The sequence below is a fragment of the Ranitomeya imitator genome, chromosome 9, assembly GCF_032444005.1.
Source record: "Ranitomeya imitator isolate aRanImi1 chromosome 9, aRanImi1.pri, whole genome shotgun sequence".
NCBI lineage: Eukaryota > Metazoa > Chordata > Amphibia > Anura > Dendrobatidae > Ranitomeya > Ranitomeya imitator.
The window spans coordinates 67,576,534-67,720,712 of record NC_091290.1 but is presented as its reverse complement, the minus strand read 5'-3'; the positions used below and the strand labels follow the sequence as shown (position 1 = coordinate 67,720,712).

Genomic DNA, 144,179 nt, shown 5'->3' with positions numbered 1-144,179 from the left:
AAGTCTGATCTATCAAAAAAATTAACCAACAGGGGAAAGCCGTGAAGAGAAAACACCAGATGATGAAACACCAGAATTACAGTTTTTGGTTTCTGCAAATAAACCAACCAATATGTTATATGGACCCAAAAATGAAACCAATAAAAAATATTAGTTTGCCTTGCCATAAAAAAGAAAGCTCCTTCCCCCACATAGTCCCTTTAAATGAAAAATAAAAAAAACGGTTACTGGCATAAAAAAATGGCAACACAAACAATTTATTTTCAAATTTCTAAATTGTTTTTCAACATTTAAATAAAAAACGTTACCGTACCTAAGCAGAATCACACTGACCAGAATATTATTAATTATGCTTTGCTTATATTATTATCATTTCCAACCGCACATTTAGCGTTTCCTACTCCCATACTACCTCTTCATCTCACCCCCTCTCTGTTGGAGTCCCCCAAGGCTTTGTCCTAGGACCCTTACTCTTCTCAATCTATACACTCGGCCTGGGACAACTCATAAGGTCCTATGTAGGGTTGAGCGAAACGGGTCAGTCATTTTCTTAAGTCACCAACTTTTGGCAAAGTCGGGTTTCATGAAACCCGACCTGATCCCTATGTGGGGTCGGCCATGCGGTACGCGACTTTCGCGCCAAAGTCGTGTTTCAATTACGCGAAAAGCGCCATTTCTCAGCCAATGAAGGTGGACGCAGAGTGTGGGCAGCGTGATGACATAGGTCTCAGTCCCCACCATCTTAGAGAAGGGCATTGCAGTGATTGGCTTGCTGTCTGCGGCGTCACAGGGGCTATAAAGGGGAGTTCCTGCCGACCGCCATCTTACTGCTGCTGATCTGAGCATAGGGAGAGGTTGCTGCCGCTTTGTCAGAAGCAGGGATAGCGTTAGGCAGGGTCCATTAACCCCCAAACCGCTTGTGCTGTAGCGATTTCCACTGTCCAACACCACCTTTTGTTTGCAGGGACAGTGGAGGCTACATTTTTTTTCCCTCAGCGCTGTAGCTCATTGGGCTGCCCTAGAAGGCTCCCAGATAGCTGCATTGCTGTTTGTACACCACTGTGCAAACCAACTGCTTTTTTCAAAGCACAAATCCTGTTGCTCCTTCCTTTCTGCACAGCTATCTTGTTTGTTTGTCCACACTTTTGACTTTTTTGTGCAGCAGTCCACTCCTTGTTATTGCTGCCTGCCATACTTTGCTGAGATTACTGCAGGGAGATAGTAATTGTAGGACAGTCCCTGTTTTTTTTTTGTTTTTTTGTTTCATTATATCTCTTAGGGTCACTTTCTGCCACAGAAAATATACTCTAATACAGTGGCCCAGATTTATTCACTAGTCTCCCTGAAGAAAAAAAAACAAAGGGTGCAGATTAAAATTGGCAAATCTGCATTAGTGGCAGTCCTGTGTGTGGCATCTGTGTCTCATTTTCTGGCACAGAAAACATACAGTCTAACAGTGGGCCTGATTTCTTGCCAATTCTCCCATAAATAAAAAAAAAATAGTGGGAGATTGAGATTGGCAATTTTGCCTCAGTGCCAGTGATGTGTGTGGCATCTGTCTCTAATTTTGTGCCACATTAAACCTAGTGTGTAATACTGGGCCAGATTTCTTTTCAATTCTCCCTGAAAAAAAATAGTGGGAGATTAAGATTGGCATTTCTGCTTCAGTGCCACTCCTGTGTGTGCCACCTGTCTCAAATTGTGTGCCACATTAAACCTAGTGTGTAATACTGGGCCAGATTTCTTTTCAATTCTCCCTGAAAAAAAAATAGTGGGAGATTAAGATTGGCATTTAACCGCTTTTAAAGCCGGAGCAGCAAGAACAAGTTTTGGCTTTCCTTGCTGACTCAGCCTCTAGCTCTTTCGCCTCCTCTTCTGAAACTGCTAAATGTAAAAGCAGCGCGTCATTAGTGGATGTTCACGCTTCCTTGTCTTCTTCACCAAGAACAACAGAGAAAGTGAAACAGTTAACAGGCCATGCCCATTACAAGTTGAATCGGACATGGAGTGCACAGATGCACAGCCACAGCCAGATTACTATGCTGTTCCTTTGACTCAGACCAGAACATTGCCCTCGCAGTGTTCTGATCCAGAATCAGACCCTGATGAGACTATGGTGCCCCGTCACGAACGCTATACCACAGGCTTACACGGTGACACAGACGAAGTTGCACACGAGATAGAAGAGGAGGTCATAGATGACCCAGTTGTTGACCCCGATTGGCAGCCATTGGGGGAACAGGGTGCAGGCGGCAGTAGCTCTGAAGCGGAGGAGGAGGAGCCGCAGCAGGCATCAACATCGCAACAGGTTCCATCAGCCGGGCCCATATCTGGAAAAACGTGGCAAAACCAAAACCAGTTGTAGGACAGCGTGGCCATCCGGTTAAAGAAGCTCAGTCTGCAATGCCTGAAAAGGTATCCGATAGTAGAAAGAGTGCAGTCTGGCATTTTTTTAAACAACATCCAAATGATCAGCGCAAAGTCATCTGTCAAAAATGTTCAACTACCTTAAGCAGAGGTCAGAATCTTAAAAGTCTAAATACAAGTTGCATGCGTAGACATTTAACCACCATGCATTTGCAAGCCTGGACTAACTACCAAACGTCCCTTAAGGTTGTAGCACCCTCGGCCAATGAAGCTAGTCAGCAACGCTACATCCCTTCCCTCACTGTAAGCCCACCATTTCCCACACCACCTGCAGTAAATGTGCAGGTTTCGTCGCCAGGCCAAAGCAGTCAGGGAATCACCAGGTTCGTGGTAGGAAACACTGCATGTAGGGCACCAGCAAGAATACCATCTCCAACCCTCTCTCAGTCTGCCATGTCCACCGGCACCCCCGCTAGTTCCACGATCTGCAGCTCTCCAGTCCAGCTCACCCTACATGAGACTCTCGTTAGGAAAAGGAAGTACTCATCCTCGCATCCACGTACACAAGGTTTAAACGCCCACATTGCTAGACTAATCTCATTAGAGATGATGCCCTACCGGTTAGTTGAAAGTGAAGCTTTCAAAGCCTTGATGGACTATGCTGTACCATGCTACGAGCTACCCAGTCGACACTTCTTTTCGAGAAAAGCCATCCCAGCCCTCCACCAGCATGTAAAAGACCGCATCGTCCATGCACTCAGGCAATCTGTGAGTACAAAGGTGCACCTGACAACAGATGCATGGACCAGTAGGCATGGCCAGGGACGTTACATGTCCATCACGGCACACTGGGTTAATGTGGTGAATGCAGGGTCCACAGGGGACAGCAATATTGGGACAGTTCTGCCTAGCCCACGGTCTAGGAAACAGTTGGCTGTAGGCGTTCACCCCCCCCCTCCTCCTCCTCCTCGTCCTCCTGCAGAAGCGAGAGCTCGTCCACTGACCGCAGTCGCACAACCACTCCATCCGCAGCTGCCACTGTTGCACACGAGGTGTCCCATTATGGGACAGCTAGTGGCAAGCGTCAGCAGGCTGTATTGGCAATGAAGTGTTTGGGCGACAACAGACACACCGCGGAAGTTCTGTCCGAGTTCTTGCAGAAAGAAACTCAGTCATGGCTGGGCACTGTACATCTTGAGGCAGGTAAGGTAGTGAGTGATAACGGAAGGAATTTTATGGCTGCCATAGCCCTTTCCCAACTGAAACACATTCCTTGCCTGGCTCACACCTTAAACCTGGTGGTGCAGTGCTTCCTGAAAAGTTATCCGGGGTTACCCGACCTGCTCCTCAAAGTGTGCAGACTTTGCACGCATATCCGCCGTTCGCCCGTACACTCCAGCCGTATGCAGAACCATCAGCGGTCTTTGAACCTTCCCCAGCATCGCCTAATCATCGACGTTGCAACAAGGTGGAACTCCACACTGCACATGCTTCAGAGACTGTGCAAACAGAGGCGTGCTGTTATGTATTTGTGGGAGGATACACATACACGGGCAGGCAGTTGGATGGCAGACATGGAGTTGTCAGGTGTGCAGTGGTCGAAGGTACAAGACCTGTGTCAAGTCCTTCAGTGTTTTGAGGAATGCACACGGCTGGTTAGTGCAGACAACGCCATAATAATCATGAGCATCCCCCTAATGCGTCTGCTGATGCAAAGTTTGACGCACGTAAAGGAGCAGGCATCTGCAGCCGAGGAAGAGGATAGCCTTGATGACAGTCAGCCATTGTCTGGTCAGGGCAATCTACAGGATTAGGTAGCGGGCGAAGAGGAGGAAGACGAGGAGGATGATGGGGATCAGTATTTTTGAATGAGGAAGCTTCTCCGGGGCCAAAAGAAACTGGTGGCGTTGCAAGGCCGGGGTCAGGTTTTTTGAGGGAGACAAGTGACGTAGATTTGCCTGAAACTGCCCCTCAACCCAGCACAACCGCAGATTTGACAACTGGAACTTTGGCCCACATGGAGGATTATGCCTTACGTATCCTCAAAAGGGACCCACACATTATTAAAATGATGACCGATGATGATTACTGGTTGGCCTGCCTCCTTGATCCTCGCTATAAAGGCAAATTGCAAAATATCATGCCACATGAGAACCTCGAACAAATATTAGCAACCAAACAAGCAACTCTGGTAGACCGTTTGATTCAGGCATTCCCAGCACACAGCGCCGGTGATGGTTCTCCCACGAGCTGCAGGGGGCAACAGGGCAGAGGTGTTAGAGGTGCACAAATCAGAAGTGGCGTTGGACAGAGGGGTTTTCTGACCAAGTTGTGGAGTGATTTCGCAATGACCGCAGACAGGACAGGTACTGCAGCATCAATTCAAAGTGACAGGAGACAACATTTGTCCAGTATGGTTACTAACTATTTTCCATCCCTTATCGATGTTCTCCCTCAACCGTCATTCCCATTTGATAACTGGGCATCCAAAATAGACACCTGGCCTGAATTGGCAGAATATGCATTGCAGGAGCTTGCTTGCCCAGCAGCTAGTGTGCTATCAGAAAGAGTATTCAGTGCTGCTGGATCAATATTGATCGAAAAAAGGACTCGTCTGGCTACCCAAAATGTTGATGATCTAACCTTCATTAAAATGAACCACTCATGGATTTCGAATTATTTTGCCCCACCTTTCCCGGCTGACACCTAGCTTTCCTATAAAAAGGTCTTGCTTGTGGACTGGTCTTATTGACTGTTCCAATCTCTTAATTTGCAGCAGCTGTTGGTCCAGCATACGACATGTTTACACCTCCCTAAATGGGCTAACTCCCCCCACGGGGCCGTGGTCTCGCCACTTGGCGCAAGCACCCGTGAGAGTGACGTTTTTCTGAAGAGGTGGGAGTGCCCGCTTTTGGTCGATGGCACTGCCACTGGGTCCCTCATAGTACAATAAAGTGTCTCTGGCGGTGGTGGCGCGCAACCAACGTCAGACACACCGTTGTAACATGAGGGGCCCTGGGCCTGTACCGCCGGCCACAAGAGAGTTTCCCCCCCAGCTCAAACACTGTTCTACCACTTGCAAAATTATGTCTCACAGCTCCACCAATGTTTAGTCTATGCGCTGACATCCTTCAATGCCTGGCACTGACAATACCAATGTGTTGACATGCATGATGCTAGTTAAAATAGTCAGGGTCAGTGTCCTATATTGACACCAGTAAATACTTAGCGCCAAATTACTATGTCTGAAACTCAGCAGAGGAGCCCACCCCTGTACCTAAGTATGCCACCCTTTTGTTTTTTGGTTTTGTTATTTTGCGAGACATTAACATCTATTTATTTTTTGGGAGTACTAACTGTGTCAGACACTCCTTCCAATCGTCCTCCGCTGACCACACCAATGCTGCCTGTGTACCCCTGCAAGATAATTCAAACGGCTTTGAGCCTATTTTTTAAAATTTTAGGCCTACTAAGTCTGTCTGCGGTCCCTCCTTCCATTTGTCCTCCGCTGAGCACAACAATGCCAACCGTGTACCCATGTAACTTTTTTTCAACCTGCAGTGAGCCTACTTTGTGGTGTAAGGCCTACTAGCAGTGTCTGTCTGCGCCACTTAATACAGTTGTCCTCCTCTTAAAAAAAAAAGGCTGATTTTCAGCTTGTCAGAATTATAAAACTGCATTGGGGCCACAAGTTTCGTTGTGGTCTACAAACTGAGTCTTCCGCTCCAAGGTGTTCTCTGTTGCCTCTCCCTCGCTTCTATCTTAAAGCTCTTGTTAAGTAGTTAAACAACCACTGACATGTTGGAAACACTTTAGAGGATAATGATCCTGAGACCAGGATCTAAATGAGAGCGCGAACCGCTACTCCAAAATATGAAATAAATCTACAAGAGAAACAGGAGTCTATACTCTCGATAGTGTAAACCAAGTAAAAAAGTCGAGCTCAAGTGCCAGTAACATCATATCAAAAAAGTTTTATTTGTACAAAAGCTCACTAACAAACAATAATAGCAAATAGCCAAATATAGCCACATGACAGAGATGAAAAAGACAGGAACACAATAAAAACATATGTGATCAGCCACTCAGGGTGTCTCCATGCTTAAAAGAGCCTGGAGCAAATGTAATATAATAAGTAGAAAAACGTCCCCATAATTGCTCATACCATCTAGCACTAGGGAGCGCACACCAGCGAACTGCTGGTTCCAATAGATATAAAGAGTATATGAGCCCACCGGCTAGCTAAAACATGGCAAGTGCTTAGGCTGGGTTCACATTGCGCTAGGTGAGTCCGTCTAGCGGACACGTTTTTAAGTACTGAAAACGCAATATAACGCACATACTAACGCGCCCAAAGACTTGCATTGTCTGACGCATCGTGACGCATGCCAAAATTGGTATGCGTTTGTCACATAACGTTTTTTCTGACGGACCTTGGAACGCGGCTTGCAGCGTTTTCGGGTCCGGCCAAGCCAACGCAATACTAACGGAAGCGTTCATTCTGCCATAGAAGGCTATGGCAAACGCAGTCTGACGCAAATCATGAACAATTTCCAAATAGAACCACACGTTTTAATAGCGTTTGAGGGTGGTCCTTGTGGTCATGTGACAGGAAATGTGATTTCGGCCAAAGGAGGAATATCCCACCCACACATTTCTCCTGAGGCCTACTGCACGTGACAGAGTCTTGCAAGAGATCACAGGAAATGTAAGTACATTTCTATATATTATATATCTCTGTATACAACATGGAAGTCTGTAATGTCCGTCGGATGTGTGTATACTAAAAATGTATTGCTTTGTTGCACGCCGATGTCGGATAGTGATGGAAGCAGCAGCAGCGTGTCTGCGGTGTTTTCTTCGCAATCGGTAGACTTGCACTTTAAAAAACCACAATAATGTTGTGTGAAACTCCATTGTATTGAGCTAACCACGTTTATAAAAATCATGTTTTTATAGGAGTCATCTGAGCCCGAGGCTGCTAGACCCCCCCCAAAAAAACAGGCAAAAACCACAAAGGTACATGGCACACATTTTTAATTTTTCAGGCATAAATTTATTGATCCAATTAATGTAATTTTTTTTTTCATTTTACATATACAATAGGTTGTGGCACACGGAGGACACAAGAGAAAGAAGGTTCCTCACCGTCTGTCGTCAACTGCCAGTGGTAAATGTAAAACTAGAAATATTCTATCCAATATTTATCAACAATGTATCTATTCACTTTCTATGTACCATACCTATAAACTATCTATCCACTATCTATCGCTCTATCTATGTATCTATCTATCGCTATATCTATGTATCTATCTATTGCTCTATCTATGTATCTATCTATCGCTCTATCTATGTATCTATCTCTCTATATCTATGTATCTATCTATCGCTATATCTATGTATCTATCTATCGCTATATCTATGTATCTATCTCTCTATATCTATGTATCTATCTATCTCTATATCTATGTATCTATCTCTCTATATCTATGTATCTATCTATCTATCTATCTATCTATCTATCTATCTCTGTATCTATGAATATGGCCATCCAGTGAAATTGACCCTTTCAACATAACGTTTTGTGTTTACATAGTCCAAGTCAGCGACCAAAAAAAAAAGGATTGTCGTTGACGAAGAGCCATTGACTATTCACAACGAGACACTTATTAACCTTGTGGAAGCCAACCCCTCCATATGGGACCAGAGCGACAGCTCCCACCATGACATCGTGAAGAACCGCAAGTTGTGGGATCAAATTATCTGTCACTTCGATCCCCGATACATGGAGAAGTCGACAACCTCAAAGAAAAAAATTGGTAAATATTGGTGACGTTACATCGAAAAATGTGAAAAAATAAAAAAAAATTTTTCTATCCTATCAACCTATCCACTTGTTGTCTGCTATCTATCTCTCAATTCTCAACTATCTATACACTATTTCTAAACTATTTCTCTATTATCTATCTAATAACTACTATCTAACAACTATCTATCTACTATCTATATATCAACTATCGTAACAAACTACCAACAATTTTTCTACTACTATATCTTCAAACTATCTATCTACTATTTATATAACTCATTGTTTTTTTTTTTTTTTATTTAAAGCCGATGCTGTCCATACCCGTTGGAAATCTATACGCGATCGCTTTGTCCGTGACTACCGCAACAGTCAAAATGCACCAAGCGGATCAGGTGGCAAACGGGTGACCCCGTATGTGCATTACGACCAATTTCTCTTTCTTCAAAAAACATTGTCTCAGCGCTCGTAAGTACAAATAGGTCTGTGTGCGAGACAAAATTGTTGAAAGGAAAATAATTAATTTTTTTGGGGGGGGTTTTACAGCACGATATGCAGTACCGCTGCGCCTAGACCAGCAGAGGAACTGGAGCCATCTCCACTGAAACCAACCCAACCTGAAGATGTGTCTGGCATCAGCGAGCCACGATCTGCGGATAGAAGCACTGTTGCTGCTGGTGTGAGTGCACGGTTGCAATCACAGCGTGGACGCAAGCGAGTATCACAAAAAGATGAAGCTGATGCCATTATCGTCGATGGACTCCAACGGGTAGAGGACATGTGTCCCAGTGAGCTCAAAGACCTGAGGCGGGAAATTACCGACCTGCAATCCCGCGAGTCTGTATACTCTGCTAATGAGTGGAAGCTACTATTTTTGTCCTAGGTGCCTGTCGCTCAAAATATCCCGGCACATAGAAACCTTATGTTTAGGCAAAGACTGAACGACCTTCTTGAGGAATTTGTGGGCCCCCAGGAACCCGCTCCATCGGGAACAAGAAGAATGGACATGCCGGCCTACAACCCTCAATATAGAGGCCAGGGTGAAACGAGCGTGGAACATCATAGACAATGTAGCAGTCCATCATACAGTTGGGCAGACAATACGCCCGTGCAGTACCAAAGTCTATAGTACTGTTCACTGTCCCCAGCCAGGTGCAATTACTGTGTTGCAAGTTTTGTTGTTTTTTTTTTTTTTTTGTAACACCCAATTTCTATTTTTTTTCATCCCTATAGGATATCATATGTTAAACCTGTCTACCAACAGTTTGTTGGAAAAAATCCATAAACATTTAGTAAACTGTTTAAAATGTAAGATTCTTGTATGACTAACTTTTAACACAACATAATAACATGAAGGTAACTTTTTAGACGACATAAGGTTGTGGGAAATAAAACAAACAATAAAAGCCACACACATTTCAACAAAACATCAGGATACAACTTAAGACTTTAAAATATTTTCACACGTGTCTCTCTTGCCATGGAACATGGCCTTCATGCGTGAAGTAATGTGCAAATTGATCACGAATCCTCATTATTTGTGCTGTAGACCGAACAGCAGTCGATTCAATGATAATGAGGTTCGACTCACAATCATCGGGGTCTACCACCTGGGGTTCATGTCTCGCCACAAAATTATTCAGACAGATGCATGCCTTCACAACACGGTCCACATTTTCAGGTTGCAGTTGCATGCAGGTTAGTAAAATCTGCCATTTTAATGTCAAAATCCCAAAGGCACACTCCACATAACGTCTTGCCCGGCTCAAGCGATAATTAAAAATGCGCCTGGTGAAGTTTAGACTACGGCTTGAGTAGGGCTTGAGGAGATTTTGTCCGAGTTGGAACACCTCATCCCCAACTAAAACATAGGGCAAACTTGGGCCTTCGGTCCCCGGTAGAGGTCGTGATGAGGGTATGTTAAAATTTTGGCTGTACAAACATCGGCCCATGTTGGAGTCTCTGAAGACTCTGGAATCGTTAGTCCGGCCATAAGCACCAATATCCACAGCAACAAAACGGTACCTTGCATCCGCAATAGCCATCAAAACAATAGAAAAGTATTTTTTATAGTTGTAGTAGAGGGAACCACTATGCGCTGGCTTCTGAATCCAAATGTGCTTGCCGTCCACGGCACCAATGCAATTGGGGAAATTAGCCACATCCTCGAACTGTTGGGAAATCGCTATCCACATTTCTGATGTTGGTGTTGGTAGCACAAGTGGTTGCAAGTTGTTCCAAATGGCGTCACAAGTTTCCCGAACCAGTTGGCAAATTGTTGACTTCCCAAGTCTAAATTGATAATGCAGTGACGCAAAAGATTCTCCGGTAGCCAGATATCTGTCGGCATTCAAAAAGAAAAAAAAATTAGGATTTTAACCCCTTCACGACATGCGCCGTACATCTACTGCGCATGCCGTGAATCCCCCTTTGATGTGGGCTCCGGCAGTGAGCCCACATCAAAGTCGCGACATGTCAGCTGTTTTGTACAGCTGACATGTGCGCGCAATAGCGGCGGGTGAAATCGCTATTCACCCGCCGCTATTAACCTGTTAAATGCCGCTGTCAAACACAGACAGCGGCATTTAACTACCGCATCCGGCCGGGCGGCCGGATATGACGTCATCGCCGACCCCCGTCACATGATCGGGGGTCGGCGATGCATCAGGAAGGTAACCATAGAGGTCCTTGAGACCTCTATGGTTACTGATGCAGGTCTGCTGTGAGCGCCCTCCTGTGGTCGGCGCTCACAGCACACCTGCATTTCTGCTACATAGCAGCGATCTGATGATCGCTGCTATGTAGCAGAGCCGATCAGGCTATGCCAGCTTCTAGCCTCCCATGGAGGTTATTGAAGCATGGCACAAGTAAAAAAAAAATGTTTTTAAAAATATGAAAAAAATATAAAAAATATAAAAGTTTAAATCACCCCCCTTTCGCCCCATCCTAAATAAAACAATAAAAAAAAAACCAAACCTACACGTATTTGGTATCGCCGTGTTCAGAATCGCCCGATCTATCAATTAAAAAAAAGCATTAACCTGATCGCTAAACGGCGTAGCGAGAAAAAAATCCGAAACGCCAGAATTACGTTTTTTTGGTTGCCGCGACATTGCATTAAAATGCAATAACGGGCGATCAAAAGAACATATCTGCGCAAAAATGGTATCATTAAAAACATCAGCTCGGCACGCAAAAAATAAGCCCTCACCCGACCCCAGATCACAAAAAATGGAGACGCTACGGGTATCGGAAAATGGCCCTTTTTTTTTTTTTTTTTAGCAAAGTTTGGAATTTTTTTTCACCACTTAGATAAAAAATAACCTAGTCATGTTAGGTGTCTATGAACTCGTAATGACCTAGAGAATCATAATGGCAGGTCAGTTTTAGCATTTAGTGAACCTAGCAAAAAAGCCAAACAAAAAACAAGTGTGGGATTGCACTTTTTTTTGCAATTTCACCGCACTTGGAAATTTTTTCCCGTTTTCTAGTAAAAGACATGGTAAAACCAATGGTGTCGTTCAAAAGTACAACTTGTCCCGCAAAAAATAAGCCCTCACATGGCCATATTGACGGAAAAATAAAAAAGTTATGGCTCTGGGAACGAGGGAAGCGAAAAACGAACACGCAAAAATGAAAAAGGGCCGCGACTTGAAGGGGTTAAAGATCAACTAAAAGGCTAGTTACAATAGAATATACAATTGCTAAATGAACATTAGGCCACACGATACCAAGATCTAGTCTTTGTCAATAGAATGATAAAAAAATGTATAATTACCTCACAGTCACTACTAAACGTTGCTCCGCACAGATGCTTTCACGGAAAGTGCTGCAATGATGATGTATCTCATCCTTCACATGTGAGAGCAGAACATCAAAGGTCTCAATGGACATCCGTAGATAGCGTTGGAATTTGAAGGGATGATCCCGAAGCTGAACATACAGGGTGTGAAAGGCACCATATGTATTCCGCAAGAAATTCACTTTGTGGATCCAATATCTCCTTTGCGAACTACGTTTTCTCTGCCGAAGTCGCAACCGCATCAAGCGAAATCTAACGAGCTCAGACACAAACATCTTGCTAGCAGAAGTTCACTCAATGCTTTCAAAATGGAGAATGCGTCTGCACCCACACCCGACAATGACAAAAGGGAAAAAAAAAGACAACTTTATTGACAGTGACAAACGCAGACAAACGGATACTTCGTAACGGACATCCAAATAAAAAAACGCGATCACATGCGTTAACGCAAGCGTTACCATGACGACGATTTTAAACAAATTTTGGCTCCTTTTCTGTACATGCGTTTAACGAATCCGTTTAACGCCATGTACTTGACGCAATGTGAACCTTACCCATGTGGGAGAGAGACCGCGACTGGCTGAAGACAAGAAGGGTAAACACTTGCCATGTTTTAGCTAGCCGGTGGGCTCATATACTCTTTATATCTATTGGAACCAGCAGTTCGCTGGTGTGCGCTCCCTAGTGCTAGATGGTATGAGCAATTATGGGGACGTTTTTCTACTTATTATATTACATTTGCTCCAGGCTCTTTTAAGCATGGAGACACCCTGAGTGGCTGATCACATATGTTTTTATTGTGTTCCTGTCTTTTTCATCTCTGTCATGTTGCTATATTTGGCTATTTGCCATTATTGTTTGTTAGTGAGCTTTTGTACAAATAAAACTTTTTTTGATATGATGTTACTGGCACTTGAGCTCGACTTTTTTACTTGGTTTACACTATCGAGAGTATAGACTCCTGTTTCTCTTGTAGGTTTATTTCTTGTTAAGTAGTTGTTGAAACAACACTGCATTAGGCCTACAAGTTGGGTCTGGGTTGTAGAGACAGTGTCTGCCGCTCCAAGGTGTTCTCCTGGTTGCCTTTCCTGAGCTTCAATCTTCAGGCTCTTGTTAAATAGTTTTTTAATCAAACAACTGCAGTGGGGCTACTAGTTTGGTTGGGGCCTACTAACAGTGTATGCCGCTCCGTGCTGTTCTCCTGGTTTCCTGTCCTGAAATTCCATTTTCAGGCTCTTGTTAAGTAGTTGTTGAAACAACACTGCATTAGGCCTACAAGTTGGGTCTTGGTTGTAGAGACGGTGTCTGCCGCTCTAAGGTGTTCTCCAGGTTGCCTCTCCCTAGCTTCTATCTTGAAGCTCTCATTTAAGTAGTTGTTGAAACAACACTGCATTAGGCCTACAAGTTGGGTCTGGGATGTAGAGACGGTGTCTGCCGCTCCAAGGTGTTCTCCAGGTTGCCTCTCCCTAGCTTCTATCTTCTAGCTCTCGTTAAGTAGTTGTTGAAACAACACTGCATTAGGCCTACAAGTTGGGTCTTGGTTGTAGAGACGATGTCTGCCGCTCCAAGGTGCTCTCCAGGTTGCCTCTCCCTAGCTTCTATCTTCTAGCTCTCGTTAAGTAGTTGTTGAAACCACACTGCATTAGGCCTACAAGTTGGGTCTGGGTTCTACAAATGGTGTCTTCCGCTCCAAGGTGTTCTCCAGGTTGCCCTTCCCTAACTTCTATCTTCAGGCTCTCGTTAAATTGTTTTTAATATAACACTGCATTTGGCCTACTTGTTTTGTTGGCCCTATTAACGGTGTCTGCCGCTCCTTGATGTTCTCCTACACTGAACAAACCAGTGCCGCCTGTTTACTTCTGTTAACAATTTGGAACTGCATTTAGCCTACTTACTGATTTGGGCCTACTCACTGTGTCAGCCTCTCATTACAGTTGTACTCCACTGAACAAAGCAATGCCCCCTGGTTAGTCCTGTTACCAATTTTGAACTGCATTTAGCCCACTTTATTATTTGGGCCTATATCTGTGTTTCCTCCTCATCCTGCCCATTGCCCAGCCAGTGATAGATGAGTCTGCTGGTACATTGACCCAGAACGCTACATTCCCCGTGCACGCTACACAGCCAGAATATGACCCTGCTGAAAGTCAGGTTCCCCTTCCCGCATACCATACCACCTTACACGGGGACAAAGAGGAAGGTGCAGATGAAAGTGCAGGTTCCTTCATGAGGTGGGGGGGGATACTCGTTGGCGACGTCACTGGCACAGGGCCCCTCATAGTACGCAAAAGTGTTGCTGCCGGTGGGAAGCGCCCCCGCCGTGCAAACACACCGCCGTACTTTGAGGGGCCCTGTGCCAATGCCAACGAGTGGGCCCCCCCCTGCTTGCTCACGATCACAGCACTTGCAAAGTTTAAATACTTACCTCTCCCTGCTCCACTGCCGTGACGTGGTCCACATTTCCTGGGCCCACTAAATACTTGAACCAGCCCTACCCCCCACAACTTTAGCCAAATGACCCCCAATTTCCAATGCCTTACTATTATTATAAGGTAAATTAAGATTGACAAGCTTCCGTAACAAGAATGGATGTTTTTGCCATTAAAATGGGCACTGTAGGTGTTTTCCTGGCCTCCACTCACTGCCGACTATGCTCCCCCATTGACTTGCATTGGGTTTCGGGTTTCGGTCGATCCCCGACTTTTCGCGATAATCGGCCGATTTCACTCGACTCGACTTTTGAGATAGTCAGGTTTCGCGAAACCCGACTCGACCCTAAAAAACTAAAAGTCGCTCAACCCTAGTCCTATGGCTTCCAGTACCATCTATATGCTGATGACACTCAGATCTACCTCTCTGGCCTAGATGTCACCTCTCTGCTCTCCAGAATCCCAGAGTGTCTATCAGCCATATCCTCCTCCTTCTCCTCTCGCTTCCTCAAGCTCAATGTGGTCAAATCTGAACTCATTATCTTTCCTCCATCACGCATATCTTCCCTACCTGATCTATCTATCAAAATAAATGAAATCACACTTTCCCTGTCCCCAAAATCCGCTGCCTCGGAGTAACCCTTGACTCAGCCCAGTCCTTAAAACCGCACATGCAAGCTCTTGCCACCTCCTGTTGCCTCAAGCTCAAAAATATTTCCAGAATCCTTTCCTCAACCCACACTCTACCAAAATGCTCGTGCATGCCCTAAACATCTCCCACCTGGACTACTGCAACATCCTCCTCTGTGGCCTACCTTCTAACACTCTCGCACCCCTCCAGTCCATCCTTAACTCTGCTGCCCGACTAATTAATCTCTCCTCGCTACACTCCTGCTTCCCCTCTTTGCAAATCCCTTCACTGGCTCCCAATTTCCCAGCGTATCCAGTTCAAATTACTAACACTGACCTACAAAGCCATCCATAACCTTTCTCCTCTGTATATTTCCACATTAATCACTCAATATCTTCCCTTACTTAATCTTCGGTCCTCCCAAGACCTCCTTCTCTCCTCTACGCTTATTCGCTCCTCACCCAATCGCCTCCAAGACTTCTCCCGAATATCCCCCATCCTCTGGAATTCAGGGCCCCAACTCATCCGGTTATCCACTACTTTTGGATCCTTCAAAAGAAACCTGAAAACCCACCTCTTCAAGGAAGCTTACAGCCTGTAAAGACCACGCGGCCACCTCAACACCATTGGAGCTCATAATCCTGTAGAATGTAAGCCCGCAAGGGCAGGGTCCTCTTCCCTCTGTATCAGTCTGTCATTGTTAGTTTTGTTTACTGTAAGTGATATTTGTACTTTGATATAACCCCTTCTCATGTACAGCACCATGGAATTAATGGTGCTATATAAATAAATAATAATAATAATATATTAGAACAATCATATTGCCAGGTTATATTTATCATACAATGAACACCGTAAATTTTGATCACATTTTCCACTCCATTATATGATGAAATGAAAAGGGTCATTAAAATCTGGTACTTATCCCGCCCACAAAAAAACAAAACAAAAGAAAAACAAGCCCTTGTATTGGTATGTTGATGGAAAAATAAAAAAGTTATGACTCTTAAAGGGGGTGGAAAAAATTAAGAACTAAAAATGGAAAATATCCAATTCATGGAGGGGCTAAGGCAGTGGTATTCCCCAATGGTAGTGGCCCCAGAAGGAGAATGTGCCCTCCAGCCACACTGCACAAACTATTCGGGAATTGCTTTAAAGAACAAAAGGTTCAAGGTGCGGATTTAGCCTCCAATTTCTCCAGATCGCCATAGGACCATTTGTGGGACGCGATGGAAAAACAGGTCTGATCCACGGAGGCCGCACCTCATAACTTACAGGACTTAAAGCATCTGCTGTGAGCATCTTGATGCCAGACACCACAGGGAACCTTCACAGGTCTGCCAGAGGCCATGCCTCAACATGTCAGCAATTCTGACAACATGAGAGGGACCTACACAACACAGAGCAGGTGATGTTATTGTTATGACTGATTCGCACTGCGGTCACCATTGCAGTCTATGGCCCGTCGGTGCATACGTTCGGATACCGTTTTGCGGGGGATTTCGGACACATGCCCCAACGGGGACACACAACGCAATGTGAAAGCACCCTTATGGTATGAGCATATGGCACAATGTTTCCGGCAACAGAACTGACATCTTTTTCCTGGCGAGACCACTTCAAGACAATGCGGACTGTCTTTATCCTGAAGCAACTTTGCTGGTGGCTTTTGCTGTCGTTTTTTGTGGCCAGCATCTTTTCTCTATACTTTGTATACAGTGATGATCGGCTTTCCAAAACCCTAAAGCAGTTGAAAGAATTAACTCAAGAGATTGAGTCTGTGCACAGCAAGGTCGTTTTTACATTGCTGTGCATTATGTTCAACACGTGTAAACAATCCCTTAGGCTGCCGTCACACTATCAGTATTTGGTCAGTATTTTACATCAGTATTTGTAGCCAAAACCAGGAGTGGAACAAATAGAGGAAAAGTATAATAGAGACATATGCACCACTTCTGTATTTATCACCCACTCCTGGTTTTGGCTTACAAATACTGATGTAAAATACTGACCAAATACTGCTAGTGTGACGGCAGCCTTACTCAGAGAAATACAGGTACTTCTCACAAAATAAGAATATCATCAAAAAGTTAATTTATTTCAGTTCACTTCAATACAAAAAGTGAAACTCATATATTATATAGAGTCATTACAGAGTGATCTATTTAACGTGTTTATTTCAGTTAATGTTGATGATTATGGCTTACAGCCAATGAAAACCCAAAAGTCATTATCTCAGTAAATTAGAATACTTTATAAGGCTAAGTGCACACGTTCAGGATTTCTCGCAGAAAATTCCTGAGAAAACCGGACATTTTCTGCAAGAAATCCGCAAGAAAACCGCATGCATTTTTGCCGCGATTTTGCAACGTTTTTGCCGTGGTTTTGACGCGTTTTTGCCGCGGTTTTTACTGGACACTTCCCAATGCATTTAGTAGTGGGAAATCCGCAAAAAAACGCAAAATTAATGAACATGCTGCGGTTTTTACCGCGATGCGTTTTTTTCACGGAAAAAAACGCAACATGTGCACAAAACATGCGGAATTCATTCTAAATGATGGGATGCTTATTGTATGCAGTTTTTTTGTGGTTTTATAGCGTTTTTATCGGGAAAAACCGCGAAAAAAACGCGAAAAAACTGCAACGTGTGCACACAGCCTAACACCAACATGAAAAATGATTTTAAAACCCAAAATGTTGGCCTACTGAAATGTATGTTCAGTAAATGCACTCAATACTTGGTTGGGGCTCTTTTTGCATCAATTACTGCATCAATGCGGCGTGGCATGGAGGCGATCAGCCTGTGGCACTGCTGAGGGGTTATGGAAGCCCAGATGGCTTTGATAGCAGCCTTCAGCTCGTCTGCATTGTTGGGTCTGGTGTCTTTCATCTTCCTCTTGACAATACCCCATAGATTATCTAAGAGATTAAGGTCAGGCGAGTTTGCTGGCCAATCAAGCACAGTGATAAGGCCCCTTCACATTAAGCGACGCTGCAGTGATACCGACAACGATCCGGATCGCTGCAGCGTCGCTGTTTGGTCGCTGGAGAGCTGTCACACAGACTGCTCTCCAGCGACCAACGATCCCGAAGTCCCCGGGTAACCAGGGTAAACATCGGGTTACTAAGCGCAGGGCCGCGCTTAGTAACCCGATGTTTACCCTGGTTACCAGCGTAAAAGTAAAAAAAAAAAAAAACACTACATACTTACCTACCGCTGTCTGTCCCCGGCGCTGTGCTCTGCACTCCTCCTGTACTGGCTGTGAGCACAGCGGCCGGAAAGCAGAGCAGTGACGTCACCGCTCTGCTTTCCGGCTGACCGACGCTCACAGCCAGTACAGGAGGAGTGCAGAGCACAGCGCCGGGGACAGACAGCAGTAGGTAAGTATGTAGTGTTTTTTTTTTTTTTTACTTTTACGCTGGTAACCAGGGTAAACATCGGGTTACTAAGCGCGGCCCTGCGCTTAGTTACCCGATGTTTATCCTGGTTACCATCCTAAAAGTAAAAAAAAACAAACACTAGATACTTACCTACCGCTGTCTGTCCTCCAGCGCTGCGCTCTGCTTCTCTGCTCTCCTCCTGTACTGGCTGGGAGCCGGAAAGCAGAGCGGTGACGTCACCGCTCTGCTTTCCGGCTCACAGCCAGTACAGGAGGAGAGCAGAGCACAGCGCTGGAGGACAGACAGCGGTAGGTAAGTATCTAGTGTTTGTTTCTTTTTACTTTTAGCATGGTAACCAGGGTAAACATCGGGTTACTAAGCGCGGCCCTGCGCTTAGTTACCCGATGTTTACCCTGGTTACCAGTGAAGACATCGCTGAATCGGTGTCACACACGCCGATCCAGCGATGTCCACGGGAGATCCAGCGACGAAATAAAGTTCTGGACTTTGTTCAGCGACCAACGATCTCCCAGCAGGGGCCTGATCGCTGGTCGCTGTCACACATAACGATTTCCTTAACGATATCGTTGCTACGTCACAAAAAGCAACGATATCGTTAACGATATCGTTATGTGTGAAGGTACCTATACTGTTGTTTTCACACCAGGTATTGGTGCTTTTGGCAGTGTGGACAGGTGCCAAGTCCTGGTGGAGAATGAAATTTCCATCTCCAAAAAGCTTGTCGGCAGAGGGAAGCATGAAGTGCTCTAAAATTTCCCAGTAGATGGCTGCGCTGACTTTGATCTGATAAAACACAGTGGACCTACACCAGCAGATGACATGGCTCCCAAACCATTACTGATTGTGGAAACTTCACACTAGACCTCCAGCAGCTTGGATTGTGGCCTCTCCACTCTTCCTCCAGACTCTGAGACCTTGATTTCCAAATGAAATGCAAAATGTACTTTCCTTGTGGAGTGTGTCAATGACTGCCTTCTGGATATCTGTCAAGTCGTCAGGCTTCCCCATGATTGTGGAGCCTACTGAAACAGACTAAGGGGCTTTTTTAAATGCTTAGGAAGCCTTTGCAGGTGTTTTTTGTTAATTTTTCTAATTTACTGAGATATTGACTTTTAGGTTTTCATTGACTGTAAGCCATAATCATCAACATTAACAGAAATAAACACTTGAAATAGATCACTCTCAGGCTCGGACTGGCCCACCGGAGAACCGGAGGATTCTCCGGTGGGCCCAGGCACTGACACCTGCTGTGTGGGCCCCCACTGCTCCAGGGCCCCCCCCCACCTCCCTCCCACCCTCCTTCCTTGAAGACGATACTCACCCTGCTCCAGCGATGGTTGGTCTCGGCGTCTGCAGCTCAGCTCTTCCTGCTTGAGCGGTCACGTGGTACCGCTCATTAAGGTCATGAATATGCGCATATTCATGACCTTAATTAGCGGTATCACATGACCGCTCAAGCAGGAAGAAGGTGCTGTGCCGGACGTCGGGACAGAGCCTGGAGCCATGTCTACGCGGCCGCGCGGTGTGTGGGACAGGACAGGTGAGTCTGAGGGACGGGGGCGGGGCGTCCTCCAGTGCGGCGCTGATAGCAGGAGATCTCCTGTGCTGTGGAGAGAGGCTGAGGAGCAGCGCAATGGTGGGGGCTCTGTACATGACAGGAGTACTCCATGGGGCTGATCTGAGGGTTGTGGGGGCACAGATAAGCGGACGTTCCTACATGGGGGCTGTACAGAGAGCAGGGTGACTTTTGAATGTGGGGAAGGAGGGGGTACTGTCACATGGGGGTCTGTGGGGAAGGAGGGGGTGCTGTCACGTGGGGGTCTTTGGGGAAGGAGGGGGTGCTGTCACGTGGGGGTCTTTGGGGAAGGAGGGGGTGCTGTCATGTGGGGGTCTGTGGGGAAGGAGGGGGTGCTGTCAGGTGGGGGTCTGTGGGGAAGAAGGGGGTGCTGTCACGTGGGGGTCTGTGGGGAAGGAGGGGGTGCTGTCACGTGGGGGTCTGGGGAAGGAGGGGGTGCTGTCACGTGGGGGTCTGTGGGGAAGGAGGGGGTGTCACGTGGGGGTCTGTGGGGAGGGAGGGGGTGCTGTCAAGTGGGGGTCTGTGGGGAGGGAGGGGATGCTGTCACACACATGGGGGGGTCTGTGGGGAAGGAGTGGGTGCTGTCACACACATGGGGGGGTCTGTGGGGAAGGAGGGGGTGCTGTCACACACATGGGGGGTCTGTGGGGAAGGAGGGGGTGCTGTCACACACATGGGGGTTCTGAAGGAGGACATAAGCCGGCGCGCCATGCAAGATGGGAGCGGGGGGGTTGAGAGATAAGTCATGCATACAGGGGGGGATAAGATCCATGCATTCGGGGGGGAATACGAGCCATGCATTCAGGGGGGGAATATGAGCCAAGCATAGAGGGGGGAATATGAGCCATGCATTCGGGGGGGGGGAATATGAGTCATGCATTCGGGGGGGGGGGGGAATATAAGCCATGCATACAGGAGGGGGAATATGAGCCATGCATACAGGAGGGGGGGGGTCATTATACAGCATTTAGCATCATGTGGGATCATTATACAGTATTGAGCATCATCTGTGGCCATTATACAGTATTGAGCATCATGTGTGGCCATTATACAGTGTTGAGCATCATGTGGGGCCATTGTACAGTATTGAGCATCATGTGTGGCCGTTATACAGTATTGAGCATCATGTGTGGCCAATGGACATTATACAGTATGGAGCATCATGTGTGGCCGTTTTACAGTATGGAGCATCATGTGTGGCCGTTTTACAGTATGGAGCATCATGTGTGGCCGTTATACAGTATGGAGCATCATGTGTGGCCGTTATACAGTATGGAGCATCATGTGTGGCCGTTATACAGTATGGAGCATCATGTGTGGCCGTTATACAGTATGGAGCATCATTTGTGGCCATTATACAGTATTGAGCATCATGTGGGATCATTATACAGTATGGAGCATCATGTGTGGCCTGTTGTGAATTCTGTGGCTGAGTTCACTTCTGTGGTCACAAGTGGTATTGCAGTCTCTGGGCTTCCTCCCTCAGGTGTTTTGGTGAGCTCATTGGCTGCCTTGCTATTTAGCTCCACCTGAGTCTGTCTTCCTTGCTCCTCGTCAATGTTCCAGTGTTGGATCTGAGCTACTGCATCTTTCCTTGGGCCTGCTGCTCTGCTAGATAAGTGCTTCTAGTTTGTTTTCTGTTTTTTCTGTCCAGCTTGCTATTAACTTTTGCTGGAAGCTCTGAGAAGCAAAGGGGTGCACCGCCGTGCTGTTAGTTCGGCACGGTGGGTCTTTTTGCCCCTTTGCGTGGTTTTCGTTTTAGGGTTTTTTGTAGACTGCATAGTTCTCTTTGCTATCCTCGCTCTGTCTAGAATATCGGGCCTCACTTTGCTGAATCTATTTCATTCCTACGTTTGTCTTTTCATCTTGCTAACAGTCATTATATGTGGGGGCTGCCTATTCCTTTGGGGTATTTCTCTGAGGTAAGTCAGGCTTGTATTTCTATCTTCAGGCTAGTCAGCTCCTCAGGCAGTGCCGAGTTGCATAGGTAGTGATAGGCGCAATCCACTGCTGCTTATAGTTGTGTGAGGATAGATCAGGTACTGCAGTCTACAGAGATTCCACGTCTCAGAGCTCGTCCTATTGTTTTTGGTTATTGCCAGATCTCTGTATGTGCGCTGATTACTGCACACTGTGTTGCCTGATTGCCGGCCATAACAGTACAAGGAGCCACACCAATGATTCCCAATAGAGGGAAAAAAGAAATCCTGACATCATTTTTTTTTCTTAGCTCTGTCTTCAGTCTTTTTTTTCCCCTAGACATTAGAGTGCTTCAGGACACAGCTGTGGACATGGATATTCAGGCTCTGTGCTCCTCAATGGATAATCTCGTTGTAAATGTACAAAAGATTCAAGATACTATTGATCAGAAATCGATGCTAGAACCAAGAATTCCGATTCCTGATTTGTTTTTTGGTGACAGAACTAAGTTCCTGAGCTTCAGAAATAATTGTAAGCTATTTTTGGCCTTGAAACCTCATTCTTCTGGTAATCCTATTCAACAGGTTTTGATTATTATTTCTTTTTTGCGCGGCGACCCACAGGACTGGGCGTTTTCGCTTGCACCAGGAGATTCTGCATTGAGTAATGTTGATGCATTTTTCCAGGCGCTGGGATTGCTTTACGATGAGCCTAATTCAGTGGATCAGGCTGAGAAAAATCTGCTGGCTTTATGCCAGGGTCAGGATGATGTAGAAGTTTATTGTCAGAAATTTAGGAAGTGGTCAGTACTCACTCTGTGGAATGAATCTGCACTAGCGGCTTTTTTCAGAAAGGGTCTCTCTGAAGCTCTTAAGGATGTAATGGTGGGATTTCCTATGCCTGCTGGTTTGAATGAGTCTATGTCCTTGGCCATTCAGATCGGTCGTCGCTTGCGCGAGCGTAAATCTGTGCACCATCTGGCGGTATTGTCTGAGAGTAAACCTGAGCCTATGCAGTGCGACAGGACTATGACTAAAGTGGAACGGCAAGAACACAGACGTCTGAACAGACTGTGTTTCTATTGTGGTGATTCTACTCATGCTATTTCTAATTGTCCTAAACGCACTAGGCGGTTCGATAGCTCTGCCGTTATTGGTACTGTACAGTCCAAATTCCTTTTGTCCATTACCTTAATGTGCTCTTTGTCATCGTATTCTGTCATGGCGTTTGTGGATTCAGGCGCTGCCCTGAATCTGATGGATTTGGATTATGCTAAACGTTGTGGATTTTTCTTGGAGCCTTTGCGGTGTCCTATTCCGTTGAGAGGAATTGATGCTACACCTTTGGCCAAGAATAAGCCTCAGTACTGGGCCCAGCTGACCATGTGCATGGCTCCTGCACATCAGGAAGTTATTCGCTTTCTGGTACTGCATAATCTGCATGATGTGGTCGTGTTGGGGTTGCCATGGCTACAAACCCATAATCCAGTATTGGATTGGAACTCTATGTCGGTAACCAGCTGGGGTTGTCAGGGAGTACATGGTGATGTTCCATTTTTGTCTATTTCGTCATCCATTCCTTCTGACATCCCAGAGTTCTTGTCGGACTTTCAGGATGTATTTGAAGAGTCCAAGTCTGATGCCCTACCTCCGCATAGGAATTGTGATTGTGCTATCGATTTGATTCCTGGTAGTAAATTCCCTAAGGGTCGTTTATTTAATTTGTCCGTACCTGAACACACCGCTATGCGCAGTTATGTGAAGGAGTCCCTGGAGAAGGGACATATTCGCCCATCGTCGTCACCATTGGGGGCAGGGTTCTTTTTTGTAGCCAAGAAGGATGGTTCGCTAAGACCGTGTATTGATTACCGCCTTCTTAATAAGATCACTGTTAAGTTTCAGTATCCCTTGCCATTGATTTCTGACTTGTTTGCTCGGATTAAGGGGGCTAGTTGGTTTACTAAGATTGATCTTCGTGGTGCGTATAATCTGGTGAGAATCAGGCAGGGAGACGAATGGAAAACGGCATTTAATACGCCCGAGGGTCATTTTGAGTATCTGGTGATGCCGTTCGGACTTGCCAATGCTCCATCTGTTTTTCAGTCTTTTATGCATGACATTTTCCGTGAGTATCTGGATAAATTCTTGATTGTTTACTTGGATGACATTTTGATCTTCTCAGATGATTGGGAGTCTCATGTGAAGCAAGTCAGAATGGTTTTCCAGGTACTGCGTGCTAATTCCTTGTTCGTGAAGGGATCAAAGTGTCTCTTCGGTGTGCAGAAAGTTTCATTTTTGGGGTTCATCTTTTCCCCTTCTACTATCGAGATGGATCCGGTTAAGGTTCAGGCCATCCAGGATTGGACTCAGCAGACATCTCTAAAAAGTCTGCAGAAATTCCTGGGCTTTGCTAATTTTTATCGTCGCTTCATCTGTAATTTTTCTAGCATTGTCAGACCATTGACTGATTTGACCAAGAAGGGTGCTGATTTGGTTAATTGGTCTTCTGCTGCCGTGGAAGCTTTTCAGGAGTTGAAGCGTCGTTTTTGCTGTGCCCCTGTGTTGTGTCAACCTGATGTTTCTCTTCCGTTCCAAGTCGAGGTTGATGCTTCTGAGATTGGTGCAGGGGCGGTTTTGTCACAGAGAGGTTCTGGTTGCTCAGTGTTCAAACCATGTGCTTTCTTTTCCAGGAAATTTTCTGCTGCTGAGCGTAATTATGATGTGGGCAACCGAGAGTTGCTGGCCATGAAGTGGGCATTCGAGGAGTGGCGTCATTGGCTTGAGGGTGCTAAGCATCGCGTGGTGGTATTGACTGATCATAAGAACCTTACTTATCTTGAGTCTGCCAAGCGCTTGAATCCTAGACAGGCCCGTTGGTCGTTATTTTTTGCTCGTTTTGATTTTGTGATTTCATACCTTCCGGGCTCTAAAAATGTGAAGGCGGATGCTCTGTCTAGGAGTTTTGTGCCCGACTCTCCGGGGTTATCTGAGCCGGCGAGTATCCTCAGGGAAGGAGTCATTGTGTCTGCCATCTCCCCTGATTTGCGGAGAGTGTTGCAGAAATTTCAGGCTAATAAACCTGATCGTTGTCCGGCCGAGAAACTGTTCGTCCCTGATAGGTGGACTAGTAAAGTTATCTCTGAACTTCATTGTTCGGTGCTGGCCGGTCATCCAGGAATCTTTGGTACCAGGGAGTTGGTTGCTAGATCCTTCTGGTGGCCATCTCTGTCACGGGATGTGCGTGCTTTTGTGCAGTCCTGTGGAATTTGTGCTAGGGCTAAGCCCTGCTGTTCACGTGCCAGTGGGTTGCTTTTGCCCTTGCCGGTCCCGAAGAGGCCTTGGACACATATTTCGATGGATTTCATTTCTGACCTTCCCGTTTCTCAAAAAATGTCGGTCATTTGGGTGGTCTGTGATCGCTTTTCTAAAATGGTCCATCTGGTGCCCTTGGTTAAATTGCCTTCCTCCTCTGATTTGGTGCCTTTGTTCATCCAGCATGTGGTTCGTTTACATGGCATTCCTGAGAATATTGTTTCTGACAGAGGTTCCCAGTTTGTCTCGAGGTTCTGGCGAGCCTTTTGTGGTAGGATGGGCATTGACCTATCTTTCTCCTCGGCCTTCCATCCTCAGACTAATGGCCAGACCGAACGAACCAATCAGACCTTGGAAACATATCTGAGATGTTTTGTTTCCGCTGACCAGGATGATTGGGTGTCATTTTTGCCGTTGGCTGAGTTCGCCCTTAATAATCGGGCCAGCTCGGCTACCTTGGTCTCTCCATTTTTCTGCAATTCTGGGTTCCATCCTCGTTTCTCTTCAGGACAGGTTGAGTCTTCGGACTGTCCTGGTGTGGATTCTGTGGTGGACAGGTTGCAGCAGATCTGGACTCAGGTAGTGGACAATTTGACCTTGTCCCAGGAGAAGGCTCAGCTTTTCGCTAATCGCAGACGCCGTGTGGGACCCCGACTTCGTGTTGGGGATCTGGTTTGGTTATCTTCTCGTCATATTCCTATGAAGGTTTCCTCTCCTAAATTTAAACCTCGTTTTATTGGTCCGTATAGGATTTCTGAGATTCTCAATCCGGTGTCTTTTCGTCTGACCCTCCCAGACTCCTTTTCCATACATAATGTATTCCATAGGTCGTTGTTGAGGAGATACGTGGCACCTATGGTTCCATCTGTAGAGCCTCCTGCCCCTGTTTTGGTGGAGGGGGAATTGGAGTATATTGTGGAGAAGATTTTGGATTCTCGTGTCTCTAGACGGAAACTCCAGTATCTGGTCAAATGGAAGGGTTATGCTCAGGAAGATAATTCCTGGGTTTTTGCCTCTGATGTCCATGCCCCAGATCTTGTTCGTGCCTTTCATGTGGCTCATCCTGGTCGGCCTGGGGGTTCTGGTGAGGGTTCGGTGACCCCTCCTCAAGGGGGGGGGTACTGTTGTGAATTCTGTGGCTGAGTTCACTTCTGTGGTCACAAGTGGTATTGCAGTCTCTGGGCTTCCTCCCTCAGGTGTTTTGGTGAGCTCGTTGGCTGCCTTGCTATTTAGCTCCACCTGAGTCTGTCTTCCTTGCTCCTTGTCAATGTTCCAGTGTTGGATCTGAGCTACTGCATCTTTCCTTGGGCCTGCTGCTCTGCTAGATAAGTGCTTCTAGTTTGTTTTCTGTTTTTTCTGTCCAGCTTGCTATTAACTTTTGCTGGAAGCTCTGAGAAGCAAAGGGGTGCACCGCCGTGCTGTTAGTTCGGCACGGTGGGTCTTTTTGCCCCTTTGCGTGGTTTTCGTTTTAGGGTTTTTTGTAGACTGCATAGTTCTCTTTGCTATCCTCGCTCTGTCTAGAATATCGGGCCTCACTTTGCTGAATCTATTTCATTCCTACGTTTGTCTTTTCATCTTGCTAACAGTCATTATATGTGGGGGGCTGCCTATTCCTTTGGGGTATTTCTCTGAGGTAAGTCAGGCTTGTATTTCTATCTTCAGGCTAGTCAGCTCCTCAGGCAGTGCCGAGTTGCATAGGTAGTGATAGGCGCAATCCACTGCTGCTTATAGTTGTGTGAGGATAGATCAGGTACTGCAGTCTACAGAGATTCCACGTCTCAGAGCTCGTCCTATTGTTTTTGGTTATTGCCAGATCTCTGTATGTGCGCTGATTACTGCACACTGTGTTGCCTGATTGCCGGCCATAACAGTGGCCATTATACAGTATGGAGCATCATTTGTGGCCATTACACAGTATGGAGCATCATCTGTGGCCATTATACAGTATGGAGCATCATGTGTGGCCATTATACAGTATGGAGCATCATTTGTGGCCATTATACAGTATGGAGCATCATTTGTGGCCATTATACAGTATTGAGCATCATGTGGGATCATTATACAATATGGAGAACTGTGTGTGGCCGTTATACAGTATGGAGCGCTATGTGTGGCCATTATACAGTATGGAGCACTGTGTGGCCATTATACAGTATGGAGCATCATGTGTGTGGCCATTATACAGTATTGAGCATTATGTGTGGCCATATTTTTTTTTGTTTATAATTATTGTATATAAAACAGTGTGATCAGCAGTGCTAAATGGGTGTGGTTGGGACATGGATATGGGTGTGACTAGTTGTGAAATGGGTGTGGTAAGAGGCGTGGCCCAAAATTTGCCGCGGCGCACTAAGCGTGCCGCAAACTTTATACCTCCTTCCCTTCTTCAACAGTTGGGAGGTATGGTACCACATTTGCCACATCACGGCAAGTGCCGCAAATCCCATAGGGAATGAATGAGGCCGAACGCAGTATTGCTGTAAGTGATCCGTTACGCGGCAGATGCAGAAAAACTGCCCGATCTACTGCAAAAGGCGACTTTCACATCAGCGATTCTTGCCAAAGTCTATGCCGATACTCACCAAAGGGGGAGGCAGCACTAAAAGTGCCTAGGGCAGCAGAAACTCTAAATAATGCCCTTGGGGGCTACATTCTATTCTGTGGGGGGACTGCATTATACTCAGGGTACTACATTATATTATGGGGGGCTACATCATACTATATGAGGGGGCTACAGTATACTCTATGGGGGGGCTGCATTATATTCTGTGGTGGAACTGCATTCTCTCAGGGGACTACATTATATTCTGTGGTGGGTTGCACTATACTATATGAGGTGGGCTGCATTATACCCTATGGGGGTGCTACATTATATTCTATGGTGGGGACTGTCATACCTGAAGGGGTTGCATTATATTTTGTGGGGTGCTGCATTATATTCTATGAGAGGGGACCGCATTATATTTTATGAGGGGGCTACATTATATTCTGTGAGGGGGCTACCCCAACCCTTGCTACATTATTAAGACGTGAACTACCTTATATTATACCCTGATATTAGCGCTTTTTACCGCACAATTGGTGGTCTTGTATCTATTTCTATGTAGCTACATAGTGGGCCCCAAGAATGATTTTCTCTGGTGGGCCCAAGGTGCTCCAGTCCGACGCTGAGTTTGTAATGACTCTATCTAATATAAGTTTCACTTTTTGTATTGAACTGAAATTAATTAACTTTTTGATGATATTCTAATTTTGTGAGAAGCACCTGTAACTACTATCCTTTAACCTCCTCATTTCAAGAATGAATCCCAGTTATCTGCTTCCTGGACTCTTGTGAGTATGTTAATATGAACGGTCTGGTGGATTTATTAACCCCTTTAACACCCAAGCCTGTTTTGACCTTCATGACCAGGCCAAATTTTACAATTCTGACCAGTGTCATATGATAACTCTGGAACATTTCAACTAACTAATCCAATTGATTCTGACACAGTTTTTTTCGTGACATGTTGTACTTCATGATAGTGGTAAAATTTCTTCGATATGAAATGCATTCATTTGTAAAAAAAAACAAAATAGAAATTTAGCATTTTCAAACTTTTTCTTTTTATGCTCTTAAATCAGAGATATGTCACACAAAATAGTTAATAAATAACATTTACCACATGTGTACTTTACATCAGTTCAATTTCAGAAACATTTTTTTGTTAGGGAGTTATAAAGGTGAAAAGTTGACCAGCAATTTCTCATTTTTCAAACAAAATTTACAAAACCATTTTTTTAGGGACCACGTCACATTTGAAGTGATTTTGAGAGGTATATATGACAGAAAATACCCAAAAGTGACACCATTTTAAAAATTGCACCCCTCAAGATGAGACTCGAGGCTCAGGAGGGACGGAGCGCTATTTGCCTCCTGTAATGCAGATTTTCCTAGAATAGTTTGCGGACTCCATATAAAGAGGCCCTAAGTGCTAGAAAAGCAAACTCCCCCCTCAATTGACCCCATTTTAGAAATTATACCCCATTGGGAATTTATCTACAGGTGTGGTGGCGATTTTGACTCCATGGGTGTTTCCAGAAACCAGCAGCAGTAGATGTTGCTAAGTGAAAATTGCAAACGGCCCTTGGAATGACCAGTGCATTGTAGTGACCAGTACTTTCTTCTGGATTGAGTTGAAGCTTTTATTGGTAATATTTTACGTAACGTTTGGGATCAGTAACCTGATTCAGATGTAACCCCCAAGTGATCCATTCACTATGATGAGGCAGCAGAGTTACTCTGGACTCCATCTGGCCTCTGTTCAGTGGTCTCCTTCTTTTCAGAAGTGCACAAAACTGTGGCCGACTGCGCTTTTATGCACTCCTAAAAAAATGGACACCGTTGGATCACAGGTCCTATGGAGTCCACAGTGTTTCCATCTGTCTCATCATAGATAATCCGGGGATCCGTCATTTCAGAGATTCACATGGAAATCCCCTGTGTAAGCCCTCAGCACAGAGCACATGATATGTGAGCTGAGCCTTTATGCGCTCTTTGGGAGGCAGAATGAACAAATCAGCAGGTGAAGAATTGGTTTTATTTTGTTTTTTATGCCATTCCATGTGCGGTATCAGCGATTATATGGCTTTATTCTTCGGGTCGTTGCGATTACAGCGATATCAGATTTATGAGGTTTTTTTATGCTTGGCTGCTGTCACACACTAAAAAGCGCTTTTTTTCTGAAAACTAGTTTTTGCATCGCCATATTTTGAGAGCTAAAATTTTTCCATATTTCAGCCAACAAAGTCATATTGGGACTTGTTTTTTGCTGGATGAGTTGACGTTTTTATTGGTACCATTTTCAGACACAACATTTTTTTATCGCTTTCTATTTACATTTTTGGAAGGCAAAATGAACAAAAACCAGCAATTCAGGAACTGATTTTTTTTATGTCGCTCCGCATCTGGTAAAATTGATAAGGCAGCTTTATTGTTTGGCTCAGTACTATTACAGGGATACCGCATTTATATTTTTTTTTATGTTTTGGCGCTTTTACTCAATAAAGAAACTTTTATAGAAAAAATTATTATTTTTGAATTGCTTCAGGCTATGTGCACACGTTGCGGATTTCCTGCAGAAACGCTGCAGATCTGCAAGTGATTTACAGTACAATGTAAATCAATGAGAAAACAAAACGCTGTGCTAATGGTGCGGAAAATTACGTGCGCAAACGATGCGGATTAAAAGAAGGAGCATGTCACTTCTTTTTTGCAGATCTGCAGCGTTTTTGCACCCATTCCATTATCGAAATCCGCTGGGGTAAAAATGCTGCAAATCCGCAGTAAATCCGCAGCAAATCCACACAAAAGTCGCATAAAAAAACGCATCAAATCCACACCTGCGTTTTCTGCCAAGAGATGCAGAATCCACACAAAAAATTCCAGAGGCAAATCCGCAACGTGTGCACATAGCCTTATTCTGAGAGCTATAACTTTTTTATTTTTCCGCTGATGGAGCTTGTTTTTTTCCAGGACAAGATGTCGTTTTCAGAGATACCATATTTATTTACATTCATTTTTTATTGCGTTTTATCCCACTTTTTGTTCCGTGGTATGATAATAAAGCATTGTGGGGTTTTTTTGTTTGTTTTTTGCTGTGTTCACTAAAGCGGTTAACTAATGGGACAGTTTTAAAGGTCGTTACGGACGCGACAATATCATCTATGTATACTTTTTGCTTTTTTTTTCATAAAAATATTTAGTTTAATTTATTATTTTGTGATTTTTTTTTTTCTATTTTTACAATTTTGTTTTCACTCTTTACTTTGTCCCACTATGGGACTTTCACTTTTTGCAGTCTGATCACTTGTAAAGCATAGCAAAGCAGGAGCTTTGCTATAGTTTACAAACTCAGCGCTGCACTGACAGATAAATAAGCTATACCATGCTCTGAGCATGGTGTAGCAAGTTTGCTAGCTCTAGTTACCCAGATGTCACCATGATGACATCGGGTCACCATCGCAATGATTGGTCCCTTGCGATGACGTCGTGGGGGCACCGATCGGACTCCCTCCCTCTGCTTGAATGCTAAATGGTGCAATCGATATTGATGGTTGCATTTAGGGGGTTAAAGTGTCGGGAGCGGTGAGGACATCGCTCCTGCACTTAGTGCTGGGTGTCAGCTGATTCAGCCTCAGTGGGTGCAAAATCGCCATGACGTATCCATACGTCCAAGGTCAGTACCAGCCAACCTGGACGTATGGATACATCCAAGGTCCTAAAACGGTTAAAGGGGCTGTGCACTTGTAGAATACAACATGTGCACATTACTGACCTGTTACTCCTGCTGGTCAATACATTAAAGAGCCCACAATGCTCCAGTGAGCGCCATGAACCTGTACGAGGGTGTGACACGAAGATGAGATTCATCAGAGCTGTGTGGCATTTGTGACCGGAGAATGCCACCTACTGCCCAAACGGAACCCTGTGAAACCAATAAGAAGGGAGAGTGTTTCAAGAAGGGCAAGTCTAGATGGAACACCGGGTCAGGTGACATTCGTTACACAGGTTCCTGAGATAAAAGGCTGGACTGGCAAGCCTGGAAGTGATTTCACGCCAACGAGAGAGAGTGTCAGGAGGGACGCTGCGGCCGAGACACCGGGACACACTCGGAGGCCCAGACCAGCAGGCTGCTGATGTGCACCCACAAGTGAGATCCAAGCTGGGCCAGTCAAGATTTGAAAAGCAAACCACGCCGGGTTAAAGCTCAAGGCCCTGCCCTCATCTGTTCGAGCCTTACAGATGACTGTCACAGGTCAAGTACAAAAGATCCGGAGAGGACCCTAATCCAGAAGTGAATGTATGCCGCAGTGACCAGGAGGCGTTAGTGAGCCGGTCTGTTACTGCCGACATTGACGTACAGTACAGGGGTCAGTCAGGGGTGGTGCAGCAGACAGTGGGGACTGGTCAGTGTGCAGTAGGCCAAGAGAGCACTGATTAACTTTGTCAAAAGTACTTGCAGCCTGGTGGGAAAAACTGGAGATCTTCGCTAGGGCCTGGAACATAAAAGGGACCATTGTAGTGTCGCCTTTATTACTTTGAACATTTTTCTAATTCAAAACTATATAACAAAGAGAATTCTTGCTGCAAGGGTTATCGTGCGTTGATAACAACTTTGCTGTGATTGTATATTGAATATTGTACACTGTAAATACACTGTTCCCACACAATTTACTTTCTGTTAAAATCCACCCTTTTCCTGTACTCTTGGTCGGAAAATAAATAGATTTTAATTAAACCAGGAATTGAAGCTTTAGGGAGAGAATTTGCTTATTCTTTGTGCATTCTGGGAAGAGTGAAGAGTCGCCGCGAGTCTGAAAATCTTTGGGTGTAGCTGGATCGAGCTGCTTGAAGGAAATTATCAAACCAGAAACAGAAGCTTGAGGAAGAGAATTTGCATATTTTCACGGTGATTCCACAGAAATGTGTTTTGTTCAACAGGGGAGGAGTCCTGCGAAGATCATTTGCATATTTTTAGTGCATTCTGGAATAAGTGAAGAGTCTCCGCGATCACAAGGAACACTGGATTTCAGCCATTGCAGAGAAAAGGAGGACATAGGAAAATAGCGTGAATTTTGGCACGATTTTCACCGCTTTGCCATATAAACAGTAAGAACAAGGGAACATGGAAGAGGCCAGTAGCCATTTGGTGAGATGCATTGCATGCTACATGTTCACAGACTTACCAGTGGAAAAGCCAAACTTCACTTGCCAAAAATACAAGCTTGTGCCCCGGTTGGAGGAAAAAATGCAAAGACTATGATGATGACTATAAAGCACTGTGGAATTACAGGCGTTATATAAGTGAGTAAAATAATAATAATAACAATAAAGACTTGAAGAGAGAATAGCTACATTGAAAATTATTAAGGTAAGGTATTATTAGACAGAGCAGAAGTATCTATTCAGAATACAGAAAGAGAAGAAATATGTAGTGCACCTGATGAAAAAGAGGAATGGAAGCATGTGACCCAGAGAAGCAGGAGTATCGGGAGGCTGTCAGCATCCATACTGTTCAGGAACCAGTACCAAATACATGAATATAAGACTTTGCCCACAAAGAACAACCATGCCAGCGCTCAGAGTCCTCTTAGATGGAGAAAGAAAAATGTGCAGAAAAAAGTGGTGATCATGGGGATTCGCTGTTGAGAGGAACAGAAGCTGCTATCTGAAGACCAGATATAACCTCAAGAAAATTGTGCTGTCTACTAGGTGCAAAAATCAAAGATGTGTCTGACAGGATAGCAGGACTCTTCAGATCATCAGATGACTACCCATTCCTGCTAATACATGTGGGCACAAATGGAACAGAAAAAAAGGATCGGGAAACCATCTGCAGTGCCTTTGAATACTTAGGCTACTTTCACACTAGCGTCGTTTGGCCTCTGTCGCAATGCGTCATTTTGGAGAAAAAACGCATCCTGCAAAGTTGCCCGCAGGATGCGTTTTTTCTCCATAGACTTTCATTAGCGACGCATTGCGACGAATTGCCACACGTTGCATCCGTCGTGCGACGGATGCGTCATGTTTTTGCAGTCCGTCGGGATAAAAAAACGTTGCATGCAACCTTTTTTGTCCGTCGGTTCTGCTTTTTCTGACCGTGCATGCGCGGCCGGGACTCCGCCCCCTCCTCCCCGGACCTTACAATGGGGCAGCAGATGCGTTGTAAAACTGCATCCGCTGCCCCCATTGTTCATTTTCTTCACAGTTTGCGTCGGTACGGGACCGTCGCCTAGTGTGAAAGTAGCCTTAGACCTCTTTCACACTTCCGTCTTTCAGCTCCCCTCACAATCCATCGATTTTTGAGAAAAATTTGCAGGATCCTGCATTTCCTCATAGATTTGTATTAGCGACGGATTGTGACGGATGGCCATCCTTTTCATCCGTCGTGCACTGGATCCTGCGTAAAAAAAAGGTCCATCGGGCAGGGAAAACCTTCAGAGGAATGTTGTTTCTGCACGCCGGAAACTCGGTTAGCGTCGCTGCCTGTGAAAAGCAGGAATCCAGCGACGGGTCCCGTCTTTTCAAACTGAGCATGCGTGGAAGAATTTCCCGTCAGGGAAATTCTCTCTCGCTCTCTTTCTCTTTTTACTATAGATGCTGCCTATGCAGCATCAATAGTAACAAGATATAATGTTAAAAAAATCGCAGTATTCTCACCTACCGGCTTTCCCGCACAGCATCACCGATGCTCCCGGCAGCTAGCGTTCCTAGTAATACATTGAGACTTCTCGCGAGATTTCGCAATGTATTACTAGGAACGCTAGCTGCCGGGAGCATCGCTGCACGGGACGCCGGTAGGTGAGAATACTGTGATTTTTTTAAATTTTTTTTAACCTGGTTTGTGTAGTGTATGCGTTTTCACAATGGAAAACCGCTGCGAAGACGCATACATAACAGGTGCACATAGCCTCGATGGGTCCGTCAGAAAGACGGGCCCAGTGCACCCATTTTTTACAATCTGCACAGGATCCGTCTTTTCAACATTTTGATGGATCCTGTGCAGATTGTAAAAACGGAAGTGTGAAAGAAGCCTTAGGCAACAAAGTGAAAGAACTGGAAGTGCAGGTGGTTTTCTCATCCATCCTCCCACTGGATGGTCATGGAACAAGGAGGTGGAATAAGATTCTACAGGTCAACAACTGGCTACATGGCTGCTGCCGTCAGCAAGGATTTGAATTTCTGGATCATTGCAATTTGTTCAAGCTCTTGAATGTTTGCAGGGTACTTTTTCCCAATGGCAGATTTCAGTTCACCCAAAAGATTTTCAATGGGATTGAGGTCAGGACTAATTGCTGGCCATTTTAAAACAATCATTTTTTTTACTTTTCAACCATTCCTGTGTACTTTTGGATGTGTGCTTTGAGCCATTGTCTTGCTGGAGGATCCATGATCTTTGACTCAAATCAAGTTTTCTTACACTGGGTTGGAGATTTCGCTCTAAAATCTCTTGATAATTCTCTGATTTCATGATTCCTCCAGTATCAGATGCATCAAAGCAACCCCACAGCATTATGGATCCTCCACCATGCTTAACTGGTGGTAGAGTATTATTTTCCTTATAAGCTTCATTGCGCCATCTGTACACAAACTGTTGCTTTGCATTGCCAAAAAGCTTTATTTCCATTTCATCTGTCCACAGAACGTTTTCCCAGAAGGATTGTGATTTGTCAAGGTACTCTTTGGCAAAGATCAGTCATTCCTTTTTATGTCTTTTCTTCACCAATGGTTTCTTCCTTGGCCAATGCCCATAAAGCTCTGCTTGGTTTAGTGTGCAGCATATGGTACTTGTTGAAACCATGACTCCAGATTGTTCCAGGTTGGCCTTCAGGTCTTTGGATGTTTGAGATGGTGTTTTTTCAACCATTCGCACCAATCTTCAAAGACATCTCTTGTCAATCTTCCTCTTTCCCCCACGTCCAGGGAGGTTCTTGACAGTACCATGCTTGGTAAACTTCTTAATAACATTGTGCACTGTTGAAACTGGGATAGCAAGGTCATTGGGATGGCCTTATACCCTTTGGAAGTCTTGTGTTTGCTAATAATAGCAGTTCTGACGTCCTCCGAAAGCTCCTTTGTCTTTACCATTTTGACAAAGTCACAGGGCCTACCATGTGGCTTTTTAAATCACAGAAGTCATTCATTGGCTAATTCATGTCACGTGGGCACCACCAATTAATCACAGGTGATTGTCCTTTGTGATTTACCACAGGCTAGTCAAAATGTGTTTCCATACTAATTTAATGTAAAGGGTGCCAATACCAGTGTCACAGGAAGCTTTTGGTTTTTCTATTTTTCCCTCGCATTTTTGTTTTAAATTGTTTCTAATGTGATCTTTTGTATTTAACACGAGTGCTCTATACAAAAAAACAAACACTTCATGAGTACCAATAACGACGAGCAGGACTGTATGTTAGCATTTGGATAAGAATACGGTAATTAACCAGAGTCAGCATGGGTTTGTAGCAAACAAGTCATGCCAGACTAATCCAATTTCCTTCTATGATGGAATCACTGACTGGGTTAAAGAGGGAAATGTGGTAGGTACATTATATCTTGACTTCTGCAAAGCGTTTGATAAAGTATCTCATATCTTTATTGAAAAAATGACCAAGTATGGGATTGACAAGGCTGCGGTTAGGTGGATTCATAACTGGCTCAGCGATTATACTCAAAGAGTGGTAATAAATGGTTGCACATCCAATTGGAAGAGTCTTTCAAGTGGGGTACCACAAGGTTCTGGCCTGGCCCCAGTGTTGTTCAAGAATTTCATAGATGATCTAGATAAGGGAACTGAAGGTAAGCAGATCATATTTGCAGACGATGCAAAGCGAGGAAGGACAGCTAACACTAGAGAAGACAGAGAAAGGATTCAGAAGGATCTAGATAAGCTTGATCAATGGACAGTGACTAATTGAATGGTATTTAATAGGGAGAAATGCAAGGTTCTACATCTGGGCAAGAAAATAGAAAATTACCGTACATCTACAGAATGGGAGGAATAGAACTAAGCAACAGCACGTGTGAAAGAGACTTGGGTATACTAATAGATCACAGACTACATATGAGTTTACAGTGTGATGCAGCAGCAAAAAAGGCAACCACAGAGAAGAATAGAGTCTTGATCACGTGAAGTAATTATCCCTCTCTTTTCTTCTTTGGTCAGGCCTCATCTGGAATACTGTGTCCAGTTCTGGGCACCACATTTAAAGAAAGACATAAACAAACTGGAGCAAGTTCAGAGAAGAGCAACCAGAATGGTGACCAGTCTACAATGTCCTATGAGGAACGGTTAGAGAATTTGGGAGTGTTTAGTTTGAAAAAGTGAAGACTGAGAGGAGACTTAATAGCTGTCTACAAATAACTCAAGGGCTGTCACAGTGTAGAGGGATCAACTTTATTCTCATTTGCACAAAGAAAGACTAGAAGCAATGGGAGGAGACAGGTTAAATATTAGAAAAATACTTTTTGACAGAGTGATCAATGAGTGGAACAGGCTGCCAGGAGAAGTGGTGAGTTCTCGTTCAATGGAAGTCTTCAAAGAGATGCTGGACAGACATCTGTCTGAGACTGTTTAGTGAATCCTACATTGAGCAGGGGGTTGGACCAGATGATCCAGGAGGTCCCTTCTAACTATACCTTTCTATGATTCTATGATTCTACTTAAGTTGGTTACTTCTGCGTTGTCCTGATCTGCATGTTGCATCCAGTGGCCTGCTTACGTACACATGCACCGTCAGTGTTACCAAAGTTACCACAATAGTGATGCCCAGTTCTGCAGCCACGTCCACCATTATGCACAGTAAGACCATGTAAATGCACTGTTAGCTCCTGGGGATGTGTATGCTGCACAGAACTCAGGACAGTGACGAGTCAGTTACGGTACCTATTGTTTTTGAGTTTGCTAGAGACAGCTCTGTACCTGTGAGCACAGGACACACCACAGGAATTACACACCCACATACATACACCGGCGCCAGTGGGACTTACTCTATATTGTTTAGTATTTTAAGAAATAAAAGTTAACAATGTTTGACAGCTGAACTAATTGTCTTAAGACACTTTAGTATATGCAGTTTGTGGGAACATTTCTTAAAAGATTATCAGTTTTAATGAGAAGCATAACAGGGGCTTAAGTAACGATTCCTCCACGTTATCCCAGGAAAGCCTTTGGGTTTGTCAGTTATCGTTTTAACATGTTAATTACCGGTATGTTGTGATCTGACCTGAAATACCTTTGTTTTATTGCTTCTGAGAAAGATAAAAAAAAAATCAATCTTGTTGCACATTGTATTTTATAGAAGGAAATCTGTCATCACAGCCGTTTACAGCATATAAAGCCTTAGGTAGTGTTCGTCTTTTTTCTGGAATGCCATCTTTCAGTTTTGAGATATTCTATAAGTTTTTGGTAGTAATATTATGATGTTAGTTTTGTTCTCCTCAGTATAGATATTTATACAACACAGGCTTATTATATGCTGTCATATGGAGAACTCTCCTTGGCCTCTTTGGACAAGGGCGTTTTGTGAGCCAACAATGTTATTCTTGTCATCAAAAATTCTGAAAACCAAGGAAAAAAAACAAGGAATAAATAAGTAAAGCGTGTATAGATTTCAGAATTTTCATTCACTTTGCTGTTACTGTAAAATGCTGTGTTCTTCTGTGGCAAAAAGGAGAAAGAATAATGCAACTTGTGAACATAACCTAGCAGAAAAAAGAAAAGGTTACTCAGCAGGTCATAACCCAAAGTATCACGCCATCTTTACTGGCTTGTCTTCTTTGCTTAGTGCATCCTGGTGCCATCTCTTCCCCAGGTAAGTGGAGCACATGAACCAGGTTGTCCACATAATTTTCAGACTTGGCCACCTTCTTCCAATGCTCCATGGACCAGTTCTGATGATCACATGCCCATTGTAAGCACTTTCAGCACTGGACAGGGTCTAGCCTGGATACTTTAACTGGTCTGAGGATGCATAGCCAAATTCACAAAAAAACCTCAGTGTTGTAATACTTCCATCATAGTCAGTAGAGATCCACACTACCCTGAGAGATCGCCCACCTTGGTACGCTTTAGACCAGGGCAGTGCAAACTTCCTTTCCGACAATCAAATGTCTGCAATCTTGGCACCTCTTGTGATTACTAGGTCCCTGAAACGTCATGACATTGCGTGGGCCTAGTAATCTCAAGAGGTGGGTGAATATTTATGTACATTTTTTTACTTCGTTATCATTTATCTCAAAGTTAGATATTTGCTCCTTGGTGGGCATGTTGTGCACAGTACCAGTCACCGGTTCTCACACATCAGTTCATGCAATGGTTTTCTTTCTCCTTATTGGAATTTGTAAATTGTAGATTCAGACAAAGCATGAGAAATGAGACTGGCACCGCTGTCACTCACACCTGTAGCTGAATGATACCGCGACCCTGGGATCTCAGGTGCCCACCAAAGAAAAACAAATCATTCAATCTCCATGAAAAAAGAAAATGGTGGCACTCACTATCCCATAAAAAGTGTATTTATTATTTCACATTCAAACCTGAATGCAGGAGAGTCTGTGGAAAACATCTCGGGCGGTGGCCGTTTCGCGCCTCCTGCGCTTCCTCCTGTAGATTGAGACAATGCAGCAAAACCACTAAGAAACATGTGGAGACAAAGGATAAAAAACTGTGAAACAAACTAAAATGGCTGTTAAAACTTATTAGCAGAAAAACAAAAAGAAACCCCTTCAAAATAGCTTTTATTAGTATACGTAAAAAAATACCTAAACATTCCTCCTTAGCAATAAAAATGAGCATAAGAGGGTCTGGGACAAGTTAACCCAGGAGAAAATACAAACTGGGATAAAAAAGGAAATTTGAGCCTAGGATTTGGCACTGGTAAAAAGTAACTAGGAAAGGTCTAGGAAAGATAGGGTAATACTCATTCTATGTGACCCTTCCTGACAGCGGAGGTTGGCACCCTTGATGCACGAAATGGCGCCCCGGCTCCACGTCGACTAGCCCTCCCTGACCCTCAAAGGACTCCCTGAAAAAGCCACCACCATCACCTACATAAAGTATAGACTGTTGACTAGACACACAGCATTACACATCTATAATATGCACTTTAAGCACTTTATGTAGGTGTGGGTGGTGGCTTTTTCAGGGTGAGGGAGAGCCAATCGATGTGGAGAGGGGGGCACCATTTTATGCATCAAGGGTGCCAACCTCCGCTGTCAGGAAGGGACATATAGGGTAGTACACATTCTATCTTCCCTAGAACTTTCCTAGTTCCTATTTACCAGTGCCAAATTCTAGGCGCAAATTTCCTTTTTTCATCTCAGTTTCTATTTTCTCCTGGGTTAACCTGTACCAGACCCTCTTATGCTCCTTTTTTATTGCTTAGGATTTTTTTGGTATTTTGTACGTATACTAATAAAAGCTATTTTTTGAGGGGTTTATTGTTCGTTTTGGTTTTCTTCTACTAAGACCCTACAACATCGTTCTGGTTTTTGATAAACCTTATTAGCACCTGTATAATTTGATGACCGCTTTGTACCCCCTTGACATTCTATCAAGCAGCTTCCTCTGGTAGTCACGTTGTATGGCTTCCAATAAACAGGTCTGTCTCGTCAAGAGTTCATGTGTGGAATCACCGGCCTTCAGTGTTTGTAACCAGGTGTGTTTTGTAGAGACACTGTTGGTACACAGCTCCACACAATGCTGGGTCCTATCCCACAACTGTTCTAAGCCAGAAAATGTCAAGAACCACTCAACTAAGTAAAGATAAATGACACTCCATCAATGCATTAAGACATGAATGTCTGTCCATCTGGAAAATTACTAGAACCTTGAAAATATCCTCAAGGGCAACCATGAAAACCATCAATCATAATGATGAAACTTGCTCTTAGAATGACAACCACAGGAAAGGACCAAGAATTACCTCTGCTGATTGATAAGTTCATGAGACTTAATAGCCTCCGAAAACGCAAATTGTCAGAACCTCGTATAAAAAGCTGAAGAGAAAAATAGCACAAAAATAGTGTTTTATTTGGTGGTTATTATCAAAGATAGTTTCAATATATCCTGACCTGATCCAAGGATGTATGGCTGCTGCAGATCCATGACTGATTTCACCAAGAAACATGGAAAAAAATGAAAAATTTGTGGACTGTATCGGCGCTGCCAGTTGATGAAGTAACGTCAAATGCCAGAGATAATCTAAAATAAAGTTTTTTTTTAATTTTTCTGTGCGTTTTGAAGTGTAGCCCACTTCTTCTTCAGAAAACAAAAAAAGATATCTATGATATGTTTTTTTGTTTCCTGAAGAAGTGGCTACACTTTAAATCGCACAGAAAAATAAATTAAAAACCTTTATTTTATATTATCTCTGGCATATGACGTTACTTAACTTAAGAGACCTGAGTAGTCTCGAAAGCTTGCAATTTGTTACCATCTTTTCAGTTAGCCATTAAAAGGTATCAACCACTGAGGACTCTCAATTCTAAATATTGAACTGTGGTCTGATGAGGCCAAATTTGAGATTTTGCTACCAACCACCATGACTTTGTGACATGCAGCGATGATGAGCGGATAGTTTCTACATGTGCGTTCCCCACTGTGAAGCATGGTGGGAGGGAAGTGTGATGGTAGGGGGCGCTTTGCAGGTGTCAATGTTTATAATTTATTCCAAATTCAATGCGCACGCCGACCACAGCATTCTGCAGTGACATGCCATCTCATCTGGTTTGCACTAGTGGGTCCATCATCTGAGTTGCAAGAGGACAATGACCTAAAACACACCATCAGGCTATGGAAGGGCTAAATATCAAAGAGAGGGATGGAGTGGTGTGTCTGATGACCTGGCCTCCGCAATTACCTGAACTCGCCCCAATTGAGATGGTTTTGGTTGAGTTGCACCTCAGAGGTGAGACTAAGCAGCCAATAATTGCTCTGGGAACTCCTCCAAGATTGTTGGATTCCAGGTGACGACCTGATGAATCTACTTGACAGAATGCCAAGGGTGTGTAAAGCTGTCATCAGAGTGAAGGAGGGACGTTGAGGAATCTAAAGTTTAACGCACATTCTGGTTTGTTTCACACAAATTGTATTACTCCTCGTTTCCATATGTTCAGCTTCGAGGTTTTGCTGCCTTCCTTCTGAATCTACAATGTGCATTTTCCAATGAGAAAAAGAAAAACCACTGCACAGACAGATGTGTCCAAACTTTTAACGAGTACTGTAAAGGCCCCTTCACATTAAGCGACGCTGCAGCGATACCGACAACGATCCGGATCGCTGCAGCGTCGCTGTTTGGTCGCTGGAGAGCTGTCACACAGACCGCTCTCCAGCGACCAACGATGCCGGTAACCAGGGTAAACATCGGGTAACTAAGCGCAGGGCCGCGCTTAGTAACTCGATGTTTACCCTGGTTACCATCCTAAAAGTAAAAAAAAACAAACACTAGATACTTACCTACCGCTGTCTGTCCTCCAGCGCTGCGCTCTGCTTCTCTGCTCTCCTCCTGTACTGGCTGGGAGCCGGAAAGCAGAGCGGTGACGTCACCGCTCTGCTTTCCGGCTCACAGCCAGTACAGGAGGAGAGCAGAGCACAGCGCTGGAGGACAGACAGCGGTAGGTAAGTATCTAGTGTTTGTTTCTTTTTACTTTTAGCATGGTAACCAGGGTAAACATCGGGTTACTAAGCGCGGCCCTGCGCTTAGTTACCCGATGTTTACCCTGGTTACCAGTGAAGACATCGCTGGATCGGTGTCACACACGCCGATCCAGCGATGTCTCCAGGGAGTCCAGCGACGAAATAAAGTTCTGGACTTTAGGTACCTTCACACATAACGATATTGTTAACGATATCGTTGCTATTTGTGACGTAGCAACGATATCGTTAATGAAATCGTTATGTGTGACAGCGATCAACGATCAGGCCCCTGCTGGGAGATCGTTGGTCGCTGAACAAAGTCCAGAACTTTATTTCGTCGCTGGACTCCCTGGAGACATCGCTGGATCGGCGTGTGTGACACCGATCCAGCGATGTCTTCACTGGTAACCAGGGTAAACATCGGGTAACTAAGCGCAGGGCCGCGCTTAGTAACCCGATGTTTACCCTGGTTACCAGCGTAAAAAAACAAACAGTACATACTTACATTCAGCTGTCTGTCCCTTGCCGTCTGGTTCCTGCACTGACTGCTGGCCGTAAAGTGAAAGCAGAGCACAGCCACAGCGGTGAGTCACCGCTGTGTGACTCACCGCTGTGCTGTGCTTTCACTTTCACTTTACGGCCAGCAGTCAGTGCAGGAACCAGACGGCAAGGGACAGACAGCTGAATGTAAGTATGTACTGTTTGTTTTTTTACGCTGGTAACCAGGGTAAACAGCGGGTTACTAAGCGCGGCCCTGCGCTTAGTTACCCGATGTTTACCCTGGTTACCGGGGACCTCGGGATCGTTGGTCGCTGGAGAGCTGTCTGTGTGACAGCTCTCCAGCGACCAAACAGCGACGCTGCAGCGATCCGGATCGTTGTCGGTATCGCTGCAGCGTCGCTAAGTGTGACGGTACCTTAACTTTCCCTACAGACGACCAGTTTTACCTATGTGGGGAGTGACCTAATAAATAGGAGCAGGAGCTCCCCCTAGTGGCCTGGAGTGTGAAATATGTTGCATGTTTGTGATATCTGGATGCAGTTATCCTTCATTGCCTCCAAACGTAGCATCACTCTCCCCGAGAGGAAAGCAATACCACTGCGATGACCAGGACCCTGGGGCGCCGCAGATGACAACAAGCAAGCGTGCAGGTGACTGACTATACACATTTTTTTCAGGTGAAGGTGCCTTAAATAATAAGTGTATCCCAGCCATTGGCTGGGGACACTTTAGGACGGTGCACGTGGCCCCTTTAAGGAGGGCGTGTGAGACCCCAGGCAGTAGTTGTAGAAGGAGGAGGAAGTGTGACTCAGGTGCCACGGTGGTGAGTGAGCTGGCTTCCCTGCCGGGGAGGAGAGAAGCATGCAGGGATGACGCGCTGCACCTGGGTCTGCTGCTGACCCCTGTGTCTGTCATTATGAGCCTCCTGTGAATGTGGGCTCGTGGCCGGCGATCATAGCAGTTCTGCTATACATGGCAGTGCTAAAGTACTGCTATATGTAACACAGGTGATCAGACAATTACAGCTTCAAGTCTCCTAAAGAGAATCTTGAAGACAGTAAACAGTAAAAAAAAAAAAAGTATTTAAAAATATGAAAAAATAAAAAAACATGAAAAAATAATAAACACAAAAGTTCAAATCACACATATCTGGCATTGCTGCATTCAGATATGTCGGATCTATCAAAATATTAAATAAATTCATGTGATCAGCAAATATTGTAACAAGAAAAAAAATCTAAACGCCAGAATAGTGTTTTTTGGCTGCCGCAACATTGCAAAACAGGGAATAAGAGGTGATCAAAACCTCAATAAAAACATCAGCTCTGGGTGTAAATAAATAAGCTGCCACATAGCCCAGGTCCCGAAAAATGAAAATGTTACAGGTCTCGGAAAATGGCAACAAATACAAAATAATTTTTTTACATTTTGAAATGTTTTTTCACCACATAAATAAAAATACAAACTCTACATATCTGGTATCTGCGTCCTGTGCTGACGTGGGGAGTCATGCAGCCCGGACGGTTTTACCATACAGTGAAAAACCACAAATAACTATTGTGGAATTGCATTTTTTTTGCACTTGGGAATTTTTTTCTCTGTTTCAAAAGTACAACTCATCCCTCATATGGCCAGGAAAACAAAAACGTATGGCTCTTGGAAGAAGGGGAGGAAAAAAAACAGAAAATGGCGCCGGGTGGTGAAGGGTCCGATCTCTCGGATGGCCGAGTGGTGCATGCGGATCACAGAGACTTGGATGATATTGGCCCGAGGGTCAGATCACTCTGTGGGTCCGGAATAACATCACACAGCACTCGGCTGCCATCACACCGCACTCGGCTGCCATCACACAGCACTCGGCTGCCATCACACAGCACTCGGCTGCCATCACACCGCACTCGGCTGCCATCACACCGCACTCGGCTGCCATCACACAGCACTCGGCTGCCATCACACCGCACTCGGCTGCCGTCACACCGCACTCGGCTGCCGTCACACCGCACTCGGCTGCCGTCACACCGCACTCGGCTGCCGTCACACAGCACTCGGCTGCCATCACACAGCACTCGGCTGCCATCACACCGCACTCGGCTGCCATCACACAGCACTCGGCTGCCATCACACAGCACTCGGCTGCCATCACACCGCACTCGGCTGCCACCACACCGCACTCGGCTGCCATCACACAGCACTCGGCTGCCTTCACACCGCACTCGGCTGCCACCACACCGCACTCGGCTGCCATCACACAGCACTCGGCTGCCATCACACCGCACTCGGCTGCCACCACACCGCACTCGGCTGCCACCACACCGCACTCGGCTGCCGTCACACCGCACTCGGCTGCCGTCACACCGCACTCGGCTGCCGTCACACCGCACTCGGCTGCCGTCACACCGCACTCGGCTGCCTTCACACCGCACTCGGCTGCCATCACACCGCACTCGGCTGCCATCACACCGCACTCGGCTGCCATCACACAGCACTCGGCTGCCATCACACAGCACTCGGCTGCCATCACACAGCACTCGGCTGCCATCACACCGCACTCGGCTGCCATCACACAACACTCGGCTGCCATCACACAACACTCGGCTGCCATCACACCGCACTCGGCTGCCAATCACACCACACTCGGCTGCCATCACACCGCACTCAGCTGCCATCACACCGCACTCGGCTGCCATCACACCGCACTCGGCTGCCATCACACAACACTCGGCTGCCATCACACAACACTCGGCTGCCATCACACCGCACTCGGCTGCCATCACACAACACTCGGCTGCCATCACACAACATTCGGCTGCCATCACACCGCACTCGGCTGCCATCACACAACACTCGGCTGCCATCACACAACACTCGGCTGCCATCACACCGCACTCGGCTGCCATCACACCGCACTCGGCTGCCATCACACCGCACTCGGCTGCCATCACACAGCACTCGGCTGCCATCACACAGCACTCGGCTGCCATCACACAGCACTCGGCTGCCATCACACCGCACTCGGCTGCCATCACACAGCACTCGGCTGCCATCACACAACACTCGGCTGCCATCACACAGCACTCGGCTGCCATCACACCGCACTCGGCTGCCATCACACCGCACTCGGCTGCCATCACACCGCACTCGGCTGCCATCACACACCACTCGGCTGCCATCACACCGCACTCGGCTGCCATCACACCGCACTCGGCTGCCATCACACCGCACTCGGCTGCCATCACACAACACTCGGCTGCCATCACACCGCACTCGGCTGCCATCACACCGCACTCGGCTGCCATCACACCGCACTCGGCTGCCATCACACCGCACTCGGCTGCCATCACACCACACTCGGCTGCCATCACACACCACTCGGCTGCCATCACACCGCACTCGGCTGCCATCACACCGCACTCGGCTGCCATCACACAGCACTCGGCTGCCATCACACCGCACTCGGCTGCCATCACACCGCACTCGGCTGCCATCACACCGCACTCGGCTGCCATCACACATCACTCGGCTGCCATCACACCGCACTCGGCTGCCATCACACCGCACTCGGCTGCCATCACACCGCACTCGGCTGCCATCACACAACACTCGGCTGCCATCACACAGCACTCGGCTGCCATCACACAACACTCGGCTGCCATCACACCGCACTCGGCTGACATCACACCGCACTCGGCTGCCATCACACCGCACTCGGCTGCCATCACACCGCACTCGGCTGCCATCACACCGCACTCGGCTGCCATCACACAACACTCGGCTGCCATCACACAACACTCGGCTGCCATCACACCGCACTCGGCTGCCATCACACAACACTCGGCTGCCATCACACAACACTCGGCTGCCATCACACCGCACTCGGCTGCCATCACACAACACTCGGCTGCCATCACACAACACTCGGCTGCCATCACACCGCACTCGGCTGCCATCACACCGCACTCGGCTGCCATCACACAGCACTCGGCTGCCGTCACACCTCACTCGGCTGCCATCACACAGCACTCGGCTGCCATCACACCGCACTCGGCTGCCATCACACAACACTCGGCTGCCATCACACAACACTCGGCTGCCATCACACAGCACTCGGCTGCCATCACACAACACTCGGCTGCCATCACACAACACTCGGCTGCCATCACACCGCACTCGGCTGCCGTCACACCGCACTCGGCTGCCTTCACACCGCACTCGGCTGCCATCACACCGCACTCGGCTGCCATCACACCGCACTCGGCTGCCATCACACCGCACTCGGCTGCCATCACACCGCACTCGGCTGCCATCACACAACACTCGGCTGCCATCACACAACACTCGGCTGCCATCACACCGCACTCGGTTGCCATCACACAACACTCGGCTGCCATCACACAACACTCGGCTGCCATCACACCGCACTCGGCTGCCATCACACAACACTCGGCTGCCATCACACCGCACTCGGCTGCCATCACACCGCACTCGGCTGCCATCACACCGCACTCGGCTGCCATCACACCGCACTCGGCTGCCATCACACAACACTCGGCTGCCATCACACCGCACTCGGCTGCCATCACACCGCACTCGGCTGCCATCACACCGCACTCGGCTGCCATCACACCGCACTCGGCTGCCATCCTGAGCTGTCCGCTCTCCCTGCACTGGTCGCAGACCCCGGAGATCCTAATTCTCCCATTAGGGTCAGAGCACCAATTTCTCTGCAATGCGATTAGTCTGATCCCTTAGCTTATGTTCACACTGGCGTTTATTGAACCCTGATGATGCCCTCCATAGGGCGCGGTATGAACAGTCCCCTGGCGGTCGCTGCACTATATGTGCTCTGTGCACTGTCTGCCAGTATTATCTGGCTAGTACATGTATGGGCACAGTGCTGCCCCGCACACCTCGCCTCCTGTACACGGCAGCCATGGCCCCTGCACGTCACACACCGCATCCTGCCGTTACTAGGGATCACGCGTTACTAGGACGCCAGCTGAGAACGGTTTGTCAGTCCATGGACAACGGAGGCGGAGCTTCGTAGCGTGTTGAAGGGTGCCCTGTGATTGGACGGATCTCGCAGGGGCTGATGGGATCAGGTTTAGTTGCCGCCATTTTGAAAGCTGGCTGAAGTTTGTTGCTACCTGTACCCTGCAGGGCAGGCGATGCTTCTCCGGGGATAACGGCAGAGACATCCGGAAGGTAAGGAGTCCCGCGAACACGTCAGCAGCGCAATGGATACGTGATAGGACGGGTCCACTGATAAGCTGCTGTGAGGACATGCTGGGAGTTGTAGTCTCAGGTGTCAGCCCCTGTATTGTCCCACATGCAGTTACTTCTATAATATCTATATTTTCGTCTGAAAAGTGACATCACGAGGATCCATAGTGCAGATACAGAGGGCAACTTCCCTGAGCGCCAGAGGTCGGAAAATAGGCTGAAAGGCTTCTGGGGTCATCATTTCTGTTATGGGCTTGGAGGAACATTTCCTGTAGCCCCCTCTGCTGGTCCGGGCCGTGCTTCTCGCCCCATCCCCTCCCTTCCGCTGGTCCGGGCCGTGCTATTCCCTCCTGCAGGTCCAGGCCGTGATATTTCCCCCTCCTGCAGGTCCGGGCCGTGCTATTCCCTCCTGCAGGTCCGGGCCGTGATATTTCCCCCTCCTGCAGGTCCGGGCCGTGATATTTCCCCCTCCTGCGGGTCCAGGCCGTGATATTTCCCCCTCCTGCAGGTCCGGGCCGTGCTATTCCCTCCTGCAGGTCCGGGCCGTGATATTTCCCCCTCCTGCAGGTCCGGGCCGTGATATTTCCCCCTCCTGCGGGTCCGGGCCGTGATATTTCCCCCTCCTGCGGGTCCGGGCCGTGCTATTTCCCCCTCCTGCGGGTCCGGGCCGTGCTATTCCCTCCTGCGGGTCCGGGCCGTGCTATTCCCTTCTGAGGGTCCAGGCCGTGCTATTCCCTTCTGAGGGTCCAGGCCGTGCTATTCCCCTTTGCAGGTCCGGGCCGTGATATTCCCTCCTGCGGTTCCGGGCCGTGCTATTCCCTCCTGCGGGTCCGGGCCGTGCTATTCCGTTCTGCAGGTCCGGGCCGTGCTATTCCCTTCTGAGGGTCCAGGCCGTGCTATTCCCCTTTGCAGGTCCGGGCCGTGATATTCCCTTTTGCGGGTTTGGGCCGTGATATTTGCCCCTCCTGCGGGTCCTGGCTGTGATATTTCCCCCTCCTGCGGGTCCTGGCTGTGATATTTCCCCCTCCTGCTAGTCTGGGGCCTGCTATCCCTCCTGCCCCTTACGGTGATCCCGGCCGCTTTATCCCCCTTCCTCCTCTTCTGCTTGTACACACACTGGTCCGGGCTGTGCTTCTCCCCCCTCTTCTGCTCCTGGCCATGTTTCCGCCATGCTTCTTTCTCCCATCCCTCCCGCCGCTGGTTTGGGCTGAGTTAACCCTCCCCTCCTGGGCCGTTCTTCTTTTTCCCAACCTCCCTCATCCCCACACCTCTGGTTAGGGCTGTGCCTCTCTCACCCCCACTCCCCTTGCCTGGTCCGGGACGTTCCTCCCTTCCTTTTTCCCTTCTACTGGTCCAGGCTGTGCCCCCCCTCCCTTTTCCACTGGTCCAGGCCATACTTTTCCCCCCTCCCTGCTGCTGGTTCGGGTTGGTCTATTCCCCACTCCAATGGATTGGGCCGTGCTCTCCCCCCATCCCCTTCTACCGCTGGTCCGGGCTACGCTATTCCCGCCCATTCTTCCGCTGGTCTGGGTCGCGTTATCCCTCCCCCCTTCTCCTTGTCCGGGCCGCGCTATCCCTCCTCCCCTTCTCCTTGTCCAGCCACGCTATCCCTCCTCCCCTTCTCCTTGTCCGGGCCGCGCTATCCCTCCTCCCCTTCTCCTTGTCCGGGCCGCGCTATCCCTCCTCCCCTTCTCCTTGTCCGGGCCGCGCTATCCCTCCTCCCCTTCTCCTTGTCCGGGCCGCGCTATCCCTCCTCCCCTTCTCCTTGTCCGGGCCGCGCTATCCCTCCTCCCCTTCTCCTTGTCCGGGCCGCGCTATCCCTCCTCCCCTTCTCCTTGTCCGGGCCGCGCTATCCCTCCTCCCCTTCTCCTTGTCCGGGCCGCGCTATCCCTCCTCCCCTTCTCCTTGTCCGGGCCGCGCTATCCCTCCTCCCCTTCTCCTTGTCCGGGCCGCGCTATCCCTCCTCCCCTTCTCCTTGTCCGGGCCGCGCTATCCCTCCTCCCCTTCTCCTTGTCCGGGCCGCGCTATCCCTCCTCCCCTTCTCCTTGTCCGGGCCGCGCTATCCCTCCTCCCCTTCTCCTTGTCCGGGCCGCGCTATCCCTCCTCCCCTTCTCCTTGTCCGGGCCGCGCTATCCCTCCTCCCCTTCTCCTTGTCCGGGCCGCGCTATCCCTCCTCCCCTTCTCCTTGTCCGGGCCGCGCTATCCCTCCTCCCCTTCTCCTTGTCCGGGCCGCGCTATCCCTCCTCCCCTTCTCCTTGTCCGGGCCGCGCTATCCCTCCTCCCCTTCTCCTTGTCCGGGCCGCGCTATCCCTCCTCCCCTTCTCCTTTTCCGGGCCGCGCTATCCCTCCTCCCCTTCTCCTTGTCCGGGCCGCGCTATCCCTCCTCCCCTTCTCCTTGTCCGGGCCGCGCTATCCCTCCTCCCCTTCTCCTTGTCCGGGCCGCGCTATCCCTCCTCCCCTTCTCCTTGTCCGGGCCGCGCTATCCCTCCTCCCCTTCTCTTTGTCCGTGCCGTGCTATCCCTTCTCCCCTTCTCCTTGTCCGGGCCGCGCTGTCTCTCCCTTTTTTTTCCGCTGATCCGGGCCGCGCCATTCCACCCCCCCTTTTTTCTCCAAGTATTTGGGCTGTGCTTTTCTCCCTTCCTCCTCTGGTCTGGGCCGTGCTTCTCCCGCTGTCCTCCCTCCACTGGTCTGGGCTATTCTTCTCCCCCATCCGCTGCTCCTGGCCACGTATCCCCCTGCATTGCTGGCCGGGCCGTGTTTCTTTTTCCCAACACACCATCCCCCTGCCGCTGGTTTGGACTGAGTTATCCCTCCCCTCCTGGGCCGTGCTTCTTTTTCCCAACCCCCCATACCCCCCGCCGCTGGTTTGGGCTGAGTTATCCCTCCCCTCCTGGGCCGTGCTTCTTTTTCCCAACCCCCCATACCCCCCGCCGCTGGTTTGGGCTGAGTTATCCCTCCCCTCCTGGGCCGTGCTTCTTTTTCCCAACCCCCCATCCCCCCGCCGCTTGTTTTGGGCTGAGTTATCCCTCCCCTCCTGGGCCGTGCTTCTTTTTCCCAAACCCCCCCCCCCCATCCCCCCGCCGCTGGTTTGGGCTGAGTTATCCCTCCCCTCCTGGGCCGTGCTTCTTTTTCCCAACCCCCCATCCCCCCGCAGCTGGTTTGAGCTGAGTTATCCCTCACCTCCTGGGCCGTGCTTCTTTTTCCCAACCCCCCATCCCCCCGCAGCTGGTTTGAGCTGAGTTATCCCTCCCCTCCTGGGCCGTGCTTCTTTTTCCCAACCGCCCATCCCCCCGCCGCTGGTTTGGGCTGAGTTATCCCTCCCCTCCTGGGCCGTGCTTCTTTTTCCCAATCCCCCATCCCCCTGCAGCTGGTTTGGGCTGAGTTATCCCTCCCCTCCTGGGCCGTGCTTCTTTTTCCCACCCCCTCATCCCCACACCCCTGGTTAGGGCTGAGTTTCTCATCCCCCAGGTCCGGTCCATGCTTCTCCCTGCACTACTCTGTATATTGCCTCCCGTTACTGACTGACCCGTCACTGGAACACCCTAATGCATTTTTATTACTCTATATCCGCCATGTTCCCTTCGTCCTGCCAAAGAGTAATATTGGCCCTAAACAGCCCCTTTACTACGTATAGACCCACCCATCCCCCTAAAATGATGCAGACGGCGTCCTGAACCCTATCCCGGACGTCAGGTGCTGACCGCCCCAAACAATCAGGTTCCATCACTGCTTAGAGGTGCTTTGGAAGCTGATATCCGTGCTCTGGTTGTGTTGCTCTGCCCCACTCTTCCGTTGTCCCAGTTTCTATATATCTCCCTGTGTATTAAGGAGCTGAGTACATCATGGCCTCTCTGCTGCTTGCCGTCAGTGGTATTGATGTCTTCCTTTGTTTTCCTATCATACAGGCATGTCTTCCTCCACCAGTGACCTGCGATCTGCTGAGGTGAGACGCTCCCATTCCACCCCTCGAAATCCCAGTACAAGAGAGTCCGTAATGGGGCGCTCCAGGAGTGGTGAGGCCAGCAGCAGCGGGGGCTCCACCTGTTCTTTGCTGTCGCCGATCTATCATCTTAGCTTTGAAAGTGACATTGAAGATCAATCATTCCATGAGGAGATACTGGCTCCAGAAACCGACGCAACAAATCCCTGGTAATGTCTCTGGCGGCAGCAGAGGGCTTTGTGTTGTGTAAGTGGCATCTGGGCATTACCAGGCTACGGGCTGGATTCCCAATATGTCCCCACCACCAATGGTGGCAATCAGTGAGGAAATATTGTGCGCCTGTGTATGCTCCTGTGGGACTTACCCTCCTCTCAGCGGGTGAGTGTGGTTAGGTGGCACTAATGAGGTCCACATATAGGTGGTTTAACCCCGTAAGGTTGACTTTTGTTTTTGTGTTTTCGTTTTTACCTTCTCTTCTAACATGAGCTCTAACTTTCTTTCGTTTTTTGCGTGCTGAGCTTTAACTTTTTAATGGTACCGTGAGGTGCAAATTGCGTTTTGGCCCCTTTTTTAATTCCATTGTTGATGGGAGGTGCAGCAAGCAGGAAAGGTACATGTTGGCATTCCGATTCTGCTTTTCTGCCATTCACCGTTACCGTTAATGATTATGTCCATCTGCATAAATGGGTATTTTCAGTGCTTGTGAAAACAAGAAATTTTGCAGTTTACCGCTATATCAAATTTTCAGCCAGTGACACTTTTTTCTTTTGTTTAAATCTCTGATTATTTTTCTTATATCTCTGTTTTTCCTTTAGTCCCCATAAAGGACACGATCTGCAACGTACGGTCTCTGGTTCTATACATTGCAATACTTTAGTATAACACTTTAGTAGCACTATAAGGACAAATCGGGGGCCCCTGTCTGTGATGGCAATCCATCGGCACCCAACTATCGCATTGTGGGGACACCAATGGGTGCACTCTATTGCTGCTGTTAGAGAGAGGTGCCAGCTACATAACATAGCCGACACCTGTCCTTTGAGGCGTGCTCAGCTCATGAGCCTGCTCCTTACTCCACTAATTAATTAATGTATATGTGATGCTGTGTTAATGGGTTAAAGAATCCATTTTTATGGACCCTTTCAAGGAACCCGACTTGACCATCTTTTCTGTTAGCGGCCTGCTGACTGTTTCCTGGGCCTACGTCGGGTAGCCAATGCCTGTAGCCGTTTGCCGCAGGTCTAGTGGATCTTCTTTTCTGACTACTGTGACATCTGAGGAGGGTGAAGGCCGGTATTGTGGGGTCTCTCCATCACCCGATACGAATCCCTGCACCGTGGCTTCTAATAGTGTCGGCTGGGCATGGCGTAACACTTCTTAGCGTTTTATATGACAGGTAGTCCTTTATTACGTTCCACCATCCTTACTACGCCCTGTTTATACTCGCACACGTGTATTATGACTGACAGTGAGAGGCGTTGTCGTACATCTGTGCTGGAGGAATGCCAGGAGGGATACTGATCATTAAATGCAACTCATTAGACTATCATTAACGTAATCCTCATCCGTAGTCACCCGGATCCTAACGAGGCCGCTCATCCAGGGATTGTCCTGTGCGGAGGGCGCTGCTTGGCCACCTCCATGCTCTTCTGATGCTTACATCTAGTATTGATCTTGCACGTTACGGAATAAAATTAATTGAACATTTCCTCTTAGTAATCGGAGCCAAAGCGGGACCACCACAATAGAGCAATCTCTCGCTGATATGAAGCTGTCTCCCTGGGAAACATGGCTGCTTGGCAAGGAACGGCAAGGGAGAATTGACCTGCAAAACAAACTTTCCCAGGTTTGTGTCTCTTTACACATGTGACTTGATAACCATAAGCGCCCGCTTTGGCCTGCTGATCTGTGCCGGAGTGACACCGCTGGAGATTGCATTATGGTTGTGTCCTTGTCACTTTAGGAGTGGATGATCTAAATTACACCATTTTTAGGACCATAGAGAAAAAAGGGCTGTCTCACAGTTCACTTACGTAGATAAACCGAACGTGTCTAGTCGGTAAGTATTGTCACATATGGGAATTGTGTCCATGCTATATCGGGTGGTCGTGACAGCATGCACACCATGCAGCCCCGATTCACCAGTCACATAGAGTAACTGCAGACTTCTGTCCCAAGCCTAGACAACCCCATTATATACATTAGATGGCTGGCAGGTTTGACCATCATTAATCCAAAGTGTATGGGGGCCTCCCAACAGATGTTGGCTGGGGTAGAGGCATGTCAACCTCCAATCCTTTTTATCCCCAGGAGAGAGGAATGTTCGGAGGGTTTTGCACCCATTACCTTAGCTTTATTAGAGCATGTAAATGATGGCCTGATGGAAGAGGGCTGTTGGCAGATCTGTTCTTCTGCACATTATACATTAGCTACTGTGTCATGTAACTAAAGAAAAAATGAGCATAGATAACGCTATTTTGATTAAAAAAAGCATGAAAGCCGTCCCACCACGGCAAGGTGTACCTAACAGGTCCTAACGCGTCTAACACTAAAACCTTACCTTGTCATACGACGTCAATGTGAATAAGGGCCGAGCAGGATAGAGCCCCCAATAACACGGGGCATGGCGCCAATTTCTGAGCTAACTATTCCATCTGCATAGCTTCGCATCGACGGGTGTCTTATTTAGGGCTCTATCCTGCTTGACCCTTATTCACATTGACATGTCGTATGACACATGCTAAGGTTTTAATGCTAGACAGGTTAGGACCGTCCCGTTGGGTACACCATGACGTGGTGGGACGGCATTTATGCTTTTTGATCAAAATAGTGTTAACTAAGTACCCTTTATTTCCATGTACTATTACTATTTACTCATTTACTTCATTTCTATGCACATTTTTTGGGGGGGTTTGTCTGAAATGGCCACAGTGTGAACATGTCCTGCTCAGGTTTTGGCTTTTCTCTGCAACTATTATTATTATTTAGCTTTTTGAACCTTTGAATCTTAAAAATGATGATTTTTCATTCAGGAATTAAAACAGGAGGAAGAAAGAAGAATACAAGAACAGAAGAAAGAGCAGAAAAAACGTTTTGCTGAAGAGCAGCACAGAGAGTGGGTCCGAAGGAAACAAGAGCAGGTAGAGCTGTAGATGCAGCCGTTGGCGGCCACTCTGGTCTTTATGAAGTAACATGAACTTACCACGAATGACAGAAATATTTGGTAGAGGTGTAACTCATTGTTTGTGCTGTGGGCACATAGTTTTCTAATTAACCCCCTCCTGCTGTGTCTGAGATCTATGGAAGGTAAAGTAGAGTAAAAGGGGGTGTTTGGAGCTTACCATACTTGTAAGATCAGAGTCCAAGGGAGGCCAAACCGGTGGGTGCCGTGTCTCCAGCTGGTGACCACCGAAGGAAAAAAGAGGGAGAGCGGCACTTCCAGCAGCTCAATAAAAGAACGATTTTGTTTAGCAAGCGATAAAAAAAGACAATTGGGGTTTAAAAAAGCTGACGCGTTTCTGGCATCCAGGACGCCCCTAATCATAGTATAGCAAGAATAACAATAGTCTGTCTTTAAACTAGCCAGGACCACTGGCAGAAACCTGTGACTAACGAAAGATGCATAACAGGAGTGTAAGGAGAACGGACATATGGATCGATTACAGAGGTAACCATACATGCCACAAAACTTCAGTAAATATAAAAGGTCACTTTGGTAATTCATATCTCTAGGGTATGTGCTGTGTAAATGTAATATCCAGTATTCCTCCAGTAACATAAGGCGCTTATGACGACGTCCTCCTCTCGGGGGGCATAATGGAGAGTACGTCAGTACATGTGGCACCAGGAGGATAGTCTGTATTGTTTTTCAGTTTAAGGGTTTTATGCTTTATCCGCTTTTATCTCCACAACTGAAGTATATCACATGGGTTTTCTTGGATCCAGAAGCATGTATCTTCGTATCTGTTACAATTCTGAATTGCCTCTGTCTTCTGTGGCCACTCTTTCATTTATTACCCTTACAGTCCATAATGTCAGTTTATTATGCTGTGCTATGTAGGAGCGATGCATTGCTGCCTCAGGTCCGTACTTCTGTGGTGTTTGGCTACTGGCTGCACTGAAAAAAATCTGACACATTCAAAAGTAAAGCGCTCTGTCCACTGGTCCCTGCACCTGAGTGTGGTGCCTGTTTATCACCACTCTGAGGGGTGTGGGGAGCGTTCTTCTCATGTCTCTGCGCCTGTATTTGGTGCCTGTCTATCGCCACTCTTAGGGGCGTGGGGAGCATTCTTCTCCCGTCCCTGTGCCTGTGTGAGGTGCCTGTCTAGCACCACTCTGAGGGGCGTGGGGAGCGTTCTTCTCCTGAGCCTGTGTGTGCTGCCTGTCTAGCACCACTCTGAGGGGCGTGGGGAGCGTTCTTCTCCGATCCCTGCGCCTGTGTGTGTGCTGCCTGTCTAGCACCTCTCCGAGGGGCGTGAGGAGTCTTCTTCTCAAGTCCCTGCACCTGTTTGTAGTGCCTGTTTAGCACCTCTCTGAGGGGCGTGGGGAGCATTCTTCTCCAGTCCCTGCGCCTGTGTGTAGTGCCTGTCTAGCACCACTCTGAGGGGCGTGGGGAGCATTCTGCTCCGGTCCCTGCGCCTGTGTGTAGTGCCTGTCTAGCACCACTCTGAGGGGCGTGGAGAGCATTCTTCTCCGGTCCCTGCGCCTGTGTGTAGTGCCTGTCTAGCACCACTCTGAGGGGCGTGGAGAGCATTCTTCTCCGGTCCCTGCGCCTGTGTGTAGTGCCTGTCTAGCACCACTCTGAGGGGCGTGGAGAGCATTCTTCTCCGGTCCCTGCGCCTGTGTGTAGTGCCTGTCTAGCACCACTCTGAGGGGCGTGGGGAGCATTCTTCTCCAGTCCCTGCGCCTGTGTGTGGTGCCTGTCTAGCACCACTCTGAGGGGCGTGGGGAGCGTTTTTCTCCAGTCTCTGCACCTGTGTGTGTGTGGTGCCTGTCTAGCACCTCTCTGAGGGGCGTGAGGAGTGTTCTTCTCAAGTCCCTGCACCTGTTTGTAGTGCCTGTCTAGCACCACTCTGGGGGTCATGGGGAGCGTTGTTCTTGGGTCCCTGCGCCTGTTTGTGGTGCCTGTCTAGCACCACTCTGAGGGGCGTGGGGAGCGTTCTTCTCATGTCTCTGCGCCTGTATTTGGTGCCTGTCTATCGCCACTCTTAGGGGCGTGGGGAGCATTCTCCTCCTGTCCCTGCGCCTGTTTGTAGTGCCTGTCTAGCACCACTCTGAGGGGCGTGGGGAGCGTTCTTCTCCCGTGCCTGTGTGTGGTGCCTGTCTAGCACCACTCTGAGGGGCGTGGGGAGCATTCTTCTCCAGTCTCTGCGCCTGTGTGTAGTGCCTGCCTAGCACCACTCTGAGGGGCGTGGGGAGCATTCTTCTCCAGTCCCTGCGCCTGTGTGTAGTACCTGTCTAGCACCACTCTGAGGGGCGTGGGGAGCATTCTTCTCCCGTCCCTGTGCCTGTGTGTGGTGCCTGTCTAGCACCAGTCTGAGGGGCGTGGGGAGCGTTCTTCTCCGGTCCCTGCGCCTGTGTGTGTGCTGCCTGTCTAGCACCTCTCTGAGGGGCGTGAGGAGTCTTCTTCTCAAGTCCCTGCACCTGTTTGTAGTGCCTGTTTAGCACCTCTCTGAGGGGCGTGGGGAGCATTCTTCTCCAGTCCCTGCGCCTGTGTGTGGTGCCTGTCTAGCACCACTCTGAGGGGCGTGGGGAGCGTTTTTCTCCAGTCTCTGCACCTGTGTGTGTGTGGTGCCTGTCTAGCACCTCTCTGAGGGGCGTGAGGAGTGTTCTTCTCAAGTCCCTGCACCTGTTGGTAGTGCCTGTCTAGCACCACTCTGGGGGTCATGGGGAGCGTTGTTCTTGGGTCCCTGCACCTGTTTGTGGTGCCTGTCTAGCACCACTCTGGGGGTCATGGGGAGCGTTGTTCTTGGGTCCCTGCACCTGTTTGTGGTGCCTGTCTAGCACCACTCTGGGGGTCATGGGGAGCGTTGTTCTTGGGTCCCTGCACCTGTTTGTGGTGCCTGTCTAGCACCACTCTGAGGGGCATGGGGAACGTTTTTCTCAGGAATAATTCAGACTCTGAAAATATGAGTCCATTGCCTTTTTGATGTACCATTTTGGCTACTAGCTGTACAAACAAGCTCTGCGATAGGGCAGCAGCATTTAATGCTCTAATGTCTAATGTTTAATTTCACCTTTGTCTCAGTAAAATTGCTGAAACAGAATTACTGCAAGTATGTCACAGGAGCACTGCTGAAATACTAGTGAAGGTTGCTTGCAACTTTTTTTTGCTTCCATAGAGAAGAGTTAAACACATTGCCATCTTACTTTGACTAGATGGAGTTCCAGCCTTAGGCTCTGTTCACACTGTCTTTATGACACGTTCGTGTCTCTGTTGGAGCTTCCAGCTCAAGCCCTGAAAAACGGGGTTCAGGCGCATCCCTGGATGGGGCCATTGATTTGAGGCAGAGTTGCTTTGTGCTGTCTGTGCTGTGATTTAGCACTGTCCGCCTTCTTGAGACTTGTACAAAAGCCTCATCAGCTGCGTTTTTGTGCCCACCTCAGGAAGGCAGAAACCACTGAAATGCCTCACTTAAGTTGATGGCCCCATTTTTTCAGGGATTCAGTAGGAAGTCTCAACAGAGCTCTGACGTATGACAAAAATGCTATGTGAACATGGCCCAAGCCATATTTTCTAGACCTGTCATTGTCGTAGGCGACCATTCGTAGGAAGGAGGCAGAAGTGTGTCCTTTCAGCCTGCGTCTGGCCAGTCCGCTCCTGCGTAACGTGTCGCTGTATAGGACTGTGCAGTAGAGCCCACTTTCTCATACAGCGGACTATGCCATATACCTTTCTTTATAGTGGATCCGTATAGTTCCCGGATGCCTCAGTATCTATCCCAACCTCACTTATCTCCTGAGCATATGCCCAGACACTGGGTTCACTGTGTGAACTGAGCCTTATTCCCCCCCGGTATGGTTGGCTATAGTATATTGGGATGTCCTCTGATCCTGAACTCTTCATTGATACTAACTATAAATCGATGACAACATGCAGCCGTGCCATGTAATTTATACACAAATATAACTCAGCTCAATGAGATCTGTCACGTCATTCACAATACAAACTGCACACCTTAACAAATCGATCTCTTAGACCTGACCAGGCTGCTGTACTTGCTTTGGAAATCTTTCTTAATTGTATAATTGTAGTATTAAGATGAATTCAGAAAGGGTTGAGCGTTCGCGAGTCCCAATGTATTCAGCTTCCACGCACCCAGTCCGACAGCTGCAGCTTGTACTGAGCTGTGCGAGATCTCAGCAGCAGGGAGGAGGAACACTGAGAAGCAGTCAATCAGGCCTAAGTGGGCAGAGATGGAGTTAACCTCTTGCCTCCGCAGCCAATTATTATTTAGCCTTCAAAAAGTTGTAACATTTTTTTTTTTTCATTCAAGGTAGCCATATGTTTGCTTGTTTTTGTGGGACAAAATGTAGTTTTGAATGACACCATCCATTTTACCATATGATATACTGGAGACAGCAAAAGAAAATATTCCAAGATGGATGAAATGATGGAGGAAAAAAATGCAATTTCACCATTGTATTTTGAGTTGTGATTGTATTTGTATAATAATAATACTAGTCTCATCAGATCGAAGAGATTTATTTAATATTGCATATGGATTGTTTTGGGAAATTTGTCATATCTGCCATTATTATTATTATTATTATTATTATTATTATTATCCACCTTACAGTGATATCTAGAGATATGGACCTTTTTATTTAGTGCTAGTTTTTATAGTTTCTACAATGGGGCTAGGTTCACACGGTAATAATGCAGAGCAGCCTGAAGACACGCCCCAGAGGATCCGGGGAGCCATGCCCACTCTGAATTTTTTTTTTTTTTTTAAAGAAAAAACGAATACTCTGGAGCAATGGGAGAAAAATAAAACTGGTCACTTATATCTAGTGACAGCTCTGCTTCAAATGGATTTTTCAGGCATGGAGAGAAAAGCAGGAAGAGAAGCTAGTCGGCATGTGACTCCCAATTCTGCAAGTCATACTTGCATTCATGTGACAACCACTTGAACCGGGGAGCCGAATCCTAACATTTGTGCATTATACACACTGTTAGGATTCGGCATGCTACATTCCTTGCCAAAAGTTGTCCCTAACCTGGAAAACTCCTGTAAAGGCTGTTCTAAACTGCTAGAGGAGTGATGGCTGTCAGAGACCACCTCTGTCTACCCGACCGCTGTATAGACACAACGAAAAGCCATGCCGTCGCTCCAGTCTCAATGATCATGCGATTGTTGGGTTTCTGTAGGAACTGCTGGATCAAAACCAGTTACAGGGGATAACCGGAAATGAAAATAAAAATAAATGTACTGTTAAAATGTCCTGCAAATAAATATTATGAACTGAAGGAGGCGCAAATTGTAAAATAAATAACAAGAAAATAAGTCAGTACCCCTTCCTCCATCAGAGATGGCTCACATGTAGCCCGCCCCCGAGGACCCACACTATACATGGCCCATGCACACAGCTTTTCTGTGAGTGTGAGCGGTGTTTTTGCCGGATCACCACTTTGCTTAGAGCGATGTCGCTATTACAGGATGAAGAGGGCTACATTGGTAGCCATGAAGTGACTGTCCACATCGGGCCAGATTCTCCCAGCGTAATAACCACATATACACGTACCCCTGTGTTTTGCGTCTTGCACCAGTGTCGCAGGTAACAAGTAGTGCCATGACCTGGTGTAGATGGCACTGACACCCAGAGGGTTGCCCAGAGAAGGCCTCGGCAGGGGTGCGTGCGCTGTCCTCCTGTGAATACTGTAATTTGTTGGACTCCAGATTTCTTCTGATTTATTATATTGTTGTGTCTATATTCCGAGGTCACCCTAACCACAGTCCGGGACAATGGCTTTCTGTCTTGGCTCTCGCTTAGTATAATTACATGATTTTTATTTTCGGCCATCTCATGCTTTATCCCTTTGCCAGCCGTCATTTATCTTGTTGACTGCAAGCAATATAGAGCTGAACGAGTCTTGGATGGGCTTTATCTATAGTGTTAGCGGTGACATGTGAGGTATGTGGCGGATGAAGCAACGTCCAGACTGTGAAAGGACTGAAAACGTACATTTCCCATAATCGCCTGAGACTATAGGGTCTACCTCACACGATCTGTAAAATAAAGGTGCAGAAACGCTCCTCCAAGTCTAAAAATGTATGATCTGCACTCGGTCATTAGCTTGCCATTTTGGCCACGTTCACACTATCAGTATTTGGTCAGTATTTCACCTCCGTATTTGTAAGCCAAAACCAGGAGTGGTGATAAACACAGAAGTGGTGACGTGTTTAAATACTGAGGTAAAATACTGACCAAATACTGAACGTGTGAATGGGGCCTTACACTGATTGGCTGACTCAAAAGGACCACCCATTTCAATATCGTATTCATCGTGTAGATCATAAAAATAAGTGTTTGCCGTCTTCATGCAGTTTAATATGTCTTTAAATTATTTTTTAGCTATAATTACATAATACAGGGCAATTACAAAACGATGAGTCAAAATTCTAACCTTAGTATCCATAGCCAAGAGAACAACTTGAAAAGCCCCTTATTGATCCAAGTTTTACACTACAAATTTCCACGGTGATTTCCGCTTGTGGCACAGGAGATGACTGGTCGGCGGTCCAGTTCTATCCCGACATATGCCAGCAGCTCCTCGTACATGGAGCACACTATTTCCGCGGTGCGTTGTCTCAGGTCATTCATATCCATGTCCTGGAGGGGCAGATACCTTCAGTCCTTGATGTAGTCTCACAGAAAGAAGTCTGCAGGATGTTGGACCTGCCGATCAGCTAGACCAGAACATCAGGGAATTGTTGTTTCCAGCTCGGCTGATCCAACATATTGGTGGAGCTTCATTCGGGTCTTGGCAAACACCCAAATAGAAATGAGGAGTTGCGCCATCTTGCTGATAGCCAGCGTTTGGCACATCATCCTCTCTGTGGCAGAAGTCATTCCTTTAAGATGTCCAGGTAGAAGCAGACGGTGACAATATCCTCACCAAGAAAAGAAGGGTCCACAAGCTGCTTATTGCCTAGAACATGTTTATTTTGGGGAGTCATGAGCTTGAGAAGGGCACATGATTTCATGGAGCCCCAAATTAAATTTTTGTGGTGATTTCTGTTACCACTGAGGTGAAGCGTAGCCTCGTTGGTGAACACCGGCCAGTCAATGAATTCCTTGTCTTGCAACGCAATGCAAAAGCCATGGCATTTCGGTTTGTTGTCTGGCTTCAGCTCCTGAAGATGTAATCTGTATGGCTTACAGCGTAGACATTTTGTAAGATACCATACTGGGATTTGTGCCACTTGTAGTTCTATATTAGTCATCCTAGCCGACCTTCTAGGACGATGCTCATACAGGGCTCCAGTACTGTTCACGGTCTCTTCTGAAGTCTTTGGCCGTCCCTGACTTGTCCCATGACATAAAGCCCCAGTGGTTTTGACTGGCTTCACCATCCTGTAATACCGGGGTCTCTGTGGAGCACATTTACCGTATTTATTCTGAAAGTTTTGCCGTAATGTCACAACAGACCCCATTATTGCAAATTGCTGCACACAAAAGGCTTTTTCTTGCTTCCATATTGTCACCTTATGTCCCACCATGTAAGCACATTGTAAATTTGTGTCTTGGAAAATGAAATCTGTGCTGTGATTGGCTGCTCTGGCGCCTATGACGGTTATTCTTTGATTTTCTATCACTGCCAGGTTATTATTGATGTTATTGTAAGGAGAACCTGTCAGGCTCCATACAGCATCCACTGTTCTGGGGAGAAAATGAACTTTATTTCTCCCAGGAGCCGACTGCTATTAGTTATGCAGTTGTACCCGGGGCAATTAGTCAGCACTGAGCACAACCCGATACTGACAGCCCGCTCAGTGCATCAGTGAGGAGCCAGCGCCCGGGCGTGGTTATGGCCAGCGCTCGGTGTTGTGAGTGGTGGCTGTAATTGTGCAGGCACGACTGCATGACTTAAAGCCGGCGGCTCCCCTGAGAAATAAAGTTCTTTTTCTTCTGAGAACACGGCGTTCAGTACAGCGGCCAGGCATTATCAGAAAGCCATTAAACAACCCTATATATGCAGGTTAATGTTATCGGCCATGACGGGTTCCATTTAACTGCAGGCCTTTGGGTTTGGAACCATTTTTTTTTTAATTGCCCTGTATGGCGCCACCTGGTGTTCAAAATATATACCATTGTGCACTCCTCCCTAATGAGCAGAGTGCGGATGGACAGATAAGCGCAGTCACTCTCCCGACAGCCACGTCTCTGCTGAGGGATGTTCTGTCTCCACTGCTAGGACTGTGAAAATCTATATCCTGATAACTAATGGGCATTACACGCAGACCCACTTAGCCAAAGTTTTATTTTATTCTACTTTCCTATGGAAGTGTATACTGTGGATTTGACATGGCTTGTATCCTCATTACTCTGGACCCTATCTGCAGGGAAAGCAAGATGGGAATATATTATCAGCTGCCAGAGGGGGAAGGAGACTGATTCAGAGATATCTAGTACACAGAATTGTTAAAGGCATTTTATATGCTGTCATTACTGTACAAAAGCGACAGTATATACTCCATTTATAAGCTAATGGTCTGAAAATAATTTCTGGAGTATTAATTAGGCATACAACACTTGCTGTGTTGATAATTGTTGGAATAAATCCTTCTTTTGTTGTTTTGTAAAATTACATTACACAATGTGTGTGTCACAAATTTGTGAAACTAAATGAAAGAGAATATAATGTGAGCACTCGTTGTTAGCACATCTGTGCAAGTGGTGCTTGTTGGGCCCGGCACATAGGGCATGGATTGGTGAGTGCCCCCTGGTCATAGACCCTGTCGTCTTACCCATGGTTATTTTCTGATATATTAGTGTAGTATATGTATTTTGTAGTAGGAGGCATGGCCTGTGTGTGTCGCAGCATGTGCTCAGGCCGTGCCGATGTCTGTGTCCGTCCACTGAGGGCATCACCGGTCCTGTACACCAAGACCTGTCACACCGTGGCATATACACAAGTGTAGGACAAGGTTCCTCTGCTCTGGAGAGCCGTGCAGTGCGTGTTCAGACAGGGCATTGGTATGTAAAGGTGTGACTGCCCAACCTATCATGTGCTTGTGGAGACAATAGTATGGATGTGTGTGCCAGATGGAGGCTCAAAATAGTCATCCACTCATACAATGCTGAGTACATGATGCGGGACAGTACTACAGTGACCTAAAACCGCTCCGGGATCTTGCCAGGAGATCTTCTGATCTGAAGTGAAAAGCCGTGAACTTAGCTGAAGCCTCCTAAAGTATTAACCCTCTTAGCCATTATGTCGGGACGCTGGGTTTAGACTTTGACAGTTCGTGGCTTTTTGTTGATGGCAGTGATGATGGCATTTTCTGTATTTTAAGGATATAATGTGTCCTGGCAGTGTTGCTCTCTTAAAATGAATGAGAAGTGTCACCTATAGGAGGAGGCTAACCTAGAAGTCAAGCCGTGACCAAACAACTCAACCTGATCTGAATTATTAACCTAGCCAGGGCGGACATTGGCTTACCGGAAGCCTCCCCATCGGGATCCTTTCCTATGTGACATCAGGCAGTTGATAAAGTCTTGTAGAGGTGGTACTGGAGGTTGTTGTGAGCAGCCGCTTATATGTAGCCAACAAGTGATCTGCTTCTTCTGGGTCCAGACTTTTGACCCCCGTGCCCCTACAGTGGATAAGTAATATTACTGTCTCCCCATTCAGTAAGCACTAAGCTGCTGAGTCTGCCAAATCCATTTTATATCTAGTTTACTGACGCCAATCCATTTATGCCACAATCTCTGAGTGTTGCATTAACCAGTGACAATTGCCTGGATTTGACTGATCTGCCATTTTTGTTAATGCGCTGTAGCTTGGGTGTATATAATTCTGCTGTATTCGTGGTATATGTGCCCCATCCCATACCCCGTGCGTCGACCAATTATTGACAGATTTCTCTGGATGCGCAGTAACAGAGAAGCCTATCATGGCTGGCAGCGCTCGCACCTCACTGCAAGGAAAAAGATGGAAGTACCGCTCGCCCATAAACATGACTGGGTACACATGATGCCAACATCTATTGTTGGTGGGTGCCCTGACTCTCCCAGAAGGCAGGCTGTGAAAGAGGGATTGGACATGGTGGATATCCACATGCTTGATTGTCCTCCCCAGGCTTTTTAAGACTAAAGTCCTTTAATGGGTTATGCTGCTGCTTTTTACCAAGTGCATGACCCCTATCAGCACTCATGGATAGAGCAAATCTTTTCTATACCTGTTACACAAGGTCTGTAGATGGGTTGATGGCCATACTTCTTGTGGAGGCTTATTCTTCCATACTGAAGATGTTCTCCTGTGGCCAGTCATCTTTTAAAGAGCCGGCCACTTTGTCATTGATCCACACCATGTAACCTGAAAAGCCTACTGTGGAGCACAACAGAGAGCAGCGGACCCAGGAGAGGGGAGTGGAGCCTCAGATACACGGGGCAGATGTGTAACAATGTTTGAGCCTCTAGCTTTGGGGGAGTCCAGGCTTTCCAGTCCGTATATGGCCTTCTGAACCTGGCCTCAGAAGGACGGTAACTCTGAAGGACAGGAATAAATTGCAGGACAGTCCGTAAACCTGAATGCCAGCCTTCCCGTAAGGTAGATCCAGAAGCTATCGGGCCATAACGAACATGGTCGTTAATTGGAATAATATAAATCCCTGAAAGTTGAGCCGCCAGCAGTAATTCATGTCGTCACATTGACTTCCCGGCTCCTGATGTTTCTCCAGCTTTACACTATTTCTCTTTGATCACATGTTTTCCTATTTATTCTCGTAATTATTATTATAATGGTTGACTAGCTTCCATAACAAAAGGAACTGCATGCAGAAGTGAGAACGTAAATCCTTAAAGCATACAAGTCCTTGTTCTTTGATGTTATCTGGCTTTGTAGGAGGAAATAAACCAGATCTTTGAACAGGACCGACCCTGCTATAGCCGTCCATGGATATGTGATTGCTCTCCATCTTCTGGGCGGCATGCAACAACTTGCTGCTGGTTTGAGCATTGTGAGAGAAATGAAAAGTCCATGTTCACCCCATATAATGTACACAGTGTGGCTCCTACAAGTATACATAGATATATCAAAGGAAAACAATGAGCCATTGCCTAGAAGAAACAGGCCGGGCAAACACGACACGTCTCCGCTCTACTAATGACCTGTCTGAAAGGAATTTCTGCCTGTTTTTTTGACGATGCAGCCATGCGGCTATTGAACTAGGCTGGTAAATCTCTGCCCATCGCTTGCCTAGCTTTATGTGCTGTCATAATCTCCTGTAAGTGCCGTGATTGTCGTGGACGGTTACCCCGGTGGATATGCTCTAAATGACCGGAGTCTGTATTCTGCACGTACCGCCAATTTCTATAATAATGTTACCTTTCAAAGGCGGATCTGGAAATTGTATAAATGTAGTGATTTTCTTATAACGCCATGGTGTTTGCTGACGACTTGTCAGTAAATGTTGTAAAAAGGTGAATCTGGAGAAAAAACACTAATTCTACATCAGATCAAGGATACCGATTCTAAAATCCATCCCTGCCATCAACGTTAAAGGGAATCTGTCAGCCCATTTTAGGCCTATAAGCTAAGGCCACGGCCATCAGGGGCTTATCTACAGCATTCTGTAATGCTGTAGATAAGCCCCCGATGTATCCTGGAAGATGAGAAAAAGACGTTAGATTATACTCACCCAGGGGCGGTCCCCCTCCGGTTCTGGTCCGATGGGTGTTACGGTCCGGGTCCTCCCATCTTCATACGATGAGGTCCTCTTCTTTGCTTCCTGTCGCGGCTCCGGCGCAGGCGTACTTTATCTGTCCTGTTGAGGGCAGAGCAAAGTACTGCAGTGCGCAGGCGCTGGGCCTCTCTGACCTTTCCTGGCGCCTGCGCACTGCAGTACTTTGCTCACAGGGCAGATAAAGTACGCCTGCGGCGGAGCCGCGACAGGAAACAAAGAAGAGGATGTCATCGTATGAAGATGGGAGGAGCTGGACCCGGACCGCAACACCCATCGGACCTGACCGCAGCGGGACCGCCCCTGGGTGAGTATAATCTAACCTCTTTTTCTCATCTTTCAGGATACATCCGGGGCTTACCTACAGCATTACAGAACACTATAGATAAACCCCTGATGGCGGTGGCCTTAGCTTATAGGCCTAAAATGGGGTGACAGATTCCCTTTAAGAAGGGAGTATGTCAGCACAAAATGACTGTTCAAACCAAGCACAGACACTCTTGGCACCACTGGCATGGCTTCGCAGTCCTGCGCATTTTCCCAACTACTTGTTTTCCACCGATCTCTGCCTCCGCTTTCTTGAATGACACCTTCTGCTTTACAAGAGCCAGAGGAGGGCAGGGGTAGACGGCAGGCAAGCAGGTGGGGACTGTGCACCCAGCGCCTCCTGTCCTGGTTTTGATCAGTTGTTTTGTGCTGACAGAATCCCTTTTTGAAATGCATTCACACTGTGCTCACAGTGTATGTAAGAGTCAGAGGTTAACACTGATGATGAGTTATGTGGGTTTTTTTTTTTACCCAGCTGTCTGTCAGCAGAATAAAGGTATAGGATGTATGCCAGCTGGATGGAGGCTATAAGGATACTTTAGGCTTCTGTCGGGGAATGGGAGCCTACGGATGTGATAAATTTATACATTGGTAGCTCGCTAGGCTTCACTGTTGCTGCTTTACTTCGGTTTATTGCTCCATAATTTTTGTTTGGTTATTATACTTACACTGTACCCTTGAACATGTCCAATCCCAATGTCTCCTGACATCGGGGAGGAGAGGCAGAAGGTCCCCATATAAAAGGACCTGGTGACATTCATGGGTTTGGCCAACATCCATGCTTCTGAGCAGGCTTAGGCTACGTTCACATTTGCGTTCTGCCGGGCTGCGTCGGGCGCAGCCGCGGCGACGCATGCGTCATGCGCCCCTATATTTAACATGGGGGCGCATGGACATGCGTTGCATTGCGTTTTGTGACGCATGCGTCTTTTTTGGCGCATGCGTCAGAGCGCAGAGGACGCAGCAAGTTGCATTTTTTTTGCGTCCAAATTCATGCCAAAAAAGGACGCATGCGTCACAAAACAATGCGTTTTGCATGCGTTTTTGTTTGCGTTGTGTGTTGCGTCGCCGACGCAGCACCGCACAACGCAAATGTGAACGTAGCCTTAGAGACAGTACGTCCCAAGTAATGCATGTTCTGGTAAACACACATCTAGTTCTGACGAGATCCAGAAACATTATTTTTGGTCTTTGTGAAGTAATTGATGACAAAGGTAAGCTTTTGGGGCAAACTTGAAGTATGGTACTTGTTGGCTTTCAAATTGTCCGCTCCTTGTTTATTTGGTATTGGAGATGGAGATCTATGGGCTTCTTGCAGCCAGTTACAGATAGGTCTCCTTCATTGTAGAACAGCATCTTCTGGTAGCGCTTCAATGTAAATATTCATCCACAAATCTGCTATTCCTTTCTCTTTATTATATGGTTTTCTCCAAGTGGGTCTAAACTCCTCTGTGTCCTGATCTAAATTTCAAGAGCTAGAGATCACTTTGAAGATACATCCTAGAGCTCACTCAATATTCCTTCTTTGCATGCTCTGCTGAACATAAATGAGTCCTCGATAAGAGGGGAGTAAGCGGCGGTTGTACTTGTCAGCCTGAAGTCCAGCAGGCCAACTAATTTTATTTGTTCCACTGATAGAGAAGAGTCCGGATAACTCAATGTACAAAATATAGTTAGCAGATCACACAAAATGGGGCTTTCACCAGACTTCCTTCTAAGGTCTTCTACACATTGCATTGACATTGGCATATCGCACAAACTGGGGCTTTCACCAGACTTCCTACTAAGGTCTTCTACACATTGCATTGACATTGGCAGATCACAAAAACTGGGGCTTTCACCAGACTTCCTTCTAAGGTCTTCTACACATTGCATTGACATTGGCAGATCACACAAACTGGGGCTTTCACCAGACTTCCTACTAAGGTCTTCTACACATTGCATTGACATTGGCAGATCACACAAACTGGGGCTTTCACCAGACTTCCTTCTAAGGTCTTCTACACATTGCATTGACATTGGCAGATCACACAAACTGGGGCTTTCACCAGACTTCCTACTAAGGTCTTCTACACATTGCATTGACATTGGCAGATCACACAAACTGGGGCTTTCACCAGACTTCCTACTAAGGTCTTCTACACATTGCATTGACATTGGCAGATCACACAAACTGGGGCTTTCACCAGACTTCCTACTAAGGTCTTCTACACATTGCATTGACATTGGCAGATCACACAAACTGGGGTTTTCACCAGACTTCCTACTAAGGTCTTCTACACATTGCATTGACATTGGCAGATCACACAAACTGGGGCTTTCACCAGACTTCCTTCTAAGGTCTTCTACACATTGAATTGACATTGGCTGATGCCAGCTACGTGATGGTGGAACTGGCCAGCCATCTAATGTTTATGGGAGTATCCTGGCTGAAGATGTTGTAGAATTTGTGTTGGTAATGGCTGTTGGGTGTATGAGCATGTGTGGCTATCTTTACACGTGTAGACTGATTCTTTTCTCCTTTTGAGTAGTAAATTTCCATGGTCAACTGGTCTTAACGTGATCGGTTGGCCGGATTACATTACAATACGATAAATTTAGCCTAATATCATGGTTGAATATTTTTAGAGCAACATAAATTCCTAGTTAGTTGAAGTAAAAAATTTTAAAAAAATACCACCGGTCCTCTCATTTTTTCTTTTCCTCCATGAACTGGAACCTAGAAGCCTAGAGTCTTAACGTGTGGGATCATTTACAAGAGCTGACTGCATGAGTAATTGTTGGGCATTGTTTTAAAACCCTATGATTAAAGGATTGTGATGATTTATCTAAAAAGCCATCTTGGAAACTGTGCTGCCTATAAATTTTTGTAAAGTATGTGAAAGATTGTTTTATATCTATTGAGATTGCTTATAAAGTGTACCAGGTGTTTCCACAGAGCAGAAGATGAGGTATGAGGCCGAGAGCCTCACGGAGCTGTGACAATGAAAGGAGATGCAATTATCTCCGCTGGCAAACAGCCAGTCTGCTAGTGCAACTATTAGTTAATGTGGCTCCAAGAAGCTGGTGGGGCCTTTCGCTAAGGGTATAATTAGCAAATCCGAAGCTTCAATGTCATGAAATGGCTCTGGCTCCACCGAATGTAAAGAAGCAGAACAAATAAAAAAGGAAGCGAGGGATTACACCGAGACATGCAACGGCTCTAAATGAATGGACCTGAAAGAATTTCTTAGAAATGAAAAAAAAAAAGTATTTTTGTTCACTTTTTCCGTCTGGAGGGCGAGAGGGAAGCGTAAAGTAGCACGCAGGGCATCCAAAGACCATTCTATAAATGTGCCCTTTGGAACTTGGACTGTGCAAAGGAAAACTCCATTTCCTTTTGCAGGGTTTGGGAAAAATATTCAGTTTAATTTAATATTTTTTTTCTATGTGGTACATTGCTGTGAGCAATAATGGGGTCAAGCAATGAATATCATTGTATGTGCCGCGAAATGAATTGAATCCATTATCGATAGGTGCAACATTATTATAGATTCTCCATGCCAAACACTTGGATCAAATGGCCAATGTAGGAAAAACCTATGATTATATAGCTTTAATCAAAGCAATTATTGGTGGGGGGCAGCTGTCCCCTAAATATAACCCCATCTGTGTCCATCAGGCTAATATATCTACTTCTGTAGTCCTCCTTCTGACTGGGTTGTTTAAGGGGATGGTTTGGGATTAGAAATCGGATTCAGTTGTTTCCATAGGCAGCGCCACTCTGAATCATGGGTCAGATACGGTACTACAGCTACAATTAATGTATGTAATTGAGGCTGACCTGCAATACTATGACTTTGACCGTTAGACAGCCCCTTTTAGCCTGTATGCATACTACGTAAAGTCATTTCATGGAAAAATGGAATCGTTGATGAATTTTGATAGATGGGCTATAGTTTGTGGTTTTATACCCCACCAGGTCCCTGAACGAAATGACAGTGGTCCAATAATTCTTATTTGTTTGCAACATTAAGAGCATAAAATTTCAGGAAAAACGAGCAATAAATGGGATCCCCTTCTAATACATATTCAGTATGCATGAAAAACGAAGCCCTCCAAAATGTCGCCAAAAACACAATCTACGGAACCAGTGTTCTAAGGCAAAGGTGGGGATCGGGAGGGGATCCTTCTTATTGTTTGGGTTTTCGGAAAGCCATTTTTTTTTTTTAAGATCTTCCCCTTCTCCCTTTCTGGTACTGATATGTCTGTGAGCCCCAACATTAAAAGCATATATCATATCTACTGTTCCATTACATGGGCTTGTAATAAAATACTTTTTAAATGGATTTTACATGAAGACAACACCTGTACATATGGTCATCGTGGTGGTGGTGTGTGTGTGGGGTTGGGTCACCTGCTTTGACTTTATGATCTGCCTCACAAAGGGAGCCCTGTCTAGGGAAGCATCTCCCATTCTGGTGGACTCAGGATGTCCATGTATTCATTGAAATTCCACCCTCACCACCCCAAACCATTAATGACTGTAGTTTTTTAAAAGATTTAGCAAGTTGATATTTTCATGACTCCATATTGATGCTCTAAGAGCAAGAAATAGTGTTTTTGAGTGTGTGTATATAATATTAATATACTATATGTATCTGTGAATGCATTGGGATGTGACGACGCACTTACAGCTTCTCGGCCTCATGCTGTATTCCTTATGGAGCTGTAAGTGCATCCTCACACCCCAATCCACATCCAGACACTTATATACAGTATTTCTACACAATTTCTTGCTTCTAAATGATTACTTGAGGGGTCAACTTCATTTTTTAAATGAGTACACTGTCATATTAATAACTTGGGGGTGTATAAATTCTAGTGGCGGCCGTTCATCTGAATGACTTGTGTAGTACTACCCATCCCCTGAAGTGGCTCTGCAGGGATCATCTCTGGCCATGATTTCCTTCAACAAAATCATCTGTTCGCATGGAGAATCCGGCTCCGCCGAGGTCCTGGAGTTTCATGTTCTCTGTCCGCTCACATGTCACATAATTTCCGCCTGGTTTTAGCTTTAGGATATATTTATACATTCCTGAAAATCGGAGGTGAGCTTTTCTATTTTGAGCAGAAAGCTGTCAGCTCTACAATGGAAGTAATGATGTTTTCCTTACTCATTCAGGAAAGGAAAGAGAAGGAGCAGAAACTTCAGAAAGAGAAGCAGGAGAAAGCGTTGGAAGAACGGCAGAGACAGGTAATAGAAGAGAAGAGTAAAGAGAGATACCAAGAATGGCTGAAGAAGAAAAACGAGGAGGAGCAGGAGAGGAAGAGGAGGCAAAAGGTGAGTATCATGTGATGCTTAGTGGCAGACTTCTAATAATGGGGTACCAGCTGAGTTCAATACTGATCATTGGGGGTGCCGGATGTGGGACACCCATCGATGCCATACTGATCTCCTATCATGTGGTTCTTGTGCAGAGGTTTCCACTTGGATCTGTACTTGTCTGGTTTCTGGATTTATGCGTCAGCGTAGTATGGTACCTTTATAATCGTTACCTCCCAGCTGTGCCCCTCTGACTATTAGGGGGCACTGCTCTGTTCCATACACACACGGCACAGGAACATCACACATTCATGTAACGCTATGACCAGAATATATTAGTTCACATACATACCCATCACTAGTTGCCTTCCCCCCCCAAAAAAAAGAATTTCTTGCTAAGCAGGTAGTGCGGTCTCATAGTTAAGCTCTAATTAAAATGTCATTTTCATCGTGGTGATTGCAGTAGCCCTTCCGGAAGGTCCATCTTTTTATTTTTTATGTATTTTTCCCTTTCACCATTTTGCGGGTGCAGCACATTCCTGTAGCAATGAACTACAAGGCCTCCTGGAAATGGAGAGCATATTAATAAGTTCCATGACCACATTTATGGAGCCTTTGTAACAGGGCAAATAAGAGCGTGCACGGAGGTATAAGGCCTGGAGGGGGATTGCAGAGCAGCCTACATGTTTCTAATGAACTGTGCAATGATCGGAAACAGACCCTGCAGATTGCAGAGAATCCACCTCGCTCTCGCTAGCTGGGAAGCGTCCATCACAGGCCTTACCTGGTGCTACTAGCTGGACCCTCCGCTCTGGATGAGGTCTTCTGGAGAGAGGACAGGGGAAAGCAGGAATTAGTATCTGATCTGTTTCTGTCTAGGATGAAGAAGACAATCGTTTTACTGAGCAAAAAGAGAAGAAGGAGAAGGCAGAGCGAATGTTCAAGGAATGGTTGGAACAGGCAAAAAACAAACCACGTCCGGCACTGAACAGCTATGGCTATGTCAATGGGAAATTAACAGGTGTGTACCCGTCAGGACATACAATATGGCACCTTAGGTCTGATGAGTGGTCGGCATTGAGCAGAGGCCACACATAGGTGCCGCTGGTGCATTCATTCTCTGTGACGAAATGGCAAGAAGAGCTCTTGGATCTTTTGCAATCCCATAGAGAATGATTGGTGTGGCTCAGCCACCACCATGTTTTGATGGAGCAATCCAGAGCCCAGTTTTTGGAATAAGTGATAGTCCCAGTGCTCGGACCTCCAATGATTTGCATGTTCTCATCTATCTTGTAAACAGGTGATAACTGTAATGTTGGCAATAATCCTGTAAAGCGTTCCATAGGAGCTCGACGAATAGAGTTGAGAACCTGTATATCAGTAGGCATCAGATGTCCAGAGCGCATACTTGCTTTAATATCACTTGGAAACACCATCCCTTCGCTATCTGTGGAAGCCAGGTTGCTAGATCCATCCCTGAACCTTGAACAGATGGGGCAGCTACTCTGGGAACTGCATCATGACCTCATTTATTTGATTTGAGATGTTCTGAAGTTCCTTACATGGCCGTCGACTATGGGCACCATCGTGCCAGAAAAATACCAAAAAGGCTGTGATGTCCTCTTTTCAGGATCAGGAAGGGACCCAATGGGTTCCTGCGTTCATTGAATTATGACATATTCTCGTCTAACCCATTCAACTGATTGATTGTCCCTTTATGTAAAGAACTAGATGGTGGCCCGATTCTAACGCATCGGGTATTCTAGAATATGTATGTAGTTTATTTATGAAGTTTTCAGAATAATGCAATTTATACACAGGATTCAGCCGGCCTGCCGCGACAAATTAGCGAAGCGTGGTTCAAATTCTGTGTCAATTCGCGGGCGGACTGCACCTGTCGCTGATTGGTCACGCCCAGCCGCGAACAATCAGTGAAGCCAGGGCCGGCTCCTGGTTTTTGAGGGCCCCGGGCGAAAGAGTCTGTGGGCTCCCCTCTTTAACACATACCACAATTCATGATGCACAGATACAGCAGGGAAATATAGCACAGCCCATGTAGCATATAACACAGCCCACGTATATATATATAGCACAGCCCACGTAGCATATAGCACAGCCCACGTAGCATATAGCACAGCCCACGTAGCATATAGCACAGCCCACGTAATATATTGCCCAGCCACGTAGTATATTGCCCAGCCGCGTAGTATATTGCCCAGCCGCGTAGTATATTGCCCAGCCGCGTAGTATATTGCCCAGCCGCGTAGTATATTGCCCAGACGCGTAGTATATGGCACAGACGCGTAGTATATGGCACAGACGCGTAGTATATTGCCCAGCCGCGTAGTATATAGCACAGCCCATATAGTATATAGCACAGAGATGTAGTATATAACACAGCACACTCAGTATATAGCAATGTGGGCACCATATCCCTGTTAAAAAAAAGAATTAAAATAAGAAATAACTATATACTCACCCTCTGTCGGCCCCCGGATCCGGCCGAGGCATTTACCGATGCTCCTCGCGATGCTCCGGTCCCAAGAGTGCATTGCAGTCTCGCGAGATGATGACGTAGCTGTCTCGCAAGACCGCTACATTATCATCTCGCGAGACCGCAATGCATTGACCGGTCACCGGAGCGTCACGAGGAGCGAGAAAGGACTCTGCTGGATCCGGGGGCCAACGGAATGTGAGAATATAATGATTTTTTATTATTTTATTATTTTTAACATTAGATCTTTTTACTATTGATGCCACATAGGCAGCATCAATAGTAAAAAGTTGGTCACAGAGGGTTAATAGCAGCGTTAATGGAGTGCGTTACACCGTGGCATAACGCGGTCCGTTAACGCTGCCATGAACCCTGTGTGAGTGCTGACTGGGGGAGTATGGAACGGGCACTGACGGCAGGAGAGTAGGGAGCGGCCATTTCGCCGCCGGACTGTGCCCGTCGCTGATTGGTCGTGGCTGTTTTGCCACGACCAATCAGCGACTTGGGATTTCCGTTATAGAAAGACAGAAGTGACCCTTAGACAATTCTATATATATATATATATATATATATATATATATATATATATATATATATATATATATATATATATATATATATATATATATATATATATATATATATATATATATATATATATATATATATAGATTAGGAGGTTTGATGAAGAGCAGGGGTGTAACTACAACAGGTGCAGGGGTTGCAATCGCACCCGGGCCCTGGGGGGCCTTAAAAGTCTCTTTGGCCTATAGAAAAAGACTATTGCTATTAAAGATTTAAAATATTTGTGGTTCCCGTTGGCGCTTTCGCATCGGGGCCCATGAGTTTCAAGTTACGCCACTGATGAAGAGCAGAGTCCAAATAGTCCTGTTTTATAGAAAGAATCAACCTAATCTTCATCTACCGGATAATCTAGTCATTCTTCTAGCTCTGTGTTTGCATCTACATGCAAATGACTGCTTAAAAAGGTTGTCCACTTTCAGAAAATCCCAGTTCTCAGATGCCATTTGTTACAAAAAACAAAACAAAGAAGCAGGTCCACTGCTGAGTGTCTGCCGTTGCTCCTGGTGAGTGATATTGATGTCAGCGCTGCAGCCAATCCATGAGCTCAGCAGCTCTTTCCGTGTGGACAGAACACCCCCTCGGATCTGCTGAGCTCTCAGAAAGGCTGCCGTGCTGCTGATGTATTGGAGTCAGTATTCGTCCCCAGGAGCAGAGGTTCAGCGGAAGACCTGGGAATGTGAATAAAGCATGCTTTGATATATATATATATATGTCATGCAGGTATTGGGACTTTCAGAAAAGGGACAACACCTTTTGAGGGATGTTTCCATGTGGCTTTTAGTATGTGACAGATCTTTAGATGAAGTGAAGGTTCCCAATACTCGTCCACATGTAGAATGTGTAGCGAGTGAACGATGGACGATATGTTTTGCTCGTTCATTGATAAATTGTAACTTTTGTATTTAGTACTTCTGATTGCATGCGTAGGGATCTGTGGTTCGTGCTGGAGACAGGAGAACAAGTGAGCGAGCTCCCGACCAGTCGTAGTTAGGAGAAGCATACCATTATCGCCCACGTTACCCACTTGCTTTTATTGCAGACTGGCGCTTATTTTACCCATTTATCTTTCCATGTAAAACGACCTATAATTAATATTCTGTCATTTTGTTGATGGTAAATATATGTGTATATAGTTTTCTTTTAATATCATGTTTCCTTTTTTCTTTTTTTTACAAGCCTAGAAACAAATGAACAATGATTTTCCATGTACAGTTTTACAAGCTGTAGTGTTTTATGCATGGTAAATACATTTACTGGCTTTCTGGAGTGGAGACAGGCCAGGCATGCTTTTCATACCTTTGTTGGAAGCTCATAAAGTGCTGACAGCTTCCATTGGCGTCTCGAACACCCCCCAGCCCTGTGCATAACATATGCCAGAGCTTACAGTCAGGTCTGCTGTGAAGTGTTTGGTGCCGCGTCCTCGTGGGTGAGACGCCCTGACGTTGTGAGCTTCACACATTCCTGCTGTCAACCACTGTCTAGGCCGTGGTCCTCCAGGATGGCCGATAGTCAGTCCGGGGCCAGCTACTCGCCCTCGGCCTCTGGGTTTGGCTCTTGCTACGACGTGTATCTTTGTCACACTCGCACTCGTGGTTGGCAGATAGATAACCTTCACGGTCCGTTGAAAGACAGAGAGAGACAATCTAAATAAATCATACAGATGAGGCTTACCAATGATTCCTTGCCAAACAATAGCTTATGTGTAAGAGGAGAGAACTGATGAGGATTACACATGGTTGTTTGCAGATTAATGCTGTGCACATTTTTCCATCTCTGACCTTCCCAGCGCACGTGTGGTTTTACCCATCCTGAGCAGAAAACGAGGTGGCAATACTTCACTAAGTCCTCAGAAACAAATTGTTGGCACTTTCTCTCAGACCTGGATGAATTAGGATCGCAGCACAGGGTGGCACCAAACCCGGGGTGCTCACCTAAACAGTCCTCAAAAGCGCCACTCCGGCGTTGTTTATTTTTTACTGCACCGCTGGAGTTGCGTGAAATTCCATGCCCCCTGTCTCATACTCGCCTGCTGCCCCCTTCATCCTTTCCCAGCTTCGCTCCAGTGTGTCATGGAGGGCGCCGGAGGTCACTTTTTCATACAAGTCTGAGAGCAGCGTTCAGGCTCTCGTAGACTTGCATTGAGCCTTTGTGACGTAACTTCTGACTTCAAGCCGGTCAGAAGTTACAGGCACAAGATGGCACTTCAGGACCGGACCGGAGCGGCATTGGTAAAAGGTGAAACTGCCTGAAGGTGAATATAAGAACGGGGGCAGGAAGCTTACGTTTTAAAGAGCCACTCCATCGCTGAAAAAAGCCAAAACATCGGAGTGGTGCTTTGAACCCCTTAACAACCTGGGAACTCTTCATTTTAGTGCTTTCACCTGTTTCCTCCTCTTGTTCCAAGAGCCGCATACATTTTTTTCTGTTGACACAGCCGTTGAGCAAGGGCTTGTTTTTTCACAGGATGAGTTTGTAGTTTTGAATGGTACCATGCATTTAAAAAAGAAAAGTGCACCCTTTGTGGAAAAAAGTTTGTTTCTCTTCGTTGTTTTAACTTTGTTTCTACATCATTCACTGTGCAGTAAGAATGACCTGCCAACAAGGCATGATTACCAAACTTGTACAGTTGTGTTGTATATATATATATATATATATATATATATATATATATATATATATATATATATATATATATATATATATATATATATATATATATATATATATATATATATATATACACTAGATGGCAGCCCAATTCTAAAGAATCGGGAGTCTAGAATCCATATGTACTTTATTTATTCAAATGTAAGAATAATACAATTAATAAATAATAGTAAGAAAGAACAAAAAATGGCTGCACTCACCAGCTCTTGACAATTCTTGTTATTTAAGGTACAGTTACACAGGATCCATGAACATGCTTATGAGGGGAGGGATGAAAGACATCAGACTTAGCACGCTGTTTGCGCTTACGTGCGGCAGCGGCGTCTTTTTGCTCTGCATTATTAGTATACTTTCTATCAGACCTAATCTTACGTGCGCCATCAGCAGCTTTGGGCTCTGTGTCATTAGTATCCTTACTATTAGAGCTCATGTTGGCTAAGCTAAACAGCTTTAAGCGTGGTGGTGGCAAACAACAGGTTAATAAGAGGCAGTGTCAGGTAGTAGGAAAATACCCAGTTAATAATAGGCAATAGTTCTTTGCAGGAATGCAGATATTAATAAATAGGCAGTTTATATTGCAGAGAAATTGCTGGGCAATAATGGACAATGTCCTTATGTGGCAAATAATAGAGCAATATACCCAATGTGGCAAAGAAGAGGTTAATAAACGGCAGTCTCTCAGGATAACAGTCAGTGAATAATAGGCAGTATATGGAGAAAACACCAAACAAAAGTTCAAAATTGGTGTGAAAATGTCACTGAACCACTTCACAACTAAATATATATAGTTTTGGTAAATGGTATTATCATTTTTTTGACGAAATTCGGCAGGAGCTTGAAGAGCAACGTCACTGGGCCCGCCTCCACGCAGTAGAAACTTGCTGTGAGGTAAAAATTCAAAAATCACACCAAAATGGCGGGCGGAGTGTGTCACAGTACGGCACGTTTCTGATTGGTCGCTCGCAGCAGGCGGCAACCAATCAGACACTGGACACTGTTGACGTCACTTATCTCCGGACATTAGCTCCGGACATTAGCTCCGGACATTAGCTCCGGACATTAGCTCCGGACAGGAAGTTGGCACTGTTAAGTCCTTCTCAGTCCCTGGCTTACTAGAGGTAGGGATCCTGAGTAAATGACACGCAAACAAGGTATTGTGTGATCATATACAAGGGAAGCCCAGGAGCACATCTCTCTCTCTGGGCTTTGCCCTCCCTTTATATAGAAAAGAATTATTCTTTTACAGACATGCGCACAAGCGCTCATATTTCACTATCTCTTACATAAACAATCTATACCAGTCTTTATCAGTAGAAAGTTACATCATCTGGAAGGTGAATAAAGGCTGCTATTGAAAGAAGGAATGCACACATGATTACTTCCATAAAAGGAAATGTCAAGTCAGCAGAAATGAATCTTGTTGTAAGCGAGATTTCTCAGGAAGAAGATAAGATGGATTCCTTTAGTTCAGTCTGATCTCCACAATTCCCCCCTTTGACATTTTCTTTTATTTATTTTATTACCACAGGGCCAAAGACAAAGCCTTTATTTGGTATTACACATGTACATGCTTGTATTCAATAAGAGAATCAAATCTAGTATTAATTCTTCCGTTTAACTCTCGCAACCTTTTCTTTGTTTTGCAATAAGTACAGATATTACAAAGGGATAGCAAAATAAGCGCAATAATCAGTATTAGCAAAGGATAACATAAGAGAAGAAGGAAAAAAACTTTATACTCTTGCATCTATTACACAAAGTTTATCTGTGCATACTGAGATACTCTTGAGCACAATCTGGAATAGTACGTATATGACTACAATAATCATAACTATATGTATTATGCTCTGCATAATCCCAGCAACCCACCCACCGATTCCTCTGAACCAGTTGGCTGGGTTAAGAAAAGAAAAGGTATCTGACCACCAGCTATCCTTATTCTGGTCATTGTCTTTGTCATACTGATCTCTGAGTCGTTGTACGTCCTTTAATTTAAATGTCATACTCATAGTACTATTCGGGTCTATATAATGACAGCAGGTGGGTCCGATGATTTGACACATACCCCCTTGTGAGGCAGTTAGGTAATCCAATACCAGGGTATGTTGGTTAGTGACTATTATAAGCTGATTCTGTACAGCTATACTAGTGTTTAGTATATCCAATATATCCCAGATCTGATCATCTAGATAATCCGTGGCTCTAACTAATTTATCCCACATCTGTGTTAACATAGGATAAATAAAAAATGGTACTAGCAATTTTGTTAGGAATTCCCATTTGTACTATATGTGGCCTCCCCGAGGGACGTGGTGAGTTATCTGCAGCTCTTTTATACAGTGTGTGCTTGGGCACGGCTTGCATATTCACTTGTTTATTTGAAATTATGAATGTAGCCGGGGTTAGGCGTCCTAATGTACAAGTACCCTTTATACCTACGGGAAGCCATTTATATGCTCCTTCTCCGCATATCCAAAATGTACCTTCAGGCAGATCCCATAGAGCTGAGTGCTGCAATACCAATCTGTGAGCCAAGTCCACAAATCTAGATACATTCTGAAGCATACACCAAGAGGGGTTTTGTCCCAAGGGGCTACAGTACCCGGCTGCGGGATTCCCACATACAGGCATTCCTTTGATATACTCATTGGATTCATTACAAACCAGGTTCCCCAGCTTACTTGTACAACTGTTTGCATCACCTTGGGGGAACAACTCAGAATGTTCCCATTTTCTATTATGTATGTATCTTTCCAATACTACAGGTTTGAAAGCATCAGAGGGGGGGGACGGTTGTACTGAAACTAAGCTGTAGATTTTCTGTGGGGACCTGTCCTAAATTAGTTAATCCAGTCTTATTTCTAGGTACCCATTTTCCTCCCCTAAATGCTAAATATTGTAGATGTGTGTTACTCCCTGAGAGATTACCCTGCCACCAAGGAAATTCTACCCATCCCACAATTGGTATGGCGATTGTAGTATTCCACAGCCTAGCATTACCAATTTGGTTGTTGGCCAGGTTGTCTGAACAATTAGGCCAAGCGAATATTTCTTCTGCTAATACGGGAACTGCTAGAAAAGGTATACTTGTGGCTGATACCGGCGAATGGGTACAGATCCAACAATCTGTCAGGGTTTGTGTATTGTTTAACAAGTCATGCACTAATTTTCTATGATGTTGTACGAATCTATTGTTCAAAGGGGCTAGAGAATTCAGTCTATCCCACGCCTCCGTTGAGGTTATCATTATTAACATCAATATCATGAGTTTATACTGCTTTTCTTGCAATGGCTTGCATGTATCCATGATGCCTTTCCTTCAAGCTTGACTGATGTAGGTGTTGTCAACAGGACTTGGAAGGGTCCGTCAAACCTTGGTTCTAGAGCCTTTCTGGTGTGTCTTTTTACATAGACTTGATCACCTGGTTCCAACTTGTGACTTCCTTCTGTGTTGTCAGGATCTGGAAGGGAAGCAAAAACTTGTGCATGCACCTTAGTTAATTGTTTCTGAAGATTTTGCACATAAGAAGTCAATGACTCAATATTTAACACAAGTTGCTGTGGAAAATAACATCCTAAATTGGCAGTCCTGCCAAACAAAATTTCATATGGAGACAGTTTAGTCTTACCCCTTGGGGTATTGCGTATTGAGTAAAGGGCCAGTGAAAGGTATTCTGTCCAAGGCTTTCCTGTTTCAGCCATGGCTTTCTGTATTTTTAATTTTAAAGTTCCATTCATGCGTTCCACCTTACCAGAACTTTGAGGATGGTACGGAGTGTGTAACTGACTTTCAACACCCAACATTTTCAGTACATTTTGAAATATTTCTCCAGTGAAATGAGTACCCCTATCTGACACGATCACTTCAGGGAGACCGTAACGGGGTATCAGTTCGGCAACTAGCTTTACAGCAGTGTTTTTAGCTGAAGCCTTCCGAACTGGATAGGCCTCTGGCCACCCCGAGAACATGTCCACACATACCAACACATACTCATACCCATTACTTTTTGGCAGCTGGATAAAGTCTATTTGTAATCGCTGAAACGGGTAGAGAGGTCGGACGTGGTGCTTCATAGGGGTCTTTGCTGTCTGTCCGGGATTATGTGTCAGGCATATAGCGCATGCAGCACAATAGTCTCTTGCATAGTTGCCAAAACCTGGAGCCAACCAGACTTGCTTTGCCAGTAGTGTCATTGCATTTGCAGACACATGAGTAGGGTGGTGCAGTCCACCAACTACAATCGGATACCAGGCTCTAGGTAGACATATTAGTCCATCTTTCTTCCAAATTCCCGCTTGTTCTTCTGCCCCTTCCTTTTTCCACCTGTCCCTCTCCTCTTCTCCTGCATCTTCCTGTGCTTGTCTCAGTCTATCTTCAGTATTTTCTGTGAGGTTTACAGTATGGACCTGTTGTAAGGGTTTGACTGCTGCTGCTTTGGCTGCTTTATCAGCCCTATCATTTCCCCTAGATTCCCTAGTGTCGAATCTCACATGTGCAGCTACCTTGATTACTGCTACTTCTTTTGTTTCTTGTGCAGCCTCTAAGATCTGTTTGATCAGAGAAGCATGTTTTACAGGTTGTCCTGACGCTGTCATGTAACCTCTAGCTCTCCAGATTACTCCAAAATCAAACACAATACCATGTGCATACCTAGAATCAGTGTATATATTAGCTGTCTGGTTCTCAGCTATTTTAACCCTCCGTCACATACAATATTCGGACTAACGAGTTCACATACAATGTGCCTGTCAGGCGCCTGCTGGAAAAATACCTATAATATCTAATGTTTGCAATTTCAGTGCTCTAAAAGTGATCAGTGACCTTCATAGGGATGTAATAAAAGAGACTACACATAATCAGTTGCAAAAAAAAACATTTACTTAACATAAAACTAATAACTATGAAATACAAACTTTTCAAAACTCCCGCCAAATAGTCCACAGTTCGACTGTCTCAAAAAAATGTACAAAGAAAATTTTTGAACACAAACTTAATTTTAAGGTACCTTAAGTACTATTAAAAACATATTCAATCAGAAGTAGATGCTGAGGTTTCCCCAGAAAAGTCACACTTGCAGAGCAAATAGCAAGAATTACACACCATTTTTGCATGTGTCAGGCAAATTGCTTTATGACATTTGAGACATTCATAATTTGAAAGCCTTCTGGTTCCGCTTTCCGTTTGGCAGGTGGTGCATCTCCTTCTTTTGTGAGGTGGTGCAGATGGTGACTTTTCACCATCATCTTCTGGGCGGAACCTTTTGAGCTGAACTTGAAGGCGAGAGGGGATACCGATTGTTTTCACGCTTCTCCTGCGTAGCTCTCCAAGTACTAGTTCATGGGCCAATTTTTTCAGATACAATCGTCTACAGAGTGGTTCAAGCTTGTTTTCAAGATAAATTACTTGTGAATTTATACCACCCAAATTCAACATAGCAAAAAATATGACCATTGGCCAGCGTTTGATGTTTCTGCTGAAGTTGAAAGTGGAGCACATCTGATCTGCTGTATCCACACCCCCTTTGGTGGTATTGTAAAATGTAATTATCTCCGGTTTTTTTTCTGCCCCAGTCCCAGGATCGATGGCAGCATCATCATGAAGTGTTGATAGAAGAAGTACGATTTTTTTGGCATGTGGTACATAGGAAACTAAAGCCTTTCCATTATGGAATGCAAACATACTGCTGTACTGTTGTCTCTCTTTCACACTTACAAACTGTGGCGGCAATTCCCTTTTGTTTTTTCTTACAGTTCCCACATATGACAGCTTCTGAATTTTCAGATAATCAATCAGATCACAACTTGTAAACCAATTGTCAGCTGTAATATTGCAACCCGATCCAAATAAGGGTTCAGCCAGTCTTTTTACAACATCAATGGGTTTGTTGCTCACACAGTAAGGACCTTCTGGTTGTTTTCCTGCATAAACTTCCAGGTTGTAAGTGTAGGTCTTACTGGCATCAACAAGGACATACATTTTTATTCCATATTTGTTTGGCTTTGATGGAATATATTGACGAAAGGCACATCTACCACGAAAACCAGGGAGCATTTCGTCAATAGTGAGATTCTCTCCAGGGTAATAACTTTGTTTACAGTTTACAACAAATCTTTGAAATATATCACGAATTGGAACAAGTCGGTCATGTGTTTTGCGTTCGGTTCGGGTAGTTCTGTCGTCAAACCGAAGGCAACGAATTAGAATCTTGAATCTGTTTATGGACATAACAAGGCTAAATTTTTCAACTCCATCCCCATCTTTACCCCAAAGTTCCTCCAAACTTTGTCTATTTGCCCTATAAGCTCCTGCAAGGTACAGTAATCCAAAAAAAGCACGCAGTTCTATTTCATCTGTGGGCTTGATGGTTCTGTTGCAGATGTACTTGTCCTTTATAATGTCTATATATTGGTTGGTATATGTGACAATAGAGTCCAGAATGTCATCTGTAAATATACTGTTCCAGCATTCAACTGCAGTTTTTGCATTACGTGCAGTTCCTATTACTGCAGGAAGGTGAGTAATAATGTTTAAAGGTTCCCTACGTTTTTTCTGGAATGGCTTCTTGTTCCATTTAGTATTTTTATCTTTTCCAATATAATATGATCCAACTTCTTCATCCTCACCACTGTCACCATCTTGCTCTGTTTCAGAATCCAGGACACATTCTTCCACCTCATCATGAGAATCAATCTCACTTTCCTCTCCTAAATCCTCATTCAGTGTGAGGTCTCTATCATCTAACAGCATGTTTGTTACTTCCTCAACATCAAGTTGTTTGGATAAATTGTACATTTTCCTCTCCATTTCAGCAGATAATCTGAAGCAAGAGAAGGAATATGTTAGGGAACTACTGTATATGCCTGAGCAGCACACTTTCTTTTATAAAATCTCCCTTATTTCTATGAAATATCCTCACATTTTGTGCTATACATTCATAAAACAAGCTAAATAAACTATTGTGATGAATAAAAACATAAAATACCAACCTTACTGAATGTGACGTATTCACATACAATGAGCCTGAGAGATCTGTGCAGCTATATCCTCTCCCCTGAAGCTCTGAAATCCAACTGTGATATCAGGTTTCACAGACCTTCAAGAGACAGGAGACTAACTGGAGGGAGGGGGTTTCCTCACAATCTGGTGAGGAAGGAGAAATGAAAGTAAAAGAGAAGCGCCTGTCAGATCAGTTGTATGTGACGGAGGGTTAAGAGCTTCAATCAATGCTGTTAGTTCTGCTTCTTGTGCAGACTGTTTCGGTGGAAGTGGTTCTGCTTTGAGAGTTTCAGATTCTGACACAACTGCATACCCTGTATGGAAGTTACCTGTGTCATCTGCAAACCTACTACCATCTATAAACAGCTCTAAATCTGGATTTTGAAGTGGTGTTTCGGATACATTGGGTAAGCCTACCGTTTCTTGTAAAATGAGCTCTGTACAATCATGTGTGTCTGTAGGGAAAAAATTTGCGTGTGGATCAGTGTCCTTATTCCCCCCTTCAGACTCGAGAGGTAGCAGTGTAGCTATATTGAGAGTCTGAAGCCTAGCAAATGTGATAGTAGAGGGGAGCAACAAAGAACACTGTAGCCGCAAATGTCTGGCCATGGAAATGTGTTTTGGTTGGACCTGGTTTAATATCCCATAAACATCATGTGTAGTTTGAACTGTGAGTGGATGCTCTAGGACAATTTCTGATGCTTTGTCCAACAATAGTGAGACAGCAACAACTACACGTACACAGGTTGGCGCTGCTCTAGCTACGGGATCTAACCTTGCTGAAAGATATGCAATTGGTCTTTGTTTCCCTGCATACTTCTGGGTAAGAACTCCTGTAGCATGGGAATCAACTTCTGCAGCCATAAGCTGAAACGGTTTGGTGTAGTCTGGTAGCCCTAACGCTGGAGCTGAAACAAGGGCATCTTTTAATTGTTGGAACGAAATCTGACCTTCTTTTGTCAACAAATAAGGTTCACTTTTTACACAGTCATACAGTGGTTGCATTAGTTGACTGGCATGTATAATCCATTGTCTACAATGAGACACTATTCCTAAAAATGCTCGTAGCTGTTTATGATTTCTAGGCTCATTCATCTGTCTTATTGCTTCAGTTCTTTGTGGTGTAAGATGCTTTTTACCTTGAGAAATGCAATGACCTAGAAAGACCACTTTGGTCTGACAAACTTGTAGCTTTTGTCTATTCACTTTACACCCTTCTTTTTCTAAAAAACATAGTAAACTCACAGTGGACCTTTCTGCAGTTTCTAGATCTGGGCAGCAAAGTAGTAGGTCATCCACATACTGCAAAATTACTACCTGTGGTTCGGGTTCAAACCTCTGAAGGACTGTTTGTAGGGCATTTGAATAAAGAGTAGGGGAGTGTATCATTCCCTGTGGAAGGCGTGTCCACGCCAACTGTTTGCCCTTAAATGTAAATGCAAACAAATGCCAACTGTCTTGGTGTAAAGGAACCGAGAAAAATGCATTTGAAAGATCTATTACAGTAAATACTTGAGAACTGGCTGGTATCTGTGATAGTAACGTATGAGGATTGGGTACAACTGGGGTGATTGGATCTAGAACTTTGTTTATTTCTCTTAAATCATGTACCATACGATAATTGGGCATAGAACTCTTATCAAGAGTTCTCTTTTTGACTGGATACAGAGGAGTGTTAGCAGGTGATTGTATTTCTACCAAAACTCCTTTCTCTCTATATCCCTCTATCTGTTTTGTAATCGCTAGTTCCTGCTGGGCACTCACAGGGTATTGTCTGAGCTGTGGGAGAACAGTTCCTGGTTGCACAGATAGTTTTACAGGAGAGATATGCAATAGTCCCACATCGGTGTCACCCTGTGCCCACAGTGTTTCTGGGACCATTGAGAGGTCTAGATCTGTGGTGTACTCTTTTTCTTCAGCATAATCCTCAAAAGCCTGAATTCTAACATATTGTTCTAATGTTTCTGCATCATCAGGGATAGTCAGTATAACTGTGCCATCTTCCCTAAAATTGATGTTAGCTTCTAATTTCTTTAGGACATCAGTTCCTAACAAACATGTTGGGGCACCTCTGGCATACAAAAATCTGGATGCAAAACATTTAGGTCCTAATGAGACCTCTAGGGGCACAGTATATGGCAGTGTTCGAATTACCCCATCATAACCCTCAGCAAAAGTTGTTTGTTCTGAAATATCTTCCGGATTCGGAAGAAAATCTTGATTCAAAATTGAGGAAGTTGCACCTGTATCTATCAAAAATGGAATCTCTCTCCCCCCCACATTCACCTGTATCATAGGTCTTCTAGCTGGTAGGGAAGTTTGTAACACATCGAGTCAATCTGAATCTGGTATGGGACCATCTATGATGGTAGATTTCTGCTGGTTGTCCGTTTGGGGAGGGTTATTTCTGGGAACAAATTTGCCTGACTTTATATCTGCCAACTTCTTCCTGCACTCTCTTTGGAAATGACCTGGCTTTTTACAGTAGTGGCAAGGAAAGTTGTGTCTCACTCTTCCTCCTGTATTAGCTTGTGCTATTCTAACAGGCTTACGATTCTCTCTCATATCCATGACTATTCCTAAACATCGTTGTTTCACAATATTTGGTTGTTCAATTGTTCTCCAATCTGGAGTAGAGGATTTAAATTTTTCTCTGATTTTCGGATCTAGCCCCTCTATTAATTGTTTTGTAAAAAGTCTCCTTACTGAAGCATCAGTCAAATCCAATCCTTCATCCCTAAAGCTATTTTCTAATTCTTGACTATATTCTTCAATACTTTGCCCAAATTTCTGCATAATCACACCCGTAGATCCCCTTTCCCTCTGTTTTTCTCTCATGAAAATTATTAATGCCTCTGTGAACTGGGTACCTGATGCTTCTGTCTGTAAGGCACCCCCTTCTGCCACTGGTCTATTGGGCTGTAGGTGTGTCAATAATTCCTGAAAAAGTCCGGGGGACATTTTCATTCTACATAATTCTTCCCCGTCCGCCCAGACCCCAGCATGAGTCTGCATGATTTGTTGTATGTATTGTGCAAATCGGATGGGATATTGAGTGGGATCAGGCGCATTATGCAGGAGGGACATACCTTCAGCAGGGGACCAAGGAAAATACTGTCGGGTCTGGTGATATCTAGTTCCCATTACCCCGTCAGCACCAGGTTCCCTAAAGGGTCTTGGTACTACCCTAACAGGGGCAAGTACAGCGCCATGTCTAGGTGTACCACAGACTAGGCAATCATTTCTCCAATCTGGATTTTGTTGTCCACAGTGTGAACATACCCATCCTCCTACCCCACCAAGATTGGGATACAAGGCTGGAAATTGTTTTCCTCCTTCTGCTCCTCCAGATGGTACAAATGATTGGGCTTTTGGATCTAGGTAAGGTGGTGGGATTATGTCACAACTTTTTCCCTTCCCCATAATCCATTTGGAAGTGTCTGGATCATACTTCCAATTCTCCTCTTTAGCTGTTTTTGAGACCTCTATCATACAGTGTATGATTTCTTCCCACCCATTGTCTTTGATAATTCCACCTCGTTCTTTACTCAGTCTTTCCCATTCAGTGCTGAACATAAGTGCTTCTGAAATTCCCAATTTTTCTCTTACCCTTCTAATCTGACTTCTGACTGTCTTCCCACATCTTTCCTGTATGATATCTGCTGCTTCCACTTGTCCTAAGACGGTTTTTGTCTGTTTATTTCCCATTTTTCTTTTTTTTTTTTTTCAATATTAGCTATTTCTACCCCAGGTGACGTTTGGACAATCACTTATCCTAGGTGATGTCTCGTTGCCTTCTCTCCTAGGGAGCTAAAATATTGAAGGGCTGATCTGCTCCATTCTTTCTAATGTGCAGAATGTACTTAAGTGCTATTATGCACGCAAACAGACCCAGCAACACCATACAGATCACAAAACTTTCTGTGTCAGTTAGCATACTTGTCCCAGGCTCATGGACCCGCGTCCTGGGCTCATTCTATCAAACCTTATCCAGAAATGAAGGAGGTTAAGCACTTAAATGAGAGTCAAGCATGGGCGGAGGTCTCCCCGAAAGGACGCAACCACATGACCCAGTTAGGCTGACTTCCGTGTATAAGGCTTATACCCCAACTATTTCGGCTTATTTTTCTACGCACTTTTGCTCTTCTTTCACAACATACCACAACCTTCACTCTGTTCACACACTGCCAGGGACAGGACTCATAAATCTATACAATATAGTAACCCGAGTTTTATAGGTATCTACTCACTACTAGACTAACCCAGCGTGACACGGCTCATAGAGATCTTTCGGATAATACAAGGCAGATAAAAGAGAACTAATAATGTCTCTTACCTGGCCAGGTTTTTCAGTTCATTTGCCGTCCATTATCCCAGATCTCCATTGTCCGTATCCGCAGGTGAATCTCGAGCAAATACTCTCATCTCGGGTCCCTGTTCGGGCGCCAAAGAAATGTTAAGTCCTTCTCAGTCCCTGGCTTACTAGAGGTAGGGATCCTAAGTAAATGACACGCAAACAAGGTATTGTGTGATCATATACAAGGGAAGCCCAGGAGCACATCTCTCTCTCTGGGCTTTGCCCTCCCTTTATATAGAAAAGAATTATTCTTTTACAGACATGCGCACAAGCGCTCATATTTCACTATCTCTTACATAAACAATCTATACCAGTCTTTATCAGTAGAAAGTTACATCATCTGGAAGGTGAATGAAAGGCTGCTATTGAAAGAAGGAATGCACACATGATTACTTCCATAAAAGGAAATGTCAAGTCAGCAGAAATGAATCTTGTTGTAAGCGAGATTTCTCAGGAAGAAGATAAGATGGATTCCTTTAGTTCAGTCTGATCTCCACAGCGCACAAATTGCAGGAAGTAGTATTCTAGGCAATTATATATATATATATATATATATATATATATATATATATATATATATATATATATATATATATATATATATATATATATATATATATATACTAGATGGCAGCCCGATTCTAAAGAATCGGGAGTCTAGAATCCATATATACTTTATTTATTCAAATGTAAGAATAATACAATTAATAAATAATAGTAAGAAAGAACAAAAAATGGCTGCACTCACCAGCTCTTGACAATTCTTGTTATTTAAGAAATTGCTGGGCAATAATGGACAATGTCCTTATGTGGCAAATAATAGAGCAATATACCCAATGTGGCAAAGAAGAGGTTAATAAACGGCAGTCTCTCAGTATAACAGTCAGTGAATAATAGGCAGTATATGGAGAAAACGCCAAACAAAAGTTCAAAATTGGTGTGAAAATGTCACTGAACCACTTCACAACTAAATATATATAGTTTTGGTAAATGGTATTATCATTTTTTTGACGAAATTCGGCAGGAGCTTGAAGAGCAACGTCACTGGGCCCGCCTCCACGCAGTAGAAACTTGCTGTGAGGTAAAAATTCAAAAATCACACCAAAATGGCGGGCGGAGTGTGTCACAGTACGGCACGTTTCTGATTGGTCGCTCGCAGCAGGCGGCAACCAATCAGACACTGGACACTGTTGACGTCACTTATCTCCGGACATTAGCTCCGGACATTAGCTCCGGACATTAGCTCCGGACATTAGCTCCGGACATTAGCTCCGGACATTAGCTCCGGACATTAGCTCCGGACATTAGCTCCGGACAGGAAGTTGGCACAAATTGCAGGAAGTAGTATTCTAGGCAATTATATATTAGATATATATATATATATATATATGTATGTATGTATGTATATATATATATATATATATATATATATATATATATATATATATATATATATATATATATATATATATTTTATTTTTTTTTTTATGGTGAAAAAATCTGAAATTTGTAGAAAAAAATAAAATATTTGAGTTATCATTTGAGACCCCCAACTTTTTTCATTTTTCTGTCCTTAGTGCTATGCAGGGGGTTGTTCTTTTGTGTGCCGAGCTGACATTTTTTCAATATACGGTAGTTTGAGTCCATATTACATTTTGATCGCTTTTTATTGAATTTTTTTTGTGAAATTCAGCAACAGAAAAGCAGCAGGTTTTTTTTGTCCTTTGCGATCGCTTATAATATATACTGCAGTACCGTAATATTACTATAGGCAAATCATGGTCTCCTATGAAACTCAGCCCAGTGACGGGGTGTCCCAAAGCTGAAGTCCCCAGAGAAAGCTGAAGTCCCCAGAGAACATCTGTCGAGTTCGGTGTTAAATTTCCAAGCAGCGCCACCACAGGGAAAATAAAGCATTGCACAATTTTTTTTTGTCAAGTCCTCCAGAGAAGTTCTGGAATAAATTATTCTTATGTCTTTGCTTTAGGTTATTATGATGGAAGTTCTTATCCTGCTCCAGGGTTTTATAACCCCGTTCCATGGAAGCCTATTCCCATGCCACCACCACCAAAGGAGACCATCAAAACCTCATCTGGAAAGAAGAAAAAGAGACCGATATCCCACCAGTTATACAGATCCAGCAATCACATGGTCTTAAAGCCTAAGGACAATCTTCATGTTGGTGGAGGGATGGTTAGAAGATGACCATGATGTCTAGAACATTACAGAAATATAAGTGAGGGACTTGATTTAAAAACAAACAAAAACCTACAGTATTCGGGCTGATTATTTTTTTGTTTTTTGAACCTTACATTTTCTAGTGTGAAACAGTTTTATCTCAATATTAAAATACTTTATTTTACTGCTATTAGAAACAAGAAGTCAAGTCCTGTGCTCTGTATCCGGCCACCTTCAGTGCCCCGTGCTCCTCCAGTGCTGTAGAGGCATTCAGGTTCAGGGGTTGTGCAGTTTGGGATAGTGAAGTGATTATGCCTCTTGTCCGGACTTCAAGCAATGTGACAGGGAGTGCTGTGCTTATGAAGACAAGATGAGAATAACCCTTTAACCATCACCACCTTTGGGGGAAAAAAAATACTCATGAGTTTTTTTTTTCTCTTCTGTAAAACTAAAAATGAACAGCCCTTAGCCACAATTGTATATGTAAAAGGAATTGCCAACAACCGGCATCTTATAAATCCCATTTTACAGGAGGGATTAGCCTGATATTTCAGGATTTCATGTGACATTTATTGTCTGTCAAGAAAAGGTAACGTTTTCTAAAGTAGCTAATGTAGTCTGACATTTCTCTAAGTGGTAGGAATGCTCGAGGAGATTATTCTAGTGGTGGTAATAAGTCTGGGTATCGTACTGTGATATAGGGGGTGACCCATGATATTATGAGGGGTTAGGATAGTTGTAGACGTTTGGGGTTTAATTATGGTTTAGTTACTTTAGGAACTTTGCAGCAACTATCTTCGGAATAGGATCTATAACGTCTGGGGAAAACTTCCACATTCACCCATGAAAGTCAGCTGATACCAGTACTCCATGGAAGCTGATAAGTTTAGCATGTGGTGTGAGTGGTAGTGCCAAGATTACACAATTTATTTTTATGTAAAGAGGTTGAGCAGGATTATTACTTTTTTTTTTAATGATTTTCTTCAAAACACAGTGCTAACCAGTCTACTGGTAGTGCATGATATTACAACTGGGCTCTATTCAATTCAATGCAGCAGAGCAGCAATACTAGATGCAACCCATGGACTGTTGTGGCACAGCCATATTTTCATACATTCATTTAACTGTTTACAGCATCTCTAGGAAGAAGCGGTTAGTGCGTATGGAAATGGTCCCTGGGAAGAAGCGGTTAGTGCGTATGGAAATGGTCCCTGGGAAGAAGCGGTTAGGCTACGTTCACATTGGCGTTCCGCCAATGTGCGTCGCTGTTGCAGCGGCGACGCGCCCCTATGTTTAACATAGGGGACGCGTGCGTCGTTTTGGTGGCGTTTTTCGCCACGTGCGTCGTTTCCGACGCTAGCGTCGGACGCAAGGAAACGCTACATGTAGCATTTTCTGTGCGTCCGATTTTCGTCGGAAAACGACGCACGCGTCTCAAAACGCGCGCGTTTTTGCGCGCGTTTGCGTGCGTTTTAGCGTGCGTCGCGCGTTGAGTCGCCGACGCATGGCGGCGCAACGCTAATGTGAACGTAGCCTTAGTGCGTATGAAAAGGGTCCCCGGGAAGAAGCTGTTAGTGCGTATGGAAATGGTCCCCGGGAAGAAGCGGTTAGTGCGTATGAAAAGGGTCCCCGGGAAGAAGCGGTTAGTGTGTATGAAAAGGGTCCCCGGGAAGAAGCGGTTAGTGTGTATGAAAAGGGTCCCTGGGAAGAAGCGGTTAGTGCGTATGAAAAGGGTCCCCGGGAAGAAGCGGTTAGTGTGTATGAAAAGGGTCCCCGGGAAGAAGCGGTTAGTGCGTATGAAAAGGGTCCCCGGGAAGAAGCGGTTAGTGCGTATGAAAAGGGTCCCTGGGAAGAAGTGGTTAGTGCGTATGAAAAGGGTCCCCGGGAAGAAGCGGTTAGTGTGTAGGGCAGGGTCACCAGGAAGAAGCGGTTAGTGCGTAGGGAGAGGATTCCCGGGAGGAAGCTTTTAGTGCGTAGGAACAGGGTCCCCCGGGAAGAAGCGGTTAGTGCGTAGGGAAAGGGTCCCCAGGAAGAAGCGGTTAGTAAGTAGGAACAGGGTCCCCCGGAAAGAAGCAGTTAGTGCGTAGGGAAAGGGTCCCCGGGAAGAAGCTAGTGCAGGGGTCCCCAACTCCAGGCCTCGAGGGCCACCAACAGTGCAGGTTTTCAGGATTTCTTTCGTATTGCATCGGTGGTAATGTGATCATCTGCACAGGTGATGATTCCAACCCCTGTGCAATACTAAGGAAATCCTGAAAACCTGCACTGTTGGCGGACCTCGAGGCCTGGAGTTGGGGACCACTGGGTTAGTAAGTAGGGAAAGGGTCCCTGGGAAGAAGCTGTTAGTGCGTAGGGAAAGTGTGCTAGTCCATTCTGACTCTAAAGCCAAAGTAGTAGCACCTACTGTAATTCCTGATTGACTTGTAGAAAGTATAATTTGTGAATTTACTGGGATTATGTAATTATAAATGTAAGAATATCTGGCCAACCTCATCTCTAAGACTGGAGCCATTTAGACGACACAGGTCACGTTTTCTCATAGAGGACTCCCATCTTTGACTCAGAACAGAGAGTGGCTCTTTATGAGCCGCTCTCATTCTAGTGAAATCCAGCTGTCCTTGTATTACATTGACATCCATTCTTCTGAATAATTGCCATTGAACACCACATTTTTTTCGGCGGCAGTAGCTACAAGAATACCTGGCCTGCCGTGGCTTCTCCTTTCAGAATTATCGGTTTGTTAGGGATGCTGAGAGTGGAACTGACCACATTATTTTAAAAAGTCCTCGTCTCTGAGACCATACATGGAAAGGGAACGTCTTTTAATAAATGGACAGTCATGTAATCTTTCAGTGTGGAACCCACTTTTGCAGCAGGTTTTTTTGTTTTTTTTATATTACAAAATGTGTTTATCAAAATTTGTGAAGATCCCTTTAAGTTTTCGCATACCTTGTATTTACATTTGTACTTTTTTTTTTTTTTTTTTTTACAAACTTTGTATAGAAAATTATTCTAAAAGATTTATTTGACTTTGTTAGAAAAAATATTTTTGTACTTTGAATTTTTATTTCATATTTTTTTGTAAGTTGTTTAACTTGAAAATAAAAAAAGCAATGTGAATTAATAATTAAGCAAATTGAGAATGATTTATTTTAACTCCAGGTGTTGGGCACTGGAAATATTAGGCACTGAAAATCATTCATTAAAAGAAAGGAAAAATCAATGGTGTATGCTGAATCGAAAAAATTAATGCTGCAAACATTTAAATAAAAAATAAGCAATAAAATCATGTCCAGATTTACAGATACATGATGCACTTTATTTAGCAGATTATTTTATTTTGTCATTTTTTTTTTGTGCGGTGACATTGCGTTGCGTCTCCAGGCTTAATGTTCCTTCTAAAGTACATTTTGTAGAGCACAGATTTATATGATTTGTGTATTTGCTGGAGCTGGGGACGGAGGAAATGATTTGTACGCCTAAGGCATCAGACTGAAATTTGTATATGCAGCAGGGACAAGTCAAATATTTAAATGCCCTGGTAATGTGAATTTAACTAGCAGCCGTTTCCTGCTCCCCGAGAACAAATAAAGCCTCTTTAATACTTTAATATTAATCTTGATAATAAAGTAGACAAATGAAGACGTCTGACTTGAGACTTTTTTCAAAAGCCGTCTGTTCATTAATGTGTGAAAGGCTGCGGGAAAAAGTGACTGTTACCGTCACTCCCTTTGTGTACAATAATCCCTTTTAATGAATACGTTATCATTTACGGAAATGTCTCTTTAAGACATACGATATCAAATAACCTGAAGTTGGCTGATCGTGCAAACTATTTTGTACATCAGCGATCTGCTACCGGTGACTGCAGCTGTGGCGAGATCATAACTCCCAGCGTGGGTATGCTGGCAGTTGTGATTGCAGGAATGTCTGCAGTTTGTCAGAGTGATAGACTGCTGATCATGTGGGATTGTGGCATCTAGTGTCAGGATAGTGTCTGCACCGGTGACTGACAGCCACTTCCCACAGGCGCTGCTTGCCCCAAATGTTCTTTTGATGAGTTTTGGTATGCATAGTACATGTCGTACTTGTAATAAGGGATTATGTCATTTCAAAGGATATTAATTTTATTTCTGGATCATTTTGGGTCGCGTTGTAAAATGTGCTTTATGACATGGTTGCATGAAATTCCAGTGGTTAACTGTTCCACTGCCAGTAAAGAATGTACAGATGGAGATTTCAACTAAAATGCCCTGAAGCTGATGACAGTACTGCGGTGGGAATGGGAAGTTTAACTACTTCTGGACTGCCCATATGTTATAAACTTCCGGGCAGTCCACGCTTAACTCTGCACTGACGTTCTAAAACCTCAATGCAGTGTTAGCAGTTTATATGAGATCAAGCAGCTGTGGGGGTGGGAAACTGGATGTCCGACACAGGCACTTTCCAGAGACAAGATAACCATGGTTTATGCTTATCCCATTGATGATAATGATTTTTCTTTAGCTCTATAGTGTCAGCATGTTCTGCGTCACTTTACATTATAGAGGGAACTTGTACAGACATTATACAGTAACAGATACCAAGAGGGTGCTAATATGGAAGAAAATAGGTAAAAAAAGGGCAAAATGAGAATAGGTACAAGCCAGTTATAAGCCAGTCTAAAGAAATGCATTTTTAGGCCATGTTTTAAACTGTTAATATTGGGAATTATTTGCATTGTCCTGGGTAGTGCATTCCAGAGAATTGGTGCAGCTTGAGTCTTGGAAGCGGGAGTGGGAGGTTGGGATTGAGTGATGTGCATACAAACATCACTAATCAATGCTTATGTAAACAGAGCAGTAAGCACTGCCAGTGCTTCCTCCTCCAGACTCGGTCATGTTATCACTGAATGTAGGAAGGGAAAAGGAACTGCTGGGTCCCAAGAGATCCAGGCAGCTCTGTTATGCCACCCAGGAGGCAAAAGTGGCATCTGTAACAGGGAATATATCAGTAATGGGCCAGCCCCATTTACAGGAAAAATCAGTAAGAAAATGAATGTATTAATATGTTAAGATAATCCTGATGACCTTATGGGGAAGGGAAAGAGGGGAAACAGTGTGTGATTTAATAAAAAAAACAACAACAACTGCTGAACTAATTGATATGTGGCAGATTTATATGTGCTTCTATTCTGTAAGTGAAAAATAAGCAACTTGTGCATGAGACTTCAGCAATCTCATTTACTTTGCTGGTACTAGGAAATCCTTCAGGTTTTGTGACAAGTGTGCAGAAAAAAAACACAATGTGTGCACGGTCCCTAAACAGATGTTTATTTTCTTATATCTAATTATGCAAATTTTCTCTTCAGAGAGGAGCGAACTCTAGTGCCACCTATTGGAAGTAGCAATCCTACAAGTCAATGTTGACCCTTTAACGAACCTTGTCACATGACTTAGGATAATAGCCAAACCAGAATCTCAATTTGCAGACACTGTGTTTCGGGGTACTGCCCCTCGTCAGTGCAAAGTGAAGATCTGGTTTGGCTGTGTGAGAGGCGTCCGACCGATATCCAAGAAGTATCGTTTCTCCTTGGAGAGATTGACATGCTAAGCATGCCGAGATGAGGAGACTTAAAGCCGCAATGCTCCACTGGGAAATATGCTAATTATGCAAGTTGTCTCTTCAGAGAGGAAGAGAACTAGAACTCTAGTGCCCCTATTGGAAGTAGCAATCCTACAAGTCAATGTTGACCCTTATCCTAAGTCATGTGACAAGGCTCGTTAAAGGGTCGACATTGACTTGTAGAATTGCTACTTCCAATAGGTGGAACTAGAGTTCTAGTTCTCTTCCTCTCTGAAGAGACAATTTGCATAATTAGCATATTTCCCAGAGGAGCATTGCGGCTTTAAGTCTCCTCATCTCGGCATGCTTAGCATGTCAATCTCCGCAAGGAGAAACGATACTTCTTGGATATCGGTCGGACGCCTCTCACACAGCCAAACCAGATCTCCACTTTAAGTCTCCTCATCCCGGCATGCTAAGCATGTCAATCTGTCTCCGCAAGGGGAAACTATGCTTCTTGGATATTTTATATCTGACCACTAAAATGTCATTATTGGACTCTTGTGTTGTAACCTTATGGGTCACTTATTTATTAAAGTCTCCGGCTTTCAACTATTTATTTATTTATAGGGATTATCTGAGACCATTTAATTTTTTCTAATGGACCTAAAAACTTGGTCACGGATCACTCCTGCCAGCGATTGCACATTTTCCACTGACCTCACGTCGACAGTAGTGTTGATCGAGCACTGAAATGCTTGAGTGCCTGGTACTCAAATCGAACACGTGAGACTCTCGGACCTTCTGTACTCGAGTAGCGAGCATAATGGAAGTGAATGAATGTGAAACTTGATAATGTTTATAGATGACAGTATCGCTCTCTCTGCCTCCCTCCATTCCTACAGGTCTACAGCTCACAGAGTCTGGCTGACTGAGAAGCCCCTGGTCTCACAGCAGGGGATTACCCCGCTTCAGTGCGGTGCGCGGCTCAGATGATTCAATTGTGCTTTTTCCGGGGACTCGCACCATGCCATACTCTGCACTACTCGATCAAGCACCACTATGCTCGATCAAACACTGAGCGGGGCCAAGCACATTCATCCATCACTAGTCAACAGAGCAGCTGCTCCGGTCTGCTGAGTGTTACTGCTGGTATCATGCTGATTGACAGTAGGCTCCCTTCTGCATAACTATAGGTAGCCGGCTGTCAATCTGCATAACAGTCATACTCTATCAATAGAGCAGCCGGGAAGAGTTGCTCTTTTAATGTTAATTAGCAGAATTGCCGGTCTGTGATCGCTCTGAGCCGGCAACAGGCAGAACAGGCAAGTATTTACCCACTCCTTGGTACATTATTGGTATGGATGCTTGACTGTAATCTACAGGGTAAATAAAAAGATAAAATATTTTTTCTGTGGTTTTTTCCCTTCAAATGTCACAGCATCCTAGCTTTTGGATTAATTTTCTGAAAACTGTCATCCCTTGATCCCCATGATTCAATCTCTTGATCTGTCCATGGATCTATTGCACAAATAGTTAAAGTCCCTTACCATGAGAAGGTGGAACTTCCATTTATTCTCCACAAAGTTTAATACCAAGTTCCCCAGTAATTGGTGCGTTTTTGACTTTACGTTCCCTAGCTGAGTACGTTTTTGAGGCTAAGAAAAAATTTCAACATTTTAAAGTTTCAGGAAAGTGTCGTAGTAAGGATTTCGAGAAGTCTTCTGCCCACTGTCAATTTTTTTTTTGTGAAGTGTTAACTGACCTGTGGTGCATTTGGGAAATATCCAAAATGTCAGTCACATATGGCTTACATGCAGTTTTATTATCAATAGAGCTGTATCTTGGCTAAGTAACAGGTAGTGTCCAAAACAAAGTAGTTGTTTTTAAGACATGACCAAAGATGAGTAGATCGATTAGGGCTACCTGGTGGCTAAACGGAAGAGCCGTCAATCTATTACCTTCCGGCATCCAGGGTGCGGCTTTTGATTGGTCATGTGTGGATCACGCTGCTCAGATGACATCACGCCAGCCATGAAGGTCGGAGATTTGCAGAGTTCCCATCCAGCTGACCGATGCTACAGAACTGGATGGGGAGTTCCACAAATCGATCCACTCATCTCTAGACATGACAAACCAGAAGGACACAAAAGCAGCAGAAAACCAGCCATAAAGACGCATGGGAAAAAAATGCAAGTAACCTAAATGTCTAATAGGTGCAAAAAATCTGCGACATCAAAAACCAAACGCTCAACGTGGGAACATGACATAAAAGTTTCCCAATCATTTCTGAAGAGACGGATGGAGGCACATAAATAACTGCAAAAGTTTCTTCCCTCCCTAAAACACGCCTCGAAGGAATATAAATCCCCTTTCTTAGTACTGGACCTAGAAGTTTTGCAGTCTGTTACCATTGAAATGCATTGGTCTGCATGGTCCTATTAGACACAACGGTATTAATCCAGGGTGTTAGTGCAGTTTCATTTTGCATTTCGGATGCATCGGGACAATGAAAATATTTTAGAAAGATGGGCATAACCTGCAGCCGTCATAGCTATTAGTAGGAGGACTCCTATTGACATCTTAATCTTGACTATGTGCCTAAGAATTGAAATACTTATCGTTTTTCTAAACCTGCAAAAATGGTGCCACATTTGGGTTCCTTGTTACTAAAATTTAAAATAGAGCACATTATTCCCTAGTCCTTAAAGGGGTTGTCCAGTTCAAAAAGATAAGTCTGAAGTTACCTTGTGACTGCAGATTTTTGAATCCCCCAGCCCCCGCATTGTGCGCTTCAGTTCATCAGTTTTGAGCCGGGAGCGGAGGGTACCTATGTGTTATGCATACTCCGTCAGAACCTGACTAATGGGCGTGACCTCACTCCACACGCCTTGTAGAACCGAGTGGCCTTAGACATCACCTTAGTATCCTTCTAGTAGCACCTAGTGGCCTTAGACATCACCTTAGTGGCCTTTAGGTAGCGGCCAGTGGCCTCAGACATCACCTTAGTATCCTTCTAGTAGCACCTAGTGGCCTTAGACATCACCTTAGTGGCCTTTAGGTAGCGGCCAGTGGCCTCAGACATCACCTTAGTATCCTTCTAGTAGCACCTAGTGGCCTTAGACATCACCTTAGTGGCCTTTAGGTAGCGGCCAGTGGCCTCAGACATCACCTTTGTGGCCTTGTAGTAGCACCTAGTGGCCTTAGATATCACACCTTTGTGGCCTTGTAGTAGCACCTAGTAACCATATACACCACCTTAGTGGCCTTTTAGTAGCAGGTAGTGGCCTTAAACATCACCTTAGTGGTGTTGTAGTAGCACCTAGTAGCCTTAGGCATCACCTTAGTGAATTCCTTCACATGACTGATCAGTCTTGTTGGAGCTGTGAAGTTCTCTTCCTAACGATGGAGTGACTACTTATTCCATTTTTCTATACCATGGCAGTTAAGCATGAATCAAGCTAGTGCCTGTAACAGCCTGGAGGCTACTGTGAAAGCCTTTGTCAAAGTAAAGGTGCTGGCACGGCACAGATCCCGCACATTACTCTGACAAATGGAAAAGCTACTTAAACCCTGTAATGATAATTAAATCACTGTGTTCTCTCTGGTGCAACTGGGAGTTGATTAAGGTTGTGCCAATTTCTGTAACGATTCTCTAGAGGTCTTCTCAAGGTCATGTTTGAAAATGACTTTCTAAGATCCTGGCTGACAACTACTATGCTATTAGGATGGAGCCGCACGTTGCTGGTGGCTGTGAGTCTGAAGACTCACAAGCGCGAGGGCCAATGGCTGCACAAAATTGTACGTCAATAGGCCATCACGATAGTTGGACTTTAGGCAGCATGTGACCAGCCACCGCAACTTTCATGAGTGCGCACATCTCCTACACAGGTTGTCCCCTAGTTTCCAGTCCTAAATCCCAGAGACATTAGAGCAAAGGATTAAATGCTCCATACAAGAACGGGCCAGATATGCCATGTAGGCGCTCAGGAAGGCTACATAACAGCCGTAATGGTGGCCGTAATGCCGTGATGACGTTTTTCAAAAGCTGATATATCTGTAAACTTTTTTTCTATCTAACAGAAAGGGGAATTTGGTTAAACAGATGGACCATGACCATAATGGCCTTTAAGCTTCTTGAGAACTTTTTGCTTTCTCTCCCTGTTTATATTAGGCAGGAGGGGGAATTTTCTTTGTACCATTCAACACACTCACACAGGACACATACTCTGCTGATCTTTTATTCAGATTTGCAGGTGGAAAATCTGCAACTTCATAAATCTCATACAGGCTCTGCGTAAAAATCACTTGGGAATTCGCTTTTGGTGAAAATTGAAAATCCACAGTATTTCAGATTATGTCAGGAATCTTTCTTGCACATTTCACTCTTTCAACGCGTAGGGTAAAATCTACAGACAAAGCTGCATGTGACTCAAATGGATTTTGCTATGGATTTATTGAGGATTTTCAGGCACAATTTCTGTCTTGTGTGCATGTACGCTCCGGCTGAGTGTACTGATGACTTATTTCAGAGGATTATACTTTATTTTATGTCTCAACATACTCAGGTTAAAATGAAATAATAATACAGTTAAGGAAATAATTATTTGATCCTTTGCTGATTTTGTAAGTTTGCCCACTGATAAAAGACCTGAACAGTCTATAATTTTAAGGGTAGGTTAATTTTAATATTGAGAGATAGAACATCAAAAATATTATCCAGAAAATCAAATTGCATAAATTATATACATTTATTTGCATTTTGCACTGAGAAATAAGTATTTGATCCCCTACCAAATATTAAGAGTTCTGGCTACTACAGACCAGTTAGATGCTCCTAATCAACTTGTTACCTGCATTAAAGACGGCTGTCTTACATAGTCACCTTTATAAAAGACTCCTGTCCACAGACTCAATTAATCATTCAGACTCTAACCTCTACAACATGGGCAAGACCAAAGAGCTTTATAAGGATGTCACGGACAAGATTATAGACCTGCACAAAGCAGGAATGGGCTACAAAGCCATATGTAAGATGCTGGTGAGAAGGACATAACTGTTGGTGTAATAGTAAGAAAATGGAAGAAATACAAAATGACTGTCAATTGACATCGATCACCATGCAAAAATCTTACTTTGTTGGGTATCCTTGATCATGAGGATGGTGAGAGATCAGCTTAAAACTACACAGGGGAACTTGTTAATGATCTCAAGGCAGCTTGGACCACAGTCACCAAGATAACCATTGCTAACACATTATACCGTAGTGCCTGCAAGGTCCCCCTGCTCAAGAAGGCACATGTGCAGGCCCATCTGAAGTTTGCCAATGAACACCTGGATGATTCTGTGAGTGATTGGGACAAGGTGCTGTGGTTAGATGAGACAAAAATTGAGGTCTTTGGCATTAACTCAACTTGCCGTGTTTGGAGGAAGAGAAATGCTGCCCATGGCCCAAAGAACATCATCCCCACTGTCAAGCATGGAGGTGGAAACATTATGTTTTGGGGATGTTTCTCTGCTAATGGCACAGGAATACTTCACTGCATCAATGGAAGAATGGATGGAGCCATGTACTGAAAAATCCTGAGTGACAACCTTCTTCCTTCCGCCAGGACATTAAAAAAATGGGGTGTGACTGGGTCTTCCAGCAAGACAATGACCCAAAACATACAGCCAAGGCAACAAAGGAGTGGCTCAAAAAGAAGCACATTAAGGTCATGGAGTGGCCTAGCCAGTCTCCAGACCTTAATCCCATAGAAAACTTATGGAGGGAGTTGAAGCTCTGAGTTGCCAAGTGACAGCCTCAAAATCTTAAAGGGACACTGTCACCTGAATTTGGAGGGAACAATCTTCAGCCATGGAGGCGGGGTTTTTGGGTGTTTGATTCACCCTTTCCTTACCCGCTGGCTGCATGCTGGCTGCAATATTGGCTTGAAGTTCATTCTCTGTCCTCCGTAGTACATGCCTGCACAAGGGATCAAATACTTATTTCTCACTGCAAATGTAAATAAATTTATACAATATCATTTTCTGGATTTTATTTTTTATATTCTATCTCTAAATGTTAAAATTAATAAAATTAATCTACCCTTAAAATTATAGACTGTTCATGTCTTTGTCAGTTGGCAAACTTACAAAATCAGCAAGGGATCAAATAATTATTTCCCCCAATGTATATGCCACATATTGGTGCATCTGATAATTGCTCTATCCTGATGTCTGAATGTGTTTGACTATTTGGCACTTTCTGTCCACATCCACCCTACAACTACATGCATACAGTGATATATTTCCAGGAGATTTGCTTTGCTGATTGTTTCCCAGTAATTCCGCAGTACAATACAGGAAAAGATTGTAAATTCCTTTTACACCATATATTGGACACTACACTTGTACAATGCAAAGAGTTGAAATTTTGCGACAAGCTCTAAAGCAACACAAGTGTGTAAAATCCAAAGTGTCTTTGCCTGAAACACTTTCCCTGTGTACATGTAACCTTAGAGTAGCTAAACTTTCCTTTTTTTTTTTTTTTCAAACAATTTTGTCCAGCATGGACATTATTGACACTTTACAAATCTCTAGGGGATTCGTCTTCACTCCCGGAAAAAAAACAACTGTATCTATGTGGCTTCCAAACCTTTGCTTTTCCACAGTTTATTTGACTGCCTTGGGCTACATTTGTACTGAGAACATATTCAGATCGTACTCATTGGAGTACAGATGATCGCAGTGAAGTGGCTTCCAAAGTCTTGCTTTTCCCCAGATAATTTGCATGCCTTCAGCTGCATTTGTACGAAGGACGTACAGTAAGGTTCAAAATAATAGCAGTGTGTTAAAAAAAAATATGAGTTAATCACAAAATCGTTATACTAGTTTTTATTTCCATGCATTGGGAACATTGCTCACTGTTTTCTAATTCAAAACATGAAGATAAATTTATATAATTTTTAACTACTTTACAGAAAATCAAAAAATGAACATTGGGCTGGAGTTGCAAGGAGTCAACCAACTTCTGGTACCTGTCACCTGTTAGTCCAGCCCAGGATGCTTGGACTACATCTAACAATTTTTTGCTATTTGTTCACTTTGCTTCAGAGACGTCATTTTTAATGTCACCCCACAAGTGTTCTATTAGAATAAGGTCCGGGGATTGGGCTGGCCACTCCATAACCTCAATTTTGTTCTACTGGAACCAAGATTTTGCTCGTTTACTGGTGTGTTTAGGGTCGTTGTCTTGTTGAAACCCCCATTTCAAGGGCATATCCTCTTCAGGCAACATGCCCATATTACGATGCTTGCACCACCATGCTTCACTCTCTTCAGAATGTGCTGTGGCTTGAATTCAGAGTTTGGGGATGAATGACAAACTGTCTGCGACCCTCTGACCCAAAAAGAACAATTTTACTTTCATCAGTCCACAACATGTTTCTCCATTTCTCTTTAGGCCAGTTGATGTGTTCTTTGGCAAATTGTAACCACTTCAGTAAATTTTTTTTTTTTTTTTAACAGTGGGACTTCTGGCTAAGGCTAGGGTCACATTGCGTTAGTGCAACCCGTTTAGCGCTAGCGGGTTGCGCTAACGCAATGTTTTTAATGTGGCCGCGTCCCGGGGTCGCGGTAACGTCCCCGCTCTCGCAGATCCCCGATCTGCGAGAGCGGGGAACGGACCGCGGGCGCGCCTCGGACGCTGCGAGCAGTGTCCGCGGCGCGCCAGAAAACACCGGCGCGTCGCTAGCGCGTGCCGAACATGGCACGCGCTAGTGCTGCGCGTTCCCATTGCCGTGAATGGGCGCGCTAACAGACGCGTTGCACGGCGTTAATTTCGCCGTGCAACGCTGTCCGTTAGCGCTTTCCCATTAACGCAATGGGAACCAAGCCTTAGATATTAGCTTCACACAAGCGTCTTCTAACTGTCCCAGTCCTCACAGGTAACTTGAGACTGTCTTTGATCATCCTGGAGCTGTTCGTTGGCTGAGCTTTTGCCATTCTGGCTATTCTTCCATCCACTAGAATGTGGTAGTCTTCCGTTTTCTTCCACATCTCTCTGGCTTGGCTTTTCCATTTTAAAGCATTGGAGATCATTTCAGCTGAACAGCCGATCATTGTCTGCACTTCTTTCTAAGTTTTACCCTCTCCAATCAACTTTTTAATCAAAGTACGCTGTTCTTCTGAACAATGTCACAAATGAACCATATTTCTCAGGCTTTCATGTAGAAATGCATGTGCAACATGTCCTGGCTTCACCCTTAAATAAAGGTCACTACATTCACACCTGCTTCTTCACAGAATGATGGACCTCACTAATTGATCTCCACACTGCTATTATTTTGAACAACCCCTTTCAATTAATTATTCTAATACTCGGACTCAAAAACCTGCAGATCGTGAATGCTGAGTCTAATAATAATAATAATTTTATTTATATAGCGCCAACATATTCCGCAGCGCTTTACAAATTATAGAGGGGACTTGTACAGACAATAGACATTACAGCATAACAGAAATACAGTTCAAAACAGATACCAGGAGGAATGAGGGCCCTGCTCGCAAGCTTACAAACTATGGGTCTAGTCTAGTGGTTTTCTTAGAATCTACTGCACCAAATGGTAAATTGTGTGACATGTGGTTATATAAAATATACCAAAACAGTGATTAATCTGGTTAGTCATACTGGACTGCTATTATTTTGAACACCACTGTACCTAGAACATACTCATTTGCAGCAGTGAAACTTTCAGTACCTGTCCACTCGTCTAAGTGTCCTGCTTATCCTCGGAGATAGTAGTGTCCCCAGGTGTTGATCCATTCACTGCCATCGTCTATACTCCAAATTAGTACGTTCTGGTTTCCCACTTCCATGCAAGTTTTTTTTTTTTACAGAAATGAAGATGAATCCCTAGTAAATTAAAGTTTTGGAACTTTCCATGCAGGACAAATATATATTAAAAGTTTACTTGCTCATTAAGTCGGTGTAGGTGTAGCTCATTTGATTCAGCAGATGTCACTCACCAGCGCCAGCGTCCTCCATCCTGAAGTGAGAAGGAGAAACATGGAAGTCAACAGATATTTGCTGGGGTGTAGAGTGCTCGAGATTGATTGACAGCTCGGAGCACTGGCTTAGTTAGATTACTGGCCCAAACCGTGCGCTCTCCAATGCCACAAACAGAGGAAAAGAGCTAGTAAGCACTGTACTCTTTTCCTAGGAGACCAGCTGAAATAATGCAGCGGTGGCCTGAACCTATGCAAAAAGCCATGAAAAATAAAGTAACAAATCCCTCCATTCTTGAGGACAGAGGATGTTTAATAACTAGACAATTTCTAATTTGCTTTATTTTTTTTTTTTACAAGCACTTTGCAGCTTTACCCCTATAAGATCCATAATGGCTGTCCAGTCACGAGACTAGATAGTCTCTTTCCTTTAAGTACGGTACCTATTTGGAAGATGGCTAAAGTAGGGCAGGTAATAAAAGAAACAAAAATTGCAATGAGGTTAAAAAAAGATGATTATTTTAATGACAGGTTTTGTGTCAAGTAATAAAAAAAGGGGTGCCGCACTATAAAATTTCATGTCTCTGTATCGCAACTTGTCAGTTTTATAAGAACACCCTGAGGCAATAAGGCTTTGTTTAAATGGAATATCTCAGAGTAAAATTATATGTTGTGTCATCCACGAATCCTTAAACTGCAAAAATAAAAAAATAAAGTGAAACAATATTTTATAAATTAGATTGCACTCTTCATTGATTTCATACTATACCTTAAATGGTGTTGAGCTCCATTTTTCCTAATACATACCTACAATATGCAGTATTCAAGCTATATGGTCCATTTTGCCTATCGACTGCTGGGCTTAATGTATGCAGATTCATTGCTATAATAAGTTCACAGGTCCTCCCTGATAGTTCATGCAGACTGATTCTTGCCTTAGAGAAGCACTCCTCCTCCCATCAAAGTTGTCATCCTCTTATTATATTACAATCATATTATATAGCACTGTGTACTTTCAATTTCTCATTTTGCCTTTCTACCCAGTTAATTATTCTCTTTCCCGTTTGTCTATGACATCATGTGATTACAAACTGACAAGCTGAATCCTTCTAAGCTATATGTAGAAAAATCAGGTCTCTTTTCCCTGCATGAGTCATGAGTTTCTGCTAAAGTCCCTGACAGGGAGAAGGGAGCAGCTGGGTCAGGAGTTGTAGAGGGGGATGATAAAAGTGGGGAAAAGAAACTTCCTGTTTCTACATAGAGCAGAAAAATGGAGAAGAATTAGCTGGGTAGAAAGGCAAAATGAGCAATTGCAGCTACACAGTGCTATATAATATGATGATTGCAATATATTAAGAGGATGAAAACTTAGATGGGATGCTTCTTTAAAGAGGAGTTGTCATCCGGAAATGACTTATTGTTTAAATCAGGTTTTTGTGTGGAAGGGATGCAAACAGACTATTGTACCTAGGTACATGTGTCGTTTCCTGAAAAAAATAGTACTTTTAATACAAATTGTGATATGTGGGAAAAAATTTGCAAAAAAAAAAAGTTACAAAGAAAATGCTAGCTGGTCTCTGAAGACTGGCTTAAACCAGCTTCCAATGGTCTTCAACAGCTCTTCAGTAAACCAATATCCTTTTTTGTTGCTTTTGCGAAAAAAAAAAAAACTTTTACTGAGCATACAAAAACACCAGACATATAGATATAAATTGTTTAATGATTAACAATTATGTGGTTTCCAGGGCCTGGAGGAGAGTCTCCTCTCCTCCACCCTGGGTACCAACCGCACATGATCCGCTTACTTCCCGCATGGTGGGCATAGCCACATGCGGAAAGTAAGCGAATCAATGCATTCCTATGTGTACGGAATCCCCACGATTCCGCACAAAGAATGAACATGCTGCATTTTGTTCCGGAATGCGATTCCGCCGCAGAAAAAAAGCACAGCATGTGCACAAAAATTGCGGATTGCATTCTAATGAATATGATGCTTAATGGATGCGTTTTTTTTGTGGTTTTATCGTGTTTTTATTAGCGAAAAAAACTTGAAAATTCCTGAACGTGTGCACATAGCCTAAAACAATAGGTCATTTTCTGTTGATAGCTTCCCTTTAACGTCTACCTTCACAACCCTTTTTAGTGTTCTACTCCATGCACAATTTAAAACTTTTCAAAGTGCTTGTAGTTCTTTTACTGACTTATTCGTCCCCATGGTAACAGACTACAAACAATCCCATGTAGTCTCTTTGGAATGATACAAGTTAATAGTTTTGTTAATTGTTTATATTGTTGTTTCCTTTTTCTTTGTAGATGTAGTGGAACTAAAGGGGAGATCTAGCCTTTGCCGCTCATTCTGTGCTGTGATGCAGGCTATAAAACCAGAGCTCTACACAGGGAGGACAGTGATGCAGTAATGTGGGTGGTACCAAGGTCTACTTTGTGTATCAACTACTCAGAGTTTCCAAGGCCTTTATTGGGTACACTTGAAGGATACAAATCAAGATAACATGGGTGAATAACTAGTTAAGTTTCACTCTCCTGGTTATAATACAGTTTCCAGAACTGTCTAGTGTAACTGTTGGCTCTTTAACATAACTTGGGTAACGGTGCCCCACTAAATAATGACCACCTTGAGGAGCGAGTTCAGAATGTGAAATTATTCTGTTTTGATCTTTTTATTAATGTACAGGGATGTTACACATATAGTGATGTCACAGTACAGAAATAATAAACACAATAATCTAATAGCACAGGAATATTGCAAATAGTGATGTCACAGTACAGGGATATTAATGATGTCACAGTGCATCAACATTACACACAGTGTTGTCACGATGTGGGGATAGTAACTCAATGATGTCACAGTATCCACACAGTCAAATAAATAAGGCAGCACACTGCAGCGCCAAAACCTGCAAACATGAAACATGAAAATTGAACTGCATTACTGCACTAGAAATATGACAAACTGAGAAAGTTTAGCGCATAAATTGGCCAATTTATGTGTACCTTGTAGCCACCATAAGGCATTTCTCGTATACAAGGGCCTAACAATGCCTTTCCTCTCTGAGAATAAAGTCTTCATCTGTATGGGAACATGAATCCTCTCTTTGACTAAAATCTCTCTCTCCCTGTGGAGGGGTAATGGCCCTGCTGTGATTAAAAACACGTGGCTAAGAGGCGGAGTGCTCAGTCAGAAGGCTAGTGAATATAAGTTTAAAAAACTGACCGTCACATCCAAACATAGACTAAGTGTGAACAGGTGCTGAACCTAGAGTCACCAACTCTAACCAACTTTGTTTCAATTTTTGAAATTTTGAAACAGTATGCACACAGTGATGTCATAATACAGGATAATAACTCAGTAATGTCACAGCACAGGGATAATGCACACAGTGAAGTCTCAATACAGGATAATAAGGCTGTGATGTCAAAGATCAAGGTACAGGAATATAATAATAATAATTTTATTTCTATAACTCCAACATATTCTGCAGCACTTTATATTTTAGAGGGGACTTGTACGTACAATAAAGTAAATAAAACCTGGCACTCAACTTTAGGTGAATCACCTTTGTGTTTATTACAGCAAAAGAGAAAGTAATGCTGTAATAAACACAAAGGAGGTTTTATTTACTTTATTGACACACGATAGTGCATACGTTATCCATTTTCATTTGTACATACAATAGACATTACAGAAAAACAACAATCATATAAGCAATAGATACCAAAAGGAATGAGGGGCCTGCTCCCATGTTTGCAATCTATGAGGAGATAGAGGAGGCACGAGAGGTGGATGGTAACAATTGCTTTCATTGTTCTGACCAGCCATAGTGTAATAAATCAGGTGTTCATGTAAAGCTGCACGAACCGGTTTCAGCCAGAATGTGTAAAAGTACAGACACAGAGGGCTATTAAATGCATAAAGCGTGTGAGAACATGATACAAGGGTCCAGTTATGAAGAAAATACTTTGAATGGGCAACACAGGGATAGTTAGATTAATGTGTTAAGCCTGTTGGCCAGTCTGAAGAAATGTGTTTTTAGGGCACACTTAAAAATGTGGGTATTGGGGATTAATCAAATTATCCTGGGTAGTGCATTCCAAAAAATTGGTGCAGCTAGTGAGAAGTCTTGGAGATGGGAGTGGGAGGTTCTGATTATTGAGGATGTTAATCTTAGGTTAATAGCAGAATAGCGGGCGCAGGTAGGGCGGTAGACAAAAATGAGGGCGGAGATGTAGATTGGTGCTGAGCTGTGGAGCGCTTTGTGGATGAGAGTGATAAGTTTATATTGAGTGGATGGGTAACCAGTGTAATGACTGGCACAAGGTAGAGGCATCGGTGTAATGGTTGGTGAGGAATATGATCCTGGCTGCAGCATTCAGGACAGATTGGAGCGGGGAGAGTTTAGTAAGAGGGAGGCCGATTAGTATTGTATCATACAATTATTAGGTTCTGTAGAAGGACGTAGATCTGGGTATTTATTATGATGGAATATAGGCTGAACTGGATGGACAAATGTCTTTTTTCGGCCTTACTAACTATGTTACTATGTTACTATGTTACTAGTAGAGAGTTACAATAGTCCAGAGAGAATGAATGAGAGCAACAGTAAGAGTTTTTGCAGAGTCGAAAGTAAGAAGAGCTTGAATTCTAGAAATGTTTTTGAGGTGCAGATAACAAGAGCGAATCAGTGATCGGATGTGGGAGGTGAATGAAAGATCTGAATTAAGCATGACCCCAATACAGCGGGCATGTTGCTGGGGAGTAATGGTAGAACCACACATGGAAATGGCAATGTCGGGCATAGGTAGGTTAGTAGAAGGAGGAAACACAAGGAGTAGAGTATTTGACAGGTTCAGTTTCAGATAGAGGGAGGACATGATGTTAGAGACAGCGGTAAGACAATCACTGGTGTTTTGTAATAATGCAAGCGTGATATCAGGAGCAGAAGTGTATAATTGGGTGTCATCAATGTAGAGATGTTTCTTGAATTCAAAGCTACGGATTGTTTGTCCAATATGGGCAGTAAACAAGGAGGAGAGGGCCTAGGACTGATCATTGAGGAACCTGACAATAAGAGGAAAAAGAAGAGGAAGAGGAACCAGCAAAAGATACAGTGAAGGAGCAGCCATAGAGGTCGGAGGAGAACCAAGAGAGAACGGTGTCCTTGAGGCCAATGGAGCGGAGCATAGTGAGGAGGAGCTGGTGATCCACAGTGTCGAATGCTGCGGAGAGATCAGGAGAATTAGCATGGACTAGTGAGCATTAGATTTATCTGTTAGTAGGTCATTAGAGACTTCAGTGAGGGCAGTTTCAGTAGAGTGTAAAGAGCGGAAAGAGGATTGAAGAGGGTCGAGAAGAGAGTTATCTGAGAGATAGCGGATTAGATGGGAGTGGACCAAGTATTCCAGGAGTTTAGAGATGGAGGAAAGATTAGAGACAGGGTGCAGTTTTGGTGGAGGGATGGTTTTTTAAGTAATGGATGTAAAACACACACACATAAAACACACAGTGATGTCACAGTACAGAGATAATATACACAGTGATGTCACAGTACAGTAATAATATACACAATGATGTCACAGTACAGAAATAATGTGCACAGTAATGTCACAGTACAGAAATAACGTACACAGTGATGTCACAGTACAGATAATAAACAATAATGTCACAGTACAGGAATAATGTACACAGTGATGTTACAGTACAGGAATAATGTACACAGTGATGTCACAGTACAGATAATAAACAATAATGTAACAGTACAGGAATAATGTACACAGTGATGTCACAGTACAGGAATAATGTACACAGTGATGTCACAGTACAGGAATAATGTGCACAGTGATGTCACAGTACAGAAATAATGTACACAGTGATGTCACAGTACAGGAATAATGTGCACAGTGATGTCACAGTACAGATAATAAACAATAATGTCACAGCACAGGAATAATGTACACAGTGATGTCACAGTACAGGAATAATGTACACAGTGATGTCACAGTACAGATAAACACAAATGTCACAGTACAGGAATAATGTACACAGTGATGTCACAGTACAGATGTAATGTACACAGTGATGTCACAGTACAGGAATAATGTACACAGTGATGTCACAGTACAGAAATAATGTACACAGTGATGTCACAGTACAGGAATAATGTGCACAGTGATGTCACAGTACAGAAATAATGTACACAGTGATGTCACAGTACAGGAATAATGTGCACAGTCATGTCACAGTACAGATAATAAACACAAATGTCACAGTACAGGAATAATGTACACAGTGATGTCACAGTACAGATGTAATGTACACAGTGATGTCACAGTACAGAAATAATGTACACAGTGATGTCACAGTACAGAAATAATGTACACAGTGATGTCACAGTACAGGAATAATGTGCACAGTGATGTCACAGTACAGATAATAAACAATAATGTCACAGTACAGGAATAATGTACACAGTGATGTCACAGTACAGATGTAATGTACACAGTGATGTCACAGCACAGGAATAATGTACACAGTGATGTCACAGTACAGATAATAAACACAAATGTCACAGTAGAGGAATAATGTACACAGTGATGTCACAGTACAGAAATAATGTACACAGTGATGTCACAGTACAGGAATAATGTGCACAGTGATGTCACAGTACAGATAATAAACAATAATGTCACAGTACAGGAATAATGTACACAGTGATGTCACAGTACAGATGTAATGTACACAGTGATGTCACAGCACAGGAATAATGTACACAGTGATGTCACAGTACAGGAATAATGTACACAGTGATGTCACAGTACAGGAATAATGTACACAGTGATGTCACAGTACAGGAATAATGTGCACAGTGATGTCACAGTACAGGAATAATGTACACAGTGATGTCACAGTACAGGAATAATGTGCACAGTGATGTCACAGTACAGGAATAATGTACACAGTGATGTCACAGTACAGGAATAATGTACACAGTGATGTCACAGTACAGGAATAATGTACACAGTGATGTCACAGTACAGGAATAATGTACACAGTGATGTCACAGTACAGGAATAATGTGCACAGTGATGTCACAGTACAGGAATAATGTACACAGTGATGTCACAGTACAGGAATAATGTACACAGTGATGTCACAGTACAGAAATAACGTACACAGTGATGTCACAGTACAGATAATAAACAATAATGTCACAGTACAGGAATAATGTACACAGTGATGTCACAGCACAGGAATAATGTACACAGTGATGTCACAGTACAGAAATAACGTACACAGTGATGTCACAGTACAGATAATAAACAATAATGTCACAGTACAGGAATAATGTACACAGTGATGTCACAGTACAGGAATAATGTACACAGTGATGTCACAGTACAGGAATAATGTACACAGTGATGTCACAGTACAGGAATAATGTACACAGTGATGTCACAGTACAGAAGTAATGTACACAGTGATGTCACAGTACAGAAATAACGTACACAGTGATGTCACAGTACAGATAATAAACAATAATGTCACAGTACAGGAATAATGTACACAGTGATGTCACAGTACAGAAATAATGTACACAGTGATGTCACAGTACAGGAATAATGTGCACAGTGATGTCACAGTACAGATAATAAACAATAATGTCACAGCACAGGAATAATGTACACAGTGATGTCACAGTACAGATAATAAACACAAATGTCACAGTACAGGAATAATGTGCACAGTGATGTCACAGTACAGAAATAATGTACACAGTGATGTCACAGTACAGGAATAATGTACACAGTGATGTCACAGTACAGGAATAATGTACACAGTGATGTCACAGTACAGGAATAATGTGCACAGTGATGTCACAGTACAGATAATAAACAGTGATGTCACAGTACAGGAATAATGTACACAGTGATGTCACAGTACAGATAATAAACACAAATGTCACAGTACAGGAATAATGTACACAGTGATGTCACAGTACAGGAATAATGTACACAGTGATGTCACAGTACAGGAATAATGTACACAGTGATGTCACAGTACAGAAATAATGTACACAGTGATGTCACAGTACAGGAATAATGTGCACAGTGATGTCACAGTACAGAAATAATGTACACAGTGATGTCACAGTACAGGAATAATGTGCACAGTGATGTCACAGTACAGATAATAAACAATAATGTCACAGCACAGGAATAATGTACACAGTGATGTCACAGTACAGGAATAATGTACACAGTGATGTCACAGTACAGATAATAAACACAAATGTCACAGTACAGGAATAATGTACACAGTGATGTCACAGTACAGGAATAATGTACACAGTGATGTCACAGTACAGGAATAATGTACACAGTGATGTCACAGTACAGAAATAATGTACACAGTGATGTCACAGTACAGGAATAATGTGCACAGTGATGTCACAGTACAGATAATAAACAATAATGTCACAGCACAGGAATAATGTACACAGTGATGTCACAGTACAGGAATAATGTACACAGTGATGTCACAGTACAGATAATAAACAATAATGTCACAGCACAGGAATAATGTACACAGTGATGTCACAGTACATAAATAATGTACACAGTGATGTCACAGTACAGGAATAATGTACACAGTGATGTCACAGTACAGGAATAATGTACACAGTGATGTCACAGAACAGGGATAATGTACACAGTGATGTCACAGAACAGGGATAATGTACACAGTGATGTCACAGTACAGGGATAATGTACACAGTGATGTCACAGTACAGGGATAATGTACACAGTGATGTCACAGTACAGGAATAATGTACACAGTGATGTCACAGTACAGGGATAATGTACACAGTGATGTCACAGTACAGGAATAATGGACACAGTGATGTCACAGAACAGGGATAATGTACACAGTGATGTCACAGTACAGGGATAATGTACACAGTGATGTCACAGTACAGGAATAATGTACACAGTGATGTCACAGTACAGGGATAATGTACACAGTGATGTCACAGTACAGGAATAATGTACACAGTGATGTCACAGTACAGGAATAATGTACACAGTGATGTCACAGTACAGGGATAATGGACACAGTGATGTCACAGTACAGGGATCATGTACACAGTGATGTCACAGTACAGGGATAATGGACACAGTGATGTCACAGTACAGGGATCATGTACACAGTGATGTCACAGTACAGGGATAATGGACACAGTGATGTCACAGTACAGGGATCATGTACACAGTGATGTCACAGTACAGGGATAATGGACACAGTGATGTCACAGTACAGATAATAAACAATAATGTCACAGTACAGGAATAATGTACACAGTGATGTCACAGTACAGGAATAATGTGCACAGTGATGTCACAGTACAGGGATAATGGACACAGTGATGTCACAGTACAGGGATCATGCTTGCAGTCATGTCACATGAAAGGTCTAAGTTTTTCCAGCAAACCTGCTAATATCTACATCATCTGAAGACATTTGTGAAGTCGGTGACAGGACAGGGATCACGTATTTATTCATGGATCTACTTAGAAAATCCTTAGGTGAAGCTGAAAATATCATTTTCTATAGTGGCCAAAACAAGATGTTTTAAAGCAAATCCTGCTTTCTGTAGCATTAAAGTCTTGGCTGCTTTCATGACCATCCAAAGCAAACAAAACTGATCTTAAGACTCGTTTTATGTTGTTATTCCAGGTGCCTGGGTGTTTCCATCTTTTTCCATCTTATATAAGCCTGATATTCCTCCTTTAAGGCCTCTTCAAAGGCAACGTGTCTTGGGATTAAAATATTTAAACAGATTAAGACCTATCATGCATTTCCCCTGGTGCATAGCGAGGAGCGCTCTTACCGCTCTTAACGTCTGTAAAGAATTACTTGGCACCGGCCTCTCAAAGCAGCAAATAACTCCAAGGTGTGGGATCTCATGAAGGTCTGACGTCTTACCAGCCCTGAGAAGTGGAGGTAGTTCTGAGCTCAGCTCCAGGAAAATACTTCTTCAATTTGTGAATGGTCTGATGACCAACAAAACCTCCGATGGAAGCAAATTTTAAAGGCAATCCTTTATTTTCTTGCATAGATCTATTTGGGTCTCTCCAATAATAAGTTTCTTCTCACAGACAAGGGATCAGCTCAATCACTGACTTGTAGAACACACATGTTCTAAATCAGGGGTCCTCAAACTTTTTAAACAGGTCACGGCCCCTCAAACCATTAGAGGGCCGGAATATAGTTTAAAAAAAAACTATGAACAAATTCCTCTGCACACTGCACATATCTTATTTTGAAGTAAAAAAAAAAAACAGGAACAAATACAGTATTTAAAATGAAGAAAAAGTAAAGTCAATCAACAAACTTACCTGTACTTCAATGGGAACTATGGGCCTGCTTTTGGCTAATGAGATGGTCAATGTCCAGGTCCATATTTGTCACTGCTAGTCGTAACAAGTGAAGCAATTGTTTCCTTTCTTGATATCATGGTTGCCTTTTTGATTCCAAATTGCTATCAGTAAAATACCAATATATACAGCGCTACAAAAACAATATACCAGCCATACCTCCCAACTGTCCCGGATCCAGCGGGACTGTCCCAATTTTCACAGTCAGCCCCGCGATCCCAGGCGGGACATTAGTTGTCCCGCAGTGGTTGGGAGGTGTGCTGCAATATCAGGCGGTCAGCCTCATCCCTGCACCCACAGAGCAGCCTGAGCACAGCACACCACATATTGGCTGCTCCGTGCGCACAGGACCTGTGATGAGGTCACAGGAGGGGAGGAGTCAGGGGTCACATGATCGGGACCTCCATGGATTGCAGGACTCGGCTGTGCTGGTTGCCATCTTGCCATGGTGCTGCTGGATGAGGTACGTAAGCTGCCTTGTGTGTGGGGTCAGGAGGTGCTTACAGTGTGGATGTAGCAGAGCCAGGTGTGTACGAGGTGTACGGAGCGGAGCTGAATGTGTGCGAGGTGTATGGAGCGGAGCGTGTGTGTCTGGATCGGAGCCGTGTGTGCAAAGTGTACGGAACACAGCCGCGTGTGTAGGACTAGCTATGTGTGGCCATTATACGGTACGAAGTATCATGTGCGGCCAATATACAGTATGGAGCATCATGTGCGGTCATTATACAGTATGGAGCATCATGTGCAGTCATTATACAGTATGGAACATCATGTGCGGTCATTATACAGTATGGAGCATCATGTGCGGTCATTATACAGTATGGAGCATCATGTGTGGTCATTATACAGTATGGAACATCATGTGCGGTCATTATACAGTATGGAGCATCATGTGTGGTCATTATACAGTATGGAACATCATGTGCGGTCATTATACAGTATGGAGCATCATGTGTGGTCATTATACAGTATGGAACATCATGTGCGGTCATTATACAGTATGGAGCATCATGTGGGGCCATTATACAGTATGGAACATCATGTGGGGTCATCATACAGTATGGAGCATCATGTGCAGTCATTATACAGTATGGAGCATCATGTGCAGTCATTATACAGTATGGAGCATCATGTGCAGTCATTCTACAGTATGGAACATCATGTGCAGTCATTATACAGTATGGAACATCATGTGCGGTCATTATACAGTATGGAGCATCATGTGCGGTCATTATACAGTATGGAGCATCATGTGGGGCCATTATACAGTATGGAGCATCATGTGCAGTCATTATACAGTATGGAACATCATGTGCGGTTATTATACAGTATGGAGCATCATGTGCGGTCATTATACAGTATGGAGCATCATGTGTGGTCATTATACAGTATGGAGCATCATGTGTGGTCATTATACAGTATGGAGCATCATGTGTGGTCATCATACAGTATGGAGCATCATGTGGGGCCATTATACAGTATGGAACATCATGTGCGGTCATTATACAGTATGGAGCATCATGTTCGGTCATTATACAGTATGGAGCATCATGTGCGGTCATTATACAGTATGGAGCATCATGTGCGGCCATTATACAGTATGGAGCATCATGTGCGGCCATTATACAGTATGGAGCATCATGTGCGGCCATTATACAGTATGGAGCATGATATGTGGCCATTATACAGTATGGAGCATCACGTGCAGCCATTATACAGTATGGAGCATCATGTGCGGTCATTATACAGTATGGAGCATCATGTGCAGCCATTATGCAGTATGGAGCATCATGTGCGGTCATTATACAGTATGGAGCATCATGTGTGGCCATTATACAGTATGGAGCATCATGTGTGGCCAATATACAGTATGGAGCATCATGTGTGGCCATTATACAGTATGGAGCATCATGTGTGGCCATTATACAGTATGGAGCATCATGTGTGGCCATTATACAGTATGGAGCACTGTGTGGCCATATGTTTTTGTTTATAATTATTCTTTATGAAACAGTGTGATCAGCAGTGCTAAATGGGTGTGGTTGGGATGTGGATATGGGTGTGACTAGTTATGAATGGGTGTGGTCAGAGGCATGGCCTAAAATTTGCAAACTTTGTCCCTCTTTCCCATCTTCAAAAGTTGGGAGGTATGTACCAGCCATAAAATTGCCCACACAGAGACATACAGACTGCACTGCCCATCAATGCAACCTAATCAGTGCCCTTGAATGCAGCCTTGCCAGTCCATATAATTTCAGTCTCACCAGTGCCCATATTGCTGCAACTCTGCTTTTACCTCAGCCTCAGAGTGGTGTGGTGCAGGAGTCCCCAATAGGCAGGTAAATGTCCCCAATAGGCAGTATAGGTCCCCAATAGGCAGGTAAATGTCCCCAATAGCCAGTATAGGTCCCCAATAGGCAGGTAAATGTCCCCAATAGGCAGTATAGGTCCCCAATAGGCAGCATAGGTCCCCAATTGGCATGATAGAAAAAAAAATACCAGTACTCACCTATGTCATAGTAACATAGTTAGTAAGGCCGAAAAAAGACATTTGTCCATCCAGTTCAGCCTATATTCCATCATAATAAATCCCCAGATCTACGTCCTTCTACAGAACCTAATAATTGTATGATACAATATTGTTCTGCTCCAGGAAGACATCCAGGCCTCTCTTGAACCCCTCGACTGAGTTCGCCATCACCACCTCCTCAGGCAAGCAATTCCAGATTCTCACTGCCCTAACAGTAAAGAATCCTCTTCTATGTTGGTGGAAAAACCTTCTCTCCTCCAGACGCAAAGAATGCCCCCTTGTGCCCGTCACCTTCCTTGGTATAAACAGATCCTCAGCGAGATATTTGTATTGTCCCCTTATATACTTATACATGGTTATTAGATCGCCCCTCAGTCGTCTTTTTTCTAGACTAAATAATCCTAATTTCGCTAATCTATCTGGGTATTGTAGTTCTCCCATCCCCTTTATTAATTTTGTTGCCCTCCTTTGTACTCTCTCTAGTTCCATTATATCCTTCCTGAGCACCGGTGCCCAAAACTGGACACAGTACTCCATGTGCGGTCTAACTAGGGATTTGTACAGAGGCAGTATAATGCTCTCATCATGTGTATCCAGACCTCTTTTAATGCACCCCATGATCCTGTTTGCCTTGGCAGCTGCTGCCTGGCACTGGCTGCTCCAGGTAAGTTTATCATTAACTAGGATCCCCAAGTCCTTCTCCCTGTCAGATTTACCCAGTGGTTTCCCATTCAGTGTGTAATGGTGACATTGATTCCTTCTTCCCATGTGTATAACCTTACATTTATCATTGTTAAACCTCATCTGCCACCTTTCAGCCCAAGTTTCCAACTTATCCAGATCCATCTGTAGCAGAATACTATCTTCTCTTGTATTAACTGCTTTACATAGTTTTGTATCATCTGCAAATATCGATATTTTACTGTGTAAACCTTCTACCAGATCATTAATGAATATGTTGAAGAGAACAGGTCCCAATACTGACCCCTGCGGTACCCCACTGGTCACAGCGATCCAGTTAGAGACTATACCATTTATAACCACCCTCTGCTTTCTATCACTAAGCCAGTTACTAACCCATTTACACACATTTTCCCCCAGACCAAGCATTCTCATTTTGTGTACCAACCTCTTGTGCGGCACGGTATCAAACGCTTTGGAAAAATCGAGATATACCACGTCCAATGACTCACCGTGGTCCAGCCTATAGCTTACCTCTTCATAAAAACTGATTAGATTGGTTTGACAGGAGCGATTTCTCATAAACCCATGCTGATATGGAGTTAAACAGTTATTCTCATTGAGATAATCCAGAATAACATCCCTCAGAAACCCTTCAAATATTTTACCAACAATAGAGGTTAGACTTACTGGCCTATAATTTCCAGGTTCACTTTTAGAGCCCTTTTTGAATATTGGCACCACATTTGCTATGCGCCAATCCTGCGGAACAGACCCTGTCGCTATAGAGTCCCTAAAAATAAGAAATAATGGTTTATCTATTACATTACTTAGTTCTCTTAGTACTCGTGGGTGTATGCCATCCGGACCCGGAGATTTATCTATTTTAATCTTATTTAGCCGGTTTCGCACCTCTTCTTGGGTTAGATTGGTGACCCTTAATATAGGGTTTTCATTGTTTCTTGGGATTTCACCTAGCATTTCATTTTCCACCGTGAATACCGTGGAGAAGAAGGTGTTTAAAATGTTAGCTTTTTCCTCGTCATCTACAACCATTCTTTCCTCACTATTTTTTAAGGGGCCTACATTTTCAGTTTTTATTCTTTTACTATTGATATAGTTGAAGAACAGTTTGGGATTAGTTTTACTCTCCTTAGCAATGTGCTTCTCTGTTTCCTTTTTGGCAGCTTTAATTAGTTTTTTAGATAAAGTATTTTTCTCCCTATAGTTTTTTAGAGCTTCAATGGTGCCATCCTGCTTTAGTAGTGCAAATGCTTTCTTTTTACTGTTAATTGCCTGTCTTACTTCTTTGTTTAGCCACATTGGGTTTTTCCTATTTCTAGTCCTTTTATTCCCACAAGGTATAAACCGCTTACACTGCCTATTTAGGATGTTCTTAAACATTTCCCATTTATTATCTGTATTCTTATTTCTGAGGATATTGTCCCAGTCTACCAGATTAAGGGCATCTCTAAGCTGGTCAAACTTTGCCTTCCTAAAGTTCAGTGTTTTTGTGACTCCCTGACAAGTCCCCCTAGTGAAAGACAGGTGAAACTGTACAATATTGTGGTCGCTATTTCCTAGATGCCCGACCACCTGCAGATTTGTTATTCTGTCAGGTCTATTAGATAGTATTAGGTCTAAAAGTGCTGCTCCTCTGGTTGGATTCTGCACCAATTGTGAAAGATAATTTTTCTTGGTTATTAGCAGAAACCTGTTGCCTTTATGGGTTTCACAGGTTTCTGTTTCCCAGTTAATATCCGGGTAGTTAAAGTCCCCCATAACCAGGACCTCATTATGGGTTGCAGCTTCATCTATCTGCTTTAGAAGTAGACTTTCCATGGTTTCTGTTATATTTGGGGGTTTGTAACAGACCCCAATGAGAATTTTGTTACCATTTTTCCCTCCATGAATTTCGACCCATATGGACTCGACATCCTCATTTCCTTCGCTAATATCCTCCCTTAAAGTGGACTTTAGACAAGACTTTACATAGAGACAAACCCCTCCTCCTCCCCGATTTTTACGATCCTTTTTAAACAGACTGTAACCCTGTAAGTTAACTGCCCAGTCATAGCTTTCATCTAACCATGTCTCGGTTATTCCCACTATGTCAAAGTTACCTGTAGATATTTCTGCTTCTAGTTCTTCCATCTTGTTTGTCAGGCTTCTGGCGTTTGCGAGCATGCAGTTTAGAGGATTTTGTTTTGTTCCAATCTCCTCGCTGTGGATTGTTTTAGAAATGTTCTTACCTCCCTTCTGAGTATGTTTTCCTGGATCTTCTTTGTTCAAGTCTAATGTTTTTCTTCCCGTCCCCTCTTCTTCTAGTTTAACGCCCTCCTGATGAGTGTAGCGAGTCTTCTGGCGAATGTGTGTTTCCCAGGTTTGTTGAGGTGTAGTCCGTCTCTGGCGAGGAGTCCATCGTACAAGTAATTCACACCGTGGTCCAGGAATCCGAATCCTTGTTGTCTGCACCATCGTCTTAGCCAGTTGTTTGCATCAAGGATCCTGTTCCATCTCCTGGTGCCATGCCCGTCTACTGGAAGTATAGAAGAAAAAACTACCTGTGCATCCAGTTCCTTTACTTTCTTCCCCAACTCTTCAAAGTCTTTGCAGATTGTCGGTAGGTCCTTCCTTGCCGTGTCATTGGTGCCAACATGTATCAGAAGAAATGGGTGGACGTCCTTGGAGTTGAAGAGCTTTGGTATCCTATCGGTCACATCCTTGATCATCGCACCTGGAAGGCAGCATACTTCTCTTGCAGTTATGTCCGGTCTGCAGATGGCTGCTTCTGTGCCTCTCAGTAGTGAGTCTCCCACCACCACCACTCTTCGTTGCTTCTTGGCTGTACTTTTTGCTGTCACTTGTTGCTGTGTGCTCTTTTCTTTTTTGCTTGCTGGTATTGCTTCATCCTTAGGTGTGCCATCTTCATCCTCTACAAAGATTTGATATCGGTTCTTCAGTTGTGTGGTTGGTGATTTCTCCATGGTCTTCTTGCTTCTTTTGGTCACATGCTTCCACTCATCTGCTTTTGGAGGTTCTCTGACACTTTTTTCACCTTCTGTGACCAGTAGAGATGCTTCTGTTCTGTCTAGAAAGTCTTCATTCTCTTTGATGAGTTTCAAAGTTGCTATTCTTTCTTCCAGACCCCGCACCTTTTCTTCTAAAAGGGCCACTAGTCTACACTTCTGACAGGTGAAATTTAATTCTTCTTCTGGTCGATCTGTGAACATGTAGCACATGCTGCAGCTCACCATGTAGGTTGTCACATCTGCCATGTTGCTCCTAGATCCTGCTGACTTGCTGTGTGTTTTCCTTCTTGTGTAATCTACTCAGCCAAGCTCTCTTGCATTAATGTCCTACAGGCAAAAATTCGCGCGCGGTTTGGTGATTCTTTCCAAGCAGCTGGTCCCGGCTGTACCCAACGATCTTCTAGCTTAGGGAGACTCTTCGCTTTTCCCAGAAGGCACCTGGAATATGCAAATTAGCCTCCTCAAGCTTGAATCCCTCAGCTGCTCTGAAGAGGCGCCCGCTCGACTCCATCTGCTTCTGGCACAGGCGGCGTGATGACAATTACGTGTTCTGTGCTGCATACGGAGGGCCACGCATCGCCTCTCCTCCCCACCTCGTCGTTCTGCCCGCTATTACAGGGCCCGTTGGCATTGAACTGTAGTGATATGCAATGTCGGCCGGGCCCATGGGCCGAATAAAGGTCTTCGGAGGGCCCCATTTGGCCCGCGTGCTGCAGTTTGAGGACCCCTGTCCTAAATGGACAAAAGTATTAGGACACATGTCTTAATCATTGAATTCAGCTCTTGACCTTTCCTTCCTCCTAAATGTTCCACCATCAACTGTGAGTGCTATTGTTGAGAAGTGGAAGGACCTGGAGCGCCTCAGCCACAAGGTGGAGACCACAGAGCCGAGTACTCAGGTGCATAGTGCATAAAAGTCACCAAGGCCCTGCTGACTCCATAACTGAGCGTTCAAACGTCTTCTCACATTAACATCAGCACAAATCTGTGTGCCAATAGCCTCATGACAGTGGTTTCCAGTCCCGAGCAACTGTAGCTACATGCAAGCCTTAATCACCAAGCACAATGTCAAACATGGCAGGGAGTGGAGTAAAGCACGCTGCCATGAATAATGGAAATAAGGAGAGATCCCACAATAGAAATAAAAATTAACTTTGTTTGCCAATTACATAAAAGCAGAAGAATAAAAAAGCAATTGTACTGCTAATGGACACCAAACAGCTGAACACAAAAATATAGCTATATAGTATAAATAGATAAAAGACCATAATTTAATATATCAGTTAAATAGCTGACATGAGATACGCACATCTATGGTGTGTCGCAATGCATGGACAGGTTACTGGAGCGTTGCGAGGAGCAGGAAAGGCGCCGGAAGGTGAGTATATGATGATTTTTAATTTTTTTATTTTTAACATTAGATCTTTTTACTATTGATGCTGCATAGGCAGCATCAATAGTAAAACGTTGGTCACACAGGGCAACAATAGCAGTGTTAATGGAGTGCTGTTATGATCCGGTGACCTTGGAGCTGCATGAGAACTGTCACTGGAGAAAGTGGCCACTATACTGACCGCAACCCTGAACTTAACACCGCAACTAGAAGTAGCCGTGGAGTGTACCTAACACACCTAGACACCTCGTCACAGCCGGAGGACTAAATACCCCTAAAGATGGAAATCGGAATACTATCTTGCCTCAGAGAAAATCCCCAAAGGATAGACAGCCCCCCACAAATATTGGTGGTGAGTAGGAGAGGAAAAAACATACACAGGCAGAAAAAATAGGATTTAGCACAGGAGGCCAGTCTAGCTAGATAGGACAGAATAGGATAGAGTTCTGTGCGGTCAGTATAAAAACCGTGGCATAACGCGGTCCATTAGCGCTGCCATTAACCCTGTGTGAGCGCTGACTGGAGGGGAGTACTGAGCGGGCACTGACTGCGGGGAGGAAGGAGTGGCCATGTTGCTGTCGGACTGCGCCCGTCGCTGATTGGTCGTGGCAATGGTCGTGGGCGTTTTGCCACGACCAATCAGCGACTTGGATTCCATGACATAGGCCGCAACCAATGAATATCCATGACAGACAGACAGAAGGACAGACAGAAGGACAGACAGAAAGACGGAAGTGACCCTTAGACAATTATATAGTAGATGTATGTATTAATATTGTTGTTATTTTTTTTTATTACTTTTTTACTATACATGTCTGTTTAAATGAAAGTCAAAGCCAGACATATGCACTTACATTGGCATACAGCCATACAGCGTTCAGCAGCAATATTCCCATGTGCACAACTAACGCATGCCCCGCACTCCATATTCACAGAGCCTCATGTACTGAGCTAAGAGTAGCAGTATGCAGTAAGCTCTGGTGCTGCCTCTAGTGGTGAGCGACAAGCAGCTAGAAATCTACCATTTAATGTGGGCTTTCATTTAAAAAATTATGCACTGCTGTGGTCTTGTTATAATGATATAAAACATAAAGGGAATCTGACAGAAGGTTTTTGCTATGTAATCTGAGGACAGCAGGAGGTAGGGGTTAAAACACGGAATTCAGGGATGTATCACACGTCAGACTGCGTGCTGTTGTTTACTTACACTGAAGCAGGGCCGTATTTAGGGTTTCTGCTGCCCTAGGCACTTTTAGTGCTTTCTCCCCCTTTGGTGAGTATGACTCTATCGGCAGTGACTTTGGCAAGAATCACTGATGTGAAAGTCGCCTTTTGCAGCAGATCCGGCAGTTTTTCCGCATCTGCCATGTATCGGATCACTTACGGCAACACTGCGTTCGGCCTCATTCATTCCCTATGGGATTTGTGGACATTTTCAGCACTTGCCGCGATCTGGCAAATGCGGTATCATACCTCCCAACTTTTGAAGAAGGGAAAGAGGGGCAAATTGTGCGGCGCGCTATGCCCGCCAAGGCAAATTTTAGGCCATGCCTCTGACCACACCCATGTCACAACTAGTCACACCCATATCCACGCCCCAACCACAGCCATTTAGTACTGCTGATCACACTGTTTCATAAACAAGAATTATAAACGAAAAAATATGGCCACACAGTGCTCCACACTGTATAACGACTCCACATGATGCTCAGTATTGTATAATGGCTCCACATTAAGCTGCGTACAGTATAATGGCCACATTGTGCGCCATACTGTATAATGGCCACACATGATGCTCCATACTGTATAATGGCCACATATGATGCTCAATACTGTATAATGGCCACACAGTGCTCCATACTGTATAATGGCCACACAGTGCTCTATACTGTATAATGGCCACACATGATGCTCAATTCTGTATAATGGCCATACATGATGCTCCATACTGTATGATGACCCCGCATGATGCTCAATACTGTATAATGACCCCACATGATGCTCCATACTGTATAATGACCACACAGTGCTCTATACTGTATAATGGCCACACATGATGCTCCATACTGTATAATGGCCACACATGATGCTTAATACTGTATAATGGCTACACAGTGCTCTATACTGTATAATGGCCACACATGATGCTCCACACTGTATAATGGCCACATATGATGCTCAATACTGTATAATGGCCACACAGTGCTCCATACTGTATAATGGCCACACATGACGCTCCATACTGTATAATGCCCCCCTCCCATCTTGTATGCATGGCTCATCTCCCCCCCCATCCTGTATGCATGGCTCATCTCCCCCTCCCATCCTGTATGCATGGCTCATCTCACCCCCCCTCCCATCCTGCATGCGTGGCTCTGCTCCCCCTCCTCCCATCTTTTTGTATGTGTGGCTCTGCTCCCCTCTTCTCCCATCCTTGTATGCATGGCTCTGCTCCCCCTCCTCCCATCTTTGTATGCGTGGCTCTGCTCCGCCCATCTTTGTATGCGTGGCTCTGCTCCCCCTCCTCCCATCCTTGTATGCGTGGCTCCGTTCCCCCCCTCCCATCCTTGTATGCATGGCTCCCCCATCTTCCTTCTCCTCCCCCGCCCGTCATACTCACCCTCCTCATAGTGCGCTGAACGAACTCTTCCTCCTGCACCTCTGTCCCGACTCCTGGCGCCAAAGCTTCTTCCTGTGTGAGCGGTCACATGGTACCGCTCATTAAGGTCATGAATATGCGTCCATATTCATCACCTTAACATCTTCACCCCGAAGCCTGTTTTCACCTAAATGACAGGGCCAATTTTTACAATTCTGACCACTGTCACTTTATGAGGTAATAACTCTGAAACGCTTCAATGGATCCTGGTGATTCTGAGACTATTTTCTCGTGACATATTGTATTTTATGAGAGTAGCAAAATTTCTTTGATATTTCTTGCGTTTATTTGTGAAAAAAACAGAAATTTGGTTCAAATTTTGAAAATTTTGCAATTTTCAAACTTTGAATTTTTATACCCTTGCATCAGAGACTCATATCGCACAAATTAGTTAATAAATAACATTTCCCACATGTCTACTTTACATCAGCACAATTTTGGAACCACATTTTTTTTTTGTTAGGGAGTTATATAGGTTAAAAGTTAAACAGCGATTTCTCATTTTTTCAACAAACTTTACAAAACCATTTTTTTAGGGACCACATCACATTTGAAGTCACTTTGAGGGGCTTATATGATTTAAAATACCCAAAAGTGACACCATTCTAGAAACTACACACCTCAAGGTACTCAAAACCACATTCAAGAAGTTTATTAACTCTTCAGGTGCTTCACAGGAATTAGCGGAATGTAGAAGGAAAAAATTAACATTTAACTTTTTTTTCACATAATGATTTTTTAGCAACAATTTTTTTATTTTCACAAGGGTAAAAGGAGAAAATGGACCACTAAAGTTGTTGTGCAATTTCTCCTGAATACACTGATACCCCATAGGTGAGGGAAAACCACTGTTTGAGTGCATGGCAGGGCTCGGAAGGGAAGGAGCGCCGTTTGACTTTTTCAAACCAAAATTGGCTGTAATTGAGATTGAACGCCATGTCGCGTTTGGAGAGCCCCTGATGTGCCTAAACAGTGGAAAACCGCAACAAGTGACCCCATTTTGGAAACTAGACCCTTCAAGGAACTTATCTAGATGTGTGGTGAGCACTTTTAACCCCCAAGTGCTTCACAGAAGTTTAGAACGTAGAGGCATGAAAATAAAAAATCACATTTTTCCCCAAAAATGATCTTTTAGCAACAATTCTTTTATCTACACAAGTGTAAAAGGAGAAAATGGACGAGTAAAGTTGTTGTGCAATTTCTCCTGAATACACTGATACCCCATATGTGGGGAAAAACCACTGTTAGGGTGCATGGCAGGGCTCGGAAGAGAAGGAGCGGCATTTGACTTTTTCAAACCAAAATTGGCTGGAATTGAGATTGCACACCATGTCACGTTTGGAGAGCCCCTGATGTACCTAAACAGTGGAAAACCGCCACAAGTGACCCCATTTTGGAAACTAGACCCTTCAAGGAACTTATCTAGCTATGTGGTGAGCACCGTGAACCTCCAAGTGCCTCACCAAAAATTATAACGTTGAGTCGTGAAAAAAAATAAAACACATTTTTTCCACAAAAATGATCTTTTAGCTACGATTTTTTTTACTTTCCCAAGAGTTATAGGAGGAAATAGACAGAAAAAGATGTTGTACAATTTTTCACAAGTACACCGATACCCCATATGTGGGAAAAAACCACTGTTTGGGCACACGGCAGAGCTCGGAATGGAATAAGTGACGTTTTGGATTGCAGACTTTGATGGAATGGTCTGCGGGCGTCATGTTGCATTTGCAGAGCCCCTGATGTGCCTCAACAGTGGAAATCTCCCACGAGTGACCCCATTTTGGAAACTGGACCTCCCAATGAATTTATTTAGATATTTGGTGAGTACCGTGAACCTCCAAGTGCCTCACCAAAAATTATAACGTTGAGTCGTGAAAAAAAATAAAACACATTTTTTCCACAAAAATAATCTTTTAGCTACGTTTTTTTTTATTTTGCCAAGGGTTATAGGAGAAAATAGACAGAAAAAGATGTGCAATTTTTCACGAGTACGCCGATACCCCATATGTGGGGAAAAACCACTGTTTGGGCACACTTCGGGACTCAGAAAGGAATAAGTGACAGTGGAAATCCTCCACAAGTGACCCCATTTTGGAAATTACACCCCTGAAGGAATTTATCTAGAGTCATAGTTTTATAGTATTGATTATAATTCTTTTGGTTTTACTGGTGTATGAATTTATAATGTGGTGGTATGTGTAAGATGTGCGGGGTGCATCAGATAATAAAAGTGTGTTGTGTCAACAGGGTATAAACTAATTTTATTAATTTGTGGACGTGTGTTATGCTTTGAAGCAATCCTTAATGCAAAGGCCAGGTTTCTCAGGGCAGGTTTCACAATGATAAATTGTGTCCTTTCGGATTCCCCTCTTGTAGCATACTCTGCACCGTTTTTGTGATCATCCTGTCCTCGCTGTTTGGGGAACCTGTCCTGGGAAATGTTGACCTGGGACAATACAGATTCAGAAGTACTGGGGCCCTCACCTCCCTGAGTGCCAAACATTAGGACCTTGATGACTACCTCCTGAAACTGAAGGAATGTCCCCCCCCCGTATTGCCTGTAGATCAGAACAGCACAAAAGCATTGTACATTGCCATCTGTACAATGTGCACGGCCAATTTTTTGTACCATACGTAAGCTTTTCACATGGCACTGTATGGTTGGAGGACCTGATCTGAGAGATCCACACCCCCATGTACCGATTGTAATCCAGGATACAATCTGGCTTTGGACTTGTGTTGTGGTCCCACGAACAGTGACAAGGGTGCTGTTGTGTATGGTGGTCAGGATAAGGACATCCCTTTTGTCCTTATTCTCGACCACCAGCAAGTTGTCGCTGCATTGGGCTCTGCTTTCCCCTTTTCTCAGCATTTGCCCAATTAGCGGCTTAGGGAGGCCTCGCTAATTTTTTCGCACAGTGCCACATGCAGCTGTATCTCTGGTAGAGAGGGCCTTGAAGAGTGGGACGCTGGTGTAAAAGTTATCAATGTAGAGGTTATAACCCTTATCCAGCAGTGGGTGCAGCAATTCCCACACAATTTTCCCACTTACCCCCAGGACAGGGGGCATTCAGGGGGGTTAATCTGGGTGTCCTTCCCCTCGTAGACCCTAAATCTGTGGGTGTTCCCTGAGGTACTCTCTCACAGTTTGCACAGCTATATTCCGTACCTGGACCTCTTACTGGGCAAGTACTGTCGGAATTTTAGCCTACCTTTGAAGTGAACGAGAGATTCATCAATAGCGATGTCCCTCTGGGGTGTTTACGCCTCAGCAAATTTTCTGCTGAAGTGTTCAACCACTGGACGAATTTTATATAGACGATCAAAGTTTGGATCGTCTCGAGGAGGACACTGTGCATTATCACTACAATGCGAAAAATGTTGGATCCCTTCAAAACGTGTCCTTTTCATGGACATGTGGAATACCGGTGTACTGTAGAGAATATCAGTACTCCAGTATTGTCGAAGCTTTGGCTTTTTGATTATGCCCATATGCAGCACAATTCCCCAAAATGTCATCATCTCTGCTGCATTTACGGGGGTCCATCTGGCGTGTGATGAAGTGGGATTTTGGGTGAAAAATTGTTGGGCATACAGGTTCGTCTGGGCCACCATAATATTTATTATTTCATCACTGAAAAAGAATTTGAAGAAGTCAATTTCAGTGAGGCCAGTGGTGTCAAACTGGATTCCTGAGCTGCTGCTGAAATCCGGAATGACGGGCTGAAAATTTTCAGGGGTGCAATCCATACAGGATCGATTTCTGCAGGAGTTGCCTGGGTCCTACGGCGCCTTGTTGGGGATCCTTCCTCACCAGATGAGGAGGAGGATGAGGAGGAGGAATAGAGGAATGTGGGATCTTCCTCACTGGCTGTATCCGTGTCAGACGCAAGGATGGCGTAAGCCTCCTCTGGTGAATAGTGCCTTGTTGACGAATGGGCCATTTTTATTTCTTTTCCCAAACCCTGGGGATGTGTGTGTAAGTGGTGCTTTTACACGTGTAATGTGTGGGGCTTGTGTATGGGGTACTCTTTATTATAACCAGAGAGAAAAAACAAGTAGTGGGAAAAAATGTAAAGAAAATTCAGATGTAAAAAAATAAGTTTGTATAAAAAAAAGTATAAATTTACCCTACGCAACTAAATCTTTTTTTTACAAAAGAAAAAACGAACCCCACTAACAGTGTAACGTACGTTCCCCTAATGAACGCGCTAAAAATTCGACGACGCAACTATTCTTTTTACAAAAGAAAAGCGAACGCCACTAACAGTGACGTACGCTCCCCTAATGCACTAGAGATTATCCGGCGACAGCAGATTTTTTTATGCAAAAAAGACGCTACCTCCCTACCTATAAAACTACTCTGTACGATTTTTTTTCTCTAAATGATGATCGGTCGTCACTAACGCTGTGACGCCAGCTACACTAACACGCTACCACTAAACTACTCTGTACAATTTTTTTTTCTCTAAAAATAAGACCGGTCGTCACTAACGCTGTGACACCAGCTAATCTACCTCTACTACACTGTACTAACTACTATTATTATTATTTATTGTAAAAAAAAAAAATCGGACGTCGCTTAGACTGCGATGTCCGCTATGCTAACTAGCTAAAAAAAGAAAAAGTCCTGTGGCGCAGTCTCTGATCAGCAGCGATACTGATCAAAGAGCTGCGGACACAGGAAGAGCATGAATGCTCTGCACGAGACACCATGCACAGGAAAAAAAGCTCAAAAAAGTGCGCTAAAAATTGAAGTGAGGCGGGAGAGGGAGTACTGGAACAGGGATGGGGGGACGTCACCAAACACTGACGCCGGCTACGCTACCTTGTTGCGTCTAAAACTACACTGTACTAACTACTGTTATTTTTTTCTAAAAAAAAAAATAGGGACGTCGCTTAGACTGCGACGTCCGCTACGCTAACTAGCTAAAAAAAAAGGGGCTGCCAGGTACACATACAATTGGCCATTTTTATGCGCTAAAAGCTCTCATTTTTCATATTTCTAGTGCAGTAATGCAGTTCAAATTTCGTGTTTTCAAGTTTGCATGTTTTAGCGCTGCAGTGTGCTGCCTTATTTACTTAACTATATATGAGTTGGCGACTCTAGGTTCAGCACCTGTTCACAGTCAGTCTATGTTTGGATGTGCCGGTCAGGTTTTTGAAATGTATTCTCTAGCCTTCTGATCGTGCACTCCGCCTCCTAGCTTCAGGTGTTTTAATTACAGCAGGTCCAATACCCCTCCACAGAGAGAGAGAATTTTAGTCTAAGAAGAGGTCTCACATGTACCCATTCAGATGGAGACGTTTATTCTCATCGAGGTAAGGCAAGTGTAGGACCTGGTATAAGAGAGATGCCGTAAAGGGGCTACCAGGTACACATAAAATTGGCCATTTTTATGCGCTAAGAGCTCTCATTTTTCATATTTCTAGTGCAGTAATGCAGTTCAAATTTCGTGTTTTCAAGTTTGCATGTTTTAGCGCTGCAGTGTGCTGCCTTATTTACTTAACTATATATGAGTTGGCGACTCTAGGTTCAGCACCTGTTCACACTGAGTCTATGTTTGGATGTGCAGGTCAGGTTTTTGAAATGTATTCTCTAGCCTTCTGATCGTGCACTCCGCCTCCTAGCTTCAGGTGTTTTAATTACAGCAGGTCCAATACCCCTCCACAGAGAGAGAGAATTTTAGTCTAAGAAGAGGTCTCACATGTACCCATTCAGATGGAGACGTTTATTCTCATCGAGGTAAGGCAAGTGTAGGACCTGGTATAAGAGAGATGCCGTAAAGGGGCTACCAGGTACACATAAAATTGGCCATTTTTATGCGCTAAGAGCTCTCATTTTTCATATTTCTAGTGCAGTAATGCAGTTCAAATTTCGTGTTTTCAAGTTTGCATGTTTTAGCGCTGCAGTGTGCTGCCTTATTTACTTAACTATATACGAGTTGGCGACTCTGGGTTCAGCACCTGTTCACACTGAGTCTATGTTTGGATGTGCAGGTCAGGTTTTTGAAATGTATTCTCTAGCCTTCTGATCGTGCACTCCGCCTCCTAGCTTCAGGTGTTTTAATTACAGCAGGTCCAATACCCCTCCACAGAGAGAGAGAATTTTAGTCCCAGAAGAGGTTTCACATGTACCCATTCAGATGGAGACGTTTATTCTCATCGAGGTAAGGCAAGCGTAGGACCTGGTATAAGAGAGATGCCGTAAAGGGGCTACCAGGTACACATAAAATTGGCCATTTTTATGCGCTAAAAGCTCTCATTTTTCATATTTCTAGTGCAGTAATGCAGTTCAAATTTCGTGTTTTCAAGTTTGCATGTTTTAGCGCTGCAGTATGCTGCCTTATTTACTTAACTTGAAATGTAGCTAAAAAAAAAAGTCCTGTGGCGCAGTCTCTGATCAGCAGCGATACTGATCAGAGCGCTGCGGACACAGGAAGAGCATGATTGCTCTGTGCGGGACGCCGCGCACAGGAAAAAAAGCACAAAAAAACTGCGCATAAAAATTCAATTGGAGGGTGGGGGTACTGGAACAGGAATGGGGGATGGGAAAGGGGTGTGGGAGGTGCTGCTGCTGCTGTGATCACAGGCCTCACACACCAGGCAGATGGCAGCAGAGAGCACAGCAGGAAGCTGGAGCTGGACGCTGAAGATGGAGGCAGGAGATCGCAGGGACGATTGCACTGGCCACCAATGGAATCTTTTCTCAGGTGACACAGAGGGGCTTAGACCACCGCTCTGCACGCCAAATCTGAGGTAAAGATGGCGTGCAGGGCGGTGATCCCTATTTTAAACTAACCCCTTTGGCGCTGATTGGCTAGAAGCTATTGTTCAGCCAATCAGCGCCATAGGGGTTAATCAGGTGAGGTGATGTGGCGATCACCCCACCTACTGTGACGGCTGTGATTGGTGCGATGTCACACAGCACCAATCACAGCCTGTCACATGCTTTTTTTTTTACTTTATTGTCATGTCTCTGTGATTGGCTGGTCAGAATTGGGCTACGTGCAGAGATGGTCTGCTGTTAGGGACAGCAGCCATCGGAACCCGATCACCGCGCGATGCCACGCGGTGAACGGAAAATGGCGGCGCCATGCTAGTACTGCGGCTGGCACAAATGCAGTGCCCGCAGCGCAGTACTAGTACAGCACATGGCACGAAGGGGTTAATGAGCGGTACCACGTGACTGCTGTGAGCACAGGACTTGCTGCCAGCGCTGAGACCAGGCACTGCTGGAGGAGTGTGAGTATATCGTCTTCAAGGAGGTAGGGAGGTGGTGGGTGGGGAGGGTTGAGGGGGGTGGGCGGCAGACCCCAGCCTTAAATAAAGCAAAAAACATCTTGCTCAGGTGCCGCCCCCCGCATCCTGGCACCCTAGGCACATGCCCTCACGTGACTAGTGGCAAATACGGCCCTGCACTGAAGGTTTTAACACCAGGTCATTATCTTTCCTGTGACTAGCTGGCACATGGGCACTCGTTTGAAACTGCTCCCTCCTCTGATAAGCAGCTAATTGTCTATAGATTATGTACAGTGCCGGCCAAAAAAAAACTTTACATGTAAAAACCATGTCATGATTTCACTCCTTAAAAGTGCACACAATGGACTCCATGTACTTCACCAGCCTTGCTGAATGCATGCCTGCATGACTGCAGAGGGTGAAAAAGTGTATGGGTGACATGACAAAATACTAACAGTAACAAAATATTCACAATAAAGCACTTGAATGTTAAGATTTTGTTTTTGAACTTGTAAAGATATTTTGCCGGAACTTTACACAGAGAGTCTGCTGGGGGCAGGAGCAGCTTCTCAGCTCTGCGGCATTACTACATCTAAGGACTCTGTGTCAGAGCCGCTGCACCCGGTAAATTAAGTAATACATTGTTGGGATCAGGGTTTCTCTGCCTACATCATGCTGGTCTCAGATGAGGTAGCAAAAACCTGTTGACAGTTTCCTTTTAAAGGAAACCTGGCATGTCAAAAATGCTATTAACCTGCAGATATGGGGTAATTATTATTATTATTTATTATTATAGCGCCATTTATTCCATGGCGCTTTACATGTGAGAGGTATACATAAAAAAAACAAGTACAATAATCTTAAACAATACAAGTCATGACTGGTGCAGGAGGAGAGAGGACCCTGCCCACGAGGGCTCACAATCTACAAGGGATGGGTGAGGATACAGTAGGTGAGGGTAGAGCTGGTCATGCAGTGGTTTGGTCGATCGGTGGTTACTGCAGGTTGTAGGCTTGTCGGAAGAGGTAGGTCTTCAGGTTGTTTTTGAAGGTTTCGATGTAGGTGAGAGTCTGATGTGTTGTGGTAGAGAGTTCCAGAGTAGGGGTGATACGCGAGAGAAATCTTGTATGCGATTGTGGGAAGAGGAGATAAGAGGGGAGTAGAGAAGGAGATCTTGTGAGGATCGGAGGTTGCGTGCAGGAAAGTACCTGGAGACGAAGTCACAGATGTATGAAGGAGACAGGTTGTGGATGGCTTTGTATGTCATGGTTAGGCTTTTGTACTGGAGTCTCTGGGTAATGGGGAGCCAGTGAAAGGATTGACAGAGGGGAGAGCCCGGTGGAATAGCGGTGGGACAGGTGGATTAGTCTGGCAGCAGAGTTTAGAATAGATTGGAGGGGTGCGAGAGTGTTAGAGGGGAGGCCACAGAGCAGAAGGTTACAGTAGTCGAGGCGGGAGATGATGAGGGCATGGACTAGGGTTTTTTGCAGATTCTTGGTTTAGGAATGTACGGATCCATGAAATATATATATATTTTTTTTTTAATTTTTAATTTTCAACTTTTCAAAACAAATAAACAAATAACAATCATACAGGTTACATGAATCTGATGAAGATGGATACATATTTAAAATGAAATATATAGTAGCATTTCGGGAGTACCCTCAATACGGATTAATAGCCGGAAGTGTCCACAGTTCTGGTTATGGTAGTACAGATATGCGATCAAAGTAAATAGGCTACACAATCTGTAACATGAATCTCAAGAAGATATCGTTCAGAAATTAAGACCAACATAAACAATATGACAATCAAAGAAAATAAAAAAAAAAATAAAAAAGAAGGGGAGAGGGGGTGGGGGGGGGGGGTGGGGGTGAGGAGGAGAAGTGGTCAAACATAGCTCCCTATACAAAGATCCCTCGTCAGAGAAAAGACGGTCAGAATGAGACCATAAACACACGGGGAGCAGAACAGATAATTTTGACCAATTAGGAAGCAAAGACAGGGAAAATATTGAGCATGACTAAATCAACTAGGTAATTGAGCTGTATCTGGATCCATCACAGTGCAGTAAAAGAGCCCAAGGAAATCAATTCAGCACAACCATGTGTTGTGTAAGGAGAATAGTTAATGAGAAACTAAGGGGTAGCCTGAGATGCTAGCTGCCAGGGCAACCATATACGAAAGAATTTATCATGCGTGTGTGAATCCCAACTGGACAACTCTTCCATCCTATAAATGTCCTGGGCTTTTTTAAGCCATTCATCGATATGAGGGGGGGTCGTTTGTCTCCAATGTAAGGCGATCAAGTGTTTGGCTGCGGATATTAGGAGGGGGAGTAGATCATGCCTCTTAGGTTTGTAGGACTTCGTGGGAAGTGACAGTAGGACCTCTTGAGGAGTTAGACTCTGCGTTATTAGTTTCATCTGGCGGAGTCGGTTAAAAATCTCCTCCCAAAATTTAGCAATAATTGGGCATGACCAGAAAATATGTGCCAAAGAGCCTCTAGATTTCATACATCTCCAACAAAGAGGAGAGTCTGAGAGGCCAAAGTGGTAGAGCGACTCAGGGGTTCTGTACCATCTGGAGAGGATTTTAAAGGCATTCTCCTGGAGCAGGACACATCTTGAGAACCCATGTGAGTGCTCTAAAACTTGCGCTATTTCTCTATTAGAGAGAGATATGTTCAGCTCAGACTCCCATGAGGAGATATATAGGGGTTTAAAGTGAGATTTAGGGGAGATTAAGTTATGGTATAATTTAGAGATTAATTTAGGGGGTGTAGGATTGAGTTTAAGTAGAAGTTCCAGCCAAAGCCAATCTGAATTGGTCTGGATGTCTGACTTAAGTTTAGAAATAATATATTGTACATGATGTATTTGAATGAAATCCCTGGGTTGCTTCTTGGATCCATGAAATATTTTAATCTGCATGTTAATAGTGTTCTAAAGACATGCTGCTGCTGCAGTGAAAGCCCCACTGCCAGGAGGAAAGTAACTTGATTCCTCCTGGAAGCGTTGGGCTTTCAGTCCGCGCCAGCACTGATCCAGTAACCACTCAGTACATAGTGAGCAGCGGCAGTAACAGCACCCTGACTGACAGCCGGCTCTGTACTGATGCACTGCAGAATCGGCTGTCCATCAGTGTTGGGGCGTGGTTACAGCTGCCAAGGTGATTGAAGCCACTGATGAACTCCATATCTGCAGGTTAATAGTGTTTTTTGACATTAGACGCTTCCTTTTAAAATACAATTTTAGTTCCCATTGTTCTGCAATGTCTCATTAACAACCCTGTGCCGAGGTTGTGGCGGCTTCACCTCTGGCTTGATTTTAGCAGGAGTTTCCTATGTCGACACTTCATGAATGCATTATGTAAAATCTGACTGGCTGACTGGCTCATTTCAATAGGTAAATCAGCCCCTTTCTCTGTCAATGTATAGGCTGTGACAGAGAAGAGGAGTGGCTTAGCTGTTGACATGATCAGTCAGTCATCACTATTAAAGTGAACCTTTCAGCAGGATTTTGTTCAGTAAACTACAGATAGTGTCAGGTTGGCGTCGTTATACTGATTAACATGATACCTTGGTTTATCAAATCCGACTTGTGGTTGTTGTTTAATCTTTATTTGTAGTTTTCAGTGAATGAGATTCTCGTGCTCCAGGGCGGTCTGTGGAAGGGCCTGTGGGGGGTCTATATGTGATGCTGTGCTTACATAATCATCTCGGCTTATGACAGGTCACTGACCCCTCAGTGACCTGCATCCTATTTTACATAGTGCATACACTATTGTGGGGTTAGAAAAGAAAAGTAACTTCATAAAAATGGCGCCACCCACAGCCCCGCCCCAGGCCGCCATGGAGCACGAGCTTATCATTAACTGAAAACTACAAATACAGATTACACAACAACCACAAGACGGATTTCATCAACCAAGGTATCGTAATCAGTATAACGGCGCCAACCTGACACTGGCTGTAGGTTACTGTGCACATGTAAGGGGATGATAAGTCTACGCCTTTAAGATATCTATGCTACTATATGTATATATATTGTAAGTAATGTATTCAATGTTCCTGTGGCTGTACTATATGCAGGGAGTGCACAGTACACTTATTGGACCACTAGATGGGAGTATTCCAGTGAACCTAAGGCTACTTTCACACTAGCGTCGGAATCTCCCCGTCGCAATGCGTCGGGCAGAGATTCCGACACTAGCGTTTGATGCACTGCACAACGGGTGCAGCGGATGCATTTCTCTGGCGCATCCGCTGCCCCATTGTGAGGTGCGGGGAGGTGGGGGCGGAGTTCCATGTAACGTTTTTTGCTCCCGGCGGTCCGCCACAACACGGCGCAACCATCGCACGACGGTTGCGACGTGTGGCAAAGCGTCGCAATGCGTCGCTAATGTTACTCTATGGGGCAAAAACGCATCCTGCAAACAACTTTGCAGGATGCGTTTTTTGCCATAAACGACGCATTGCGACGTCTGGCAAAAAACGCCAGTGTGAAAGTAGCCTTAGCTAACATTGTCTTGGGTCAGCGTAAATAGTTAAACTGTAGGAGGGGTTTGTTGGGAAGAAGAAAGGTCTTCCTGTATTAGTCAGTTGTGGGCCTGACCCATTTGTGCTTGGGTGGAGTATATGCCCGAGCTGCCTAACTTTCCCTGTAATGTTAAAGCTTATGCCCAGCCATCCAAAGGGATATATAGAGAAGAACAAGATATAGTAGAACCCACAGTAGAGAGGAAAAGAAGCAAGTAGAGAGGAAGAATTGAAGGTCACCGTAAAAGTGTACGGGCACGTCACTCCAGAATGTGGTGAATAGCTACGTGGGCTGGATCTCTGATGTTCGGGGCGAAGTGGACAGACGAAAGCTTCGCCATAGTAATGCTTTACAGGGAGGACACTGAGGGGCTGTCTGGGACCCCCCGACCGGCGGAAACACTTAGAGACGTAAGGAACAGTCAAGGGAAAGATGAAGTAATGTGCCATCTTTACTGTGATGAAAATGCTGGAAACTACGTGGATGGGCTGGGTCCTGAAGTGAATAAATTTGTTCGGTTAAGAGTTGCCCTGGACTGTGCCTCTATTCATTGGGGTCCAGGAACTGCATTTATACATTTGCTTTTTCTCCTGTGTTCAGGGCTCCAATAGGACTTGAACCTATGTCTCTACATTCTATAGGCTGTTGCTCTACCTCTGTGCCACAGCTTGTAATCTAATGATTACAAGGGTCCAGGAGCATTAAGTCAGCACCGTGAGTACCGATCACACCCTGAAAGGGGATAGGTACCGTTATCCTGTAGAGGGAGGCCAGGGTATGCGATGCCCGAGATACCCAGTCAAGACTACTGCCCTGACCTACCTTTACACACAATTCTGCTGACAGGTTCGCTTTAACACACATCATTGGTCACATGCAGACACAAAAAACGCTCCCCTGTGCCGAATAAAAGTCAGAAAGGCAAATGCTAAGAGTTCAATAGACAAAATATAGTGTGGAAAACCTCACATCACTACTTCAGCCTCCCGTGTTGTCCACACATAGCCTTTCCTAATAGCAATGTGCACACAGCCTTGCAGCAGACACTGAGTGCTTATCACTACAATTGATCTTTTTGTGATGGGCCCGCTGGGTTAATAATATATATTAGGCTTAGGACTGTAAGTGTTTCTGTAAACACAGTCATTTCAGTCTGGGAGCTGCATTAAACTCACTGGATGTTATTCTACCACATGATTAAGAGCCCTTCATTTAACAAGGAATCAGCTCAGCATAAAATAATGTTGACCTAATAAATATGCTGATTGTAAGCTGCCTGCCTGTATGCAGATGTCTGACAGATGTGTTAGCGACTACCAAATAGTCTGACATCTCTTATAAACATGCAGCACAATCCATCCGTCTTCAGGGTGACAGGTCTTGGGGAAGAGGACGGCCATTAGACTAGTGCTACAAACAAACCACTGCATCAGTAAGGAGCATCGAGCTGAGGACTCGGCATCACCCCTAGCCAATGCAGTTGGAGTAAATGGGGATTCTCACAATATGTGTCTGGTGATAGCTCATCTATCTGCTAATGGCTGCTGGTAGAGGAAGCGAGGATTGGGCAGGTTGGATTTCAATATGCCTGATCGTATAATTCCCTGGAGATAAGGGATGGAGCAACCTGGTAGCAGTTGTTTCAGAAAATAAAGACATTCTCCAGCACTACCTATAGTTTTAAATGAATATGCAGGTTGACGTACTCTGTGGCTGCCATACAAATGTGTATGTACACAGGGCCGGCACCAGGTCAAAAGAGTCTCAGTGGGCCCCCCCCCCTTTAACACATACCACAATTCATGATAGCATATAACACAGCCATGTAGTATATAACACAGCCCACGTGGAATATAACAGCCCACGTAGCATATAACAGCCCATATAGTATATAGCACAGCCCACGTAGTATATAACATAGCCATGTAGTATATAGCACAGACATGTAGTATATAGCACAGCCCACATAGCATATAACAGCCCATATAGTATATAGCACAGCCCACATAGTATACAAAACAGCCATGTAGTATATAGCACAGACATGTAGTATAAAGCACAGCCCCTCTCCCCCAAGAATGGTCCCATAGTCCAGTACTCACTGTTATAATTAAAAAAAAAAAACACTCCTCACCTCTCAACGTGCCCGCGCTGCTCCCTGCTCCGGTCTCGGCTGCTGCCGATGCACTGCCTGACACAGCGAGTGCGCGATGACATCATCGCGCACCCGCAGCGGCAATGTTAGAGGCAGAGTGGGGAATGATGGGAGAGGGAGCATCAGGTGACGCTCTCTCCTCCATCATTTGCTTTGAACTTTACCGGCAGACGCCGGTATAGTTCAATGCGGTGACGGGGGAGTTCGTACTGGTGACAGGCGGGCCCCCCTGCCTCACAGAGGCCCCACAGCGGCTGCATGATGTGCTGCTAGCTGAGGGCCCCTGGGGGAGCGGGGGCCCTAGGCAGCTGCCTACCCCTAATACCGGCCCTGAATGGGCCCCCCTGTCTCACCAGGGCCCCGGCACTTGCCCGGGTACGCCGGGTGCTGACACCGGCCCTGTATGTACAGACAGTACAGTATGTAACAGCAATCTCCAAAAACATTATACATGGATTCTGCTTTTGGTATACATGCAAAATGTAAGAACATGTTCACATTGTGGTAATTTCACAGACAAAACCCAAGAAGAAAACACAATCACCATGTACCCTATAGTAAGTAAACAAGTAAATAGTAATAGTGCAAGTAAATAACAAGGTACTCACTATTTCGATTAAAATTGCATAAACGCCATCCCACCACAACAAGGAGTACTGTTATGGACCTGGTGGTTAGGAGCACCCGGAACGACCTGATGGTTAAACTCACACAGGACAAGCTCTGGGAAGTGGGAGCTCTGCTGACCGCAACCCCTAATCCTATCAAACAACTAGAAATAGTCGTGGAGCGTACCAAACACGACCTAGATGCCTCTTCACAGCATAAGAGCTAACTAGCCCTTAAGATAGAAAATAAAGCCTACCTTGCCTCAGAGAAATTCCCCAAAGGAAAAGGCAGCCCCCCACATATATTGACTGTGAGTTAAGATGAAAGTCACAAACACAGAAATGAAACAGGTTTCAGCAAAGGGAGGCCAGACTTACTAAACAGACTGAGGATAGGAAAGGTATCTTTGCGGTCAGCACAAAAAACTACAAAAGACCACGCAGAGTGTGCAAAAAGACCTCCGCACCGACTCACGGTGCGGAGGTGCCACCCTGCATCCCAGAGCTTCCAGCTAGCAAGGCAAAATCATGATAGCCAACTGGACAAGGAAACAATGAACAAATAATTAACTAGCAGGGACTTAGCTTCTGCTGGAGTAGACAGGTCACCAGAAAGATCCAAGAGCGAACTGAACCAGTACAAGAACATTGACAGCTGGCATGGAGTAACGAACTGAGTGGAGTTAAATAGAACAGCCAGCCAAAGAATAAACTATGTCACCTGTGGAAGGAACCTCAGAAGCAGCAGCTCCACTCACAGCCACCAGAGGGAGTCCATGGACAGAACTCGCCGAAGTACCATTCATGACCACAGGAGGGAGTTCGAAAACAGAATTCCCAACAGAGTACCCAATTGGGACGGTCTACCACCAACATATTCCGCAGCGCTTTACAGTTTAACAGTTTCAAACACAACAGTCATAGGTAACAACGTTAACAATACAATAAAGCAAAATAAGACGACCCTGCTCATGAGAGCTTACAATCTACAATGAGGTGGGGGAGATACAAAGTACAGGTGTGTATTTACAATGATATACAGTGGTGGCCAAAAGTATTGACACCCCTGCAATTCTGTCAGAAAATACTCAGTTTCTTCCTGAAAATGATTGCAAACACAAATTCTTTGTTATTATTATCTTCATTTAATTTGTCTTAAATGAAAAAACACAAAAAGAATTGTCCTAAAGCCGAATTGGATATAATTCCACACCAAAAAAAGGGGGTGGACAAAAGTATTGGCACTGTTCGAAAAATCATGTGATGCTTCTCTAATTTGTGTAATTAACAGCACCTGTAACTTACCTGTAGCACCTAACAGGTGTTGGCAATAACTAAATCACACTTGCAGCCAGTTGACATGGATTAAAGTTGACTCAACCTATGTCCTGTGTCCTTGTGTGTACCACACTGAGCATGGAGAAAAGAAAGAAGACCAAAGAACTGTCTGAGGACTTGAGAAACCAAATTGTGAGGAAGCATGAGCAATCTCAAGACTACAAGTCCATCTCCAAAGACCTCAATGTTCCTGTGTCTACCGTGCGCAGTGTCATCAAGAAGTTTAAAGCCCATGGCACTGTGGTAACCTCCCTAGATGTGGATGGAAAAGAAAAATTGACAAGAGATTTCAACGCAAGATTGTGCGGATGTTGGATAAAGAACCTTGACTAACATCCAAACAAGTTCAAGCTGCTCTGCAGTCCGAGGGTACAACAGTGTCAACCCGTACTATCCGTCGGCATCTGAATGAAAAGGGACTGTATGGTAGGAGACCCAGGAAGACCCCACTTCTTACCCTGAGACATAAAAAAGCCAGGCTGGAGTTTGCCAACATTTACCTGAAAAAGCCTAAAACGTTTTGGAAGAATGTTCTCTGGTCAGATGAGACAAAAGTAGAGCTTTTTGGGCAAAGGCTTCAACATAGAGTTTACAGGAGAAAAAAAGAGGCATTCAAAGAAAGGAACACAGTCCCTACAGTGAAACATGGCGGAGGTTCCCTGATGTTTTGGGGTTGCTTTGCTGCCTCTGGCACTGGACTGCTTGACCGTGTGCATGGCATTATGAAGTCTGAAGACTACCAACAAATTTTGCAGCATAATGTAGGGCCCAGTGTGAGAAAGCTGGGTCTCCCTCAGAGGTCATGGGTCTTCCAGCAGGACAATGACCCAAAACACACTTCAAAAAGCACTAGAAAATGGTTTGAGAGAAAGCACTGGAGACTTCTAAGGTGGCCAGCATTGAGTCCAGACCTGAATCCCATAGAACACCTGTGGCTTGATCTAAAAATGGCAGTTTGGAGAAGGCACCATTCAAATATCAGGGACCTGGAGTAGTTTGCCAAAGAAGAATGGTCTAAAATTCCAGCAGAGCATTGTAAGAAACTCATTGATGGTTACCAGAAGCGGTTGGTCGCAGTTATTTTGGCTAAAGGTTGTGCAACCAAGTATTAG

General features: G+C 44.6%; 1 protein-coding gene across 2 annotated transcripts; it reads left to right on the top strand.

Annotated features, from left to right (window-relative positions):
* Window positions 1-48,013: 48,013 nt before the first annotated feature.
* On the top strand, window positions 48,014-93,133 carry CCDC34 (coiled-coil domain containing 34). Of its 2 annotated transcripts, XM_069740388.1 has the most exons (7): window positions 48,014-48,127; window positions 52,051-52,294; window positions 53,802-53,931; window positions 55,118-55,225; window positions 72,486-72,644; window positions 73,506-73,647; window positions 91,714-93,133. In XM_069740388.1, exons 2-7 carry the CDS (start codon window positions 52,053-52,055, stop codon window positions 91,929-91,931), a joined length of 999 nt encoding a protein of 332 aa, XP_069596489.1. In that variant the 5' UTR covers window positions 48,014-48,127; window positions 52,051-52,052; the 3' UTR covers window positions 91,932-93,133. The 2 variants fall into 2 exon arrangements, with proteins under 2 accessions (XP_069596489.1, XP_069596490.1); XM_069740389.1 differs by lacking the exon at window positions 48,014-48,127 and having other exon boundaries at window positions 52,104-52,331; window positions 91,714-92,066.
* The last annotated feature ends 51,046 nt before the right edge of the window (window positions 93,134-144,179 follow it).

Coding starts and splice junctions, on each gene's coding strand:
- CCDC34 (XM_069740388.1), top strand. CDS start 52,053: ATGTCTTCCTCCACCAGTGACCTGCGATCTGCTGAGGTGAGACGCTCC. Junction 53,932..55,117: donor TGCAAAACAAACTTTCCCAG/GTTTGTGTCTCT, acceptor TTTTTCATTCAG/GAATTAAAACAGGAGGAAGA. Junction 72,645..73,505: donor AGAGGAAGAGGAGGCAAAAG/GTGAGTATCATG, acceptor GTTTCTGTCTAG/GATGAAGAAGACAATCGTTT.